The sequence below is a fragment of the Artemia franciscana genome, chromosome 7 (assembly GCF_032884065.1).
Source record: "Artemia franciscana chromosome 7, ASM3288406v1, whole genome shotgun sequence".
NCBI classification, from domain to species: Eukaryota; Metazoa; Arthropoda; class Branchiopoda; order Anostraca; family Artemiidae; genus Artemia; species Artemia franciscana.
Window position 1 is genome coordinate 41,827,387 of NC_088869.1, and position 118,271 is coordinate 41,945,657.

Genomic DNA, 118,271 nt, shown 5'->3' on the forward strand with positions numbered 1-118,271 from the left:
CATGAAGGTTCCATTTTTATTTAAATCCTTTCTTATGTCTTCCCCCTCACCATTCGGGACTAACCTGCCCTTCTTTGGCCCCAAAAGGTTGGTCAAAAAGCATAAGAATAAGATTAAACATTACACCATTAAGATTACACCATTCAGGACTGACCTGCTCTTATTTGTTCCCAGAAGGAAGGTCAAAAAGCATAATCTTTGATAATCTGTCATCTTTCGTAAGTAAAACGTGACCTAGCCATATCTACCTTTCATTCATTATAGCCCTTCAAGTTGGGAGTAAACCACATTTTTTGTACAGTGTAGCCTACTGATTGATATACTGTCAGTCAAAAAAGTATGTAAAACTGTTGTTAGACAAGTCCTCTCGAAAATGTTTAACAAATTTTCCTCAGCCTTTCGAGGGATGGGACAATTTTAAATAGATAGACTTAATGGTAATAAACTAACCCCTTTAAACACGGTAATGGATAATTATATATTCATTAAAATGAAAATGACTTCGTTCTAAACAGTTTCAAGAAAAACTGACTCACTTAAACAGTTTCACCTTAACATTTGCTTAGTTATTAAAGTGAAGTGTCTTATCGTTTATTTTCCTTAGAGGTGTAATCAACCTCTGCTTAAAGTTCTCAACATCTTGAGTACTTGTGGTCAAATCGGGGGTGGGGGAGTGACTGATCCAACCTATCTTTTGGATCTGCAATTATAGTGATTTCCCTTTGAACTTCGAAAACATTTACGGAGAAAAAAAACTGCCTCACAGCATTGGTATGTCGACACCATCCTGACAGCAGAACAGCTGCCTGTGTCACCAAACTGCTGACAGCAGAACCTGAAGAAATAGGATATCTTTTTTAAAGATCTTATTTTGCTTCTTTTTTTCGTGGCGGAATATGACACATGCTTTGTCTAGGACGACGCAAAAACAGGGGTAAGTTTCGTCTCAACGTAAATCTTTTTCAATAAGACGTTGGGAAAAGAAAGTACAACCTATATTAATAATGGCGCAAAATGTTTTTTAATTAAAAAAAAATTTAATGACACCGTCAGTAGTAGGTAGAAAGGAATCGTCTTGGTTGACTGGTAAGATTCACACTATTCTTTAAAAGGGAGCAACAAAAATAAAACTCTTAGTAAATATTGTGGCTAGAGTTCTATTTTTCAATTTTTTTTTGCCGTAGAACTGCATTTTTCCTAAGAACTACGAAATTAATACCCATACCAATAGAATAATTTGCAATTCAAAAGCTCTTGAAAATTGTGGTTTGGCAATCCAAGAAGAAACAAATACAAATGTGCAAGGCGCTTAAATTATTGAAACTTGATTTTTAAAATTCAAATTTTGCAGTTTTAATAACTTACAAACAAAAATAAATACAATCAGAAACGCAAGCAGGATTTTTTTGGGGGGAAGGGGGTCCCAATGTGGAAAACGACTGAAGGAACAGCTGAGCTATGTAAAAAGCTTAGGATGTTTTGAAGAAAATGCCAATCGTCGTTATTATCCTCAGGGGGAGAGGAAGTGGCCACTAAAGTTTAACTTTAGTCTGGTTATTCATTCTAATTCAAGTTTTTTTTTAGGATTTGTTTATTCGTGTATAGCAACTTCTTTTATCTTTATTTACGAGGGGATTATTAATTTTTAATTTTGTTCTTTTCGCGTTTCATATATTCATTGACTGTAATTTAGGAAAGGTAACTATCTTCCAAGAAGTAATGACTTTGGTTGACTCCAGGATAAGAATTTGAGACTAACTTTTCAGACAGTTGAATATGAAAGTGGAAGGTCTAAAATTTGACAATGTCGAATATGGATGGAAAAAATTTAGGAAGACAGTTTTTGAAGAGGCAACTGCTGTCTTAGGGACGAAAATTAGAAACTAAGTTATGAATATTAGCAAAAACACTAAGCTTGAAAGGAAAGAGGAAGGGGGTTGTGGAGGAATTATTTGGGTGGTATCGGTGATTCTAAAATGGGAAATAAATTACTATTACGATTATCAATTTTGAAAAAGGGAAAGTACCTAGCGATCTTAGGAAAATTTTAATTAAACCTCTTTATATGAAAAGTGATAAGAGTGACTGTGGCAATTACAGAGGTATTATTTGATTTCTTTAGAAAGCAGATTACTTAGTATGATGTTACTTTTTAGACCCAGATACGGTGTGAATAAAGTTTTAAGAGAAGAAAAGTGTGGTTTTAGTTTTAGGAAGGAGAGAAGATTGACCAAATTTTCACTGTTAAATCCATAATGGAAAAGTGAGAACCCCTTTACTCCTCAGTTTGATAGAATAAGGCCATGCGTTTGATTTAAGCGATATAATAGCTTAAACGAATATCCTTTCCTTGTATGGTTTACCTTATGAATACATTAAAGTGACTACTGCTGTGTGCATTAAAAATATTGATGCGCTTGAGGCAGGAAATGAGGTTAGCAGTTAGTTTTGCGTCAAAAGTCAAGCAAGGTTGAGTTCTATCTCCATTTGTACGGATCCCTTTGATGGACTGTGTACTAAAATCCTAAAAGTTTTTAAAAGTCCTAAAACCTAAGAACCTAAGAAATTTTCCCTTCCTTAAACACTCCCAGACTTAGATTCTGCAGATGATTTGAGCGCCCAAGACATAGATGAAAATTGAAGAATTAGAAGACTAAATTGCTTATTCTAGGAACAAATGAAGGTAAAGAAGTAATGTTAAGCAACGAGAAGATAGATCGAGTGAACAGTTTCACTTACCTGGGTAGCATAACTAGCAAAAATGATGGATGTATTGAAGATGTAAAAAGAAGATGTGATAAAGATCGCCAGAATATTTTTTCAAAGTTGAAATTTATGATCATTTGACCTCGTAACGCATTCTTAAATTTAAACTCGATTTCCCAAATGGGTATAAAATAACTGTGAATACCTTATTTTGTTAACTTGGATAACTAGATTTTCTTTCGATAACTATTTCGTCATAACAGATTCTTGTCCAACTGGGCTTGAAGTGTCTAAACTCTTACGTTGATTCGAGATAAAACATGCTTATTCCTTCTTTGTCCCTCCCCAAGCTAGTATTCCAATTCTAATTGACAACTCTCCAAAGAAAAAATCCTAAAAGCTTTAAATTTGATCTCATAAACTGTTCTCAAGATAGCGTAGATGCGCTATTGTGATACCTTAGTAAAAAAAAAGCCTAATTCCATTTATTTTGATACTTAACTGTGAATAGATTTTAAGTCCTATAGCAGCTTATAGTGCGAAGACGTTTGGATTTACCGGAGAAAAAAGTATTTAGCCCTTCCCCAAATTCCAAAATTTTAATTTTTGCCTGGCCTACTCCTAGCTTCTCCTATAGTTCCTGGAAGTTTTAACTCGATCCCCTAAGCCATTCCTGAGATAACGTAAATATTGAATTTTGAAAGCCTGAATGCACATAGTGTATTTTTATTTAACTCTGCTCTTTCAACCGAGTTAAAACTTAACGTCAACTTGCCCCGTCCTCCTCACAACAATCTCCGAAAGTTTCAACTTGATACCCTATGCCTTTTCAGAGATAATGCAGATACGTCATTCTGAAAGTCTGGTAACACACAGTTTCTTCTGATTTACCTTGCAAAAACGAACATGGGAAGGAGCTGCTTTTCCTTCAGTCACTTTTAGATCTTAAGAAGAGCACCGGAACTCGATATATCCAATCGAACGCGCCACCTCCGAGGTTTCTACGAAAGTCTGGTAACACACAGTGTCTTCTGATTTACCTTGCAAAAATGAACACGGAAAGGAGCTGCTTTTCCTCCAGTCACTTTTAGATCTTAAGAAGAGCACCGGAACTCGATATATCCAATCGAACGCGCCACCTCCGAGGTTTCTACGAAAGTCTGGTAACACACAGTGTCTTCTGATTTACCTTGCAAAAACGAACACGGGAAGGAGCTGCTTTTCCTCCAGTCACTTTTAGATCTTAAGAAGAGCACCGGAACTCGATATGTCCAATCGAATGCGCCACCTCCGAGGTTTCTACGACCACCCCTGCCATAGGAAGTGGTTGGGTAAAAAAAAATAATAATAACATATTGGAGGCATATGGCTCTTTACTACAAACAATACTAGAGCGTTGTCTCTGAGTTGTAAGTGTCTACAATATGGAAGAAAACCATTAGAAACTATAAAAGGATGAAATAGTTAATCAACGAGTTAATCCAAAGAATTATTTCCTAAGGAAGATTTTTTTTTAACTGCATCTTTAATTTTAGCACATAAGTAACTTTTTGTCTTAATTTTGGTTTGGTTTGTTTTACACAACTTGCTTTTTTGTGACCATCAGTTGCTGTAAATTCCAAGAGACTATCTAAGTGACCCTACTTATGCTATAGGTATCCTATAATTGAGGCAAATCTTTCTAACAAAGCAGAATCTGGCTCCAATGAATCTTTCTTAGACGTAGCAGTGTCTCCCATCCAGAGATTTTATAGCTTTCCATCTTGGAAAGACCTTTTTATGGGTCAAAAATAGTCTCTTTTGAATAATAAAAAGGTTTTGATTTTACTGCCTTCACTAAAACGCTGATATTGCTGCCTTTGCAAATAATCCATCAAATTAAGTAAACCTTTTGGCTACAAAGATTGTTATTATTCTATAGTTTTGATAGCTTTCTAGATGTAAGCTGGTTATCAAAGTTCGTCTTTCCAAGAACGTATAGCAACAAATTCTTTTTTCCTGAGCCCCTCATCCTAAAAACATACCTAAATATACATATGTTTGGCTATACCCTATGTAAATAGTGTAAGGGGCGGAGGGATCCTCCCTAAATGCAACGTGTGTGTGTGGTTTTGAACATCTCCCTGACACGCGTAATTTTTACAAAATAAATCACAAGCTTATTGACTTAATGTCATTTTTGATGCTGGTTTCGTGGGAAACTTGAAAATGCATATATAAAAAAAAAAAAGTCGTCTTCGAAATGAAATAAGAAGGCTAAAAGATTTCTCAAAAATCTATGAACGTAAGTAAAAACGAGTGGTGCAAAAACTGATCGGCTGTAAATAGCATAGATATCAAATCGATCTAAGTTACAAATGAATATATAAAAAGCTCAACGAGTTGAAGAAAACAAAACCCAATCCGCTTCGCATCCCTGGTTTTCTCTTATATTCAAAGATGCTTGAGAAAAAAAAAATCTACTTTTAGTCCATTTTTAAAAGAATTCTATTTTTATAGATTTCTTATTTTAATGTTTTTTTCATTCTTTTCTAAGACTAAAAGTCTTTTGTCTTCTCTAAGACAAAATTTGTCATATCTACCTCCAATATGATTCGAACCTCCGTTACCACTGGCAGTTTTGGACGCCATGAGTTCAGAAGCTTAGGCCACGAACAAATGTTCTTGTCGCTACGCTATCAGGTCTTGTATATTAGTGTTTGTTTTATTTTTGGCTCCGAATCCCTCTTTTATGTTGTTTTATTTGCACTAGGGGATGTATGCAGGGGGGATTTTGATGTTGTGTTATGTCATTGTCCTCAGAAGTGCGTATACTGATAAAATTCAGAAGAAATTGAACATTCGGAAGTGGTTGAAGAATGGCCCACAAATTTAACAAATTTATGTGAAAAAGATACAAGTCGATGAATTGAGGAAAATGAGGGTACTTCCGGGTACACACTCGAGAAGTGCAGTTTGGTGAATGCTAATGAAATAAAACCAAAATGATGAAAAAACAATATTTTAGAAACAAAATAATTAAAACTACTACAAAGAATTATGGAAGAGGGGCCGCACAGGATGCATTATATCAAATACCTAACCTAACGAAAATACCAACTGAATATTTAATTAAAATATAGCTACAATATATTTTTCCACCGAGCCGAAGCTAATTGTCTGGTATAAAGACCGTCAAAACCGGTTATTGTCTCATCTTCGCGATCCAAATTCCCGACTGTGTACCATATAATACTGAAGTACTGAAACGAGTTAATAAGATATGAAATCGCATGAAATATGTGGTGCGCGTTTATTTTACTCACTAGAATGGGGACATCGCCCGGATCGAAATTTGAGCTAGCCATTTTTTTCAAAATAGGCCAAGTGTCAAATAGCTATGTTCCGGGTTAGACCCCCCCCTTCCAGCCCTTGGGTAATGGGCTATAAATTACGCTAGTTACCAATCGTTAATGTATAAAAATTTTATGGAAGGCGCGGTCGGATAAACTTTGGAGAATATTCATTTAATTGGAATCGGAATTTTTTTGCCCTATTTAAGATTCGAAAGGGTTCAGAGGGTAACCAGCCCATCCTCGCGCGTTTTTCCCTAAGTGCAACTGATTAAAATTTTCAAATAGCCATTTTGTTCTAAATAGTGTCAATGGTTGAACCATCCCTTCCATAAAGTAATACCAATGGTTCAACCATCCCTTCCATAGTTACCCTCCGATCACTTCGACCCTTAAAAAGGGTGTTAGAACTTCTGATTTCCAGTTCAATGAGCATTTTCCGAACTTTATACGACCACCCTTCCATGAAAACCTAATATGCCCCGGGGCGTAACTTACAACCTTTGCCCTGAGGGCTGTAGGGGTTTTTCATGTGGGGGGGGGGGGCTGTTCACCCTCCAATTATCACTATTTGTCTTTGAATTATGCACTTCTAAATCTGATGATAATGTAGTCTACATGTCTATTCTAAAAAAGAACTATATAACACATAACTTTGATAGACAGCAGTACGCATTCGATTCTGACATTTTGATACCATTTTTGGCATCTATAAACACATGAAGCTAAGAGTCAATTAAATACTTTGACAGTACAACCTCACTAATACATAAAGTAATTTGACTTATTAGGTTTTTAATAGCCGTTGAGCTCTAACACCTTTTTTCTAAATCTCTTGATTTCCTATTTATCTAATTGGAGAATAATCATTTTGCATTACTTTAGCGTTATGTGTAAGAAGCACCTCGCGTTCGCCGACGACTCTCATCTCCTACTTGTCTCCACCCCTTTTATTTAACCAAACTGTTGGATTCCATTTTTCAGTCAGTTTCCATAAACTGTACAATAAGGACCGAGGAAGGAGAATTGATCTGTGGATAAAAATAGAGTATAAAGGAGGTGATTATGACGAACGACGGATTAAGTATTTGTAAAGACTGTAGAAAAGTTAGAAGAGATAGACTAAATCAATCACTGACTATTAGTGTCCTTTGTATAGTAATTTTTCTTGATTTTGGAATGTGTGCTAGTTTGAGCCCTACAAAAGAAGATTTGTCATTATTGGATTGTTATGGTAGATGCACCCAAAAGGTAATTTAAGCTGCTATTAAAGCTTTCCACGAATTCTCACAGGTATTTAAAAGAAGACCACTGTTCACATATTTAGACATACGGTGTAATTTTGGGGTTTCACTGCTTTCTTAAACAAATTGTATTAAAAAGCTATGGTTAATTATAAAATAGAAATCAGATACGAAAAATGAATTTTCGATTCAATTCCCCATTTAACATAATTCACCTTTTTCAGGTATGGGCCTACCCATTAAAAAGGTAAAATTATAGCAAACAGTATTACTGGCTTTCGTATAAAGTGAATATACCACTCAATGCCTTTTTTTATGCTCTTTACAAATATAATAATCGCTTCTACCGGAAATTCAGATTTAAGCACTTTTTTACCTCTAAAAAATGACCTGCTCTAATTTTACCTATAACTCAGTTAAATGCTGTTTCATTGGCCCCAATAGTTTATTCAAAGTTTCATTGATTTTGCTAAATTAGGCTGTATAAGATTTTCAGGTTCTTGTAAGTGGCATCGATTCACGAAAGTTTGGATAGGGGGAGGGAAAAATGTATTTTCTGAAAGCGGCAAATCCTTCGTTTTATTTTTTCAATTAAACATGAAAAGGTATTGATACCCAAAAGGTTTTTTTGAAACCTGGGAGAAAACATGCCCTCCCCCAATGATTGACACTTAACGCAAATGGAATTGTTTATCGGAGATAAATTATACTTTAATTATGTTGACTGAAAACTGGTGCTGTGATTGCGGTTGAATGCCTTGTGAAACACCTTGACAAAATAATAACCAATCTGGCCTACTGACTAGCCGTATTATCCTGATTCCTTTATTACAACTTCAAAAAATAGAGGTATGTCTATTTTCTTCCTCTTCGCTAAGAGTAGGCCTACTATTGATTTACTTCAAAATCAAAAGTTCGGAATAAGTAAAAGAATTAGACTGAACCGGTGATGGTTTTAGAATCCCCTAGTGTTTTCAGGAACTGTGCGACATACGTGGCGCTCTGGGATGTAAACCATGTGGCGAGTGCGCCCTCATTTTTAATCAAGAATACCAAACTCTAACATAAGTATATAGGCATATATCCTTGATGGGGTTTTACAGGGCTCCGATACAAGGATAACATTCATAAAGGATTGATGACACTTTTGGGAATGGATCTACGACTCAACTTAGGTGTCACTACGACTGACTATGTACTTGTAAGGCTTAGAATCCAACCATGGTCCTGGGAACCTTCTTTCCAAGGTATACCGTCTTCGAGAAGTACACTCTAAACTGAATTTAAGCTCTACTATGAAATATGGAGGGTAGATAGTATTCAACAAAATATACGTTTTTAATTAACTAACAGGGACCAAATATTTTCGAGAAATGAACGATTAAAAAATGATGGGAAATGTTCAAGGTGCAAGCTGTGTCTGAAATTTACCAACTGAACTATTTGCTGGAACCAATAAAGAATGAAGGAAATCCTGTTAAAAAATGTTTTTTGACCCCATCCTGCGGGGAAATTTTCAGAAAAACGAAGTCTAAATGTTAATAAGTTAGGAAATTTTTCAAAACGAAAAATATTTTTTGCTTAAATTTGTTCTGGCCAAAAAGACCCTCTTAAAAAGGTAAAGTGGAAGAGGTTATTTTCAACAGAAAGTTGTTAGGCAAATACAACTTTCAAGAATTGACCTATAGTTAAAATTCGTATTTGGATGATGATTTCAAGTACTCTCCTTCATCTTCCTTCTCCAGGTGACATCATTTCAAAATTATATGACTAAAATAGGCAAAAAAAAAAATTAAAAGAACAATCATGTATTGAGAAATAAATTGTAACATGCTCGGCCTTTTTCTCAAACGATGGACACCCTTATTGTATTAACTTATTACTTTACTCTAATAAGTAAACATTGCCTGTGTATATTCTGTTTCGTTTTTTTTTGTAATGTTTGCTTAGACTGTCCTTTATTTACAGTAATTTTTGTATTCAGTGTTGATTTTTCTTATTCTTCCACTACCAGTACAAATTTTCCTATTCATACAGAAAATGTGGTGAGTTTACGGAACCTCTATTGACTTTGGTATAATTGTGTTGCGGAGCAACGCTGTTGCTATTGTAATTTTTTTATGGTGATCAGTGGTTTTGTTAACGATAAGAGTTAGGCTATAAATATGGAAAACTCGCCAGGATTGGATAAGTAAAACGGAGAAGAAAATTCCTTAAGTTAGCAGAATTACCCCCCCTAAAAAAGTTCCTTTTTACGGCCTACTAAATAGTATAATAAAACGCCAAAAATGTAAACAGAAAAATCTGGATCCAACGTTGTGGGAATTAGAAGCTAATGTCTTAGCCATGGACGTATCCAGTATTTTGGTTTAGGGGAGTGGAGGGGTACAAAAAAATTAAAAAGGGTATCAAATGTTTAAATGCATTGTTGTTACGTGTCTACGGGTTGGGAAATTTTTTTATAGGGCATACCCTGAAACCCCGCTGGATAGGGCCTTGATCCTAGCAATCCTTTTGGGGGGGGGTCAGAACCTGAACTACCGTCTGGAAGATAGAAAGAGAGGGAGTGCTCCTAAATGGTGTCATCAGAAAACCTAACTGAAGAAAGCGGTCTTCTAGCAACTTTCTAGACAACATGAGGTAGTGTCCTAGTTACGCCCTTTTGAAATATGGACCTGTTTCAATCTTTGTGCTGAGGGAAGTCCGTGGTGGATAAGGACGGGGTCCTTTAATTCCTGCCGTAAGCACTTATTCCAGAAGGATACGTCACGTTCAACCCAAATTTAGGGGGGAAATACAGGCAAGAGTTACAGTTGTTTCTTTTTGTGGTCTTCAAACGATCTGATCTTTGCGGGAAGAGAGAGGGTAAAGGCTTCGAAATCTCTATTAAGCTTATTTTTAGTAGAACTGGCCTAATCCATTAGCAAACCCTGATCAGTAGACACGGCTAGGGCTTTGGTTCTATGGGATCGGTGGGACATCTGTGAGCAAAGAGATCCTTAGTGTCATCTGCACCCATAAAGGCCCACTGATAACGAGGTTTTACTAAAAACGAGATTGAGTTAGCGCTAATTTAAGCCAACCAGACCTTTGGTAGAATTTTCTGATCGGCTCAAATTAGCGCTAGCTAAATCTTAGTATTGATAAAATCCTACTGTGAATCGGCCTTAAGATTGACCTTTTGGATCTCAATTCAATTCGACAGGATTAGCAACTAGTACTTTCGTTTCACCTTTAGGATTCTAAAGCAAGAAGATTGTCGCTTGTGTTTTCCGCCACCGTTGCCCATGGGTCATTTGTTACCACACTTGACGGACGTTGTGATGGACAAAATATCATCTACTTTATTATCCCTATCCGTCAATAATCTTAGGAATTAGCAAAAGGGTACCTGCAGATATTTTTAGGGCCCTGGGCTAGGATGTAAAATATAGATTTTGAGAAAAATGTTATTTTCTAAGCTTTTCTAATTTAGTATATCTTATAGTACTCCGTTGAAATGAGTGAATCTGACCTTGTGCCTATTATTACAGACAACTTACTAAATATGTTATGCTCTATATTCTATTTAATAACCTTATAAAAAAATCTGTTTTCTAAATTTAGTTTCCTGGTGTTTTTTTTTTTTTATTGTTTTAATGGAAACCTCATTGTAAGGTTTTTACTTTTAAGGTCAAAGCCATGACTACCGGAACTCTTCAATTTACTATTATTATGCGTACCTTATAATTAGTAAATCATACCCGTTGATTTACTACCCTAAATTGCAGTATTATCTTTCCTTTCTTTTTTTTTTATGGCGGATCGAGTAAATTTTGGTCTTTATTGGCCGCAGGAACGATTCGTTACATCGTGGTGCTTTTTTTTGTTAAATGCGTAAAAAAAAACGAAGTTCACTCAGTTATTTTTTAATATTCATATCTAGAATGTGTATGCATACGGATTATATATATTCTTAGTAACATAAGTCTGTCCAGGGACTTATGGCTATCACGCCTTCTAAGAGGGGTAGGGGAAATCCCCCTTTGTTTTCCTATACAATGCCCCCCATCCCTTGCTCTACAGCTCAAAATGACACCATTGTAGGGTTTAGATATGTTTGATAAATTGTAGTGAATTTAGTATGTTGAAAGTGGTATTTGGCTCCCTTCCTGGGATATCATACAAGTCCTGTCCTAATGTGATCTAAATGTTGTAATTTATGTAATTTTCGTGGTTCTTATTATAAAATTTCATGAAGTATAGGAAGCCGTTTTGGGGTTCCGGTTTTCAAGATGAACAAAAGAGAGGTTCAGTAATCGGTTATGGGGAAGCCGGCTATGTGACATATAAATAGATCAGGATTAATTCAGGTATAGGTTAGGGTGCATTTATTACAATGCCATTTCACAGGTGTTGAGGTTTCCTTTGTCATATTTTTTTGGGGGCTGAAAGAAATTTTCTGACGTGATTAGTGACAATAAGCTCCTGCACAACCAAGAAGACATGAATTTTAATTGACATATACTTTTTGTGTGATTAGTACTTTTATGGGTGGGACTCAACCAAACTGAGCCGAAGATCAGGCCATAATGGCCCACTGTCTCCGAATTTACTGGGTCATTAGCTATAATGTTGACAAAATTTCCCCCTTCTTGAAAATTAAAGAATTTGATATTTTGTAAATGAAATTCTTAAATTATATGAAAAGTATAGAATAATATGAAACTTATAGAAAATGGTGGAAGGAAATACCCAAATGCTGTTATTTCGGGAGGCAATCAAGAATTTGTATCTTTGAGCGTGTAGAGCAGACGTCATTGCTTTCACTCCTGCAAGTGCCCCTCCGATGTATCCGAAGCTATCTAGCTCACCCGCCACGCTTGGCGTAGGCAAGATTCTAATTTTGTCTTCATGTTAGTCATTTTTTTACAAGGGTCGGGAGGGGGATTCACAGAACGTATTTATATTGCAAATATTCATAGATTTTTTTGTTTCAGATTGAAGTTTCATTAACTTACTTTTCAGCTGTGTTGTGTAGGCTATCGGAGCTCTCTGGCTACACTCATGCTTTTAAATAGCGAACTTGACGACGCAATAGAGTTAACTGAATAACGAACGTACTGCTCCCATTCATTATCGTGTTTTCTTTTGTTTTACTCGTTCTTGACCTCATCACATAGAACGATTGGTCGGGAGAAGCCTCATTCAATCGTAGGCCTAAACTAAAGGTTTGATCAGTTTTTAGAGTCAACACCAATTTGAAACACATCAGCACCAATTAGTATTGGAGAACACATATAATTGTTAAAGGTATACCTTGATGAAATTATTATATTGCCACAGATTTGGGCTATATATTTGCTGGCCTATTGGGTGTGAATCCCTTCCCCCCTTACAACATCACAAACATGCATTTTGCCCTTTTTCGAATTTGATTAATGATTATCAAAATTGATTTCGTTTTCAGTAAAGTTAAAACAACAATAGACTCAAGGTTTGAGGGGCAGATCTATTCTCCTTAAACTATTCTCCTAAATAAAGCAATCCCACTCTTAACCATGCTGATTTAGGTTCGTGTTAGATTTAATTTTAATTCATAATAATTTATGTTCGTTGAAAGATTGACTTCTTCTATAGGTTGATTTCTAGTTATGTAAAGTTTAACATTACTAAAATTTCCCTTGATTTTTTTTTATTCAGTTTAAATAAGAGGGGTCTTTTCAGTTAAATGAGTTCATTGTCATCGTAAACGTTTGATATTTGTTTTTCCCAGCTATTCAGCGAGAATGGTAAAAGAGGAAAATGAGATATTAATGGATCCAGGCACATAAGCAGGAATTTTTTTCGGGGGGGGGGGCAAAACCTTCGAAACAGCAGATGTAAAGTAGCACCTTTTTTTTATTTTGTAACTAAATAAATGCAAAAAGCGCGTATGTGGGAAAATAAAGATTAACTTTATTTTGTAGTATTGTAGCAGATGGGGGGAAGAAGAATGAAGCCTCAAAAGTACGTTTTAGGCTCAGATTTTGTTCATAGCGATTTAGAACTGGTGATTAATCTTTTATATTCCACTAAAAGGGAGATTTTAGGGTTAACAGTGCAATATGGGTGCTGTGGGGGGTAGTTCTACTATTGCGAAAACGTCGATTTTAATGAAAAATTATAGTTTCCAAAATTGATCTATTAAAAGCTGTACTTTATCCTGAAAAGGGGGGATAAAAGCCCTAATATCAAGGATAATTCTATTTAATTACTTCAAAGAGGGTAAAAATTTAGACAGAAAATGGGTTATTAATTAGGCAGGACTTGACCGGATAATTGCATAGTGTAAAATCCCCCCCCCCCCAAAAAAAAGGCCTTCACACATGTATCTAGATTCTTAATAAATGTCCTACTTTTGCCAGAAATCCCAAGAAACCATGGGGAAATTAAACATTTCACAAAATTGGGGGGGCAAGCACCCCTCCCCCCTGCTTACGTGCCACAATTGATCATATGTAACAGTCGAAAGTTCAAATTTTTGGAGGGGTAACCCACTCTTAGAAATCATGTACACTAAGTGGCGCGTGTCAAGCGTATTCAAGCATTTGGGGACTATGTCAACCATAGTAGAACTGTGCAGTTGACATGGCGTTCGGAGATTTACACCAAGTGGCGGGAAATGGACAACCCTCGGAATTTTAAAAACGGCTTTGGACTTCCATGATGAAATTTAGTTCACTTATTTCTTCTTTTTAAGATAGCGCATAGCTAAGAATTTATCCAGGGCACATTTCATTTGTAGTTAAGAGATAATATGATAACTGATCTTAAGCAGCACACGCATTGAGTATTGGAATATAAGGATATGTGTACAGAATATGGATGAACCTAACAGACAGGTAACACAGCCAGGGGCGAATCTCAAGCATTTTTACTGGGGGGGGGGGCTAGTGGGGTCCATATCCAGATAGTCAAGGGGCATGGAATTTTAACGTTTGCTACTTACCGGCTACATATTAAACACTCTAAAATTTCGACACAAGGAACTGGTCAAGTAACTTCTTTATACCACACAATTAGCTTTGGCCTGGTTGGAAAGTAAATTGTAGCTATATTTTATTTAAGTATTTAGTTGGTATTTTGGTTTGGTTGGTTTACGTATTTAATATATGCTATGCTTTACCCCCCCCCCTAATTTGCAAATATATAGACCAAGTTTGTTTCTAAACTATTATATTTTCATCATATTTTGTTTAAACTTCGCTTTCCGAGTGTTTAAAATATAACCGATAAGTACCAAATATTTTTTTCTCAACATTATTAGGGGGCAACTTCCCCCTTGATCCTCCCAAACAACGCCCCTGCACACAACATTCTATTAGCATCAACTTTCTATGTTCACCAGATGCGGCTTAGTAGACCTAATCTAACGAAACCAATGTAGTATACTATTAGGTATGTAGTATGTAGTATACTGTAGTATGTTAGCGGGTAAACACTCTTTTCGAGTTAAATACCTTAAAAGACATTTGAGCATTCTAGTAGTACATTCGAGCATCCCTTATCAGACTTAGGCTCATCCGCATAACACTAGCTTCCTTGGGTGCAATCTGTAAACGATAAGAACAAATATTTATTGTACAACTTGTTAACTGAAACGCTATGGACAACTAGGCGAATAACAGCGCTAATCACGTGTACTCTTCTGTCAGTAAAATAAAAAAAAAACAAGTTTTTTCAACTGAAAGTAAGGCGCAACATTAAAACTTGAAACAAATATAAATTATTACGAAGATGAGGGGATTCGCCCCCTCGTCAATACCTCGCTCTTTACGCTGAAGTTAAAATTTTGTTCCAATTCTTTAAGAATGACCCCTGAATCACAAAGACCCATTAATTAGAATAAATAGCTCGTTTCAAAATAGTAGAAATACCTTAGTGTAAAGAGCTGTATCCACTCTGAGGTAAAAAAAAGCGCATTTTACACGAAAAGGGTGCAAGCTAGCAACCCTGGTTAATACTGAAAAGTTTTCTGGGAACAAGTGGATTTAACACCAGATGACCTTCTCCACCGCTTTCTGTTTATAACGTAGAACTCCCGCTTTAAATGACAAAAATATCACGTGGCAGAAGCGTCCTAGCCTCTCAAAGATTTTAATGTTCAAAGCAAAACACCCTATTTCAACATTAGTCACTTTACTCAATGAATTATTCTTCTCTGTTTGCTGTAGAGAATTTGGAGGGCGAGGAAAAAATTAAGTTCAGGGTATATTCCCCTTTTTCGGGGTAAGGCCGAACATTCATTTATAAAGTGATTTTTCTCGAAATTATGATTTTCGATACTACATACGATTGTTTAGTCAATCACGAGCAGAAAATGATATAACTCCCTGAAGGTGATTTCTCATGATACAAAATACATATGGAAAACAATTTTTCACTCTCTTTGCGGTCAAAACAATTTTCAGGACCAAGATAGTTTCAGTTTTTTTCGCCTTTTCTTGATGAAGCATGAATGTATGGACTTCAGTATTTTGGAATACCCTTTCACTCGCAGTGTTGTAGTCTCCTTAGTTATCAAGCATCAAAATATTTGATCCCCCCCCCCAGAAAAAAAGAGATCTGACTGCAGTCCAGTCTTGAAATCCTGCTTTGCTTCAAAAACTCTGGATTTGATTTAATCCTACAAATGTGGTATGTTTTCGTCAAATGAACTTTAATCCCCATTTTTATTCGTTGCATGTCTTTTGGCACTTAATTAATTGGCTTTGTTAGCTTTGCTCTGTAGTTGACAGTTTAATGTGGTGTGCTTTGTCAGCGAATTCAGGTTTGTTTGATCGTGTGTGATTTCTCATGGCGGCACTCTTTTTGTATTTTATTATTGATGTATGTAAATTGATTTTGATTTTCGACTTTGTAGCACAATTTCCTTGTTTTATTTCTCAGAATTTGATGATAAATTATTTGCTATTAAAACGATGAAATTCAGCGGCAGTCTGCCTTATGAAGCTTGTGAATTCGATAATACTGTTCAACAAATTATTTCCTGCAACTTTGCTGTTGCTTTTTCCCAGATTTGTGTCAATTCTTTAGGAATTTCAATGTAATGTGATTGAAATTTACTCATAACAGTTGGACCCATTCAGCGCAAAAGTTGAAATCCGTCCATGGTTGCCCGGAAATCATTGGTTGCCTGAAAAGTTTTAAAGGGCAAACCTACGAATATGTTTCCATGGGAGGAATAAGTGTGTCAAAAAAACATTTTTTGGCAGAAATGGGCCATATTTTCCTGTATATTGTATTTTTCTAGACCAGGGCAAGGACGACCGATTGGGGCTTTGAGGCAGGAGCGTTTTTTTTTTTTTTGGGGGGGGGTATTTTCCCCTCAATAATTTGGAAAGAATATTCGCCCCTGCCCCGGGCCCCTGAAATCCTAAATTTTTCAGAAATTCTGGGAACTCCTTGTTCAAATTATCCAATAAAATTTGTTTTTTTATTATTTTCCTCCCCTTCCCTCTAAAAAATCCTGCGTATGTAAATAGACCAGGATTATTTCTTTGACGGGTACTCCTGCCATGACTACTCTCAGCACACTACTGCTTCCGTGTTTCCTTTATAAATTATATTATTAATACTGACTTCTATTATTACTACAAACTTATTAGTTTAATCATTATTTAGAAAAAAAATCTTAATAAAAAAAATGAGCAACATTTTTCATAAAAGAGCGACGATTGAAGAAACTTAAAACGAGAAGAAATTAGCTTGTTCGAAATATCAGACGGAAAAACGAAACAAAAATTCTTATGAATAGAGAAATGAAACTTAGAACATATATAAATATTAATAGCCAATGAATCCAAAATTACAGAAATTACCACACATAAGCGTGGCTGCCTCTCAAACTCATCAATAGACCAGACTATCGTTATCCCTTTACTGAAAAGAAAAAAAACTTCTACAGCATTTCTTTATTTATACATTAAATTGATTAGAAAGATTAAATGCTGTCCAGGATTCTAGGAATTGTATTTTTCTGAAAGCAGTATATTTGTTTTTAACAATATGTTTAGTTTTCAGTAAATTGTAAATGATACTATAGCACAAGGCGATTGAAGGGTGGTAAAACCAAACTTGTTTCTGGTTGAAATATATAAAAAACGAACTGACTGAATAAATTTTCAATTTAATCAATTTGTTTAGCTTTCAGTAAAGCATAAACGGCAGTCAAGTCTTTTGGGGTATTTAAGGGGTAGTGCACTGCAGTTATTTGCAGTAGTGTCTGTTGGTTTTAAATCTTGCTTAATTGCTCGTAGTAATTTTCACTCGTTTTAAGATTGACTCTTATATTAGCTATTGTATACTCGTTTTAATTTTCAAATTCGCTTTTTCTCTTTATAATTGGATTTATTGATAACGTTACTCTCGTCCCATGATTCAATTTATGCTATGTGAAGGGTAAGAAAGATCTTATCCTTCAAACATTTTTGTTCGAATAACTGAACTTCCTACAGATGAGAAACACCCTCCTATAACAAATAATGCAGCTTGTTCCAATAGAGTGAAAAGAGGGTATCTTGGTTGAATATTTATATTTTTGTGTTAATATGAAGAACAGATATAAACGGAAGGCTTGATAATAAAATGAAAATAATTCTGTTTTGTTTAGACATGAACAACCTCTGAATAAATGACCTATGATGACGTATCTTTGCACAGGTTCAAGTTAGATCCACCTAACATGAGACCTTCTTTCACAAATGGATTTGACTCGATTTAATTTAAAAATTGATAATCTGGATCTTCAACAAGTGACAACCAGGGATAACTTCAAGTGCTTCCTTCCAGAATGTTGTATGTTGTAATAATTTCAGAAGTCGGAGTGGCACCAAATACTAACAAGGGAGTCTAAGTTTCGCTGGTTCTCCCCAAACATTAATTCTTTAGCCACCCCTGTTGACAGATTCTTTTGTTTTTAAACTATTTGTTATTGATTATAAGTTAGTTACGACTTGGTTAATATTTAAACCAAAGGCAAGATAGAGGAACAATGCCCGCAAACATTTTGCTATTTGTGTTCTTTCGGAAAAGCTAGTTTTCTTCCTTTTTTAGCAAAAAAAAACACTCCAAGTATTCTTTTCTTTTTAATTAAATCTATGCAAGGATGTACACAAGAAGGGTACTTCAGACAGACTCCTCCATTAAATACCAATCTCGCTGGAATTTCTAGGTACTTTTGAGGAAGATATGGGCTATAGGGTCCCTGGTTTGGTTTATTTAGGTCTGTCAATCTGCGAACTTTATGGTTTTATTAATCGAAATTCAATAATTAGGAACAGTCCTCTAATCATCTCTGGATGATGCTAAGCCCAGAAGATTATGCTTCTCGTGATGTTTTAAAAACTGAACCCCTCCTCCCCCCTGCTGGCGTTCATGAGGAATCCTAATGAAATGTATTTGCAAAAAAATCCCCCTGATAGTCGTGGGATTGGTTGTTTGTGACCAGCTTTTGTATCTTTGCCCTGTATTTTTTTTAACATGATAAGGATTGTAATGACCTTATTTAAGTGGCAGCCATTGGTTAGATTTTGAGGCGTGAATTCTCTAAAACCAAGTAAAAATGCAGTATAAGCTTCTTATCAATACAAGAAAATAGATAAGGATAACAGAAACCTAAGCACTGACTTTCAGCATTGATTAATTAATTTCAGATTTGGGTAATAAATTGTAACTTACAGAAGATGCACAACTTTAAAGGCATAAGATTGGTTCAAGTTGACAGAAAAACACCTTCTGACGCCTGCTAGCCATACAAAATCTGGGTATGAGAATGTAGAGGGATTTCTAAATAAGGAAAATAATCACTGCTATAGCTACCCAATCCGTTCTTAATTATTAGCTTCTAGGAAATAGCAGTAAGTCTTTATCATTATGACATCGAGTTCCCCTATTATATTTTACACAAGAACACTGTGTAACACAAGAACACATGTCTGTTTGAGTTATTATATTAAAAAAAGGAAGATGAAAGAAGTGATAATGAGAAGGAAGGAATATGGCGACATGCTGGTAAATTTTTATCCATTGAATTACAGATACTTGTAGAAAGGAAATACAAATTGATGTATTCATATTATCAGGAAATTTGGCTTGTGTTTCAATGAGTGTCCAATTTATCATTGTGTTATTGGTGGATATAGGGATTTAGGAAAAGGAAATGACAACTGTTTAGAAATTTTGGCCATCATTTTTCAATCGAAATATTTTCCCTCTAAGGTTTTGATGACTTCCTCGAAAGATTTGTAGTATACAAAAGTAAACTACAGCCAAGTCACGGGGGAGGGGGGTTCTTGTACCTATGAAATACCGCTGAGCGCTGGTAGGCTAAAGTCATCTTGAAAGACCAATTTCTACCTTCAAAGACAAAACTAACTGCCACCAAGCTAACATGATAAACTCTTTGGCCTAAATTTGTTCAGTTTGCCTGAAAGAGAACGCCAAGGAAAGGGTAATCGTACAACAAACACGTTTTGTGCTGCACATCCGTCTGGAGACGTCTCTGACAGGGTTGTCACCATGGTCAGTTCTTAAAGCGCTATAATTGCCCAAATTTGTGTGCTACACAGCGATTTTCGACGATATTGTCAAAAAATTGACTTTAATATTGCTAAAATAGTGCTACAGTGCTACACATAATAAAAGTGTTAAAATAGCACTTTCGTGCTACTGGTGGCAACCTTGGTTTGACCGCCATGCTACTCTTTTGTTATATTTTAAAAAACTTCTAAAATTGTAGATATTTACCTGTGGTACGCAACTGCAACTAATTAGGCACATACTTGATCCAAGTCTCAAATGCATTGTATACCGTGCCAACTTAAATTAATCGGTAGACGTATTCTCTTTCGCTTTAAAGATGATGCTGAAGATACGAAACGCACTGTTTGGCTTCTACCCCCCTTAAATTGGTTTAGTTTCATCCCCAATATAGACAAATGAAAGTTAATCCACTTTGTGCTCTTCCCTGGGCTCCATCCTGAAAATCGTCTGTTATTTATAATGGAATTGATATTCGTTTAGGTCATCGTATCGTGTTTCATATTCCAGCATTTCCCATCTGGCAGTCAACGTCAACTGTTCTAAGTTGTCAAAAAAAGTATTCGCTATCGTCTTTTCAGAATGATATTGTCGATAGCATTGATATTAAATCGGGGGGGGGGGGGGCTAAAAGCCATATCTGAAACAGTACTTGGAAAGTTGACTTCACAAAAAAAGCTATTCACAGTACATAAATACTTGCTTTAGGTAGAATTCCGATAACTGTATTTAAATCAGTACCAACTTAGCGCCTATGGAATCGATGGGGAACTCAGCTTACTCTGTTAATCTTCAGTTTTAAGACCAAATATCATGCTATCTAGCTTTTTATACAAAACCATCCTCAGCATTTTTCCATGGATGGAGTCCTCCAAAACTTTAAGAAAAGCCTTCTTACAGTCGTGAATATGGGAATCCTTTTCTGTAATGTTTCTCTTTGAGAAACGCCGAAATTTCCAAAAATCCGGGTGTTCGCGCATATAAATTAACGTTGAAACGTTCTTTTACTGACCCGACAAGATAGAGGTGGGAGGGGAAAAATTCCTCGAGGGTTAAACTTCTCAGGGATTACCGACGAGGTCCGATAGTTTTTTTTTATGAATTGACACGTATTAAGTGTCGTTTTCGAAGAAAGGCACTACGGATCAAATTTCTTGGGATATTGGTGCACAATAAGGTGCGTAGACAAGGACGTGTAACTGGTTGGGGGGTTCAGATGCATAAGACTGTGTGCACTCACGACGGAAAGCTCATGGTTGAGTACATCGTCTCAAATCTTGGGTTGATATTCGACTCCTTGTCTAAGTGTATGATGCCATTATGTTTGACACGATTTCGAAGGGCCTAACCTGCCATTTTGAATAACATCTTTATTATCCCCAGTTCTCAACAACTTAATTGGTAATATTGGATTTCAAGCAATATAGCTCTCAAGTCTATAGCAATAAAATTTGAAGCATGATGTCCTGTTTTATAATAGAAGTCCCAGATTTATGTCTTTATTGCTGAATTTTAAGTCCTCTGGGGGTCTTCAGAGATTGCTGGATTTTCGTAAACTCAAGTAAAGATTTGGTTAAATTGTCTTTTATCTATTTGCGTATTTAACTTTAAGAAAAGATGGATGTTGCTTATAAAAGTACGTAATGTAATCAAAGTGATAATATTTTGCTGTTAAAGTTCTTAGATAATTATACATGGTTTCTATGAAATAAACCATAATACTTGTATGATATAGCGCCGACCACTCAAGAAGTGAAGTTAAGTTAATCCTAATGCAATATTTCTAAGTGTGATAAAGATATAATATTTTAGAAACAAATTTAGCCTATATATTTGCATGTTAGGGGATGGGAGTAAAGTATAGCGGGTCTGCATCCAAAATGTGTTAGGTAGGATTATTCTGCATATTATCAAGTAAGAATTGTTTTATGACTTCTCACTGTTCAAATATTTTACCCCCCCTCCCAGTGTTCAAATATATAACCCAAATCATATATTTCCCATCCATTCTGTCACTTCTCTTTACTCTTATCTTCCGCTAAGCTGAAAGAAACAAACGAAAGAAACCGGTTCTGCAATGCGTAAATGGATGAACAACTTGAGTGGTCGTCGCTATATCAGACGAGCAGCTAAACCGTATATATAATGAAATAAAGCCAGATACAATGTCGCATTTGCTAGCTTCTTCTCACTGCAAGTATCCGTGACCATTGTGGTCAGGCCACTTTATCTGAGCTATTTACCAAAACGATATTACAATATGTTCTATATTTTGAGTTTTTTTTTCGGATTTTATTTACATGCTATTATTTTTCCCAAAATGAGAAAACTTGAGACAACGAAAAGAAAAGGAGGCAATCACAGTCTCGGGTTTTATCGTTATAATAGGTTTTCTTGCTTTGTTGTTCTTAGCAAGTGTGGTCTCAAAACTTGCTTACAGTTTCTCCAGGGACGGCGTATGGGTTCGAGTTTCAACCTTATCCGTGTTCAAATTTAGTCGTGACTAGAGTCCAAATGCGGTAGCCACCTACCTTTGCTCTGCTCGAATACGATCACCCGCTTTTTTATGCAAGGTCATGGTTTCATAACGGCCTCAGTTCTTCTTTGTTTTTATATATATATTCTTATCACATCTTCCATTCAAGGTTAGGAATCGTTCGGTTATACGGGACTCTCAGGCTGAGTCAATTTTAAGTCCAGCTAAGAGTTGTCTAAAAAAGAACGCTGGATTTGAACCTACTATTAATCAAATTTAAAATTTTTCATGACTATACTTCGCAAACATTAACTATATTCGAAAAATGTAAAAATAATGTTGCCAACAACAACAAATAAAAATAACAGACTTTTTGAATCCGATGTTCTTCTTGAGATACTCTTTAGTTTGTACTTAATTTTTAATTAAACTTCATGAAAAAGATACTTAAACTTCATGAAAAGGTTCATGACTATACTTCGCAAACATTAACCTGGAAAATACAAGTACAGTATCAAAACATAACCTCAGTGACCAGTGATAAAAAAAAAATGCAAAAATAATGTTGCCAACATCAACAAATGAAAATAACAGACTTTTTGAATCCGGCATTCTTCTTGAGATACCCTTTAGTTTGTGCTTAATTTTTAATTAAACTTCATGAAAAAGATACTGATTTATCTTTTGATTTAAAGTTTTTTGGTTCTTGATTTCTTACAATATCAAAACAAAAGGATTCAGTAATATCATCCAAAAGTCATTATATTAAACACGGCTTTTCTACTTGAACAATTTGATCCCGAGTTCCTAAGGATAATTTTATTGTTATTTAGTTTTTAAGATGTTGAACTACTTTTTCCGCCGTTCGAAACTAATTTCACACATGGATTGTTTTGCGCTCATGAAACGACATTGAGCTTTTTTCTATCATTGGCTATGGCGAATGAGCTATACAATTTACCAATCATGACAAAATCACCGTGTATCCGCCGCGTGTATTTTTTTTCTTTTTCTTTTCTTTAATCGAAAACCGAATCGCTGGATATGATTGATGGTGGACCCTTTATGGATAGATGATGATGGATCTATTTTCTATATTTCTTTGTTTTGCTTTTTTTTCGCTCGCTTTTATGGTCGATACATGCTTTGGAATATTGAAGCTGATGATGTCTCAGTTTATTTTTCGCCAAAAAAGCAGGCCTTTAGAATGTTGAGCTAGTGTTTAGCCTTAGGTCTATGGCTAAGCGAGTAAAGTTTCCGCAAGAAACATGTTACATGTGACATTTTGTGAAGGATGTGTAGAAAATCGAGATTTGCTGCCTGAAAATTTACTTTTTATGCCTATCCTCCCCTCTGCCTTGCTTGGAAAATACTTTGATATCCCCCCTCAAGGTTGAATTTGTGTAGTATAGGTATGGAGAAAATCATGATATTTTGGTTTGGAGTGACATGACTGAATGCCCTCCTTGTTTAGGTGCTTTTTTCTTAGGCGTTGCAGGTTAAAAAAAATTATCAGATACGGAGCGTAATATACAGAAATTTTAGAAATTTGTAGAAACAACCATGAATATAAAGGGGATTGAGGCTCCACTGGATTGCACCTTACATCCATGTTGTGTATTCACGTATTGTTTAATTTTTCCTGTTTCTAAAATCTGAGAGAGGGCTTTGCCCTTCCGAGAGAAGAAAACATGTAATAGGCCTAAAATCGGGTTTGACGGTATTAGCTCAAGATTTGCTAGCTTTTTGAGACTTAATCCTTGTAGACGGTAGCAAGGGTGTGTGGAGAGGGGAGGCTCAGTGCCACCCTGAAATCCAAAATTTTCTGTACATCCGAGCACTTCTTAGTAGTGCTGTAACTGATAGATTTGGATATTTTATGTATTTTTGGATATCTTGCGTATTTTACTGACATATTTTACGACACCTTGCACTTTTCAGAGCATAAAAGCGCAAGAGACTGGCAGAAAAGGGATTGAACTGGCAGAAATTTTGTTTTGTGTATAGCTGTTACCTGGTTTAAAAGGCCGTCTGTTCGACACAGGTCACTTGTCGAATATAGACAATCGAAATCACTTTGTCGAAATAGGCCAGCTAATTACAAGTTTAAAATGGTGAATTTTAGCTGAAATGAAATTACATTAGCTCTGTGAACTGTTAAAGACAAAAAGGGCTATACAAAGGATCGACATATCACAAAAAAATTAAACAGCCAAGAAAATGAGGGTAGTATCAGCCAGCGGAAAAAAAAGAATCGAAAATGACAGAGAAAGATACTTTGTCAACAACTTCCGCCCAGCCATTTTCAGTGCTCAAAGAAACCTATCTTTTTGATAAAAAAAAAAAGAAACCTAACTTTTTGGTTAAAAAAAGAAAGAAACCTAACTTTTTGGTTAGTTCTAGAGCAGAAGAAAGACTGAATCACACAAGCCGAAAAACCAAGCCAGAATAATTAAAAAACTGTTCCCAATTACATTGGGCAAGAATCCTCTGCTTAGTGATTGACATAGCTTGTATAGGCTACTGGCTTTATTTTTATTAAAACTGTGGTGAGATGATCTTGATTTAAACTGAAGAAAAAAGTTATTTGAATCCTTTAATTTTAAGTTATTATATATTGGGTTTATAGGAATATCTCCTAAAGCAAGGTCTCTATTTATGTTTTTTTTTTTTTTATTTCAATTGCCTTTCTAAAAGAAGGTGGGAAGCCATTTACTTTAAATATTAAAGTTGCTTCATCAACTACATGATCTGGATTCTCAACAATGTGGAGGGCCAAAGCAGAATCAATATTCTCATTTTATTTTAAATTTCACATCTCAGAGAAATCTTATTTTCATGTCGTCTTTTCCCCCGGAGCCAGTGTTACTTTATTTTTTACGGTAGTTTTTATTTTACGGTAGTTTTACAAAACTTCTTTAGTCATATCATCACCAGAATTTTGATTTTTTCTTTCTTTATCATTATTATTACCCCTTTCAAAAAATTACTGCCTACGGCCTTGGATAGAGGATAAAATTTTCTTCCTGTTCTGTAAAATCACCCGATTCAAAAATGCAACATTGTTGTTTCCAAGTTCATCTTAATGCAATAGTTTGAAAGCTATCTCTTCAGTATAGCCTTTTAGGCTTTTTTTGAAATTATGTCTCAAAAGTTTCGAAAGAGGTTTTCAAGTTTGATGAACATTGTATCTCTCAATGGACTATCTTAAAATACAACAGGCACACGGGATGAAGGTGGATGAAAGTCTATTGTCTTCATTTATTTGATTCCTGTGGAACATTGTCTTATGTTCTAGACTGAGATGAGCAAGAAACTGGAGAAGCTACAAATTGTTAAAAAAGACGGTCGCATTCAAGAGATTATTCAGAAATTCAAGGGTGATGTAGGGTAGGTGTCTGACAGGGTCTCCGAAACGATTTTTCGTTTGTATTCAAGGCTGCTATGTGAAAATTTGAGTACCTTTTCCAGCTTTTTGGGCTTCTTTAAAGCAAGTGATCAATGGCCTGAATAAAACTACAAAGTTATTTTTCTCTGTGTTCATTTTTAGGCCAAAGCTAACACTGACTGTAAATAATGACTAATCTTTCGCTAAAACACACAAAAAAGAGAACAACTCACGCGTAACAACTATGTTATATGCGAAAATAAGATAACTAGTGTGTAAATTTGAATATGAACGATCCATTAGACGTTTGACTGTTTTCAGAATCTTACAATAGTAAATTTTCCTGCTTTTGTTGTAAGTCATCTTCGTTTAAATGCTGAAAAGTCCCGAATCTGACCTGTTAACTGGGGAAAAGGTTCGATAATTTTTTTTTCAAATTTAACCGTAAAGTGCTGGGAAGTCATTTAGAAGAAAATGGACATGTGCTGGCTGTTAACTGATGCTGTCTGTTAAAGCAGAGACGACAAAAGGACACCTAATCATACCTGAATAACCATAAATAAAATTTTAGTTCAAAAATTTGGTTTGCTCGAAGAAAAATGCACAACCTTTCTAGAATTAAACCTACTTTTACAACCTTTGAACGCTTGCCCTTCTGGAATTATTTTTGGGGGTGCCCCTGTGTCGGGTTAGGACGAATGATTTTATACAGTGTCTAATCTGCAAAGCAGTAGAAAAATATCAGAAGTTTGGACATGGATGATAAATTGATATTGATACTTAAAAACGTCAGAAGCGTAAAACCGATATGATCCCGCCACGGGCAGATACAATTGTTGGGCAAAATTTGGTCAGTGACTCGTATTACGCGACCCAACCATGAATCTGGACTGCGGTGAACCATAACTTCACTATTAATCACTAAATCTCTTCAGGCAGCCTTTCGTAACAAAACAAATTATTTTCTATTGTGAGGTAAACGCTTGGCGAAAAAACCTAAGTTTCTTTTATTTTTATTAGCGGTACCGGTACTGTAGCTATGATTTCTAAAATTTTAAAGCTTATTTTATGTTAATGAGATGTTGTATTTGCTGATTTGGTATATTATTTAGTAATTTTGCATTTCGTTTTACCAAATAAATAATTTGGAATGGTGAAAGAAAGGCTGTGCAGCTTAAATTAGGATTAATCATTTAAAAAATTTGATTTTTAAGCAGAATTTAGGTCAGATTCGAGACATGACATTAAACTTGGAGAATTATGTTCCGTTGATTGGTGCTAAGTTTGAAAGGGGTTATTTTTTGCGATTAAAGTGTTATATTTACCCCTATAATATTCAATTTTGCACCTTGTCTGTTTTCTATCTTAAAGGGGCAGGAGGGGTGACGCGTCCTTCTTTTTCTCTGTAGACAACTTGGCTCTTGGAGCTGTTACAATCCTTTAGCCGTCCAAAATTGAAAAAGGATGTGCTTTTTTCACGAATTTAGCAAAATACGTGAAAAAAAACGGATGAATAATTTCAAGATCGTAGGGTAATGAAAACAAAATCCATAAAAATCATGAGATACCGGAGGAAACTACAATTAAGGAGATACCATCCTGACTTTAAGGAGAATTACATAAAAATCACTGATAAAGATGCACCAATCGTAATGTACTATTATTTTCCATTCAGCTCATAAGACTGAACTCCTGAATTTTCTGGTTCACCTATTGTGTTTTGATATGAATGGCTTGTTTCCAGCGGGTCCAAGAGACTTGTGCAGGAGTAATGTATTGTTTTATCCTGAGAAGCTGTTGTATTTTCGCAATTTCCTTAATGGAAATTAAAACTTTTATAGGCAATAAAATTGTACACCTCTCAGACGAAACTGGTGACTTTCTTTTCTTAACTTTAAGGAGAACTACGTGAAAATCTTTGATAAACATTGAAACAAACTCTAAAAGTCCTATTTTTTTGCCCCAAACATAATACACTGTTATATTCCTTTCTGCTTCTTATCTTTAATTTCAGACTGAACTCCTGAATTTTCCATTTCACTTATTGTGTCTTGATATATACATATATGCATTTACATATATTTTTCGAAATGAATGGCTCTACATTTCTTCGTTTCGAGTCAAAGTTGAACTAAATATTGGCTATAGGTAATTCAACATGTCTTAATTATCACTGATAAACATACCCCAATCGTAATATACTGTTATTTTCCATTCCGCTTATAATCTTTAACTTCAGACTGAACTCTTGAATTTTCTGTTTCACTTATTGTGTGTTGATACTAAATGGCTTGTTTCCAGCGGGTTTCAGGAGATTTGCAAAGAGTCAAGTATTGTTTTATCTTTAGAAGCTTGTGTCTTTTCCTAATTTCCTTAATCGGAATTAAGCTTTTATTGGCAATAAAAATGTGCACCTCTGAGACAGAACTGGTGACTTTCTTGTCAATGTGATTTATGATTGGTAAAATTTGTCTGGTAAATTTAAGTTTCTTGTTTATCTACATTGTGGTGGCAGGTCTAATTTTATGTCTTGTAAAGTTTACTGTTAGCTTTGAATGTTTGAATTGTTGCTAGTCTTCTTTTTGAATTGACGGTATAAATTGCCGAATGTAAAAATCCACTAAGCCGAGTGACTTCTAATTCTGGTATTATCTATAGTCGACTCATCATGCCATATGCGCAGTATCTTTCTTAAACTCTCCCTTAAAGATATCTTTAATTTTGTCACAGAATTCGTGGGGTATATTACCCTTGGTGTCTCATTGGAATTGTTGATTAAAACTTCAACTGTTTATTAAATATTATCCTGTATGAAATATATACAGATTAGAAACCCCGAGGACATAACATAATTTAAGATGTGTGGTTAATATAAATCACAGAAGTTAGTATTTCTATTATTACAAATTTTCTGCCACAATGTTGCAAAGCTATTTTGGACTTCGTATAAGAAAATATGCTTTCATTATTTTGCTTGTAAGACTTAAAAGTCCCTATGCAGGACAATTCCAGTCCCTCAGCATAAAAAGACGAAACAAGAAAACCACTTTTTTGCATGGAAACACTGAAGTTCCTCCTTGTTTTTCTTCTTTTTTTGCTTCGTCGGTAGTGGGGAGCTAGAGAGTGGATGTATGTCTAAAAAATATTTTGTCTCAGGCGAGACTTGAACATAGCTTACCATGGCCAGAATTAAGAAGTCTCAAAAAAAAAAACTCCTGTAAAGAACTGCTTTGTTTTTTATATAGTTTTTCCTGTTTCCAATCGCTCGCTTGTCACGAGCTATAAATTTATTTATAAATTTAATGTACCATTTTTATAATGTGCCATTTTTATGCTAAATCTTTATGGTCTAAGTTTTGCACGGTTTAAATTAATGCTAGTGCATTTTTAAAATTAGTGTATATTGATAATCGGATTCCAATAATCTAACATGCACGAAAATATGCATTTCTGTATTAGATCATGAGGATCATTCAGACTAATATATTGCGAGTACTCATAACAAATGAAAAGCAACTAAGAAAAACATTATGACGTATTTAACTTAACTTTGACTTTTTTTTACCTAATAAACAAAAATATAAACTATTACATATATAAATCTCTACGCTAGGGAAAAATTTAAATTTCCTCCACCTCAATCCCTTCAACCCGCTCCTCCCTCCAGCCCTATAACCCACTCCCACCAAAAAAAAACTAATTCCCCAACATATACTCTTTTAATCTTTTTTTTTAACTGTGGGAAGTGCTCAGCCTCCCTAACACTCACAGGATATGAATTCCATACAGAGGAACCAAGATACTTCAAAGTAAAACCAGATCTTACACTGTTTTGAATATCCAACGATTGGCATAGTTTCAGCATCCTTGGCTATCCCCACCTTGTGTGCGGGATTTCTGAAAGTTGATGCCCCTTCAGTAAAGCCAAATTTTTTGGAAAAATGAATTCACTTATATTTGCTTGTTTATTTTGTATTTTTTGACACTAAAGTGTGAATTCGGCCCACTTGGTTTGTGATAGATATTGTTTAGAAATAAGAATCCTAACTTAAATCACATGTTAGAAATTGTTGGCAAACTGTGTGGCTAAATTCAATAAAATAGTTATACTTTTGGCTAAATGACTTAATGCATAAAAACATGGTTGATGCGAGGAAGGGGGATAGTGTTTTGAAGGATCTTTTTTTTATAAGTTGTCTAATCGTGAACATATTTTCCCTGTTATTACTTCAGACTTTGTTGGCATTACATAATACGTTCTATTATGTTCTACATGTATTAGTGGTGTTTAGATTTTAACCTTACGAGCTAGCGGAAAGGATTTGAAGTTGAACGAACTTGTCCCTCTCCTGCCGAAATTAATCAAACAGTTCGTGGTAACGAACTGTAGTAAGGAGCGACCCGGCTCAATAGTAACCAAAACTCTAAAAAATTGAATTTTGATATCAATAGCTACATAAAAAGAATCACATTTTAATGCTGATTTTAAATATATAAGTTTCATCAAGTTTAGTCTTACCCATCAAAAGTTACGATCCTGAGAAAATTTGCCTTATTTAGGAAAATAGGGGGAACACCCCTAAAAGTCGTAGGATCTTAACGAAAATGACACGATCAGATTCAGCGTATCAGAGAACCCTAATGTAGAAGTTTCAAGCTCCTATCTACAAAAATGTGGAATTTTGTATATTTTGCCAGAAGACAAATCACGGGTGCGTGTTTATTTGTTTGTTTGTTTTTTTTCCCAGGGGTCATCGTATCGACCAGGTGGTCCTAGAATGTCTCAAGAGGGCTCATTCTAGCGGAAATTAAAAGTTCTAGTGCCCTTTTTAAGTGACCAAAAAAATTGGAGGGCATCTAGGCCCCCTCCCACGCTAATTTTTTTCCCAAAGTCAACGGATCAAAATTTTGAGATAGCCATTTTGTTCAGCATAGCTGAAAACCATAATAACTATGTCTATAGGGATGACTTACTCCCCCACAATCCCTGGGGGAGGGGCTGCAAGTTACAAACTTTGACCAGTGTTTACATATAGTATTGGTTATTGGGAAGTGTACAGACGTTTTCAGGGGGATTTTATTTTGTTTGGGGGTGGGGCTGAGGAGAGGGGGCTATGTTGGGGGATCTTTCCTTGGAGGAATCTGTCATGGGGGAAGAAAAATTCAATGACAAGGGCGCAGGATTCTCTAGCATTACTATAAGAAAACAATGAAAAATAAACATGAAAACGTTTTTTCAAATGAAAGGAAGAAGTAGCAATGAAACTTAAAACGAACAGAGATTATTACGCATATGAGGGGTTCTAAAAATACTTTAGCACAAAGAGCGAGGTATTTAGGAGGAGATAAATACCTTGCTCTTTATGCTAAAGTATTTTTAGTAATTTCAACTATTTATTCTACGGCCTTTCTGATTCAGGGGTCATTCTTAAAGAATTGGGACAAAACTTACGATTTAGTGTAAAGAGCGAGGTATTAACGAGGGTACAAACCCCCTCGTATACATAATAAAAATATAAGGTTATGAAAGTTTGTTACGTAAGTTAATTCTTAAGTTACGTATATTTTTTACTAATAAAAACGTTCGTTAAAAATTAAAAGTTCTAGTTGCCTTTTTAAATAACCGAAAAATTGGAGGGCAACTAGGCCTCCTTCTCCACCCCTTATTTCTCAAAATCGTCTGATCAAAACTAAGAGAAATCCATTTAGCCAAAAAAAAGAATTAATATACAAATTTCATTTTAATAATTTATGTGCGGAGAGCCAAAACCAAACATGCATTAATTCAAAAACGTTCAGAAATTAAATAAAAAAAATATCTTTTTAGCTGAAAGTAAGGAGCAACATTAAAACTTAAAACGAACAGAAATTACTCAGTATATGAAATGAGTTGTCCCCTCCGCAATCCCTCGCTCTTTACGCTAAAGTTTGACTCTTTGCTACAATTCTACTTTTTAAAACAATTAAAAGCTTTAGCGTAAAGAGCGAGGGATTGCGGAGGGGACAACTCATTTCATATACGGAGTAATTTCTGTTCGTTTTAAGTTTTAATGTCGCTCCTTACTTTCAGCTAAAAAAAAATTGTTTTTTTTTATTTAATTCTAATAAAAGACGAGACGCTTGTAATATCTATGGCGATTTGTCCAAGAGATCAAATATTTTCAAATTGAAATTCAGTTCGCTTCTTTTTAGTTATAAAGGTTGAATTTGTCAGATTTGAAACATTATTCGTCAGGTATTTTGCTTTTTATTATTGCTGTATTTCGGCGTCGATTTATTTAAGGTAGTGTATTTTTAATACTGTTATTGACTATTGACTTACACTGTTCAAGGACGTCGAAGTGGTGCAATATAATTTTACGGGAACGAAAGCACGAGTCCCAATAAAAGATTGTTCAATTTTTGGCACAATCACATATTAATAATATTTTACCAGTTAATGAATTATTCTTGATTTTTAAATGTTACTTGCGTTATAAAAAGGAAAAGTGGGTTTCTCACTTTCGCTAATTTTCTGTTTTTGATATCCGCTCTTCGGGGGGTTAGAGAACTGATAGTAATCAAGAAAAATGGAAAGTTCTTCAAATCAGAGGGGTGAGAAGGGAAAAAACCGAAAACGTAAGAATAGATGTGACAAAAGAGATAAAACGAAGCTTATTTAGAGTAAAATGGACAGGAATTGTACTAATAATGTTTGAATCGGCGAAATTGAAGAAGAGTTATTTAGCAGCTTTTCCACGGCTCTATTCAGCAATGATGATAACCTCATATAGTTCATCCATGCACAATGGAAATGTACATGTATTCTTAAGATTTTAGATGGCCGAATAATAGATGAATTTTTGTTATAAAATCTACTGTATTTTCTTTTTGCTTTTTAGCATTTGAAGTAATTTACACAATTTAACCCCGTGAAACGGCAGCTACCTATTGAAAATGAAACCAGTATCACTCGGCTTATTCGTTTGTGTTCAGCATCATGCAGTATCGTTCAAATATGACAGGGGTGTAATAAAAGGGTTTTATTGCAGCCTACCCACTGTCCAATTTAGGTGTAAGGCCCATAAATCTATCTTTATTTTGAATGGCATAGCTTTTCGCATCCTTTGACAAATGGCTAATTTTCTTCCAAAACCCGGGTCTTGCTAGAATGGTCAGAGTGTGTATGTCTGTCTATCTGATCTTATGTGGATCCCTTGTATGGAAGAGCTGCCACGATGCTAAAATTTTAGGCATATTTTTTTTAACTTTATCTTTTCTATCACTATGTCAAATTGTATATTTTTATAATGTCAAATTGTAATTTTATTGTGTGTAAAAATAATGTTATGCCAGTTTCAATATTTACAACACACCAAAAAAAGTACAGGCTAGGTATTGATTTTATTTTAAAACTGACTTGTGGTGTTTTCCAATTTTGATAAGAGCACTAAAAACTAGTACTTATTGAAAACTAAGCTCGCTTGAATCTTGTTGGGAATTGTAATCACATACTGAAATTTATCGATATTATTTCTAAAGTGGAGGAAAGACTCTAAAGCAGCAATAGATCCTGACTTGATTACATCCCCTTCCCTTTACTTTACTGCACCCTTTCACCCTCTGCAGTCCTAGAAATAACGACCCAAAACTTCCTCTTCCTTCCAGTTATTAAAATGAAGTTATGAATCCAGTTCTACAAGTCGAGTATTTTTCGTTTCTGAATTTTGACGTTCTTGATTGTTTTGTTGTTTTATTGTTTAAAAATAGGTATTAAAATGTCAGAACAAAAAAGGTGTTGCTAGTGAAATCTTAAGAGAAGAGGTCTTGAGCTTTGAAATGTCTTACTTTTGAGTGGTTCTGGCTTGAAACTGCTTCCTTATAGTCAGCTAGAACATCGTGGAATAAATGAAGCCGTAGATGAGTTTTGTTAATTGCAGGCAATTCAGCGCCGCATTGGGGAGGATGAGAAAGGGTATTATAATTGATTGGAGATATTGTTAAGAGACGATGAATGCACCTGCGCTGCAGTACAAAAAGAATGTTTTTGCGCTATTTTAGTTTTTGTCTTTTTGTATTCAGTGACAACCTGACTAGTTTGTCTTTGAAGCAACATGGTGGCAAAAAATGTGCTAGATGCTCCCTTTTAGAAAAAAAATGTTCATAGAAAGGCCCAGGATAAGTGAATGTTATATCAATCTTAGTTAAATATCATCTGCAAGTCAAAAATGAATAATAACCATAATGAATCATCAGTGGGAATAATACCAACTATACCTACGCTGAAAGGAGAAGAGTGATGGTTTTCTATTACATTTTATTTAATATGTAAATATATAATATGTGATTAATTTTTTATTTAAAATATCTGAAACCTTTTATTGTATTGAAAACATATATATTAAACTGCATGACAATCTATTGCTATGTGAGTTAGTGACTTATTTATTTTTTCGTTCAGATACTTAAATTCCATTGATAAAAGAGCATTATATCATTGGAATGTTATTTCGTGGAATATTACTGGAAGGAGTATTTCATTTACTGGGTGACTCCTACTTGGGGAGCGCTACCATCCCCGTAGTCTGCTGATTTTGAGAATGGTTATCATAATTTTCATATAACTTGCCTTTTATTTATAAAAGGCAAACCTGGTGCCCCTCCCCCTAGATACAGCCGCGCTAAGCAGCTTATAGTGGACAAATATATTTAGAGTAAAGATTTTGATTCATAGCGGCAATATAAATGTACTCATTTGCAGTTAAAAAGGGATTTTGTTGAAGTGGACAATAAACTTTAGAGACAAGACATAAAACATTTTAGACTTTTAAGTCAGTTTAAGAAGTGTAGTCACTTTTTTTTGATTCGATCACGATAGCTTTTAGTGGTGAACTATGTTGCCACCCACAGACAAAAACTCGTATCACTTTGCAGAGAACTCGTATCTATCCTTTAAACGCCCAATATACAACACTGATATCAGTATGAGAAAAGAAACTGTGACTAAAGATTTTTTTGTTTTTGTTTAAGATTAGTCAGGCGGAAAGATCACGAGTGAGTTTTGGTTGACTTAATTTAAAAACGGGCTTTTCTGTGCTAAACTGGTACACGCAATTAATTCCAGGATCGAGTGAATTTATCATCCCTGACCAATTTCTGTCATTAAATTTCGAAAGCTAAATTTTCATGGCAAACGAAATTATCATGCCACCCATGACAGCTTGAAACACTGGATTTCTGGAGGTGCAATTCTCATTAGTCAAATTAAGCAGAAAGGTAGCGGTTAGGCCATGTAGGTAATTCGCAATTAAGATCGAATCATTTTAAACTCGGTTGTGGGGTGGTGGATTGTCAATTCTCATAACATATGGATGTAACTCGACGTTCCATATTATATTTTATTTTCCATAGTTAATCAACAAGGGAGGAATATGGGAAACATTAATATTTTTGGAAGAAATAGTGCCCCCTCGACCCGGGGTTTTATTAGAGTACGTCGTTCAGGAAGGGCAACATTTTCTTCAGTTTGCCCCATCCTTATGATTTTTTGGCTCTCGAATCCTTAGACTAATAAGAAGCCGTTAAAGATATTGAAAAAATACAAGTAGGCCTACAGTTCCTAAGTTTCGCTGAAAACTTGTGATACTGTTACTGCAAAATTGCCACCTCATCGTTTATGCCTTGATTGTTTGAACAAGTCTTGCCAAAAAACAAATCCTCTACTTTCTTAAAACTGTCTCGGCTAGGATTTTAGAAAAAAAAAGAAATTGACGATGAAAAAAAAACAACGAAATCATCTTATTAGTCTGTGTAAGAGGTGCTGCCGATGCCATCAATCCTATTCATAGCAATGGAGCCTTGTGTGACTTAAAGTCAAACCTTTTTACCGAAATCCTCTATTGTGTGAACTTTCGCTCTCAAAGTGTTGAGATACAAAAAAAGTTCAGCATTAGCGTAAGAGAAGGGAACTGAGAAAGCCTTTTAATGTAAGTTATCTCTGTTCATTCGAACTTTTAATGCAAATTTTGAATTTTAATTGGAAACAAGTTTTGTCTTATTTCCATCAATTTTTGATATTGTATATATTTTGTTGCGGACATGTCCTCTTCCCCCCCCTCCCGCTTGTTATATTAAAGTTCAACTGTTTGAATCATTGCTGCTTGAATGAAAGTGTCCATTTGGGTGTTTTTGCTTTACCAAAGGATTATGCGAAATATAAAAAGGGCGTGAAATCCAGCCTTAAATCCTGTAAGTCACGCTAAATCTATTTAGAAATGAGCTTCTGGCACCCTGCCCCTAAACCAAAATATCCATTCTTCCCCCCCCCTCCCCTCTTAATAGATGGTACTCAACCATACAATGAACATTAACTCAGTCATGTGATACTTAGTAATAATAATAATTATTTATAATTCAAGTATAAGTTTTTTGACGAATGTACCACTGCTCGACTGAAGGGCCTTTAGAACCGAGAGGTTGTATAGATAGCTTTATACTGGTTCTAAACCGATTGGCTATCTCATAATTTTAGTGGATGTTGGCATAATGACACGCTTATTACTTGGTCCATTATTTGTCAAAATCAAGAGTTTGACCATGTCGTGTCGTTTGGTTATATTATGATTTTTGATGACCAAGCTTTGCCTACGGTATTAATTGTTTCCTGATGTTTCAATTAGACAGACGACGCTCGGAAAATGTGTCTCAAACTAGGAAAATATACAATTAAAGTTACAATCCCAGGTGCTTGCCAGTATAATTAAAGACATTTGAGCTTGCCTTCTTCAACGTTTTTAATTACGCTTGCCAACTAATTTAAGTTTCCGATGTAACCGGTCAACATTGAAGGGCACGATACTCACCTGTTCCCTTCCTCATCCTCGAGGGTTTCAAGCGATTTGAGACGTAATGGGGCGTACGCCATATTTCACGGGTGTTAAAAGGGTTCTAGATAAATGATGGGGGACCAGATGGTGAACCGCCTCACACATTATCTCTTGAATTCTCAGCTGGATTTCACTTAAAGTCAAATTAGGTACAATTTTTTTTCCTCTTCCATCTTTAATGCTTCGCAATTTATTTCAGGTGTCCACTTGGAAATTCATATTTATCCTTAATTCTTTATAGCAATTTTAGCAAAATTGATTTGGTACATAAAATCGAATTTGTAAATTGAAGTTTAAGTAGGATGGTCCTAGGTACTTGTATGATATAGCGCCGACCACTTAAATTGTTCATCCATTGACGTAATGTAAACAGGTTTCTTTCGCTAGTTTCTTTCAGCTTAGCGTGAGACAAGACAAACACAAGTGACAGAATAGATGAGAAATATATAATTTGAGCTATGTGTTTGCACATTAGGGGGAGTATTAGGGGGGGGATTTAGGCAGTTTGGAATCAAAAAACAATTCTTACTTCATAATATGCAGTATAATTGTAGCTAACACATTTTGCATGGAGAATCACTATACCTTATCCCCTCCCACCACTAATGTACAAATATATAGCCCAAAATTGTTCGAAAGTATTATATTTTTATTATGCTTAGGTATATTTCATTATGAATAAACTAACTCCGCTTCTTGAGTGGTCGGTTCTATATCATACAAGTACCTGGTCCAGTTTGTTAATTGTGGCGGCAAGAGCAGATTTTAATTCTAGACTTATAAAAGATACTATATACTATTTTGGATAGTTTGAGAATGTTCAAACGGCCCGTTAATTCAACTGCTCTCAATGAAAAACGCCTAACTGTATGCCCAACTTTATTATATGATTATTTCTGACGCATATGTATAATTAAAAACAAACTATTTGCTGTGCAATCTGCCTGATTTCTGTAGACCCCCCCCCTCTTTCCCATCTACGTGAATATTTTCAGTAACTTCCATACAGTTTCTTAAATCCACTCAAGTTAGAAAAAAATAATAGCCTTTCCAGCTGGTGGTGTAAAGGGGAAAGATGGAGGTTGTAGGTGATGTGTATAGGGATGAGGAAAATTGGTGTTGATTCCTTGCTAAATATTGTACCGTGTTTCCCTGCATTTTGGTGGAGTTTACTTCTTTTGTTTAAAAAGTCTTCAAATTTTATTGTCTCCAAATAAATGTCCGTGGCCTTTTACTTCTTAGAGTTGCCAGTTTTACTAGTAGCTTAAGTTATTACTAGATGCACGAAAAATGGATACAGTAAATTGCATCCACTGGAATACGGAAATCCCATCCAGAAAAAGGCGTGTTACGGCTCTTAGTTTTCATACCATGGATGGTGATTTAGTGTGAGGAACTTGACTATGGAAAATATCCCGATTTCCTCGTCAAAAATGTTTACATGAGGTTTATTTGGAGTGGGGAGGGCAGAACTCATTTGGGGAAACCATCCTAGGTACAGTTTTGGCCCAAATTTGTATCTAGGGAAACCTTTTGGTGCATGGAATTGTTCTTTATTGGATACATATGGTTTATAAGCTTTAATTAAAAAAAATATATTTATCTAATGGTCTACAAAGAATCCCAAAGGAAAATACAAGTTTCATTGATATGTTAAAGACGGTAATAAATTGGTTTCATAATACCAGATATCCAACAGGAATCCTAAATGGACTGACAAAATTAAGCCTATTAAAATGAAACAAGAGGAAAAGTTAAGGCACCTTGATATGTGGATAATTACAGGAGCCAGAAACCCGGAATGAATTCTAATGAGTTGAATTTGGGGTGTTTTCCTGTCGGGTTTGCTTTTCAACAAGTTACTCTAATTGCCAGGTCTGGCTTTATTTTGTCATTTGTATGGTATTATGGCTGATCTTCCTTTTCATGTCATGGGTTTCTGGCAATCTTACAAACCTTCTAATTAAATGTCAACCGCCTATAAGGGGCTGCAGTTGTATATTTTAATACACTTAAGTATAATCTATCGTATTTCTTTTAGTTGTATGTCAGAAACTCCACTTTTCGGTTCAAAATCAAAATCTACCCTACAAAAACATGATTTGTGTTAGATGCATTATATAAGGCTATCTAACACTATTGGTTAATGATGCCAGGGAAATCGCCAAATTTCACTCCTTCGATTTATTGTTATTCAAAACATATTATATTAAAAATGCAAAATGTTAAAAAACTGCTGTCGAAGAAAGGCGTGTCTAGGATTTTTGTTCGGGGAGTGGGGGATACTTTTCGTTTTAAAAAAACCTCCCCCAAGGGGTTTAAACCTGGTACCCCCCCTCCTCCTGCGTATGGTCTTGGAATCGAGAGTCTTGTTTTATTTTGGGGGGGATCAGGTTCTGGGGGAAATTTTGGATCATTGTACATTCTATAGGGGATAAGTACACACAGATCCAACCATCGGAAGGGGGAGATCTTAGCGTTTCTGGTGGGCCGAAGCACGTAAAAAGTGTGTTTTTAAGGTGCACATTTTTTCAAATAAACAATAACTTGGAAATAATACGGAAATTTTCTCAAGACAGTGGAATTCAATTCAGTGAATATTTCGGCCATATGTCCAAGGGCTTTCTTTTTCAAAACACTATATACATATATATATATATATATATATATATATATATATATATATATATATATATATATATATATATATATATATATATATATATATATATATATATATATATATATATATATATATATATATATATATATATATATAAAATTTGAGTTTTAAAACTAAAAATGTTTAAAAAAAACTTTTAAAACAGCCCTAGCATTCTTACTTCAACGAATTTCAACCAGGACTGATAATTAAAATGATGTAACATGATAACGGCCATTGACATAGGGCCGGAATATTCACTGAATTGAATTCCACCATCTTGAGAAAATTTCCCTATTGTTTCTAACCTCTTGTTTGTTTGTTATGGAAAGGCAGTGTGGTCTTCGTCGCTATTTAAATTTTTTCAAGGTCATCTTTAGTCTATGTTACTGGGATTCTCCTATCTCTCCTCCTGTGTGCAGGTATGCCAAACGATCATCCTTAATCAACACAAAGTGTATGTTTTTCAACGTTTTTAACTTTGTTGCACCCTGAATATGTGGTTAATGGAAATATCAAAACCTTTTGATGTCTCTTGTTCGATTTATCCAGATTAAGAACTCAGTGTGCCCTCCTATAACGTACACAATTTAGAGGGGATAATGGGGAGTATCTGTTAACCTTTTTTTTAAAGAACATTTTTGGAAACCTAGAGGGGGGGGGTAATTTTCTTTTTTCTTTTTTTGCTCAAGAAAAATGTTCGAAGAAGGTATTTTTTGACACTTGGGGGTGGAAGTAAAATCTACTGTCCCCTATTGGTGCCCTGAGTTCAAACTGCAAGTGCTGAAGAGTTTACTTTGATAATTGAACACGTTTTGATTACGAGGGATATCTGGTATGGTATTACCACTTCCAGATAAGGTATCTCTTATTCGTAGACTTGTGAAAAAAGGTATTTAAAAACTGATATTAGGTATTTAAAAGCTGCATGCAGGAAATTTGAAAGTATTCAGAACAGAAATCTAGTTGAGTTCAGAATAGGCCTACTGTCTAGGAGAATAAAATACAAGTAATGTGACACAATGCTTCGCTACTAATAAATACAAACTGTTCATCAATAAAAACAAACGGAAGAATTTTTGTGTTAGAAGAAGGATCAATTGTACTGTAAGCACTAATAGTCAATTGAATGATGCGAGTGAAGGGGATTAAGGGAGACGATATTCCTCCTGAGAATTTTCTTCGTAAGTTATAATGTCCCTTTCCACGTGTAGGCTATATTTTAAAAAAGACTTGCAATTTTGACTAGCTTTCGAAGAAAAGATAAGCGATATTAAAACCCCAATCGAGCAAAATAGTGTCACATAATAAAGTTAAAATTAAAACGAAGAGAAATTACAATGAACAAAAATTAAATAAAAAATGACTTTCGAAGTGATGAACATCTACCATCTGATGGTTTTAACCTTAAAATGCACATTAAAACTTTCAGTTTATGATCGAATGATTTCCCCTTCTAAGTGGCTAAATCGGGCTATGATCCAAAGCTTCTATCACCGTTCGTTCTATATGAAGTGACAAAAAAAACTAATACATAATTATAAAACTATAATTATAATTAATATATAAATAATAAACTATGTAATATAATATAATAATTATTATATATAATATAATATATAATATTAAATATTAAACTATAATTTATGTATATATATATATATATATATATATATATATATATATATATATATATATATATATATATATATATATATATATATTTATATATATATATATATATATATATATATATATGTATCTATATATATAAAAATAAGTTGTCTGTCTGTGGATGTGTGGATGGATGTGTGGATGGATGTGTCAGGTGACGTCATGTTTCGGCTGACGTCATGAAATTAGTTGCCGTCATTTTTGCTTTGAAGGTGACGTCATTCAAGTTATATAAGACATATGTTCGCCGTCATGTTTCGGCTGACGTCATGAAATTAGCTGCCATCATTTTTGCTTTGAAGGCATCATTTTTGCTTTGAAGGCGTGACGTCATTCAAGTTATATAAGACGGATGTTCGTGTAGAATTCTATTAATGCTTAAGTTTATAATGACTGATGAAGATGCTCAAAGAGTCTATGCCAGAAAACTTGCTGGTGATAGAGAAAGTCAGAAAAGAAAGCGTGCCGAGGAACTACCAGAGCAACGCGAAAGCAGACTTGCTGCTAAAAGAGAAAGTGAAAAAAGAAAGCATGCCGAGGAACTACCAGAGCAACGCAGAAGCAGACTTGCTGCTAAAAGAGAATGTGAAAAAAGAAAGCATGCCGAGGAACTACCAGAGCAACGCAGAAGCAGACTTGCTGCTAAAAGAGAATGTGAAAAAAGAAAGCATGCCGAGGAACTACCAGAGCAACGCGAAAGCAGACTTGCTGCTAAAAGAGAAAGTGAAAAAAGAAAGCATGCCGAGGAACTACCAGAGCAACGCAGAAGCAGACTTGCTGCTAAAAGAGAATGTGAAAAAAGAAAGCATGCCGAGGAACTACCAGAGCAACGCAGAAGCAGACTTGCTGCTAAAAGAGAATGTGAAAAAAGAAAGCATGCCGAGGAACTACCAGAGCAACGCGAAAGCAGACTTGCTGCTAAAAGAGAAAGTGAAAAAAGAAAGCATGCCGAGGAACTACCAGAGCAACGCAGAAGCAGACTTGCTGCTAAAACAGAATGTGAAAAAAGAAGGCGGGCCGAGGAATTACAAGAACAGCAAGAAATCAGGCTTGCTGCTGATAGAGAAAGTAAGAAAAGAAAGCGTGCCGAGGAATCAAAAGACCAGCAGGAAATCAGGCTTGCTGCTGATAGAGAAAGTAAGAAAAGAAAGCGTGCCGAGGAATCAGAGCAATCTGAAAGTTATCGCCTGGCATTCAGGTACAACCCAGTCGATGATTATAGCTTGAGTAGCTGTGTTCAAATCGGGACAATGTCCAAAATTTGTCCCTATTGCAAGGCCTTGAAATTCAATGGTGAAACAATGGGAATGTGTTGCGCCTCAGGAAAAGTTAAACTTCCTCTATTGGCTGCACCACCAGAGCCATTGAAGACTTTCCTTACTGGAACTACGTCAGAATCTAAGCGTTTTTTGTCAAAAATCAGACAATACAACTCATGTTTCCAAATGACGTCGTTTGGAGCCCAAATCGAAAATCCAGATCAATTTATGTCTACTTTTAAAGTAAAAGGGCAAATTTATCATAAAGCAGGGTCCCTTCTACCATTATTAGGCGAGAATCATAAATTTTTACAATTGTACTTCATCAGTGATAGAAATTCTGAATTGAATGCACGTTGCGAAATTTCTCCCAACGTTGAAAGGACAATCGTTTCCCAATTGCAACATCTTTTCCACGAAAATAATAATTTAGTGCGTCTGTTCAAAACAGCCATCGATTTGATGCCTACTGATACTCATAAAATTGTTATTTCCGCTGACAAAACGCCTCCTGGCCAACATGTGCGTAGATACAATGCTCCGACTATCGACGAAGTGGCAATCGTTATGGTCGGTGATCAGTTTTTACCTCGAGATATTATTCTACATAAGCGAAACGCCCAGTTGTTAAGAATTGCTGAAACTCATCGATGCTACGATGCCCTACAATATCCTATCATTTTTTGGGATGGAGCCGACGGCTATCACTTTAATATTAAATTGATGAATCCAGCCACTAACAAAGAAATGAATAAGAAATGCAGTGCAATGCATTATTATTCCTATAGACTAATGATTCGGCAGGATGAAGAAAATTATATTTTAAAATGCCGTGAATTGTTTCACCAATTTGTCGTGGATATGTATGCAAAAATTGAATCAGAACGTTTGCTATATATCCGCCTGAATCAGACCAAGCTCCGCTCTGAACAATACATTCATTTGCGAGATGCAGTTATAAATGACGGTAATACCACAAACGTTGGAAGATTAACAATTTTACCTTCGTCATATGCTGGCAGTCCACGTCATATGCATGAATATGCTCAAGATGCTATTGCGTATGTTCGTCTCTATGGTCGTCCAGATTTATTTATTACATTTACATGTAATCAATCTTGGGACGAGATACTGCAGCTTTTACTTCAAGGACAATCGGCGGTTCATAGGCATGACATTACGGCACGTGTCTTCCGGCAAAAGTTGAAATCACTGATAAACTACCTTGTAAAACATGAAGTGTTTGGGTCAGTGCGATGCTGGATGTACTCAGTGGAATGGCAAAAACGAGGTTTGCCACACGCACATATACTAATCTGGCTACATAAAAAAATTACTTCAAACGAAATTGATGATGTGATTTCCGCTGAAATACCTGATAAAAATGTCGATAAGGGGTTACATGATATTATTGTAAAAAATATGATACATGGACCTTGCGGTGCACTGAACGAAAATTCACCATGCATGGCCAAAGGAAGGTGCACAAAGCAATATCCTCGACTTTTAGTACCCACAACAATTACTGGCAATGATGGTTACCCACAATATAGAAGAAGATCTACTGAAGATGGCGGTAAAACAGCAATAATAAAGAAGCGTAACGGTACCACCATCGAAGTAGATAACCAGTGGGTTGTTCCATATTCCCCTTTATTATCCAAAACATTTAATGCACATATAAACGTTGAATACTGTAACTCCGTAAAGGCAATAAAATATATATGTAAATACGTCAACAAAGGCAGTGACATGGCAGTTTTTGGCTTGCAGTCCGAAATCAAAGATTTCGATGAAATCGTAGAATATCAGGCTGGAAGATACATAAGCAGTAATGAAGCTGTTTGGCGAATTCTTTCATTTCCGATACATGAACGTAGTCCAGCTGTTGTTCACTTAGCGGTACATTTACAGAATGGTCAACGTGTTTATTTCACGGAAACCAACGTGCAACAAAGAGTCCTGAATCCACCGGATACAACATTAACAGCTTTTTTTTCGCTTTGCAAAAATGATTCTTTTGCGAAAAAACTGCTGTATACTGAAGTGCCTTCGTATTACACGTGGAATACTAAAAATAAAGTATTTGAACGTCGAAAACAGGGTAAGTCAGTCGACGGCCAACCTACCATCTTCAAAGATACCACGATAGGAAGACTCTACACCGTTCACCCCAATCAACATGAATGCTTCTTTCTACGCCTGCTTTTGGTGAATGTACCCGGTCCGACATCCTTTGAGTATTTGAGGACTGTAAATGGTACTATACATGACACTTACCGTAGTGCATGCCAAGCTCTGAATTTATTGGAGAATGACCAACACTGGGATAACTGCATCAATGACGCGTGCGAAACGTCAACCCCAAGTCAAATTCGTGCATTGTTTGGCATCATTTTAACAACTTGCTCTCCATCAGCTCCTACAGAGTTATGGGAAAAATATAAGTCAAAAATGTCCGAAGATATACTTCATCGAAAACAGTTAGAGACGTCAGACATGACTTTTGATTTTACACCAGAAATTTATAACTACACTTTAGTTGTTATAGAAGATATTTGCATAAGTATGGCAAACAAACCTCTTCAGGGTTTGGGAATGCCTTCACCTAACCGTATCGCTGCTGTTTCGACATGTGTAGAATTGGATCGTGAACAAAGTTACAGTACGAGTGATCTATTGTCGTATGTACAAAATAACATTTCCAAGTTAACGTCGGAACAAAAAGACATTTGAAAAATTCTAATTTATGGGCACACGTAAAAACATTCAAATTAACTACAAATATGCGTGTCCGATTGCAAAACGATGACTCTGGTCAAACATTTTCAGATCAATTGCTAGCAATGGGAAACGGAAAGCTCCCAGTAGACTCAATTTCAGGACGTATACAACTACCTGCTGATTTCTGTAATTTAGTGACGTCCAAAAATGAATTGATTGAAAATATATTTCCGAATATTCTAAAAAATTATAAAAATAATAAATGGCTAAGTGAAAGAGCGATTCTCGCACCCAAGAATATAGACGTCCACGAAATCAACAATATTGTTTTGACCAAGATTCAAGACCAGGCAGTCCTTTACAAGTCAGTCGACACAGTTTTGGAACCAAATGAAGCGGTTAATTATCCATCTGAATTTTTAAATTCCATAGATCTTTCAGGGTTTCCACCACACGTGCTACAACTAAAAATAGGCGTACCAATAATATTGTTACGTAACATAAACCCACCAAAGCTTTGCAATGGCACTCGACTTGCCGTAAAAAAAACAATGGAAAACCTAATAGAGGCCACAATCCTGACAGGGCCTTTTGAGGGTGAGGCTGTTCTTATTCCTCGCATTCCCATGATTCCAACAGATCTGCCTTTTCAATTTAAAAGATTGCAATTCCCAATTCGATTAGCATTTGCAATCACCATTAACAAAGCTCAAGGTCAATCATTAGAAAAATGTGGTATTGATCTTAATACTGATTGTTTTTCCCATGGACAATTGTACGTTGCATGTTCGAGGGTCGGTAAACCTGACAATCTATTTATATGCAGCGAGAATTGGACAGCGAAGAATGTTGTATATTCTCAAGTTTTACGAAGTTAGTTGTATTTCGGAACAGACTGTTGTATATTCACAAGTTTTACGTAGTTAATTTGTATTGTATCTATCTATCTATCTATCTATATAAAAACGAGTTGTGTGTATGCATGTTTGTTTGTTTGTAAAAAGAACGTTTGCATATGACGTCATTATTAGTACATACGGCTTTGTATATGGACAGACAATGGGAAAGCCAAGAATGTTGTATATTCGCAATTTTTACGTAGTTTGAAACACATATATAAATCTATCTATATTCACAGGTGGGACACAGGGACACAACTACAATGGCGCGTAACTAATATGGCGCGTAACTAATATGGCGCGTAACGACTTACGCGCGCGGGGGGGCTTGGGGGGGGCGCGAAGCGCCCCCACCAACTAGGTGTTGGGGTGGCGCGAAGCGCCACCCCAACAGCTAGTATATATATATATATATATATATATATATATATACACATATATATATATATATATATATATATATATATATATATATATATATATATATATACATATATATATATATATATATATATATATATATATATATATATATATATATATATATATATATATATATATATAAATATATATATATATATATATATATATATATATATATATATATATATATATATATATATATATATATATATATATATATATATATATATATATTCAAGCAATCCAATAACACTTTCACAGTAAAAATAACCAGTTTAATTTGTTTATTCATTTGATTTACCTACTTTTGTAATAAAGGTCTTCGTTGTTGAACAAATCTGCTTAATTGTATGAAGCTATTCACTTTTATGGTTTTGAACTTTTTGTCTTAATTTTAGAAAAATAAAATCCTCTGTTATTGTCGGCTCTCTTAATTAAGGCACCATTATTGCAAAGTTTTTGCTAATTTTTCACCTTTTTGGTATTATTAGAGGAACAGACCTCACCGACTTTAATTTATGATAATTTTTATAGGCACCTTGGCAGACAGATTGCAAAAACAGGCTCGCATGCAAACAGGTCAGTAAGCCTTTATTTTTTTCCTCCTTCGGGCTGGGGGAAATCTACCAAGCAAATTGGAAATTTAGTTTCAGAGGGGGGGGGGTAGTGGCATTGACCAGCCATCTATGGAAAGATTATTGCCTTTTCTCAAGGTTACCAATGAGAAAAATGTCAAATGTTTATTATTTGGCTATCAATATGTATTGTACGTTCATAGGTAGACTGAGTAAAAAATTGGGAGGGCTCATGGGGTTTCTCGCAGGATTCTGATATGTGAAAGACTTTTCTTTTAAAGCTGAACCTCATTTAGAGGCCAATTTCCTTTATTGAATTTCAGACATTATCGTTTTTCAAATTCTGCTTACATTTAATATACATTATTTTAATGTCTGCGTACAAAAGGGACTCCCTTCCCCAAGGGAGAGCAGCTTGGTAGTTCCTCTCCCCTGAAAAAAAAAATGTAAAAAGCGATTTGAAAATATGTTGTTTCTTTTTCCTAATACTGACCCATCACTCACGAAAAAATCCTCTAATCCCCCCTCCTAAGGTGAAAACCATTTGGAGTTTTGTTGGCTATATTTTGTTGTTGTTTTTTCTCCTCTGTTACTTATTGTGTCATATTTGTTATGAAAGGTAAGTCCCGAGGATTGTTTAATATATGTGGCAATAAGACAGTAAGACTAGGAGAAATAAAGTTCTCGTCCAGTGCGATTGAAATTTGTGCCCAAATGGTGTGAAACTTCAAACTTTTGATTTTCTCGTTCGGAAAAAATATAGCAGAGTGGCTTTTTACCAGCTTGGGAGGTTGTCCTGCTAGAAATGAACTACCAAGAATGAATATCTTGTCCAAATTTGGTAATCTATAGAGGTTGCACATACCTTCCTAATGATTACTTGAAAGAGGAAACGTTTAGGAATGAGTAGGGGAAAACAACTGATCGATTCTGCATATATTTGGAACTGTCTCCTTCGAAGGATTTTTCTATTAAAGCCATCTATGAATTTATTTTAATGAAGGCTAAACAGATGCGTAAAACCTAGTGATTAAGCTGGGTAAAGATCTTGTGACGCATTGGGTACTTCATTAGACAAAAATGTGTTTTAATTCAGTGTTTCATGGAATTGTTTGAATTGTTCACAAAATCGTTTGCAAAAGTAAATTATATTATAAACATTGTGAAAAAAATTTCCTTTGTGGGCCCGGTAAAAGTGTCATTCGTTCCATTGTTGGAAATGTTTTCCGTAAATTAAATTTGATTCTAGCTTGAATTTGGGCTCCTGGCCACAAATGTATTTCTTAGCCAGAACAGCCTTTATGTCCACTGATATATTAAAAGAAATTGGGCCCGACAGTTTCGACTTTTACCGACTTTTAATAGCCAGAAACAGTATCTTCTGTTGACGGCAGTTTTAAAGATTGTTTGAGGTTGCCTCGAAAACAGTTTATCTGAAAAATGAAAGATTTCGACCACCAGGCCTCATCTTAGACAGAAAGAAACATTTTGAGTGTTTTTGATGTTTGTTTGTGTGTGTGTCTTTTTTTGGTAAATGTAATAAAGTAATTAACCCCTTAATGACGTCTTGTCGGGCATCAGAGTTAAAGGCAAAAATACGAAATGAGGCTTTTTTATGCCAATCCTGCGAAATATGGACCCTTAATAATTTTATAGTAATGACCTTTTGCTTAGTTTGATTTGACAAAATTTGGATTAGTAATAAATCCTACCAGTTGGGTAATTCTTCATAAGTTGCAAATATTATCAACTATCTATACACCTTGCAATACTGCCCCGATAGCAATGGAGTCAGTGGGTGTGGCACATGCTCGACTCTATATTGTTCACCCCTCCCCTCCCAGTTAAAAAATCGCCTTGCTTGAGGGTATTTACATTAGTTTTTTTTTATTGAAAAAAAGACAAATTCTCTCCCCTCCACTCTTTTGGAAAATACATTTTGTTCCCTTTTCCTTCTCCCCTAAATTATCGTGAATTGACGCCACAGCCTCGTAACGTAGAAACCCCTCTCCGAAGAACACATTTTTATTAGAAATAACGGGAAGATTTTTCTAATCAGCATCAAAGTGTTAATGCTGTGAAACGCTTCTATTAACATTGCTGAGTTTCGACATGATTTATTTGTTGTTCTTTTTAGAAATGATTTCTCGCATCGAAACGACCTCAAAATGGCACCAAATCCAATATACATTTCACTATAACTCGTCAGTGTATAACCCGTCACAATAACTCGTCAGTATCTCCTACTCATTCTGCTTTAAAGAAATTAAAGTTAAAATTTTAAATAGTGATAAAAAGTGAGGGTAAATGAATATCCAAAATTCTTTCGTTTTTCTTAGTATGAATATAGGATGTTATTAAATGATTCTAGGGGTTTGTTATCAGTAAGAGACGGATTTGTTTACTAAAAATTATCACAAGGTTATTCTGCTTTGAAGCCACGTTTTCGAAAGGAGACTTGCAACATTAGACTATGATCAGCAAGATTAATCTAAATTTAGAAATGTCCTTTGTACTTTGCAAATGTTGACTTGACAATGGAACCTGCGGTTAGAAGACAGGTGACATCGAGGATCACATCGAATCGTAAACGAAAATGACACAACGAAACATGTGGTTAAAAGAGAATCAACAGCGAGAATCACAACGCATCACAAACAAAAATGATTTAGAACAAAATCTGCAGTTAGAAGACAAGCGACAGCGAGGATCACAACGAATCATATACGAATATGTTGCATAATAAAATTTACGGTTTAGAAGACAAATCAGAGCAAGATACTGTTCTCTAAAAGTAAAAAATAGAATAGTTTTTTATGTGTTTAATAAAAATATATCGGTTTGAAATACCTTCTTTTTTATAATTTACATAGAACCTAATTCGTTTTTAAATTGCAAACAATCTACTTCCGTGTGTTTTAGATACTGATTTATTTCCTTTTCTCATTATCTTATTTGATTTTTTTGTGGTTTCGCTGACTCGGCGTAAAAAAAAACAATTTTTGTTTCGCTAGAAAGCCGTAAATACATTGACGAGTTATATCAATATGTATATTCGATTTAGTTCATTTTTGAGATCGTTTCGACACGAAAAAAAATATTTCTAAAAAAATGTATCACATTAAGACTAAGTCGGGTAAGTTAAAATAGCAACTTTTGTTCATCAAAATCGTTTCACGACATCAAAACTTTGATTAAAAAAAAAATAATAATGCGTTGGATGGAAAAACCTTATTTTATAGTGCAGGTCCAGATGGATCTTAATGTATTGTGCATTGCAGCCTACCTGCTTCTATTTCTGTTATATGATGATTTATTTCCTTTTCTCATTGATTTTTGTTTGTTCAATTTTAATTTTTTTTTTTTTTTTTTAGTGTGCAAGCTATTGCCATCTACTGAAAAAGAAGTCCCAAGCAAAACGAAAATTACTTTGCGATAACGATTCATATCGCTGTGTGAGTGTTTTTTCTTCTTGGTTTTAATGAGTTTATGCTGACTATAATTACTGATTTGAACTCCGTGCTTTCATCGTATTTTATTTTCAGTCATTTTCTACTTCTTAATTTTACTCTTTAGCAGCGGCGTCGTTGAGAGAGGGGGGGGGTTTCTCCAATAATTTGGGAAATAAATATAATTGATTAAGTAGATTTAAAACTGTTGCTCGTTTATGAGCAGATAATTTTTCTTTTATTAATCTGCTCGTTATTAACATAAGGAAAACGAGAAAAATAAGGGTCCATTGCACTTCATAATAGGTTTCACATTAATACTTTTCCAAACATACTGCATTTTACATCAAGTAAAAATGTGAGCCTAGTCGATAGAAAAATCGAAAAATATTCTGTGATTCCTGTTGCGCCAGATTTGCTCAGGTCACTTTTTTCTCCTGATATTTAAGGTGCTTTTACTTCCTAAATTCTATCAGTTCAAGGGTAGATTCTTTTGTTTTAAACTTTCAAAAGTGGGCTTCAATACACCTTCTACATCTGCAAATAGGACAGAAATGGAATCATTGAATAATAAGAGGGTAGATATGCAGCGAATATAATTTCCTGAATGAAAAAAAAATCATTGAAAAAGAAATTAAGTGATTTTTATAAGTTAAATAAAAAAAGTTTTTTCGACTGAAAGTAAGGAGCAACATTAAAACTTAAAACGAACAGAAATTATTACGTATATGAGGGGAATCGCCCCCTCGTCAATCCCTCGCTCTTTACGCTAAAGTTCGAATTTTTATTCCAATTCTTTAAAAATGACCCCTGAATCACGAAGCCCGTTTAATTAGAATAATTTTGAAATTGCTAAAAAAAAAATAACGTAAAGAGCGAGGTATTGACGAGGGGGCGAACCCCCTCATATACGTAATAATTTTTGTTTGTTTGACGTTTTAATGTTGATCCTTACTTTCAGTTGAAAAAAATGTTGTTTTTTTATTCAATTTCTGATCGTTTTTAAATAATACTGGGAAATCCGGTGCCCCCTCCATAGAAAAATTATCTTCCGCAATGAAAAATTCCGAAATGGAGAGATCCTCCCACGTAACCCCTCCACCGACCCCCTCCCCCACGAAAAATCCCTCTGAAAACATATGTATACTTCCCAAAAACCCAAATGAATGAATGACTGTATTTAAAGCCATTTTTCAGGCCGTATACATACATATATAACAACAAACAAACTAAATTATGTAACAATCGACTTTCGAATAACAAGACCCTTCCGGACAAAATTTGCCACTGCTACTATATTTATTTTCGACGTCGACTTCAAAGTTCCAAGAAGGGGCTCACGACTATCCACCCTAAGAAAGCTCCCTCTTAGCTCATTTAGCCCCTGACACCTGAAAAAAAAATGGTCTAGCCCATCAAGATCACCGCAAATTGGACAAGTATACCACATTTCCGGGTGACACCTATTTTTCCAAATACTGTGAAGAGGGAGACAGTTTGCTCGCACCTGCATCCAAGACCTCAGGGATTCTTTGGGAATCCCTAATTTAAAATATAACTCTTCACCATAATTTTCTTTCACCTTATAGTAAGAACTTAAGCTTTCCGACTGGCTAAGGTCATTCCACCATTTCTGAATTTCTTGGTCTTCCAGCCTTATTTGGATCTCTGACAGAAAGGCTTTTTGATCTGAGATTGGGCCCTCTCCTCTATTCCATGCGTACGATAGACCTGTGCTGTCCAGTAGTTTTTTGACATGGAAGGGCCATGGCGATTTTTGTCCCAGAGTAAGTAATTCATCATACGCTGCTCTGATGAGTCTTGAGGAGGGACATTGCAGTATTTTCAGCCAAAACTTAATTAATTGGATCTGTCTATGTTTTCTCATTGAGAAAAGTCCCAAATCTCCCTTGATGAAAAGTGTGTGAGTTGTGGCGTGCAGACCTAGCATTCGTTTATAATATTGTAGCTGTAGAGTTTCTAATGAATTTGCCACTTCTAGGCCCCATACTTCCCCTCCATATTGGAGGATTGGCCTTATTTTTGAGTCGAACACGTTTTTGTGCATCTTTAAGTCACCTATTCCCGTCAAATTACTGTTTCTGAACAGCGTTGCCATTGCTGCTTTTCCTCGATTTGCCATCTTCGAATTATATGCAAACAATGGGCAAGGTTCATAACTTGCAGCCCTTCCTCCGGGGACTGTGGGGGATCAAGTCATCCTCAACGACATAGTTATTAGATTTTTGAACAAAACGGCTATCTCAAAATTTTTATGGTGACTTTGGGGGGGGGGAATGAGCGTGGGAGGGGGCCTATCTGCCCTCCAATTTTCAGTCACTTAAAAGACACTAGACCTTTTAATTCCAGGTGACTTATCCTGTATCTTCACTTACACAGCGCTATTGTCCTGCCTATGATTTTTGTTTCTGTTTTTTCGTGGCCCGCTGATGTCAATACTATTTATTAATATAAATCAGCCAACCCACAACAAATCAATTTAAATAAAAAATCAAAAATAATTTTTCAATAAATCACGTGTAATAAAAGTTTAGTACAACAAATTAAACCTTACAGAGTCAAAATCCATTCAAAATTACAAGCAAATGAATAGCATAATACCTGGTGCTATTACAATAGAGTATGGTTCAGTTATGAGATTGAACACCCTGTGCTCGGCGTGGGGTTTGGGGAAAGTGAAGGTGGGATACGTACTGCGGCATTAATGTGAATCTGGCTGAAAACAGCTGAGTGTATACGACATTCACCTTCGCCCACCCGAAAGCTTGTTTACGCTATACTGCTGCCCTCTGCAGCAGCTCAACTTTAGTAAAAACCAAGGACTTGTATTTGTTATTGTTTAATTAGTGTTTATTGCTTGTTATGTATTGCGCAGTGTTTTTAAATCCACCGAGTTGGGTGTTTGTTAAATTGTAACTTTGCTTCACTACCGCTTGAATAGCACCTACTCCGAAACCAGACCCTCTTGCCCCCCCCCCATTAAAATACTCTTTTTCACCCCTGTTCTTTAGAGAATGACTTACTAAGAACGAATTGAGGACTTTCAGAACGAATCAGTCATTTTAAATCATACATTGTGATTGAATTTCAATTATTTTCCGCTTTTTTACTTTTATGCCTTTTAGATTACAAACTAGTGATAAAAAAAAGAAAAAAACTATGTCCTGTAATATTTTCTATTTCCTGTTCAAAACCTTTTTAGCGCCTTTTTGTCGGTACAAATCAGTTTCCAAATTGAATTGATTATATGCGAAAGCGTTTTAAAAGAATAGTTTATTTCCTATATGAAACAGTTTTATGACTGAAAATTCTTTATTATCCGTACAGTAAGGTTTATTTACTTAAATATGAAAGGCTTTCATTTGATTTTTGTCAGTTCGGTGTAGGACGTAAAATTTACTGAAATTCAGTAGACATTTTATCGCTTTTAACGTGAAAATGGTCGGATAATTTTTCTTCATTTTTCCCGCAAAAAAAAAGAGAAATAATCCGCAAAAAAAGAGAAATAATATTTAAGGATTGATATCATTTCGAATTTGAATTGACGCTTCCCGATGTTTGTCAAAAAGAAATATATTGACGCTTGGATGACTTTGAATGTGTGATTAAATAAAAAAACAAGTTTTTTTTAACTGAAAGTAAAGAGTGACATTAAAACTTAAAACGAACAGAAATTACTCCGTATATGAAAGGGGCTTTTCCTCCTCAACGCCCCGCTCTTTACGTTACAAGTTTGACTCTTTCTCTTAACTCTACTTTTTAAAACAGTAAAAAACTTATATATTTAAAATTCAGCATTAAGTGTGATTTTTTTTATGTAACTATTGGTACCAAAATTCCATTTTTTAGAGTTTTGGTTACTATTGAGCCGGGTCGCTCCTTACTACAGTTCGTTTCCACGAACTGTTTGAAAGCCGGGAAAACGGTCCTACATGAGTCTGCCAAATATAATGAGATAAAAATGGTTCCCTCTATATGTTTTGATTTTAGAAACCTGCCATGCACCTTGAACTTTTATTTGACGGTGGCGGCCTGTTTTTTTTTTTTTTTTTTTTTTTTTTTTTTTTTTTTTTTTTTTTTTTTTTTTTTTCATCTCGGCGAAATATTAAAACCAGGAACCACTTTGTATACAAGAAAAAACAGAAATCGTTCCTTTTACAGGGAGAAAATCAAATTGGCCAGATTTTTGCCTGCTTTCCCCAAAGGGCAATTTCGAAAAAGCAACATTTCCCTCTCAGGAAATTTCCAAATAATATGTCCGGAGAAAACATACTAACTGGGAGATAAACAGGCAAGACGAAGGAAATGACTAGTAATTGCTGAAATGTTTTGAAATATGAAAAGGTTTGCCCTCTAGTGCAGCAAAATAAACTGATGGTAGAGTCTAGAGATGACCTTTATGGTGTCCTCGTGCGTACTTCTCTAAGTAATTGTGTCGTTTAGATGAGAAAAACGATTTTTTATCGAATTATTTCTGTTGATTGGAATGACGAACGCTGAAAAAATCTAGAACATTTGTATTCTTCTCAAGCTTCTTACTATGAATTGAAAGCAATATATTTTTTTAAAGCTAGAAATAAATAGAGAGTGACTATATTGGATTAATTGTATCTACAAATTTTGAAAAATCTTTGTCGGCATTTTTGTGTCAAATCGGTCGTAAATTTTGTGCAGATGATAAGCTCACTTTTCTGATTTTTCACCAATAACTATTTGTGATGGGGGACGGTACCACCTTTTTTCACTCCTCTTTACGTCTCCTGCAACGAGAATTAATAGCGATTAATAACACCAGTCCAAAAAAGTAGGGTTTTGATGATAAAATCTTAAGTAATTTTTCGAGCCTATTTGAGTAATTCCGCATTGAATCTTTAAGCACTCTCGTCATATATAACCAAAGAAGTCATCTTTTCTTATATATATATATATATATATATATATATATATATATATATATATATATATATATATATATATATATATATATATATATATATATATATATATATATATATATCAATTATTTACTGTTTGATTAATAAATTGATTTTTATTTGCCTTTTTTGTTCATTTTTATGAATTTGAGCAATTTGACTGCTGATGGATTTGACTCATGTTAATATTGTCGTCCAGGTCCTTCGAAACTTTATTGGGTTTTATGTTTTCCTTTTCTCCTAATTTGGGATATAATAAAATTACCTAGTTTTAAACCTTCTACAAGTGTAGAACCAATTTTGAATACGTTATCTTAAAGGACATCATGCTCAATAAAAAATAGATAACCATATTTGATTATAATTTAATTCCTTTGTACATTAGGAATGTCAATCGGATTTCGAAGATCGTGTCTTTAATGTAAATGCTGTTACCCATCTGTACTTACAGTGGCGTCGTTTGGGGGGGAAGGTGGCAATCGCCCCCTCAATAATCTGGAGAAAAAAATGTTATCCTGTTGCCCCCCCCCCCCCAATAAAAATGTTGGAGCTACGCCCCTGTGTACTTACTGGTAGGTTTAAATGCAGAAATATAGTTTTCACATTAAATAACTTCAACGACATTTTTATTAATTATTAGATTTAGCAACGGAGGGGGAGCGCTGATTCCACTTTTAGCAAATAATTCTGAATTATGTTCAAACATTAAATTCAAAGCATATGCTAAAGAAAACCCAAAATATACAAAAGTTAAAATAAAAATTGAATCAAACATTCTTGTAACAGATTCTGCTATAGATGAATAAATGAATACATAAGGGGACAGAAGATAAAAGGATTTATAAATCCAAATTTAAGAAGAACAAAAATAACAACACACAGGAAAATTGTCTGTGGCGTTAATTAACGAAAATTCAAAGGGGATGTTTCAAAATCTGGGGGGACAAATTCGTTATTTCATTTTAGTTTCTACAATGAGAATACCAAAATAAAGGCATTTTTCGATGAAAATACTCAAAAAAAGATATTTTTCAAAATATGGGGCACTAAAATCTTGGTGGGTACTTACCCTCCGCTGGCCCTTCCTGTCAACAGCAGTGACTAAGGGTACCTCTCATGGAAAAGCTGAAAAAAATAGCTAAGTCATCCCTCCCCAGTGAAAAGATTCATGTTATTCTTTCAGAAATTAACCTGTTCTTCAATGTCAGTCTTCCAATCTGCTCTCGGAATTTATGCTATATATCGGATAAAGAGGCCGCCAGTCCTCTTAGTCACCCGCTCTTTACATTAAAGTCGTCTTTCCCCCTTTTTCTATCTTTGAATTCAATGGTGTAAATTAGAACTTGAGCTTTAAAAAGTAATACATTCAAAGTCCAGAGGGAATATTTAATCAATGTTTGAATAAAAATGCTATGTTTCAAATAAGATATATTTTGGGACTAGATTGAATTGAAAACTTGAATTGAAAGAACACTGTTGATTAAAAACCAAGAATTTTTCTGTAACATGATATGCTTATAATTTGGCTAAATTGAAAAAAGATAGAACTGGAAATGTTGTTCCACAGGGGTCCAATAGTGATTTGTAGCTTGGAATGCCAGAAATACATATGAAAAAAGTGCAAAATTAAAAAATACATGCTATGTTTTTTTCTCATAAAATAGGTTGAGTTATTATAAGATTGATTTTGTACTATTATGCTACATGCATTTACTTAAAGTTTTGAAATAAGAAATGTGTCCATTTTATTCTTCGTTATTTTGTAAAGTTTTAATATATTTGACCTTCTTTCCCTATCAGGATGAAGGGTGTAAACAGGCATGTTCATTTTTTGGCTTCATTCAAAATGAAACTTTTGAAAAAGGAACGAAGAAATTTGATTTTGGAAAGGTAGAGAACAAGATTTCTGGGAAGAAAGAAAAGAAACAAAGGAAGATTGTAAACCAAGAAAAGCAAGTCACAACTGCCTTTCCTCCTCATGCACCCGAAGTTCCATCAATAAAGGTAAGCCAAAAAAGCCTTACCACAAGACGCAAAATACTCTACAACTTCTAATTGAAAAAAATGAAATGAGAAGCTCTCCAAACAAAAACTAACTGGAAAATTATTCAAGAATTTCGTTTTTAGCTTCCCTTTCATCTATTCTTCTAAAAAATAACCATCTTCAATGCATCTCATCTCATTTTTTGGTTTCATTCATTTAATTTTATTTTAAATTCATTATTTTGAACTATCTTCGCCGTTCTTTGGTTATTTTTAAATATATAATTTTGTTGAATGCATAGTAATGGGACCATAGCTACACAGGGGGAATAGGGAAAATTCTACAATACAGTAAAATCTGTAAAAGATGTCAACTGACTTGTTGATGTTTCATAGTTTTCTACATTCTATTATTATCAGAGTTTTCTTTTAACTGAACGTGGTAAAAGACTGGATTAAAGAGTGGACTTGCTGAAAACAGCGACTTATTTATTGGTCGCTAAGGGTGCTGGAAATTTTGGTGAATTTGGAGGTGAATCCATTATTTACGTATAGACTAGGTGGACTAGGTGAGTGCACTCCTCGTTTCTTTTTTTATGTTCTTTCCAGATATAGTAATAGTTTCAGTGGTAATTTTAATTTTAATTCCTGAATTGGACCTTAAAGCGATACCTTATTCTTGTCAATGTTCGACGACAGTAGTGGCAGTAAAGATAGCACCATTACATTCCTTATTTTATAGTCTTTCCAGATATAGTAATAGTTTCACTTGCAATTCTAATTTAAAATCCTGAAATTGAACCTAGAGTGACACCTTAATTCTGTCATTACTCGACGATAGTATAAAGGTAGCACCATTACATCCCTTATTTTATGTTCTTTCCAGTTATAGTAATAGTTTCACTCGTAATTCTAGTTTAAATTCCTGAATTCGACCCTAAAGCGACACCTCATTCCTGTCAATACTCGACGATAGTAGTGTCAATAAAGGCAGCACCATTACCTTATTGTATTTTCTTTTTCAGTAGGATAGTCGTTATTCTGATAATTAGTATTATTATTATTTATGTTTATCCCACTCTATGCGAAGATATAATACGTGGAGTAACACAAAGAAAGACATATGAAAATACAGTGGAAATCAAAATAAGAATCACACGGAAACTAGATACGGAGTAACACGTAAAAAATAAGACACTATAACAAAATAGAAAAAACGCAAGCTGTCTTTATTATTATTGTTACTTAATAATAATATGCGTCCCCTCTCCTAATGGTTCCATGTATAGTCCAAAATGATGTTTCTCCATAGTTTTATCATTTCGTTATGCGTTTTCATCTTTTTTGAAATGGGTTTGCTGAATCCTGAACTCGCGAAGACCACTCTGTCTAAATGATTCCAATGGAATTCTTGGAATTAGATATCATTTCAGGATCCATTTATGGGCTTTAAATCAGATTTCCGAGTAAAAAGATTATTATATTTGAAAAGACATAAAAAAAGGAGTATCGCCTAGTGAGCCCACCTTGTTTCTATGTAATGGAACAGTCTCCAAATTGGCCGAAAGTTTGACTAATTAGACATCAGGCTAATTTCTAGCTTTTATCACAGTTTATATGCACGTTCATATTTACTATTCCTTTTATTCTGTCTACCTCTCTTTCTAGTTTGATTGTGTAAACACCAATCTAGGAAACATGAGCTAATTTAGATGCAAACTCGAAAGGCGCGAGGTCTATTCAAACAAATCCCTTTTGAATGACCCTTGTTTGCCATTGACAAAGGTGTGCTCTTAGCAGTAGCATAAGTGAGGGTGATATGTTATCACGTCTACGATTCAGTGATTCACAACAAAGATGTTGTTAGCTCAGAACAAGTCAATAAAAGGTTCAATATATATGCCATTCCTGGTGTAAATCTTGAGAAATATTTAAGTGCATACCAGAATATAGTTCCACATCTGCTTACTTTTATGAGGGATTTATCCTTTGATAATTTAATGGGCTCAATTTTTCTCAGTATTACTCTCAACTGGTTTGGAACTTGTAAACTAGACTACATAGATAAAATTACACATATGAAGCGCTTCTAGACTTATTCTTATCATCATATTAGATATGAGCTGAATGGTATGTACTAGAAGGTCGTAACCACAGTAGAGAAATATTGAGAAATTTATTTTTCTCTGCAGCGGTCGTAACCATAGAAGACGCACATTGCTCGGGCTCTAAGTCACAGTTTTCTTATGTTTCCAGGAAGGGTTCAGTAGGTTATTTGACCAGCAGTGGCGACCCTAGGCATATACGACCTGCGGAGTCATGTAGGAGCCTGTATATCAGTGCTGGCATAACTTAAAACTGCAAAGTGGTTTCAATACTCTGCCATCTCCGCACATCATAGAAATATTTGATAGAACGGTTCCTCTGTGCTGCATGGTAAAAATTTACCCCGAAATCACATTTGAGACCATAAAAACACTTACACAATAAATTTAATTAGATGAATTACATAAATGCAAATCCCATTTTGTAATAGTAGCAATTTGGGCCCCTAAAATTGATATTGCACATGGCCTAAAATGATCCGCCCTTTTTGTTTTAGGTTTTCCCCCGACTCTTAGCATTGATGATTTGTATAGAATTTGGGCAGAATGTTTGAATTTTTAAATTTTCTCATCTGTATTCAACCATGGACAAAATGCCAGTTTCTGATGAAAATTTTTTGTGGGTTTGGATATTGTTTCTATGTTGGATATACTACATAGGAAACTCACGAACATGGCTTATGTTCATTTGTCCCCTCGTTGATTTCGTTGCTTGTATGGTTTTTCTCTTGTTTTATTGTTGTTTCTTTTTTTTGTGTTTACAATACTTTTTCTATATGGGAATTATCAAACAGTTCGTGGTAACGAACTGTAGTAAGGAGCGACCCGGCTCAATAGTAAACGAAGCTCTAACAGGTATTTTGATGCTAAAAGATACATCAAAAGAATCGTATTTTCATGCTGATTTTAAATATATAAGTTTCATCAAATTCAGTCGTTGTCATCAAAAGTTACCGAGCCTGAGAAAATTTGCCTTATTTTGGAAAATAGGGGGAACATCCCTTAAAAGTCATAGAAATCACACCATCGCATTCGGCGTATCAGAGAACCCTATAGCGGAAGTTTCAAGCTCCTATCTACAAAAATGTGGAATTTCGTATTTTTTGTCGGAAGAAAAATCACCGGTGCGTGTTTATTTGTTGTTTTTTTTCTTTTCCCCAGGGGTCATCGTGTCGACCAAGTGGTCCTAGAATGTCACAAGAGGGCTCATTCTAACGGAAATGAAAAGTTCTAGTACCCTTTTTAAGTGACCAAAAAAATTGGATGGCACCTAGGCCCCCTCCCACGCTCATTGTTTCTCCAAAGTCAACGGATCAAAATTTTGAGATAGCCATTTTGATCCGCATAGTCAAAAACCATGTCTTTGGGAATGACTTACTCCCCCACAGTCCCTGGGGGAGGGGCTGCAAGTTACACACTTTGACCAGTGCTTACATATAGTAATGGTTATTTGGAAGTGTACAGACGTTTTCAGGGGGATTTTTTTGGTTTTGGGGGTGGGGTTGAGGGGAGGGGGCTATATGGGAGGATCTTTCCTTGGAGAAATACGTCATGGGGGAACAGAAATTCAATGAAAAGGGCGCAGGATTGTCTAAAATTACTATAAAAAAAAACAATGAAAAAATAAACATGGAAAAGTTTTTTCAATTGAAAGTAAGGAGTAGCATTGAAACTTAAAATGAACAGAGATTATTACGCATATTAGGGGTTCTAAAAATACTTTAGCATAAAGAGCGAGGTATTTAGGAGGAGATAAATACCTCGTTCTTTATGCTATAGTATTTTTAGTAATTTCAACTATTTATTCTACGGCCTTTCTGATTCAGGGCTCATTCTTAAAGAATTGGGACAAAACTTACGATTTAGTGTAAAGAGCGAGGTATTAACGAGGGTACTAACCCCCTCATATACATAATAAAAATTTAAGAATGTAAAAGTTTGTTACGTACGTTAATTCTTAAGTTACGTATATTTTTTACTAATAAAATCATTCGTTAAAAATTAAAATTTATAGTTGCCTTTTTATGTAACCGAAAAATTGCAGGGCAACTAGGCCTCCTTCCCCACCTCTTTATTTCTCAAAATCATCTGATCAAAACTGAGAGAAAGCCATTTAGCCAAAAAAGGAATTAATATGCAAATTTCATTTTAATAATTTATGTGTGGAGAGCCAAAATCAAACATGCATTAATTCAAAAACGTTCAGAAATTACATAAATTTTTTTTTTCTAACTGAAAGTAAGGAGCGACATTAAAACTTAAAACGAACAGAAATTACTCCGTATATGAAATGGGTTGTCCCCTCCGCAATCCCTCGCTCTTTACGCTAAAGTTTGACTCTTTGCCACAATTCTGCTTTTTAAAACAATTAAAAGCTTTAGCATAAAGAGCGAGGGATTGCGGAGGGGACAGCCATTTCATGTACGGAGCAATTTCTGTTCGTTTTAAGTTTTAATGTGGCTCCTTACTTTCAGTTAAAAAAACTTGTTTTTTTATGTAATAAATAAATAAAAATAGATATCACCTATATATTTCCAATTTAAGTTTGTGGTAGTACAGTTCCATTAACAGTTTAAATTTCCACCACCTTCCATCCTCCTCTTCAATGTCAGAAGGTGTATAAACAATACTTTTTAGGTGGGCTAAGTCTCTTCGGTCGTTTTCTTCCAAAACAACCATGTCTTTGACATCAAAAGAGTGTCAAACTTTTTTTTATCGTTTTTTAATCGATTTTTTTTTTAATCTTGATAACAAGCAATAAGGGAGCGAAAGAATCAGATTAGTTGCTACCAACTTAGATTTCTATGTTAAACATTGTCACGACTCACGTCAATCATGTGGAATTCGAAGCCTAGATTACGTACCTGTCACTTGATACAATGATTGCGTTTTGATAGTGGGATGATCTGCCGTATAGCATTGAGATGTCAAACTATGTAAATACTGATAATAACACTGGTTTTATTGCTTTTTGTCCCATTTTGACACTTCTGATCTTATTGATATGTTCATTATCTTTCTCAAATGTTAGTCGAACTGGGAGCTAGATATTAGTTGTAAACTAGAAGTCTAATATTCGCTCTTTAATGTTTACACATATTGCTTACTCATATTGTTTACTCTTGGGAAAGCGTGTTAAATCTAGTATTCGTCGTGTTCTGTCGTGGCTAGACAAATAAATTTTACTATCATTCGACCGTACAAAGCCAAAACATGTTATCTACGCAGATTATTTTGAGCTAGACTTACCGCAAGAAAGGCTATCCCCGGGGAGAGGCTTGATAGTGTGTCACCGTGTCGGAAACCAAGCCTTCCAGTAATCAGCAGAGATTCAGACATGTCAATTGACTGTACAAAGTCAAAACGAGTTATCTACACTTCATTGTTTTTAGCTAGATGTACTGCAAGATAGGCTATCCCCAGCGGAGGAGGGTTTGAAAGTACATCGTCGTGTCTGCTTAGGGGGCAAAGAGTAGGGGCAGATTATGAGAGGAAATTGGCGTAAGTTTGACAAAAAATAACCAGCACTCTAACATTTTTTATTTCAAGTTTCACATTTTTTTTCGGACACAGATCAGACAACACATTACTAATATGTCAATTACGCTAATCTTGGCTTATAATTACACTGACAAATTCTGAATGTCAGATGGTGCTGGTGTTTCTTGCCAATACTAGAGTCAGTTTTCACTCTGGGAAGTTACTGATGCTAATCGTTAGGGTGTGTTACACCTCTAACGATTAGCACCGATTTTGGTAGTTTTTTTTACAATTAGGTTCTTCCTGAAAAAGGGGCGTCATTCGCTATTAGACAGGGGGCAACTACCCCCTCCAGGCCCAGGTTTGCCCCCCAGACCTCAGTTCCCCCCAGCTGAAATTTAGCTTCTGCAAAAATCTTGTCAAAATTAAGATGAGCCTGCATAATTCAAGTATCCAGAGAAATAGGTCAGATTTGTTTAGTATATCTTTGCCTTTATGATAATATATGACTAGTTTTTCAGTTTTCACTGTCTTTTCTCTTCAACTGGGAAAATTCGCTTGAACTTTGCCCCCCTCCGAAATTTTGATGAAATTACGCCATTTAAAGTAAGAAGTATGCATTTTCACCCAAAGCTTGTCTAAATTGACAAGTTACTCTCTAATGAGCTCTTGTAGACCTGTCGTAAAAATCAGTCAAAATAGACTATTTATGCATCTTGAGACTTGTTTTTCTCTTGTAAGAGGTTATAATTAGGCAGAATCCGCGATGTTTTGATGGGAGCAATTTTCTTCTAATTTTTAGCTTCAATTTTGTAGCTGTCAAGAATAAATCCACAAAAGGAAGCCATATTTTTCTTAGTATCATAACTTCTTGCATTTGACATAGTACTTCCTTCGCTATCACCTAAATTACAACTCATTAAGCGCAAAATAGATCCCACACACACTGCCTATTATTTGGAGAAAAACATATGTGCTTCTGTCTTGTATCTTTCAATTGTGAGCTTTTAATCTTAGCGTCATTTGAAACTTTTTTTTCTCTTCTTAGTTTGGTACCCAACAGATGACTATTCATTTGAATATAGTTTAATCCTTTCATGAAATGGTTTTAATCTTTCGTGAGAAAGTCACTGACTTCGGAATTAAAAAATTGAGACCAATGTAATCTTTGAAAAAAGATCACAGTTAACATGCAAAAGTTACAGAATCAATATGTAAAAAAATTCATAATAAAAACAATTCGATGCTTAAGCTGTTTTTATAAATTGAATATTGTTAAAAATTACCTTTGTATAAGCCACGTTTATCTATTGGCTATTAAAGCGGTGTCCTGTCACATTCCAGATTCCTATTTCTCCCGATCCAAATAATAAAAATCAGCGCAAAAGCAAAACTTATAGAAGGCTCAACACCCGGGAGGGGGGAGGGGATAAAACAGGAAAAAAAGTCGAAGTCCATGAAAAGTTTTTAAAATTTGGAAGATTTCGCAAGAGCTTTCACATTTTCTTTTTCAGGAGGAGGGACGTGGGTCAAGAGGTTCCCACGTTCGTTCGTATTGAGCGCACTGAAAAAAGATATACCCGGTGAAAAAAATTCAAGTGGGAATGGCCTTTTTTTTTGAACTGTTTCAGTTCAGATATTCATGTCACTAAAATTGGCGTACCAGATCCTTGTTGATACTTGATAATATTAAATAAAAAAAAACCAATTTTTTTAGCTGAAAGTAAGGAGCGACATTAAAACTTAAAACGAACAGAAATTACTCCGTATATGAAATGGGTTGTCTCCTCCGCAATCCCTCGCTCTTTACGCTAAAGCTTTTAATTGTTTTAAAAAGTAGAATTGTGACAAAGCGTCAAACTTTAGAGTAAAGTGCGAGGGATTGCGGAGGAGACAACCCATTTCATATACGGAGTAATTTCTGTTCGTTTTAAGTTTTAATGTCGCTCCTTACTTTCAGCTAAAAAAATTAGTTTTTTTATTTAATTTCTGAACGTTTTTGAATTAATGCATGTTTGGTTTTGGCTCTCCGCACATAAATTATTAAAATGAAATTTGTATATTAATTCTTTTTTTTTGGCTAAATGGCTTTCTCTTAGTTTTGATCAGACGGTTTTGAGAAATAAGGGGTGGAGAAGGAGGTCTAGTTGCCCTCCAATTTTTCGGTTACTTAAAAATGCAACTTGAACTTTTAATTTTTAACGAATGTTTTTATTAGTAAAAAATATACGTAACTTAAGAATTAACTTACGTAACAAACTTTCATAATCTTATATTTTTATTGTGTATACGAGGGGGTTTGTACCCTCGTTAATACCTCGCCCTTTACACTAAATCGTAAGTTTTGTCCCAATTCTTTTAGAATGACCCCTGAATCAGAAAGGCCGTAGAATAAATAGTTGAAATTACTAAAAATACTTTAGCATAAAGAGCGAGGTATTTATCTCCTCCTAAATACCTCGCTCTTTATGCTAAAGTATTTTTAGAACCCCTCATATTCTAAGACCACTTGGTCGATACGATGACCCCTGGAAAAAAAAAAAAACAAACAAACAAACAAACCCGTGATTTGTCTTCTGGCAAAAAATACAAAATTCCACATTTTTGTAGATAGGAGCTTGAAACTTCTACAGTAGGGTTCTCTGATACGCTGAATCTGATGATGTAATTTTCGTTAAGATTCTACGACTGTTATGGGGTGTTTCCCCCTATTTTCTTAAATAATGCAAATCTTCTCAGGCTCTTAACTTTTGATGGGTAAGACTAAACTTGATGAAACTTATATATTTAAAATCAGCATTAAAATGCGATTCTTTTGATGTAGCTATTGATATCAAAATTCAATTTTTTAGAGTTTTGGTTACTATTGAGCCGGGTCGCTCCTTACTACAGTTCGTTACCACGAACTGTTTGATAATTTACTCTTAGTGTTTACGGTCTTTCTACTTAACAAAATAAAATTGAAATTTAATAAATTGGACACTAGTAATTAAGAAAAAGTCATATTTGCATATTCAGAATAAAGGGAATGATAATTTCCGCTTGTAAACGATCAGAAAGAGAGCTTTCTAAAAACTTTCTACACGCTTTCTATCCTTATTCTCGGTGCGTCCGCCATCGTAATAAGATATAAATCGTTCTTTATCGTTAAAATCAAACATGTTAACCTTGGCAACACTAAATAACAGGTTAACCTAGGTGATCATAATTAACCTGTATTCACCAAAGTCTTTTTATCTAGAAATAGGACATGTTTTCGTGGTGAGCCTAGTCCCTTCAAGAGGGTCAATCAAGAAAGTTAGTTCGAACTGACAAAATCATATTCCTATACAAGATCAACTTTAATGAGGAGAAATAGATTCTTTGGTTTCGAAGTTGCATCCAGAAACTTAACTTTTGCGGCATATAGAGCTACTTAACCTTAATAAGAATATTTTTATCGTGACATTTTGAAAGTTCGTTGTTTCTTCTCGTAAAGTGATTTGTTGAAAATGTTTGGCTATGAACAGGAAGAGATGTGTAAGCATCCAAGTCCAAAGGATGGGGGAAATTATTGCTTTAGAAGCTCATCAGCACTGTCTTTCTGTTTGTTTTTTTTTTTTTTTTGTTTTTTTTTTTTTTGCACCTATCATTTGGCAATGCAATGTTTCAGGATTTTTTTTTTATGCTTGCTTATCTGTATAAGAAATAAAGAATGGGTTTTCAAATGAGCCTAGTATATTTGGATATAGAGTTTGTAAAAGTCAGGTGGTAAAAATGATTCAGTATTCAATGTTTAATATATGTTTTTTTACCTTTTTGTATTAATCCTTGCTTATAGAGAATATCTTTTCTAGTACATATAGTTAAAAGATAAATCAAGTACTTTTCAATCAACCTAAATAACATAAAAAGGGACATGGTTTATTCGCCTCTGAAAGGCTCAAATGCTACTTCAGTAAGATATATGGATAAGAATGGCCGTATTTTCACCCCAGAAAGTATTGCTTCTTCTAACTATGCGTACTTAAGTCCGTTTTATGTCTTTGAATTAAGTAAAAGTTACATTAAAACAAATTAGCTCTCAAATAGCCTGAGATGGATATATTTATTGGGTACTTACGTGTTATAGTGACCACACCCAAGATGTGAAGTTAGGTTAATCCTAATGAAATATAGCGAAGTATGGCGGAAATATAATACTTTAGTAACAATATTATGGAAACTACAGCAGAGAATTATGGAAAGCAGGCCGACCAGAACGCATTATATTAAGTAACTACCTAGCCACCTCTATATGTTAAATATTTAATTAAATTATAACTGCATAGTAGTTTATCTTACCGAGAATATGCTAATTATCACTGAATGCAGACAGAAAACCGGTTTTTCTCAGATCAAGAACAACAGTGTGGAACGCAAGAATTCATTTTCTGAAGGTGGCAAGTTGAAAAACAAGAGCCAAGAGCTCATATGGCACTTGTGACGAGGTCAGGAGAGCCAAGAGCTCATATGGCACTTGTGACGAGGTCAGGAGAGCCAAGAGCTCATATGGCACTTGTGACGAGGTCGGAACCTAAAATTAGACTCGGTACTAGAGTTATCGATTTTGCTGTTTTTTTTTTTTATTGGGAATTATTACAAAGATAGAGTTGCAAATACGGTGAATGCAGACAGAAAAACTGGTTTTACTCAGATCAAGAACAACAGTGTGGAACGCAAGAATTCATTTTCTGAAGGTGGCAAGTTGAAAAACAAGAGCCAAGAGCTCATATGACACTTGTGACGAGATCAGGAGAGCCAAGAGCTCATATGACACTTGTGGCGAGGTCGGGAGAGCCAAGAGCCGAGAGATCATATGGCACTTGTGACGAGGTCGGAACCTAAAATTAGACTCGGTACTAGAGTTATCGATCTTGCTGTTCTTTGTTTATTGGGAATTATTACAAAGATAGACTTGCAAATACTCCTAGACCAGCAAGCCATACTTAAGATGAACAGTCATTTGCTTTATGGGTAAATAAAATCTTCTCAACTATCTTGTTTCCTATCTCCCCCCCCCCAGATAGTCGAATCGGGGAAGCGACTATTTCTAATATAATCTGGTCTGGTCCCTGATACGCCTGCCAAATTTCATCGTCCTAACTTATCTGGAAGTGCCCGAACTAGCAAAACCGGGACCGACAGACGGACAGAAATTGCGATCGCTATTTGTCACTTGGTAAATATCAACTGCCATAAAAAGTACTAAAGAGAGGAAATCATGTTGAAAAAGGTATTGAAAAGATTTCAGAAATCGAGGGGTGTATGGGCCTAGCTCGAACACTCGTCGGAAAGATTTAGGAATCCTAATCCAATACTTGCGTATTATAGCAACCACACTTTGTTCTTGATCTGTAATGAAACCGGTTTTCTGTGTAGCTTAGCCTAAACAAGATAAACGGTTTCTATGCACAGCATATTTGAATCAAATATTTAATATATAGAGGTGGTATATTTCATTATGATTAACATAACTTTACTACTTTGGTTTGGTCGCTATGACATGTAATACCCTAATCCTTCCATTCCTAACTGGCAAAGGGCTCTTTTCGATGGCTTGTCCAGCGAAGCCTAAAAATTCCAAAAGCTAACATAGCTTCATAACTTTTAATAAATGAAAGACTAATACGCTGTTAAAATTTTACTGTTTGAATGTAATATACAGGTCTTCGTAAAATATCCATCTGTATTAAATCAGAAAAACTGAGAATTTATTTCATAAAAGAAATTAATGGTGGCTAATACCTTGTTCTTTCGAATGTTCATATGAAACTTGCAAAAAAAAAAAAAAAATCTATATCATGTGACTTGAGTACAATAACTTCCAAGATCCTCTATATATAGTATAATAAGTACCCACAGTGGTAAGAATTTGTTTTTCTCTCACAAGTTAATAACCATAAAAGTCATTGTGAACATGTACATTCAAATAGCTTTTTTATTATGTAAACCCATGTAAGGCACATAAATTACATGAAATTGGCCTTTTGAGGTTAGACTATCATGGGCGTCCCAAGATGTCACTGCATTCATAGTGTCAAAGCCTTAAAAATTGGCAACACGCTTTGATGAAATGTTAAAAAAAGTCATCCTCAAATTTCATTGTTGTACGAAACCGAGTCGAAATTTAGATCGCTTCAAATTATATGTCTTGTAATTGCATATTAGGATCAAGTTTAGTTTCCTCCCAGAAAATTAGAGAAAGCTGCAATCTGGTGTCTTTGTTCTTCTGTTTCCCATTGCAGTTAGCCGCAAGGTGAGAACAATAAATGGCCAAATCCTTTTATCCTAATATTGTATCGGTAGGTTGTACGAACATCCCAAAAAGTGGCTTCAGTAGAACTTCCAGTAAATTTGCTGTTGTCGTATAAATCTAGTATGCTGTTATGGAGAAAGGCGATTATTTGTTGCTGTTTCAGACTTACTATGCAAGAAAGCGAAGATCGTAAAATTGAATATTATTTGTATAAAATAGAGTTTTCACGGCAGCCCTGACCTTGTTACGTCGTTTGTGGTGAGGGAGGGGGGTCTACCTCAGATTTAGAAAAAAAATTATATTTTCATCGAATTTTCTTTATTATAAAATAAATTAAACAAGCAGCTTTATAATCCAAGATTATACAAAAAATAAATTTGCCCACTCCTCCCTTAATTTTCGTGAGTTAATGCCACTGCTCCGCCCCCATCCTGAATAATATCCTTGTACTACCAAAATTTGTTTCACATTTGGTTTCTCCCCCCCCCCCCTCTGTCTCTTTTTTTCCAATTTAAGACTTATCCAGCTATAAATTGTAGTTATGACCGGAATTTTCTGTAATTTGAAGCAATAACGTTCTTACATGCTAGTAAAAACACATCAAGGTAATAGCCAGAATGGCTGAATTGTCAATGTAGTGTAGTTTGTGTGTACGTTTAAAAAAAAGCATTGAAACCATGAGTGCACACTATCCGTCCTTCTTAAGAGTTCATTATTACTTTTTGAGGGGCCTTGGTCATAAAAAAAAACTGTGCTTTTGTTCTTTTTGAATCTATACTTAGTATACTCATTTCCGTTTGAGTCTATTCAGGGTTGTCATGGTGAATAAGCTACCCAGTTTTATAAGTAGTTCACAATCCAAGAAGAAAGTCATGGTCGCTAAATTCTCTTTTATAATATACAAGACATAAAGTGCCCTATTGTCTTCATGAAAGCGCGTCAATTTTTGCAATTTTTTGCTGTTTTTTTTATATAGTAATACCACAAGGCTTCAATCAAAATTAAAGATGACGAATTTTAAAGTTTAATTTGACCCTTCCTTGGATTAATTAGTTTAAAAAATGAGGTCTGACTGTACCCGGAGGAGAAAAAAAAACTGCCTAATTAAAACCCACATGTATATTATAGATATATTTTATGTCTTGGTATTGGAAACTTTGCTCATGTAATGGACACGAGGAATTTATCTCAAGGCGTTCAGGTTCGTTAAAGCCCAAGGAAACTAGAAGGTTCTTAGAAAAATCTAGAAAAATGGGCAACTTTGGGGGATGAACTATGAGTAACCACCGCCTCCTCCTCTTTCTGAGAGCCTGCTTGACTCATCTTGCCGTGTTTTCTCGTTTATAGAATGTCGTCCTCTGTCCTATCTCGTTGTATGTCCAGCTACTGTTTCTTTTGCATCTTTCCAGCCTCTCCATCTTTCAATCAATCCTAATTTTACTTCAGATAATAGCCTTAAAAGGAAACTCCTTTGCTCTGTTAATAACCTTATCTTCAGTATTTTATAAGTTAAAAGAAAAGGTGATTAGTGATTTGCCATGGAATACATTTTATCGCCACTCTTTGTCAAAGCATAGGGTACTTGTGTATTATTCAGAACACACTCCATAAGTGAAGTTAGGTTCTTTTGTGAAACAAACTAGGATGCAGCTACATTTTAATTATATATATATATATATATATATATATATATATATATATATATATATATATATATATATATATATATATATATATATATATATATATATATATATATATATATATATATATATATATATATATATATATATATATATATATATATATATATATATATATATATATATATATATATATATATATATATATATATATATATATATATATATATATATATAGGTGGTTAGGTTAAGTTAAGGTGTTTGATATAATGCACCCCCCTTATGTGCAATTATGTAGCCCAAACTTTTGATAAAGCTAATGAAATAAAACAAATATGATGAAAACATAATACTTTACTAGGAAAATTGTAAAATTACAACTTAGAATTCTAACCTAACCTTTTGTCTTTGAGTTTTGTCTTAGTGGCTATGAAACCGGATTTTCTCATAAAATGTACCTGCATCGTAGCTTTTTTTCACAAAAGAACCTAACTTCACTAATCGAGTGTGTTTTGAATAATACACAAGTACCAAACATAGATAAAGTTAGGACTTCAGTTACTTCCCGGAAAAACGGTTTTCGATCGCAATATTTATTAATTAAATCGAGAGGGAAAAACAGCAGAAGAACTTGTTTAAATAGTTGCAGAAGAACTTGTTTAAATAGTTGACTCGTGTTTTTGTCTTCTGATTACGAAAGTAATTTCATCCTTAACTCAGTTTCGGGTCGCCTGTTTTCTTCTGGAAATTACATTAATAAACAAAAAAGAAAGTGCGGCTTATTTTCATGTCAAACCATCATGTTTTGACAATGACAACACTAATTCTTTTTTCTTAGTTTAGTTGAGGTTATACTCATTTAATTGCGTGACGCTATAGGTTCCATGATTTCAGATGTTTTAGATTTGTATCTCATCGTGTTCACTGTTAAAAGCGTCGGATGTCGTTTTCCGTTTTTGGGTGGGTTTTGAAGTTTGATAACCTGATAAGCCTTTCATGCTCTATCAGATGTTTTAAAATACACTGAAGCAGTGACAGATTGATGATGGCTTTCAAATGACTGTTTTTCTCCTGCCGACGGCCAAAGAGATAACAGTTTTTCTTCCTAATCGGATTTGCTGGTTTATTATCTCGGGTGTCTTCTCCCACTTAATATCTAGTCAGGAGGAAAATATTACCACCAGCCAGGATATAATTCACCTAGCCCTGGACTCTAGACTAGGAATCCTCCCTTGCTAAAAAGAAATCTTAGTAATGTTGTTCTATTATCAATTGAAGTCAAGTGATGAAAAAGTTAAGAGCCATGTCTAATTGGAGAAAAAGCCGAGACAGATAGTCTGAGTGAGAGGCAAAGTTGGCATTAGTCTTTTTCAGAATTGTATAAAAATGATGTCATTTCACTTGTTGATCATCCATCCATTCATCCTAGGGCAGAACTAACGTGAGTTATGCAATAAGGGTGATTCATATAGTCTATGAGTTTCTATGGGCCATTTGGAGTCAATTGGAAGCCCCAAAATAAAAGGTTTAGCATGTCCTGTGTCCGACATCTAAAAATGAGACAGAAACCAGTTTATAATTTTGTTTCAAATGTTATTGTTACACTCGTTTCTTACCTTTCTATTCTTCTTCGTTCTGAACTCCTGCTTTCGTTAAAGCATAACAGAATCATCATCCCTCTCCAAAGCTAATGCTGGCTTTCTGTTCCCTATTTTATGAAATATAGCAGCTAAGATTATGTCAATTATATAACCGATAATGCAAATACGACATACATAAGTGCTTATTTTTTTATATTACTGTCATAATCTATTATTTTTCTCTTCTTTACTTGCGAAGTTCTGTTTTTGTTCTTCATTTCCCGTAGTCTAATCCTTTTTTTTAGGTAGCTTTCGACTGGAGAATTTCGCTGGTTGCGGTGAAACGACTTGGGTCAATTGTTCAGGGCTCTTTTAAATGGGAGGAACGGCAACCATCACGACTAGACGTATATACAGCTGACCCTGTTTTGTCCTATCTTGGAATTACAACTGGGAAATATAAACTTCATTGGTCTTGCGAAGCAAATAATTTGGAAGGACAGTTAGTGACCGACGCCACAAGCGCCACTGTTTCTATGTGGCCCGATTGTAGAGTTTTAGTCAAGGTAATTATAAGTTGCAAGGAAAATTCTTTAACTAAGTCAACAAGTCGTGCTTTTTTAATTTGATTCTCAATTTTTGAAAGTCAATATAGTATAATTAGTAGCATAGTACTAAAATGAAATAATATAATTCGAAGAAAAAATAGTTTGATTAAATCTTTTTAAATCAGTTTCTCCTTCATTTAAAAGTCAAAGTATTGAAAGCCATAATCTAGCGTGTCTCGGCAGAAAAGAAATCAGTAACTCAAAGAAAACGTAGTTTAGAAAATAATCCTCCGTGGATTATGCTAGAGGTTTGCTAAACCTTTTTGTTTGTTGTAAGGCCATTTAATATTATCCAACGAGCTTGGTACTACTTTGCGGTACTATTATTTGCCTTCTACTTATTTGGCGACGTATGCATACTAACTTGAGGAGGTTTGACTTGAAACATGCTTTCAAAGCTAGATCAGAGAAGCAATTCATCAATTAGACTAAGAGGAACATGGGTACTTACGTATCATCCAGAACACACTCAAGAAGTGAAGTTAGGTTAATCTTAAGGAACCAAAATATGATATTTGATACTTTAGTGACAAAATTATAAAAACTACAACAAAGAATTATGGAAAGCAGGCCGCTCATAACGCATTATATTAAATATGAACCTCTAGGGGAGAGTCGGGCAAGACGGACCCCATTTTGGTTTTTCGTCTGCGGAAGAGGTTGGAAACAAGCAACGACTGACGAAAGGTGTCTAACTTGTCCCCAAAACATTGAGTTACGTAAAGAAACCTTCTTCACACATAAATCAGCCGTATTTCCGGGCCCAGATAAAAACACTGAAGTTGGTCAAAAGGTCCATCTTGCCCACCCAATAGGATAAGACGGACCAGCCCTTTGGGCAAGACGGACCCAATTGCTCAAAAAGATTGATTGTCTCTAAACAATTTTATTTCGAATACTTAAAATACTAGTAGTAAGTAAAAAAGTAAAAAGTTAGCAAATAACTATATTTAAACACTGTACAAGGCCAAATCTACGTTAAAAACGAACTGAGCCGACTGTCTCGTCGTTACGCCCGAAGGGGTCGGTTTTGGCAGCTTCATGATGACCTCTTCTTTTCGCACGAAGCTCATCTCTTCAGTTGCCGTGAATTTGCTCGATGGAGCTAATCGCTTCCAAAACTGAACTTTGAAACCATCAGATTCACAATCACACACAACTCCAACATAATTCCTGAAGCTCTTCTTGGTCGGCACTTTCACAACCAAGAAATCCCCACTTTTTGGTTCGGTTCCATCAAGAAAATCCTCCTCCTCTGACCCATCCAAATGCAAGCTCTCATCACTTTCATCATCCAGCGCGATATGTTCATCGAAGCTGTCTTCCCCGTTCCCAGGCTGTTTGGAGAGGTTTCTCTTTTCAGGCCGTTTACTTTGAGCTTTCTTTTCTGATTTTTTTCTTTTCAACTCAAATTCTTCTTCCAGTCTGTTTTTTTCAGGTGTGTTCGTCAGAATTTTGTACTTTGTTCTTTTCTTAGACGTTTTTCCGTCTCTTGCATAGAAACTCGCCTTAGGGTGAGGACGAACCGACTCTGGAGTCACTGGCATAGTCGCAGAAATCACTGAGCTACTGGTAGTTGGCAGCACGTCGTTATTCAAGCTCTCGTCGCCAGGGCTGGTTGATGGAACTGCAGACTGGCCTGTCATGGGAGACGTCTCTGGTGCTGGTCGGTCTGTCACAAAGGCGCTGAGAAAGTCGTGATCTTGGAAAACGTTCCTATTGGAAGGGTATATTCCTGTTTTTTGGAACCCGCTTAGTACGTTTTCCATGACGAAAGCTCTTGGAAAAGCGATTCCAACGAATATTCCGATTTCATAAATGGTAATCCTCCTGTTTGGGTTCGAAATCATCCACGAGTTAGCTGCTTCATTGTAGTATCGCTTGAATGGCCCATAAACAGCAACATCAAGAGGCTGCAGCTTGTGACTACAATGTGGCGGAAGCGTTAAGACGTCAATGCCGTTTTCTCTGCAAAGATTAACCACGCTCAATGAGACGTGCGAATCATGGTTATCCATAATCAGCAGAAGTTGATTTGTGGGCGAGCAACTGGTTTGGGAGATCAGATGGCGTATCATATCCGGGAGGATTTCGGCTGTCATCCATCCAGACGGCTGGCATTTTCCTGTGCTTCCAGAGGGCGTGCCATTGAGAAAACTTTGAAGCCAGTTCACTCGTGGAAAGACAAAGAAAGGGGCTATCGACTGGCCAGCTGCGTTGATACACCCTACGACTGTTACCAGCGTCCCTCGCTCAGCTGAAGTAATGCGTCCAACTTGCTTTGATCCCTTTTCCGCAACCACCTTTGGTGTCTTCTGAACGGTGGTTACTCCAGTCTCGTCAAGATTATATATTCTATTCGGCGGATACTTGTGCTTTATAAGCAGCTCTTCTAAATTATTGAAGAATTCGCTGACATTCGTCCTGTTGAAGCTGGTGGCTCTGGCAAGGCTTGTCGTTTCGGAGGACCTTAGGGAAAGCCCAACACGACTCATAAAGCTATTCCTCCAGTCTTTTCCTGCACACTTATTTTCGGTCCAGTTCTTCGGCATATTCTTCCCTTTGGCCTTGGCATATTCATATGCAAGCTGACCTGCTTCCTTTTTCGTAAGTCCATGATGCATGTGCTGTGCCGTGATCATATAGCCCTTCAGAAGTATCTCTTCGTTTGCTGAGAACACACTTTTAAAGTTGAAGGTAGTTGCAAACTCCACTGATTGGGGATCTTCTGCTGCGTCGAGTTTTGCAACTGCTCTTCGCACTGTGCTTCGTGGCAAACCAACCTCTTTCGAAACTTTGCGAAGCGGTGAACCAGATTTAACTTGCATAGCAGCTGCTCTCAGTAAGTCCTGGTCGTGGAGACCGTGGGTGGTTTTCCTAGTATACTTTCCCATCCTGCAAAAGAGAGACAGCTTAATATATTTCTAATTGACATGCGGGAACAATAAATGCAACACAATATTCAACAAAAACGTAAAAAATAATAACTTCGAAAAAGATCCCAGATGATAGGGGGCAAGACGGACCGGTCCGTCTTACCCGCTGTCTCTGTGGTCCATCTTACCCTAAACCTGCTTTTTCGGAATAGTTAAAAATTATAACATAAGATGGCGCTGCAATGAAAAAAATTAATGTCTCACACACTCTCCTAGACCTCCATATTTGTAAGAAAAATTACCACAGTATAAAACAGAACATTAGAAACACCAGAAAAGAAAAACATTTACCTCAAAAGCCGGTTTCGAGAATGTGAAAACGAATAAAAATATTTTTCTTGAAGACAAGATTGGCTTCAACTCTCAGACTTCGCTCCAAAACTTGCCACTAGATGACCATTGTTTCTAGCTCTACAAGTGATAAAAAGGTGACGCTCAAGTCGAGCAATGACAAAAGGTCCGTCTTGCCCCCCGGTCCGTCTTACCCGACTCTCCCCTATATATTAAATATTTAATTTAAAATATATCTGCATCGTAGTTTATTTTACGAAAGAATAAGCTAATTGTAACCGCATGCGAGAAGAAAAACCCGGCTTAATCAGATCAAAGCAAACTTCTTGAGTGCGTTCTGGAGAATTTGTAAGTATCGGGACATGCACGTAGAGGGTGGACTTTGGGACCTTTCCAAATTCCCCTTAAATATCAGATTTCTTGCGATTATTCTATGCTTTGCAGTGTTTATATTTTTCTATTCTCGTTTGTAATTTGCTCCCCCTTCCTGGAAATGAATAGACACCTTTACCGTGTTAATCACTTGTGTATATTTTCTCATTTTTATATTCTAAACAATAAAGCTAGACAACAAAAACCCTTATTGTAATTTCTTTGTTTGTTACAACAACAAAAATTACAACCGACAATTTAAGACTTTTTGCTTTGTTGAAATTAAAACCCGTTTTTTCTTTGCTTAATTTTTCATTTACGTAATAATTTCTGTTCATTTTAAGTTTTAATGCTGTTCTTTACTTTCAGTCGAAAAAGCTTGTTTTTTTAAATTTAACTTCTATCATAAGAGCTAAATATTCTAATACATTTAATCACACATGCGAACGAGGAGATAAAAGAGGGTCCTTTTTTCTTCCGAAGCTCAGAGTAAATAATCCTTTCCCACTCTCGCAGTAAAAGCTGAAAGAATGGAAATTAAATACAAAGTTTATCTTTCCTTTGGAAAAATACACTAATACCCCTTCCCCCTTCCTAAAAGGTAAAACCGAGTGTGCTGTTTTTACTTAAGTTTTTATTTAAATAAGTGTTGTAATCGTTATTTTACTATTTTTCGCTCAGTATTTTAGCAAATTAAACAAGTTGAAAATTATACATAAACTTACCGTGTCTAAAATTTATTCATTTTATTTGAAAGCATTTTTTTATTATTGATACTTTTGTCGATTCTCTGAAACACGTAATCATTTCGCCTACGATTTGGTGATGTTAATGTCTAATGGTTTCGGGCGTCTTTCCAAAATCGCAACTTAATAATTAAATATAATAGCGATGTTTCAAAATACAACTAGTGTCAATTTACCATGTTTGCCCTTGAATTATTCTACCATAAGAAGTCCAATAATTCTGGCAAATTGCTGCAAATTTAATAGTGAACCGAAAGCCAAGCTTTACAAGGTTCTGAAGGGGAAAAAACTAAAACCATTTGTGTCGTATTCTCTTGTTACATTTAATGTATTTTTCACCTTGATTTTTTCCAGTTTTTGAAGCATCCTTTGTATATTCTAGTAAGGAGCGACCCGGCTCAATAGTAACCAAAACTCTAAAAAATTGAACTTTGATATCAATAGCTACATCAAAAGAATCGCATTTTAATGCTGATTTTAAATATATAAGTTTCATCAAGTTTAGTCTTACCCATCAAAAGTTACGAGCCTGAGAAAATTTGCCTTATTTAGGAAAATAGGGGGAAACACCCCCTAAAAGTCGTAGGATCTTAACGAAAATGACACCATCAGATTCAGCGTATCAGAGAACCCTACTGTAGAAGTTTCAAGCTCCTATCTACAAAAATGTGGAATTTTGTATTTTTTGCCAGAAGACAAATCACGGGTGCGTGTTTATTTGTTTGTTTGTTTGTTTGTTTTTTTTTTTTTTTTTTTTTTTTTTTTTTTTTTTTTTTTTTTTTTTTTTTTTTTTTTTTCCAGGGGTCATCGTATCGACCAAGTGGTCCTAGAATGTCGCAAGAGGGCTCATTCTAACGGAAATGAAAAGTTCTAGTGCCATTTTTAAAACCATAATAACTATGTCTTTGGGGATGACTTACTCCCCCACAATCCCTGGGGGAGGGGCTGCAAGATACAAACTTTGACCAGTCTTTACATATAGTAATGGTTATTGGGAAGTGTACAGACGTTTTCAGGGGGATTTTATTTTGTTTGGGGGGGGGCTATGTTGGAGGATCTTTCCTTGGAGGAATCTGTCATGGGGGGAAGACAAATTCAATGACAAGGGCGCAGGATTCTCTAGCATTACTATAAGAAAACAAGGAATAATAAACATGAAAACGTTTTTTCAAATGAAAGGAAGAAGTAGCATTGAAACTTAAAACAAACAGAGATTATTACGCATATGAGGGGTTCTAAAAATACTTTAGCATAAAGAGCGAGGTATTTAGGAGGAGATAAATACCTTGCTCTTTATGCTAAAGTATTTTTAGTAATTTCAACTATTTATTCTACGGCCTTTCTGATTCAGGGGTCATTCTTAAAGAATTGGGACAAAACTTACGATTTAGTGTAAAGAGCGAGGTATTAACGAGGGTACAAACCCCCTCGTATACATAATAAAAATATAAGGTTATGACAGTTTGTTACGTAAGTTAATTCTTAAGTTACGTATATTTTTTACTAATAAAAACGTTCATTAAAAATTAAAAGTTCTAGTTGCCTTTTCAAGTAACCGAAAAATTGGAGGGCAACTAGGCCTCCTTCTCCACCCCTTATTTCTCAAAATCGTCTGATCAAGCCACAATTCTACTTTTTAAAACAATTAAAAGCTTTAGCGTAAAGAGCGAGGGATTGTGGAGGGGACAACTCATTTCATATACGGAGTAATTTCTGTTCGTTTTAAGTTTTAATGTCGCTCCTTACTTTCAGCTAAAAAAAATTAGTTTTTTTTATTTAATATATATATAGTTGCATATGCATTTTAATTTTGTTGGTAGTAAAGTCAACTATTTGTATTTCAACTATCTTAGGAAGGCCCTATTCAGCTTAAAACGAAAGGAACACCAATTACTTACGTTATAGAAAGACACTCAAGTTCGTGATTTGAGTAAAACCGGTTTCTCACTCTGCATTCGGAAATAATTAGCTTCGCATGAGCGAGATGAACTACTATGAAGGCTTCATAAGCCCAATATAAGGCTTCATAAGCCCAAATTTCAAAAGAGGATCGCACGTATATGAGTGGTTGATTCGCTCAAACGTCAACTAAACAACAACAACAACAACTACTATAAAGATATAATTTAATTAAATATTCAATATATAGAGTTGGTTTGGTATTTAATATTGTGTTGTGGGTGGCATGCTTTCCATTATTCTTTGTTATAGTTTCCATAATTTTGTTACTAAAGTATTATATTTTCATCAGATTTTGGTATATTTCATTAAGATTAGCTATGATTGACTTCACTTCTTGAGTGGGGCCAGGATAATGCACTAGTACCTTATTTTCTTGCTAGTTCTGTAATTTATATCAGCGGCTACATCCTAAGGACGTACGGGGACTGGGAGGGGGGATCCTTGCAAATCACTAGTGGGAAGGAAAAACTAGTTCAAAAGCTGTCATATAGCTTTTGAGTATATACAATTTTGTATATGCTCATATAGATATATGTTACTCATATAGAAACATAGATCTTTCCCGCGAATCATATTCCTAATGGCTTTGCAGCTTTAATGCAAAATTTAAAATGACCAGAATAAAAAGAAATCGTTGTACATCTGGTCAGACTGAATCAGTTTGACTCTTTACAGAAATTTTAAATCAATCAAGCCATCAAACTTTATTTGATTTAAGTCTTTTCCCTCGAGTAATCCATATGTCTTTGACTCTAATGTGTTCATTGTTATTCGTATACTCAGTAATTTTCTTCCCTATAGGTTCGTCCGTCTCTTGGCGATTTTTTTTTTTTTTTGCTTTGTATTTATTAGTAGTTAACCTTTTGATAAGGATAAAAAAGAACTTATTAAAACAGTTAGAATTTTGTACGTTTGTGTTTTTGGAGACAAGAATTTCTTCACACAGAGAAAAACAAAAACTTGCAACTTTGTACAATCCCATACAAAGTTTGATTTACACCCTTAGTAAGAACAAACTTTTTGGTTGTTATTTTCAATCAGCAAAAACACATGAGTGTTTTCCAGGAATATCTGGATCCCCGTACTTTTTATGTTGTTTTTATTTTTCTCCGATGTCTCCAGCTGAAAAAGCAAGGGAACGGAAATGACAACTATCAAGTGATATAGGTGTTTTCATTAATATGGAATTCCCATAACGAAAATAGCGTACGAAGAACTCTCTTACTATCTATAACAGTTGAAACCAATATAGAAAACAAATATTTTTAAGAGAAGGGAATAATTACATCGGGGTGGGGACTTCTAAAGGCAGTATGGATAATTTGTTGTCGAACTAAACTGAAATTTAAAAACACTTTAGTTTTTCAACTAAACAACATTTGTTTTAATGTTCATTAAAACAAATGAACATTTTTACTTACTGGAATTTTTTATAAGTGGAAGCCTTTTAAACTAAAATTGTTTGACTTATCTTGAACTTGTAAATAAAACTTTCCTCTATAAACAACTTGTTTTTACGAAAAGTCAAAACAAATTTGAGCTTTTCCACTCTCCTCTATTTGCATATCATTACGTCCGGGGAAGTGCCGCGGTCGAAATTTTAATATTTTTATGGCAAACAAATACAGTGCCGTTTATTAACGAAAATCTTGGAGAGCTAAAAAGAAACAGTCAACCAATTAAAGTAGCTTGGCTTTCCAAAAAAAAGCAAAAATTTGTTTTGTAATACGAGTTCACCTCGTAAATATCGCAAAGGCATTCATTCGATAATTGAGATTTAAAAACATTGTCCAAACAAGTGGTTTGCTTAACTTTTTTATGAGGCTGTTTTGCAAATAAGCATTCAGAAAAGGGGATTGGATTGAAGTGGCTAGGATTTTGTCATTAGAAAATCTGAATTTTTGCCCTGTTTCAAAGCAAAATAGCGCCTGTTTCAGGAACAGACTTAGGAAGGGGCAGAAAAAAGGCGTGGGGGCAGCGCATGAGATCCCCTTTGAAATCAAGATCTTTTATAATCTAAAATATAATCTTGTATATTCTTCATTTAATTGTTTTTTTTTTATACTTTGTTTAAAAGCGTTTCTCCTCTCACCGACAAAACTACTATGAATTTACCTTTACTCATATATTATGAAACACTCAGCTCCAATCAATCAATTTATTCAACCAATAAATTTATAGCCAAAACACTTCAAGATAGACTCCCCCATAAGGCTCTATGGCCAAGAAAAAACAGGGAACAAACCAGTAACCTGTTTAAATCTTATGCTTATAATAGATGTACGTTTCAATGACTCCTTTGAAATATTTTAACGCATCCATTGTACCGGTCCTGACGCGTGAAATTGAGACAGAACGTATCGCCGGGGTGCAAAAATATCCATTTTGGACAAAACGCACATGTAAGGGGTTGCACTAATGTTTGTTTTAGATATGTGGATAGATAAATATATCGAAATCGGAAGAGAATAACCAAAATATAAAAACCCGAGACCTTCGACAAAATATAGCATTACCGTATGTATTATGTTTTTCTTCAGACTTAACTACTATATCCTTTTTAACACCTGTGTTTGAAGATTCAGTATTCCCTCACACTTCTTTCAAGTGAAATTCCAGAGATTTCTAAGCTCCCTTGCTACTGTTTCTTACAGCTTAAAACAAGAAATTTTTTATAGGAGGGCTGCGCTAAGAAGTTGTCAGTTTTGGAATTAACAAGAAGTAAAGCTCTGCTTTTAATGCCGTTGGAAATTAAATTTCTAGTTGGTTGACTTCATATTCCCCATAAAATGATTTGCTTATCACTCCCTTCCCTAGGCATAATACCTCATATATCTGAGGAGGCTAATCTCAAAATGAGAAAGCCTTCGGCATGAAATTATTTTCCGGTCTTTCAGATGTTTGTTAAATATGGATCAAGTAAACATGGAAATTAATTTTCTTGTCGTATGAAAGTATCACATGCATTTTTATGCTGATACAAGTATGAAAAAAGTCATAATTAGCAGCAATCCAGTTTTGTTAGGGTTACAATTTAGCGATGATTCTAAACACTCAATTTGGCCTTATTTTTGAGGCAACTATTCTTCCGCAGAAATAGAAAACTACCGTAGAAATACTGAATTGGAATAGATCTAATTTTATCTTGTGGTTGGATAAGTACATGGAAGTGTTATCCTACGTTTTCTCATTTTTTTGGAGGTAGAACGTAATTTATCCTCGCGGTATAATCTAGGTCCGTGGTTCTTTACGCGGCAGGTCCCTGAAGCACATAAGTTGGCGTTTAAAACTACTTATTGTCATCATGGCTTGCATTTACCTTTCTAATACAGTACCTTGATTTCTTTTTGTGACGTCAAATATTGGATTCAAGGGTTGATGCTGCAAACGGCCTGAATTTTGAAGTTATATTATACTTCTGTTTATGTTATAATTTAAACCGAGAAAGTAGTTTCGTAGATATATGTTATGGAAAAGGAAATAGTACTGACGATACTGCATAACTCACGTCTTAGTATGCGTAACGCGTATTGCCAGGAATCTTCCACGTTGCTCTCCACTCTTGCTTTCATGGTTAGGTTCACCACAATTTCAAGTAATTTCTTTTTCAAATTGCCAGGAATTTTTCTGCCAGGATTGTTTTTGCAAATAGAATCCAAAATCCAGTTTCTCTGGACATCATCCTTTTCAATTTCAAGAAAATAATCGAATAGTCTCCCTGGTTTTTCAAATGACCGATGATCTATGCTTTAATATTCGAAAATATTGAAAGTTCCATGTACCAGTACAACTCTTTAAAAGAACATGGAATTGTTGGGGAGATTGATTGCTGTCCTGCAGTTTTTTTTAGTCGATAACTTTGTTACGAAAAGCTCTTATCTTGTTGTAAATATATTTCTAAAGACAAAATAAAAATAAACCAAACCACAAATACCATTTTTGGGGTTCGTGTTCTTTTTATTTTATCCTTAGGACTTCTATTCTTATGTTTTTACTCTTTATTCACTTGGTGCATAGAGGACAGTCGAGCTGCGGTCTCGATTGAAATCTGTATATGTAGCCTTCCTTTTTTCACTGACTGGAACTATCCTCCTTTTTTCTTTGTGAGTTTGTTTCAGTTTCGTCGCATCTTGCTAATGGAAAAAAAAAATTATGTGCCTCTATGTCATTGAAGTTAGAAACTGAACTCATTGTTTTTGAAAACATGCCAGCAAAATTCGGGAGTCTGCATGGCCACTGCTGGTCCCAAAAGCGTTTCACAAAGACCGATGTCTGATATTAAAAAAAAAACGGAAGTTCGTACCGGAGCTGGAACAATCTGTTTAAATCTTTTCCTCGAGAAGAGCCGCCTTATTTCGGCATCCTTGTATTTCCCAGAACAATTATTTTTTAATTAAAAAAGGTTGTATCTTAGAGTCGTGGTGGTGCTTGTGAAATGTGTATGATATGTTAAACTTAGATATGAAGATAGTTCATAAAATAGTACCAAGAGCCAAAATGAAAGCATAAAAAATAGTACTAAGACAAACAAGAACAGAAAAAAAATAACTCGTATGATCAGTCAATAAATGTTACCAAAACTATCAGTGTGGCAGTTTTAAAATGATCCAACCTAAAACTGTGAAAATCTATGGACATGGATACGGGTATGGGGGGGGGGAACTTGTTCAAATCTTCAGGATGTTTGTGGGCTTTATCGCACGTGACTTTGGGTTGTGCATTAACGATTTTTGGAACCCCTGAAACAAATTTTTGCGCATGCTCTTTGAACATATTTTTTGACGTTTGGACTTCTGATATGTTAATATGTATATTAATTATTTGTTTCCCTTGTATTTTCAATTTCAATATATATAGGCTTAAAAGGCTTACGAAATTTGTCCGTTTTTACTTTTACATATCATGTTATATCACAGGTAATCCTTGTGGGCTATGGACTAGAAAGCCCCTCTATAGTTGCGGATACTTGGGTAGAAAATTCAATTTTGGAAACAACCACCATCCAAAATTCTGTGAGGAATGAAGATGTGGTCGTTGACTCAGTCAAAAGCCCTATAGTTAAAGACATGCTGCCAAATTTATTAATGGTTCTTGCTGGATTGCAATTGGCTATCATCTGTGTGATTCTTGCTTTAAGATTGATTTGTAGCAATGAAAAATCGAAAGAAATCCCAGAAATTATTTCAGGTTAGTTGTTTTTTTCTTGTGTTTATGCTTATTGGTTTTAAGCTATTGATCGTAAGTTACATCCTAGACTTACGATGTGTTATGCCATGATATAATGCCATGATCTTTTTAAATTGCGGGAATCAATAAGCTTATCAAAGTCATTTTTATTAATGTTGATGAGAAATGTTGTAAGGCACAAACAGTCTTGTGGCATTTTCTAAAAAAATATTGTCAATTTTAATTTCAACATGGGAGATTTGATAAAATACAGCTGCCATTCCTGGCTTGTTCAATCTAAGTGTAATAAAATGTGGAATTAAAAATTAGACTTAATCTTGTTTTCCTTCAAAACCCTACCTTCTAACTTGAAACAGTTTCATGCTCCAGCAATGAAAAAACAAAAACAGCTTTAGAAAGCTAATTATTATTACTTTAACGTAATTTTTATCGTTGTTCATTGTAATAACATAGCTTATATTTTCATGACCACTATGGATACATTAAACTACAAATATTTTCGATTTCTATTTCTTTTTCCTGAAACAAAAAGGCCTATCGTAAATGCTATTTGCGTGGTGATATTGGAAGTTTTTTTTTTTTTTTTTTTTTTTTTTTTTATAAAGACTTCCGGCCGTGAAGTTGAAATATTCGGATTCCTATGTCATTGAAAGTTTTTTGTTTCTTTGTCGACTGCTTTGTTTTAAAATATTATACCTGTTTTGTTTATATTTTCATTTTTTAAATTCTGTAAAAGGCGTAAGTAGTCTTTTCACAATTTTTTTAGCTTGGCTAAAAGAAGGTTTTAACCCTTTTGTGGCAATTTTTGATTTTGTTTTAAGGTAAAGCAAATCTATTACATGAAAAAATGCAATATAATATAGAAAAAGCCTTACAATGCCTGAACTGGCAAACAGCACACTGTGTTTAATAATCAATGATGGTAATATTTTTCAGCGCATTGGTGTACCCCCTCAGTAATTTTAAAATTCGTATAGAATTGGAAATTTTAAACTGCTAAGTAATATAATAAGACCTTGGAACTAGGAAAAGTGGAATTCAGAAAAAAAATATATTTGATATTATGAGATAAATTGCTTTTTCTAGAATTATTTGTTTCTGTTTTTCAAAATGTCTTCTATCTGTTTTTCTCATTCGTGGGATTAGTTTAAAATTAAGTCTTTGGATACATCGATTTTTTAAAGCATGTAATGCCTAAACAAGTTCGATCCTGGCTATTGACGTATTTATTTGTCTAGTGTAAACTTAAACATAAATCCTTATTAAATTAAATAAACAAAGCTGTTGATTTTGAGGTCTAAATGAAAGCTTTCGTTGTACAAACCATCCGACAATCAATGCCACTTAGAAAACAATGTTTTCTCTATTTTTTTCTACTCAACCAAAAATACATATGGCGTAGCATAGTGCCTTTTTAACCCACTCCCTAATTATGTGAGGGTTTTTTATTTCAGTACACTTTATTACGATTTTCGGGGAAAACAATTTCTTTTCAAATAAGTTCAGATCAACAGTCTATTCCCTTTTTAATTAACACCTTGAACGTGCACCTACTAATTGTTTTTGTGAAGCTTGAAATCTAATTTCTCACAGTTAAGAAACAATGTTCTCTCTACTGCTTCGCTTTCATAATTTGATCTCTTATTTTTGCAATTTGGGAGCTTTTTCAGGTTCATTGTGTATGTTTGTTCTCATCCTTTTGTTATTGTAGCCTTTGAAACGTGCAAGGATAGACGTGACGTCTGTTGAACTTCCCGCTGGAGTAGCGCATTGTTTTTCCTCTTGTTGGAACTGTTAGATTTATTATTTCTTTTGCTGAGTTGGAAATTTTACTAATTCCTAGTTTTTTAATTTTTGCACAATTGGGAGGAGATAACAGTTTGTGATTCGCTTTGGTGCGAATTACGGTGTTGAGCTAAAACATATGTCATAAATTTTAGCGTAAGCATATTCAGACTTTAAAATGCATGTATAATACCAACATATACCAATTAAAATTTCAATGTACACTACTTGTAAGATTGTTTCGAATTTAAGTTTTCTTTACTCATTCAAAACAAAAATATGGATGACGTTTAAACGTTAAACGTAATGAGAAATTAGCGTCTATGAGAAGGGTCATCGTTCTGTGCAGAATAGTCTGGCCAGTGCTTTCCTGAATGGGTATATTCGGCGATTCGGCTCCGATCTCCATCTGAGGAAGGCACTGACTTTTGGAGTCCCTCCTCTGTTTGGATCAACTTCAGGATCAGATGATTACACAGTTTATAAAATGAGGAAATTACCTGGACTGGTGGACTGGATATATATATATATATACTAGCTGTTGGGGTGGCGCTTCGCGCCACCCCAACACCTAGTTGGTGGGGGCGCTTCGCGCCCCCCCCCCCAAGCCCCCCCGCGCGCGTAAGTCGTTACGCGCCATATTAGTTACGCGCCATTGTAGTTGTGTCCCTATGTCCCACCTGTGAATATAGATATATATATATATATATATATATATATATATATATATATATATATATATATTATATATATATATATATATATATATATATATATATATATATATGTTTTTAACTACGTAAAACTTGCGAATATACAACATTCTTTGCTGTCCCATTGTCTGTGCATATAAATAGATTGTCAGGTTTACCGACTCTTGAACATGCAACATATAATGGTCCATGGGAAAACAATCCGTATTCAGATCTATACCTCATGATTCTAATGATTGCCCTTGAGCTTTGTTGATGGTGATTACTAATCGACCATTCCCTGAGTCGCCATCGTCATTTATATATCCCCCTGTGCACCCCGGCGTCCCCTTTGTAGTTATGTCCCTGTGTCCCGGTCGTCATTTATATTCCCTGTGTCCCGGTCGTCATTTGTGTCCCGGTGTTCCAGTCTGTGATTTCTCTTTGAGTGTCCCGGGCGTCATTTATATTCCTTGTGTCCCGGTGTCCCGGTCGTCATTTATATCCCCCTGTGCCCCCCGGCGTCCCCATTGTAGTTGTGTCCCTGTGTCCCGGTCGTCATTTATATTCCCTGTGTCCCGGTCGTCATTTGTATCCCGGTGTCCCGGTCTGTATATACATTCGTTTTTTAGTTTTGTTTTTCTCCTTTATTTTTTTCCTTTTTTCTTTTTTTTCTTTTTTAGTTTATTTAGATTTTTAGATTTTTTAGTTTTTTTATGTTTTCAGTTTTTTTGTAGTTTTTACCATTTTTTTAGTTTTTTTAGTTTTTTTTTTTTTTACTTATGTCCTGGTCGTCATTTATACTCCCTGTGTCCCGGTCGTCATTTGTGTCTCGGTGCTTTGTTGATTGCTAATTTATATTATATTTATATTTATATTTTTTATATTTATTAATATTTTTTTAGTTTTCTTTTTCTCTTATTTTTCAGTTTTTTCCTTTTTTTTAGTTTTTTCTTTTTTAGTTTTTAGTTTTTTTTGTTTTTTACCTTTTTTTAGTTTTTTTAGTTTTTTTAGTTTTTTAGCTTTTTTAGTTTTTTTATTAGTTTTTAGTTTTTTTTAGTTTTTGCCTTTTTTTAGTTTTTTCAGTTTTTTTTAGTTTTTAGTTTTTTACCTTTTTTTAGTTTTTTTTAGTTTTTTAGCTTTTTTAGTTTTTTTTCTTTTTAGTTTTTTTTGTAGTTTTTACCTTTTTTAGTTTTTTTTCTTCTTTTGTATTAGTGTGAAATAATTCAGACGTCATATGCGGACAAACACGACGTCACTCGACAGACAGACAGACAGACATAACCCACAAACAACTTATTTTTATATATATTTATTCATATTTTTTTAGTTTTCTTTTTCTCTTTTATTTTTCAGTTTTTTCCTTTTTTTTAGTTTTTTTCTTTTTTAGTTTTTAGTTTTTTTTAGTTTTTTACCTTTTTTTAGTTTTTTTTTAGTTTTTTTAGTTTTTTAGCTTTTTTAGTTTTTTTATTAGTTTTTATTTTTTTGTAGTTTTTGCCTTTTTTTATTTTTTTCAGTTTTTTTTTAGTTATTAGATTTTTACCTTTTTTTAGTTTTTTTGTTTTTTAGCTTTTTTAGTTTTTTTTTTCTTTTTAGTTTTTTTTGTAGTTTTTACCTTTTTTAGTTTTTTTCTTCTTTTGTATTAGTGTGAAATAATTCAGACGTCATATGCGGACAAACATGACGTCACCTGATCCACACACAGATCCACACACAGACAACTTATTTTTATATATATATAGATATATATATATATATATATATATATATATATATATATATATATATATATATATATATATATATTATATATATATATATATATATATATATATATATAATGATTTTTAGGAGTGATCTTATCGATCCATGGTTTTTTTGAATATTTGGAGAGAGTTTATTCAAACGGAAACAATTATGTTTTATTTGAGAACATAGATTGTTCATCGATATCTACGATAGACAATACTCATTATATAGGTTGCATATAGCGGATATATTTTATTTTGTCTGTGTTTATTGTTTGGAAAGAGGAGGTTGGGTTTATGCTAACATTTTTGTTTTTACCAAGATGCTTTTCTAGATGGTTTAAACATCAGTCTGCCCGTTTTAGTTCAGATTGAACAGAAATATGTAATATATTTTAAAATTGCAATCATATTAAGGGGAATTATACTATAATTTCATATTTTTTCTTCTAGATAATCAAGCAGTTATCAGTTGCATTGTTGTCAAATAAATGGGGAGAAGTCATCGTGGAAGATTTTTAAGGCAAGCAACTTTATCAATAATCGAACTCGAATGCTGTTCCAAGCTTCTCATCGTTCAGAAAAAGCAGAATTCAGCGTCCAGAACTGCATTTCTGTTGATTCTTCTATCCTAGTTGCAGCGACTTTCATTTCAAAAAGATGTCTTTTGAGAAATAGTGATTTTATTAAGGGTTTACTCTCCTTTTTTTTGGTGCTCAGTATAAGTACATAATATGTTGTATTGCTACCTAACATAACGTGCGTTGATAATTTGTGACACGTAATCGTTTGCTGCTAACTACTCCGCGCACGCCTTGGGCATATAGCGAAGGAGAGAAATATGAGCTCAGCAAAGAAGAGAACTAAGCTTTTTTATCAGAAAAGTTTTATCAGGTGATTTGTCATAAAATTGCAAAAATTAAAAATAAAGGCAAATAAAACTTTTGTTTTGACCTCTCCCCTTCCTTTAAGGGCGAGATCTTTTTTATGTAAATTTGGAAAGCTTATGATAAGCTTTTTGACTTTGTCCATGCGACTCATAAGGCTAATAGCCAGGGTCGTATCCACGATTCTTTTTGGAGGAGGGGGGGGGGGTTACAATGGGATTTTTTCGGGAATGGGTACAAAAAACTTTAAGAGACGCATCAAAAATTTATTTATATTCGTTTTTGTTACGTTTTTACGAGTCGGACAAACATTACGGGGATTCACACCCCCTACCCCTCCGCCTGGATACGGCTTTGCTAGTAGCTGTTTCATTTTTAGACGAACTCGTAATTTGGTATTGGTGTGTGTGCTGTGATTTCATGCAAATTATTTTTTTATCTGCTGATCGATCACCATTTCAGTTGAAAAAAAAAATATCGCTAATTGATGAGTTCATTACCAGCTGCTTCACAATTTGACTGTTTTATATGAAAATAGTTCCATCACTGAGCTAGGCACTTTTTTGCGAAATCAATGAAAAAATAATTTGATGGAGACTTGTCCAGATTTAAATTTGCATTTACATTTTATGAGTATTTTTACAAAAATGTATATTTTAATTTGATTTCTATATTTAGATAAAACCAAAGTTTTCTGTCACCTATATTTCTGGTGAAACTTTTACTGAAAACAAAAATCGGAAAATGTTCCTCAATGAAAGTAGGCGATAGGTTATGTTGTTTGGCTAAGTTGAGACTTAGCAACATCTGTGATATTTCATTTTTGTTATATTTAGCTTTTAGTGCAATAATTGTATATGAGTGTTTGCATATATTTTCAACAATTCTTGGTTGCATATCTACGAGTAATAAACGGATTATATTTGTAGAAAACTGAGTTTGTCTTTTTTTAGAAATTCGTTTTGTTTTCTAGTCTTGGATGCCTGTCTTAATTATTGGTACATCAAAACAAAGAAGATGCAGGCATTTACAGTGATATCAAATGGGGGTGGGGCATGTTCTCCTAGTTTTTTGTATCCCCCCCCCCTGAATACCATTTTGGAGGGGTTACTTTCATTGAAAAATGTCTTTCGATACTTTCATTAAAAAGAATCAAAAAAATGACAAGTTTGCACTTCAATATATTTTGAAATGACATGCCAATATATTTTGAAATGAAATGATTACATGCCAGTAATCAAAGGAATGCAGAATTTAAAATCGGATTGTAAGTGCTCCATATTCTGAGCCCCGTTTGGGATTTAGAGATAAAGGGTGTCAATCTCAAATTATAAATTTTAGATTCATTTTGTGCTTCAATTTGGGGTTATTGCGTGGTTACTTTTATGTTTCGATAAATATTTGACAAAGAGCTCTAAATTTTCATTATGCTTGTGGCCATACAGTGTTAAGTCAGACCTGATCACGGTGTTAACGCTTTTATGTCATTGATAACTTTTATATAAATATATGAACATGTATTTATATATGCTTAAAGTTTTATATAAACATATATAAATAACTTCTTATCCTGTACTGCCTTTTCATTTAAAAATAAAATACAGAATATATTAAAAAGGTAACTCATTTAGTTAAAATAATGAATCCGTTTCAAGTTTGAATACTTCGATTTCACATTCCCAAGTCTGTCAACGGGAAACTGAGAAGTTTCTTTATTATTATTTTAGATTATTTAGAAATATTTCCTTTTTTCCGTTCGTTTGTTTAAGTCGATATTTAAAATTCAATTTTAACGACAAGAAAAGGAAAAAAAAAAACTAAGACTGAAGCTGACACTAAGTGAAAAAGATTGTTTTAACTGCAAACTTTTCTGAGGTGGGCTTTAACTGCAAGCCTGAGGTGGGCATTCTGATTATTACTCCTCTGTCCATCCCTTTTCAAAGCTCCTCCTTTGGCTCACGGTTGCCAACTGTTGATGTCCAAAAACAGTGCAAATCAAGGCCAAACAAAGTTATTTCTACTCAAAAGTCGAGAAATTTGCATGCGCAGAATTGCCGCTGCTTTCGCATCACCTCTGAGTTATAAAATAGTGCATCTCAAACGAAAAGTATGCAAGTTGGTAACCCTGTTCCTTGGGTTGATTACTCTTCTGCCGAAGTTGCCAACTACTGACGTTCAAAGTGAATGAAAATTAATACCCACAAAGAGTAATTTTCATTCTTCCTCATCCCCTCTGTGGTAAAAAAGAGTGCATTTAACACGAAAACTGTGCACGTCGCAACCCTGCTTTTACTACCACCCATGGAATTGTAATAGGTTTTAATCCTTGTCTAGATTACAATCTCAGCCTGCTTCGGGGCCCGGTCTTTCTCTAGTCCTTTTTGGGCCGTTTTTTTCAAAATATCCTGGCAATATAGTATTTGAAAGTACAAGGATTTTTTGCCCAAGGTAGAAATACACATAAGTTGAATGAAAATGTATAAATATTGAAATAGCAGGTAAAATGTAAAATTATGACAATGAAAAACAAACTTAAAATGTCCAAATGTTTGGACTGTATTTCAGGAAGTATTTATAAACAGAAAATAAACAAATGGAAGAGGAACTAGACTAAACAGCCAAAATATGCGAAATTAACATAAATAATACACTGTGTTCAAAGAAATAAGTGAAAGATTTGCATCTGAAAAACTATAATATTGATACTTACTGTTTGAAGCAACGTATGGTGATAAAGGTCTCTAAGTAATCCCATCGAACAATGTTTTAAAGCCCAAACGTCGGGAAGGTTCAATGTTGCCTTCCGATGTGACAAAAGTTATTTAACCAGGCAAATAAATGATTTACCTAGGAACATATGGAAGAGTAAAAAAAAAGAAGAAAAAAACCGTCATATATTAATTTCTCTATAAGAATCTTATTTTATATAATTGGTAAGTTCTATAACACTCAACTAATCTCTAACCCAAGAACAATCACAAGATGTTATACAATGGGCAACTGAAACGATTATTTCTCCAAAGTACTTTTGCAAACTTTCAGTGTATCATAGGATGCTCAAAAGAGAGTATAGGTTTCTTCGGTTTTTTCTTTTTCTTTTTACCTAAAGCCAATATTTGCTATTGCAGAGATTGCATAGTTAATAAACTTCGTTAAAAGCTAATGATTTGTATGTATATTTTGGTAAGTATGCGTATTTGAGGGGATGTGGGCAAAGAGGGCTTACACGGTAAAAATGTTAACATGAAGGGAACGCAGGGAAATTCGTCTCCGATCCTTAAAAAGAATGTACACTACCGTTTTTTTTGTCCGTGTCATCCGAAAGGCACTTGGGATAGTTACGAAAAAGAAAAAAAAAGTTACAGGACATTAGTTCATACCTAAGAAAATCAAATCCGGATGTTGAAGCCCGATTAACGGGGCCTTGCATAAAATCAGTGATAAGCTCAAATATTTGCCATGACTTCAAAAAAGTTAATCTAGCCTCTGGCGTGGATACATTTTCCCTAAAAAAAACCGCTAAAAAAGAATAAAGCAGGGGTCAACACATTTGAAACAGAAAAAAGAATAACGAAAGTTGCAATTTACCTGACAATCGTGGTGGCCTCGAAAATAATCCTGAGAATAAGCTTTAAAACCAAAGTATTTACAGTACAGTTGCTACTGTTTGTACTCATACTACTGCTACTGTTACTATCATTACTACCTCTGTTACTGCTACTGCCACTAAAGCTTAGACTACTATTATCAATTCTACAGCTACTACTTCTACATCCTTTTGATAACCTATATGTTTATATACTTCTTGAAATTTTCATCTCAATGTTGTTAGTCCTACAAGTAGTTGCAATAGAAGTAGTAGAACCAGCAGTAAACGTAGCAGTAACAGTAGTGTGCACATATTGACTTTTGGTGGCATTATCTTCCCCATTCAGTATTCTCTGAAAGTTTCAACTTAATACCCAAATCAGTTGTTGAGATACGCTATTTTGACAATGTACATTCACATTGCGGGTTTTTATTTAGTTAAATTTTCCCTTAATGCTGTGGTAGTAGTAGTGGTGGTAGCTGTAGTAGTATTGATAGCCTGCAAATATTGCTTTTTTGATCATCTCCCTTATCATATCCTGAATTTTCCAAATTAATATGCTCAGTTATTCCTGTTTTGTACCCTTTTTAATAATCCGTATACCCATAACGTGTTTTGATTTAGTTCAACACTCCCCTCAACATTCTCTGAAATGTCCACCTTAATACCCTTCATCTTCATGGAAAGTAAAGTTTAAATATGCATACCTTACTAAATAACTTATACTGTAATCAATAAACGAATTGCCTAACTTACAACCCTTGTCCTGAGGACTGTGGGGAGGTTGACATCCCCATTACTTGACCTTTTAACAATGCTGCACAAAAAGCTCTCTTAAACTTTCGACCGGGTATGTTTTGGGTAATGATGGGATTGGGAGGGAGGGGGGTTGACCACCCTCCATTCACTTTTGACTCTTAAAAATGGCGTTAAAACTTCCGACTTCCAATCAAATGAGCTCCATCCGATCCAAAGTTTATACAACTACCCGTTGCATAAAAACCGTATATGCCCTGGGCATAACTTACAACCCTTGCCCAAGGGCTCTGAGGGATTGTGTCCACCAAAAAGACATAGCTATATAATTTTTGGACTATTAGTAACAAAATGGCCATATCATAATTTCAGTTATAATATGTCAGATAATATGTTTTGGGAAAGAGGACGTCAGGGAGGGGGCTAGTTGCTTTCCATCATGTTTGACTTTTAAAGGGAACTAGAGCAATACATTTCAAATCAAATGATCCTTTTCTAAAGTTCATGCGATCATCTCTTCCATAAAAACCTTATATACCCTGGGGAAAAACTTACAACAATCTTACAATCTTTGGTCTATTTTTGAATACATGGCTATCTCAAAATTTTTATCGGATGTGTTTGTGAAAAATAAAACGTGGAAGGAGGAATGGGACGGAGGGGCGGCTGCCCCCGTTCACTTTGACTCTTAAAAAGGGAACTAGAACATCTGATTTCCAAACGAATTTTCCCGCTCCGGAGTTTATACGACCAGCCTTTCCGGAAAAACCTTATATGCCCTCAGAATATAACGTAACAGTAGTATAGTGAATGGGGTTTCGGCCTCATCTAGATCACCGCATCAATTTACATCATTTTCATTCCATTTTACATCATTTTGACATCAAATATTGCACACTTTGAACATTTTCCATCCCTACATATAACTTATAACCCTTAACCTGAGGATTGTGTGTGTGGGGGAGGGGAGTGTCATTAAGGGCGGCGGCAGAAAATTTTCCAGAGGGATCAGGCGCCAATATAGCAGTGGTGGTTGGGTGCAGGGAATATATTTCAGGATATATCCCGTAGGACTAAGTTCACTTTTTAAATACTTTTAGGAAAAACCTCTCAAATAAAAGGAGCAATTAAATTGCATGCAAAATAAAACAAAATACAGTACATTTTAATCGACAAAGACTCCTGGCAAAAGGGTCAATTTATTTAATCAATAATATATTTCATTAATATGTATTTAATCCCAAAATAAAATCAATTTCAAAGCAAAATTACACAAAGATTTATTATTTTGGCAGATCATAAAAAATGAAGACTTGTCTTTATGCAATGTCCTATGCTTCAGAATAGCTTACAGAAGGAATAAGGATACTCAAAAATCATTGTCAGTCTTATCAAAAAGTCTGTGATAAAAAACTGGAATTTTTTTTAAAAATCAAACGTGTTCTCTATATACTGAAACAATTTTTAAGAAATAAAATCAGTTACTAGTTGCTAGTACGATGTTTAATAGAAAAGTTTTTGGGCAAGGTATTATTTTTTTCTTAAATTATTGTAATTTCTTGCAAAAGATTCGTTTTTCTATTATCATGGCTTTGAAAAATTCCGGCTTTGTCAGGTCTGTTCCAAACTTTTGGTTTTCTTTTTAAAGGTTTTTGAATTGTAGTAATCATATTTTTAAAATATGGAAAATCTCGCGACATACTCATAAATTTTAAATCAATGATTACATTATCTATGTCACACTGTTTGCCTGTTATATGAATTAAACACATCAATAATTAGTTGGGGAGAACAAAAATCCTTAATGTAGTGACGATGTCAAATTTTTGCATTTTTTCGCGAATTACTTTGTGACACAATTTGGCTAAGGAAAAAAGGGATTTTTAATTATTCTTACAATGGTGAAAACCAACTGAATGTGAGAATCATCGCTACATTCTTGCTCGTACACTAAAATATCCGTCCCGGGGATTAATTTCGATCAAATATTCTCATTTTCTTGGAATGAATTAAGGGTGATTTTCTTTATATCCTAATAGCTGCTTTCGAATATCTGATAGCTAAGTTTTTTTGTTACCGGGTCTAAGAGGGTTAGCCGTTGGTAATTTTCAAACAGAGTTTTAAGAAAGTTTTTTCTTGTGGTTAATCAGTATTCTTCGTCTATTAGTATGGAAAGGAATGATAATGGCCAGATTATAGCAAGGCCATCCTCATCGTTTATATTCTAAAGGTTTCCTGCAATTTTGTTTGCTATCAAGGGATAAATGGTTTGTGTGATGTTCTCGATGAAAGTTTTGAACGTCAAGTTGGCGGATTTTCTTATATATTCAAAAGACTTCGATATTACACGTTAACTAAAGTTACCTAGAGATAGGTACATCATTATCTTTATAATTACTCTATCCTTTAAGGATTCATTGTTGATTTTTAGAAAAAATGTAACGTTTAGTAGTTAATTTTATGGACTCGGAATTTTTTGGTTAATTCAGTGTTTTACTAGCTGGTTGAGTACCAAAAATGTAGTGAAAGCACTAGTAGTGTTAGTGACATAGATACGAGAGATACACCCTTATTTGGGCTCTAAATATTGTCAGTACTACAGAAGATACACCTTTACTTGTACACTATATGTTGCCTGTACTACACACTCTATACCTGAGGCTTATCCTACTTAAATGGCATATGAAACTACTGAGGATATCTCTTTTGTATACTTTCATGAGAATCTGATTTGCATATAACCATGACGCTCTATTAATACATAAGACAGAATTTTCAATATAATTCGTATTAGTAAGAGAGTAATATTCAGAGAGAGAGAGAGAGCAGTTTGAATATACTCTTTATCATCAAGTTTTTATTTGACAATACGTATTAGCAAAAAATGAGCGGGTTGTTTACATTATTAAAAGTTGAAAGCGGAGCTGGCAGAGAGGGGCCAAGTATTTCCAGAATGGTTGGAACTGATAAGGTTGCTTGGAATAATAACGATAAAAAAAATGACTAATTGGGCATGATGGAAAACTTGGTAAGGAGGAGTTAGAGATTGTGCAAAGGGCCGGATAAAAATTGATTGGATCGATTGAACCCCCCATTTCAAAGGACCCGCATTACTATCAAAATGAACAAAAACAAAGATTTTTAAATGTAAAGCAAATTATTTTGACGGTAAGGCATTAACTATGAATTACTCCAATGATTAAAAATATATTTATTTAAGTTTGCATTTCTGAATAAGATTCATTAATGTATTTATTATTATATAATATACAGTTTATAATATCAAAAATTGATACCCATGAAAGTTCATGTCAAATTTAATGCATTTAATCGTGATAGTCCTTTATTAGAGAGATTTTGCAGTACGTACGTGAACTACTTTACTTGAGTAAACTAGTACGCAAGCATATGTTATTTAAATGTTTAGTATATAGAGAGGACCCCATAAAAAATCCAATCGGGCCCCTCACCAATTGGTTCTGGGTCTGATTGCGCTAAAGAATTTTAGAAATAGGGCTTTCGGAGCTGAGATTAAGGTAAATGATTTTATTTTAATATGTTGGCTACGAACCTAGGTGTACAATACTGAAGATCATTAGTAAATTTCAGTATTATAGTCTCTTTGGTGATTTTAAGATACTTTAATTACGCCCCTTTTTAAAGAAGGTGATAAGAATGAGTGCAGCATTTAAAGAGGGATTATCTCGATTTCTGAAGGATGCTAATTACTTAGCAAGACAATACTTTGTAGAGTAAGAGGTGATATAATAGCTTTTATGAAAAACAGTTTGGTTCTAAGAACGGAGAGGATATATGAACCGAATTTTAACATCTAGATTAATCATTGAAAAATGTCTCAATTATCAAACCTCTTTAGTAGCGATTTTAAGAACTAGGGGTAGGCATTTAGTTCAGCTGATAGGCATTGGAAACTTATAGTAACTGTCTTATTGTTTATATGGTATGCCAGATAACTTTAAAGTAAACAATGCTATATGAGATTAGCGCTGCAAACAGAGTTAGTAATTGGTTCGACTAGGAAATCAGTAGTTAAACAGGGTTGTGTCTTATCTCCTTATAGAGCGATTATTTTGGTGGACATCGTCTCAAAAAGCACGGCATTGGATAAATCAGAACACTCCATCAAATAGGAAGGAAAAACTCATTTAGACTTGGATTACATAGGTCTCCTAGGTAAAATTTTTAGCATTGCTAAGAAATTTGTGGAGGCCCCCAGGGTGCAAAACAAGCATTTAAACTTAATTTCATCAAGCTCAAGTCACCTAAGCTAGCAATTCATGAAGATGAAGAGATGGTGTGAGGTAACAAAAAGATCGACCAGTGAATTGTTTCACTTATCTAGGGTAGTATTATTAGTAAGGGTGGTGGATACTGTGAAGCTGTAAAAAAGGGGAGTAACCGAAGTACAGGGCACTTTTCCGAAGATGGAAGAACTATCGAAGGATAAGAAGATAAGACTTCTTACTAAGTGACAATAGATGCCACGATAATGACTGTTGGCCAAAATAGCTTTGGAAGGCTGACGAAGATGAGCTAGACGTTTTCGAGATGAATAACCGAAGGAGAGTTCAGCGTACTCGCTTGAATGACGGTTAAATAAACATTAAGCTGAATGAAAAATGTGGCTTGATCCCAGATCAGAGGCATAATGAATGAAAGGCAAAGATGGATTGGTGGTGTTTTACGGAGGAAGGTACGGAGAATAGATTGACAAAAATTGTGTTTATTGTCAGTTTATGCGGGACAAAACAGAGAGTTTGACATCATCGATTGTGGTTGGAATAGGATATAAGAAACAATTTAAAGTAAAGGGAGATATCACCGGGGAAAATAAAGAGTGAATTTTTGAGCAGATCGAGGTAAAGAAGGATAAGTATTAACTTCAGGCAGCTTGATGCTGCAATTAGCTGTCAGTAATAAGCAGCGGTAGTTTTGGCACAAACGAATAGTTTTGGTAGTTTTGGCGAAAAAGACAGAACAATCAATTAGGGTGTTTAAGATGTAATAATCCTTCTTTGCAAGTGGACCGATTTTCAAACGCTGGCTTCCCTACAATATCTTTTTATTCTTAAAATGACACTAGAAATTTCAATTTTCGGTCGAATGAGCCCTCTGAAGTTTCTACAGCCACACCTTCTAAACGAAATGGCTGGATGAAAAAAAACACACTGTAGGCATATGGTTCTTTCCTTACATTTGGTCTCCGATCTTATTCATAATTAAACAAAACAAAAAATAAGTTGTTTCAACTGAAAACAAGCAGCAATTAAAAATTAGAACGAGCAAAAAGTTATTCTGTATATGAGGAGGGCTGCACACTCTTCATCCCATACTCTTTATGCTAATGTGCAAAAAAAAAAAATTAAGTATATTTCTCATTCAAATCAACAACCCATATGTTTGAGTAGTTTTTCTTAAAGAATTACGACAAAAAGTCAAACTTTATCGTAAAAAGCAAGGGTTGAGGAAGGGGTAGCATCCTCATGTATAGAACAACTTCTCTTCGGTAAAAGAGTTATTGTTTCCCCTTACTTTCAGTTTAAAAAACTTGCTTAATGTATATCTAATTTCTGCCTGTTTTTCAAATCATGTCAAGATATCTCCTTCCCCCCCCCTTGTGTGAATTTATCCCAATAAAATATCCCCAGTCACCTTCCTCCTTATGGAAAATTCTCACTGAGGAGTATTCCCACCATAGAAAATTCCCCCCCCCCTAAAAAATTCTTATGTTTCCCAATAGCACTACTATAATATATGTGAACAATATGGGCAAATTGCATAACTTACAGCTCTTTCTCCAGGAACTATGGAGGGTCATGTTATCACCAAAGGCATAGTTATTGGATCGTTCAACTTTGTTGAATCAAATGGCTACCTTAAAATTTTTATCATATATCTTTGGGGGAGTAGTCCATATAGTTCTTTACTTAGTCAGCACTTTTGCACTGCCTCCAATCACATTCATAATTTTCAGCAATTCATTTCTGATTTTACAACCACTGTATCTCAAAAACTCATTAGCCGCACTATTCAGCGGCAAAGGCTTGATTATTTTTTAATCCTTTTAGTATAGTCTGTAGGTCCTCTGTAGAAAATTAAATAAAAAAAAACAAGTTTTTTGAAATGAAAGTAAGGAGCGACATTAGAACTTAAAACGAACAGAAATTACTCCTTATATGAAAGGGGTTTTTCCTCCTCGACGCCCCGCTCTTTACGCTAAAGTTTTTTTATTGTTTTAAAAAGTAGAGTTGCGAGAAAGAATCAAAGTTTTTTATTGTTTTAAAAAGTAGAGTTGCGAGAAAGAATCAAAGTTTTTTATTGTTTTAAAAAGTAGAGTTGCGAGAAAGAATCAAAGTTTTTTATTGTTTTAAAAAGTAGAGTTGCGAGAAAGAATCAAACTTTAGCGCAAGGAGCGGGGCGTCGAGGAGGAAAAACCCCTTTCATATAAGGAGCAATTTCTGTTCGTTTTAAGTTTGAATGTTGCTCCTTACTTTCATTTCAAAAAACTTGTTTTTTTTATTTAATTTCTGAAAGTTTTTGAATTAATACATGTCTGATTTTGGCTCTCCGTACATAAATTATTAAAATGAAATTTGCATATTAATTCTTTTTTTGGCTAAATGGCTTTCTCTTAGTTTTGATCAGACGATTTTGAGAAATAAGGGGTGGGGAAGGAGGCCTAGTTGTCCTCCAATTTTTCGGTTACTTAAAAGGCAACTAGATCTTTTAATTTTTAACGAACGTTTTTATTAGTAAAAAAAATTCGCAACTTAAGAATTAACTTACGTAACAAACTTTTATATTCTTATATTTTTGATTATATGAGGGGGTAGGTCCCCTCGTTAATACCTCGCTCTTCACACTAAATCTTGTTTTGTCCCAATTCTTTAAGAATGACCCCTGAATCAGAAAGGCCGTAGAATAAATAGTTGAAATTACTTGAAAAATTTTTAGCATAAAGAGTGAAGTATTTATCTCCTCCTAAATACCTCGCTCTTTATGCTAAAGTATTTTTAGAGCCCCTCATATGCGTAATAATCTCTGTTCGTTTTAAGTTTTGATGCTTCTCGTTACTTTCAATTGAAAAAACTTTTTCATGTTTATATTTTCATTGTTTGTTTTTTTATAGTAATGCTAGAAAGTCCTGCGCCCTTTTGATTGAATTTCTCTTCCCCCATGAAATATTCCTCCAAGAAAAGATCCTCCCATATAGCCCCCTCCCCTGAACCCCCCACCCAAACCAAAAAAATCCCCCTGATAACGTCGGTACACTTCCCAGTAACCATTACTGTATGTAAACATTGGCCAAAGTTTGTAACTTGCAGCCCCTTTCCCAGGGACTGTGGGGGGTACGTCATCTCCAAAGACATAGTTATTATGGTTTTAGACTATGCGGAACAAAATGGCTATCTCAAAATTTTGATCCGTTAACTTTCGTAAAAAAATGAGCGTGGGAGGGGGCCTAGGTGCCCTCCAACTTTTTTGGTCACTTAAAAAGGGCAGTAGAACTTTTCATTTCCGTTAGAATGAGCCCTCTTGCGACATTCTAGGACCACTTGGTCGATAAGATGACCCCTGGGGAAAAACAAAACAAAAAAAAACAAATAAACACGCACCCGTGATTTGTCTTCTGGCAAAAAATACGAAATTCCACATTTTTGTAGATTGGACCTTGAAATTTTTTCTACAGGGTTCTCTGATACGCTGAATCCGATGGTGCGATTTTCGTTAAAATCCTATGACTTTTAGGGGGTGTTACCCCCTATTTTCTAAAATATGGCAAATTTTCTCAGGCTCGTAACTTCTGATGACAAAGACTAAATTTGATAAAACTTATATATTTAAAATCAGCATAAAAATCTGATTCTTTTGATATATCTTTTAGCATTTAAATTCCGTTTTTTAGAGTTTCGTTTACTATTGAGCCGGGTCGCTCCTTACTACAGTTCGTTACCACGAACTGTTTGATAATTTTCTTTAACTTTCAAATTATTGCAATTTTTTAAACATTTATTATTAAATGCAACTATATCATGGTTCAGCACATTCTCCAAACGTTCTACTCGTCTCTAACACATTCTTTATCACTAATTGAGAACCCATTCATATCTAACTCAAATCTTTTCAGACTGACTATACTTCCTCTCACTTTCTTAACATGCCAATACAATATCTCACCATTTTACTGTCTTGCAGCATTTCCTAGCTCTTTGGTAATTTGACCCACGGCCTCCATTTCTTTATTTCCTGGATTCACTGGTTAATGCCTTCTCTACTGCTCTTACTTTCTTCTTAGCCTTGTACCTATCACCCATAAACTTTTTCTACAAACCCCTTCCCTCTTCTATCCTCTTCTATCAAGCTTAACGGACAGTCTTTTATGTTCCTAGCTGCGTTTTAAACTTTCCTTATAAGACATTTCCTTCTACTTCTCGAATTATTTTTCAAAACTATTCTGTCCGTGTTCTGCACTGTAAAATTCTAAACTTTCCAGTTTCTTAACAGTTCTTGGTAAGTTCATCTCAAATTCTCATCCTGGATAACAATGTCATTATTACATGGAAGGCAGTTACACTTCTTCTTAAATTTGAGTTTTCAATTAACTCTAACTGTTCGTTACTTGTTTACACGTTTTTTCTCGGAATTCAACATATTTTGTTTTTGGGTTTTCTTTTAAATTCTCGTATTTCTCTTTCTTTAATTACAAGTTACTATTAAGTTGAACATTAGTAATCATTACCATTTTCAAATAAATATCAACTGAAAATATAACACCTTAAGTAGCTTCTTTGAGATTACTTCCATATTCGTTGTTTACTACAGGATGAGGTTCTATTCTTACTAGATTGTAGCTAGGTTTCTGTTGCAACCACGAAACTGTGGCAGATATTAGATGTCGTTTGTCAAACAAGCAAAACTGCATGAAGTTTTTTTTTTCTGTTTTTGGAATATTACATTTGAATTTTACCCCCATTAACCTCTAAAACAAAAAACATGGACATTGATAAAAAAAAGTCTCTTTTCATTTTGACTGGTTGAGAGTTGTGGGGGTAAGGAGTTGTTGGGTCGGTATTTTTGCGAGTTGAGAAGTTATATGGTGAATGTTTACGGGAGAGAAGTAATACAGCTACCCAGGGAGATTTCGCCTTTCCTTAATAAGGAATTTTTTTAGAGAATTGTAATCAGGTATATACCAAGGAATTTTCTTAGGTGGGGCCCACATTAATGGAATGATTCCCCAGAAGAGCAGAGATTGTGCTGACATTAAACGGATTCGTCGGGGGCAGGCTAACTGGTTACAGAAAGTAGAGGGGTCTGTCTTCCTGACAGTATCTCCACACCTTTAACCTTGCTTCCTTTTTTTCTCATACCTCTTGATATGACGGAAAACATCCCACGTGTCTCCTTGCAAATTTATGAAATTTGTTATTGTGTGAAAAATACTATTTTGTTATTATTTTTCACAGCAGACTGCGCTATAAAACGTAATGCTGCTATGGAACTCTATACTGTAGTGATTTCCTTGAAATCGGGGAGTGAGTTGGACATGGACGATATTTTTGTTGGCCTTGTTCCTAAGCGTAGGAAAAAAACACAGTTGACATATTGGGAACTTGATATGTTACTGTTGGGGGTGGGGTTTGCAGTTTCACCAAAATTTTGACTTCAGGGTAAAACAGTCGATGAAGATGATTCAGCCATTGGGCAAAATTGATTGTCCTCCTTCCACTTAAAATTTACTATTGGTATCTGTTAAAAATTGCTACCAGAAGCTTCTGGTAGTTACTCTTATGGATTGGATTTTTATTTTGCATCTTACGTAAAATTCTTATATAGAATGGTATTTTTTAAAATAGTATTTACACTTTTGTAATTACTTAATTACAGAGAAATTTGTAAAATTTCTAATTACCAACAAATAAAGGCAGATGTTAGTTTGAAAAAGTAGCTAAGAATGGTGTATTTTTACTTTATCTTGCATATATTAATGCATTAAAATTTCTTCAGATAAAACAGTTTTCATAATTTATATGCTGTCACAATGTATAAATGATTCTTCTTTAATTAACGTAAGATGTTATAAAGGCTGCCAAGAAAATAACGAAATATTCTAATTTAGAAATAACATATAATTGTCTTATGCCAAATGATCTTTAATTCTGGTACCAACAAGTCTGCATAGATTTGTAAATTGTAAGGAAAACTTACCAAATCTAGTACCTTCAATTTTTCATCCTTTGGTATAGGGTATTGGCACACACATGATTATTGACACAAATGGAACAGAAAGAGACATAATAAAAGTGATATATATATATATATATATATATATATATATATATATATATATATATATATATATATATATATATATATATATATATATATATATATATATATATATATATATATATATATATATATATATATATATATATATATATATATATATATATATATATATATATATATATATATGTATATATTACCACTTTGTATAGAGGGTGTGCAATAGAAAATTGGGAGGAGGCTGATTCAATCAAAAATCGGAAGCCCTAGTGTTCTTTCTACGGACTGAAAGTGATTGGAGGGTAATTAGCCTCTCGCCTATGCCTTTTTATCCAGGGGCTACGGGCACCCCTTAGCTCAATGTTTTTGTCTTTAATATAACTTAGAAGTTTTGCAGTATAAACTCTTGAGAACACATTCACACTGAAGAACGAAGGTAAATATGGAGAAGCCCACGTTATCAAAATAGTGTATCTGCAATGTTTTGCGAAGGGCCTTTGGGATCAAGCTGAAAGTTTCTGAATATTTTGGTATTTGGGAGGGACAGGTTAATTTAGTCAAAATTTCCTTTAGGGAAGGAGTGAGGTTAAAAATGAGAGGGCAAAAAATTCAAAGCCACTAAAATGTTTTTGCACTGTAAGCTCCAATGAGACTTAAAATTTATTCACCGTTATATTGAGACATATCGACCGACAATACGCGTGTCTGGGTTTTCACAATATCCTGCCATTAATATTTGTTGAACAGAATGGGAGATAACTATGTAACATTCAGGGACTTAAGTTAAATTTTGACTTTGGGACACAGTGGAGGTGAATGAAAAGACACTACGTGCATCCCGTTGATCAAAATAGAAGGCGTGCAATATTTAAGGAATGAAAAGCAGGAAGGGGGAAATTGAACATTGAATTGGTATTAGTTTGGGAGATCAAGCTCATATTTTCGGGGAGTGTTAGAGCGGTCAAGCAGACCTTAAGTTTCGACTGGGATGGGGGAAGTAGAGGATGGGGTTACTAACATTGTTTTCTCTCTGAACCTTCTAAACATGTTGTGCTATGAGCACCCTGTGGAACTTAGAATGTATTCTTGAACACACACATATATATATATATATATATATATATATATATATATATATATATATATATATATATATATATATATATATATATATATATAGGGTGGAATCACTAAGTAAATCGAAAAACGCTATGTGAACTCAATTTATCGAGGTTATGAATATGCAATATCTAAGGACTACTTTCGGGGATCGAGCTAACATTGCCAGGGAGTGTTGGAATAAAGGGGCTTAATTTTCTGTTTTGGAGGAGGTACTGGAATGTTCAAAACATTTTTGTGTCTGAAATTCTGTCTCACCAGAAAATGGGGCCCGAAAATGGTCAAAATGTTTCCTGTAATGCTTCAGCTAAGTCTCTAGGCCACAGGGACCTCTTTGATTCAGAATGGGGCAAGTGTTTCCTGATCAGCCAGGATTAATAGTTTGGTTTAGCCCATCAAATAGACTTATGAACTTTGCATCTCAGAGCTAAAGCCTAAAATAATCTTGACGCCGAAGAATTCGTCGGTCATAAGTTTCGTGATTCAAACGACTTGAAAATTCTATTCATAAGCTCCCAGCAAGAGAGGAAACAGAGAGGAGACAAATTGATTTGTAGAGAGGAAACAAATTGAGGCCCATTGATGTTGTATTGACTCGTGACGTACGTAGATGAGCCAAAAATTTGTTCTGACTCTGGTAGGCTTCAAACTAAAAGGGCAACGTAGACCTCAATGAAGTCACGACATTCCAAAGTTTGATTGTATCGATACACGAAATCTGAACTAGGCCACAAAGTGTTGTTTTCTCCAATTGGATCGAGGTTACAAGAGCATTTAGCATGGACGAAGGGAGGTCCCCTTGGTCCAGCGAATGAAGAGAGAAACAATTTTGAAACATTGAATGCACCGATTCGTTACACAAGGAATTAATTTTCTGTGGATTCACTGGAGACTTTAGAATATGTAGACAGAGACAAGGAAACGCCGATGAATACAAAAAATATTCAAAACATTTGGGCTGAATTGATTCATAACGACGACCAAAGTAGGTTTAAGTTTGTTTTGTTAATAATCGGGTTTCAACCAGTGTTTTCATCACGGTCATTTCCTAAAGTGCTACATTTGCCCATATTTGTGTGCTACACGGCAATTTTTGGTGCTAAAGAAAAAAAATTGACTGTAATATATAGTGCTAAAATAGCACTTTCGTGCTACGGGTGGCAACCCTGAGCACATGCTACAGTGCTACACATGTAAAATAGTCCTAAAAAAGCACTTTTATGCTACAGGTAACAACCCTACTTGCAATTAAATAAAAAAAATAGTTTTTTTTAAACTGAAAGTAAGGAGCGACATTAAACCTTAAAACGAACAGAAATTACTCCGAATATGAAAGGGGCTGTTCCTTTCACAACACCCCGCTCTTTACGCTAAAGTTTGAATCTTTATCTCAATTCTACTTTATTTAAACAGTAAAAAAGTTCGTTACCACGAACTGTTTGACTTACTGGACGTAGAGGCTGGGTAAATGAGCATAAGAGGAGAAAAATCTTTTAGAAAGACTTGATTGCAACAAATTGGGACACCCCAAGCAGATCAAGTACAAATTGGGACACCCCAAGCAGATCAAGTACAAATTGGGACACCCCAAGCAGATCAAGTACAAATTGGGACACCCCAAGCAGATCAAGTACAAATTGGGACACCCAAGCAGATCAAACACTTTTATAAATTTTGAAAGAAAAGCTTAGTTATATCGATTCAGGGCGTGAAAAATTTAATTTTGTCTTCGCTTATCTGCTCGATAAATGCTGAGTATATAGACCGAACTAAGTGAACCTCAATGAAGACAAACAAAAAGTTAGACAACGGTTCTGGTCGTATTGAGTCACAGCGTCCATTTTTTTTTTCTTAAGACAATCAAACATCATTCTTTTTTATTAATAAAATTGTAATAACTTTATACCAACGAAATAATACTTATAACAAAGCAGAATATGATAAGGTTCTTTTAATAAAGTGGTAAATTAAGATACGTGTATTCCATACGTGTATACACGTATGGACACACATTTGTGTACACTTGTACACACATGGTGGATGGCTTAAACTGTATAGAAGACAAAAAAATATTTAGTCTTTCAATCCGTTTGACTGAAAACTTTATCCACCCCAATAGGATTATATTAGAAAACTATTTCACAAAGTAGGATTCATTGACAAAGTTTCACAAATATTCCCACAATTCATCCATAATAAAGATGTGTCAAATAAGAACAAAATAAAACTAATTTAAGAAAAACAACTCTTTTCAGGGAAAAGTAAAGAGCAATATTTAAACATAAAACGCCAATTAAATAACTATGACTTAACATGAAGATAACACATAGGCTACTGCAACGGAAGAATGGACAAAACCGAGAACGAACAGATAATAAAATAAAAATTGATTCGAACTTAAAAGTAGCAAAAATTACAACAAATAAGAACAGGATTGTCACCCCTCTACGCTCTCTAACACCAGAAAAAGTACTAATGCTTTGTTGAAAGTAAATGTATTTTAGACTTGTCATTGTAACTTCTGTTTTATCTTTGTCACATTGAAAATTATAATCACTGAGACTTTTAGGAATTAGAATATGTGTATATTAACCTCAATATAATCTGCATGGGCGGTGGAAGGCGAGAGATGCCCCCACCTAGAAATTTAGGATTATAAAGTAATTATAAGGAAACCATAGGAAAGAGAGCAGAATAGAGAAAAGCCACAGAAATAATGTGTGTTGCCCCATTGTTGGCTGCTTGCAAATAGATTTTGACCCTTAATAAGGAGAATATAAGCTTTAATTTATGACTATCCAGTTTTCCACAAAATTTTTTTATATACGATTTGGATGGAGTAACAAAACAAAATCAAATTCTTTATAGGAATGAATGGCAAGTAAATAACGATCCTCGTCAATAACGAAAGTATAAGATTCTAACTATTGATTAAATAAGAAAAACAAGTTTTTTTAAACGGAAAGTAAGGAGCGACATTAAAACTTAAAACGAACAGAAATTACTTCGTATGTGAAAGGGGCTGCTTCCTCATCAACACCCAGCTCTTTACACTAAAGTTTGACTCTTTCTCTTAACCCTACTTTTTAAAACAGCAAAAAAAACTTAAAAACTTAAAAAGGCAACAAGAACTTCTAATTTTTTACGAATTTTTTTATTAGTAAAAGATATACGTAACTTATAAATTAGCTTACGTAACGAACTTCTACGTATATGAGGTGGTTCACCCCTCGTCATACCTCGCTCTTTACACAAAGCTAAAATTTTGTCCCAATTTCTTAAGAATGACCCCTGAATCAGAAAAGCCGTAGAATAAATAGTTGAAATTACTAAAAATGCTTTAGCGTGAAGAGCGAGGTATTAGGAGGAGGTGAGCCCATCATTAGCGTAATAATTTCTGTTCGTTTTAAGATTTAATTCTACTCCTTACTTTCAGTTGAAGAAACTTTTTCATATTTATTGTTTCATCTTTTTTAATAATGCTAGAAAATCCTGCGCTCCCTTCATGGAAAATTTCTTCCCCAATGATAAATTCCTCGAAGGAAAGTTTCCCCAACATATCCCCCTCTTCTCACCCCCCCCCCCGCCAACCAGAAAATCTCCCTGAAAACGTCTCTAAACTTCCAAATAACCATTACTATATGTAAGCACTGGTCAAAGTTTGTAACTTGTAGCCTTTCCCACGGGGACTGTGGGGGAGTAAGCCGTCTCCAAAGACATAGTTATAAGGTTTTTAGACTACGCTGAATAAATGGCTATCTCAGAATTTTGACGCGGTGACTCTGGGAAAATAATTAGCGCGGGAGGGGCCTAGGTGTTCTCCAAGTTTTCGGTCATTTAAACAAGCACTCGAACTTTTCATTTCCGTTAGAATGAGCCTACTCATTCTAAGGGCTGCTGCCTCATCAACGCCCCGCTCTTTACGCTAAAGTCTGACTCTTTCTCTCAACTCTTCTGTTTAAAACAGTAAAAAACTTTAGCGTAAAGAGCGGGGCGTTGATGAGGAAGCAGCCCCTTTCATATACGAAGTAATTTCTGTTCGTTTTAAGTTTTAATGTCGCTCCTTACTTTCAGTTAAAAAAAAACTTGTTTTTTTTATTTAATTTCTGAACGTTTTTGAATCAATGCATGTTTTGATTTTGGCTCTCCACAGAGGAATAATTAAAACGAAATTTGCATACTTATTTTTTTTGCTAAATGGCTTTCTCATAATTTTGATCGAATGATTTTGAGATAAAAAGAGCGGGGGAGGAAGGCTAGTTACCCTCCGATTCTTTGGTTAATTAAAAATGCAACTAGAACTTTTAATTTTTTACGAATCTTTTTATTATTAAAAGATATACGTAATTTATAAATTAGCTTGCGTAAAGAACTTTTGTATTCTCATGTTTTATTACATATATGTGGGGTTCGCCCCCTCGTCATTACCTCGCTCTTTACACTAAAGCTTAAATTTTGTCCCAATTCATTAGGAATGACCCCTGAATCACAAAAGCCGTAGAATAAATAGTTGAAATTACTAAAATACTTTAGCGTAAAGAGCGAGGTATTAGGAGGAGGTGAGCCCCTCATATGGGTAATAATTTTTGTTCGTTTTAAGTTCTAATGCTGCTCCTTACTTCCAGCTGAAAAAAAACTTTTTCATATTTATTTTTTCATTGTTTTTTTTTTAATAATGCTAGTAAATCCTGCACTCCCTTCATGGAATTTTTCTTCCCCCATGACAAATTCCTCGATGGAAAGTTCCCCCAGCATATCCCCCTCTTCTCAACCCCTCACCCCAACCAAAAAGTCCTCCTGAAAACGCCTGCACACTTCCCAATAACCATTACTATATGTAAGCACTGGTCAAAGTTTGTAACTTGTAGCCCCTCTCACGGGGACTGTGGGGGATTAAGTCGTCCCCAAAGACATACTTATAAGGTTTTTCGACTATGCTGAATAAAATGGCTATCTCAGAATTTTGATCCGTTGACTTTGGGAAAACAATTGGCGTGGGAGGGGGCCTAGGTGCCCTCCAATTTTTAGTCACTTGAACAGGGTACTAGAACTTTTCATTTCCGTTAGAATAAGCCCTCTCACAACATTCTAGGACAACTGGGTCGATGCGATCACCCCTGGGAAAAAACAAACAAACAAACAAATAAACACAAGGCATTTTTTGCCTTCTGGCAAAAAATACAAAATTCCACATTTTTGTAGATAGGAGCTTGTACTTGTACAGTAGGGTTCTCTGATACGCTGAATCTGATGGTGTGATTTTCGTTAAGATTCTATGACTTTTAGGGGGTGTTTGCCCCTATTTTCTAAAATAACACAAATTTTCTCAGGCTCATAACTTTTGATGGGGAAGACTAAACTTGATGAAACTTATATATTTAAAATCAGCATTAAAATTCAATTCTTTTGATGTAGCTATTGGTACCAAATTCCAGTTTTTAGAGTTTTGGTCACTATTGAGCCGGGTCGCTCCTTACTACAATTCGTTACCACGAACTGTTTGATCATACCCAGGCCTAACCAAGATATAATTTGAGATACCGGTCCCTTAAATCCCTGTTTTATTGCTTTTAAAATGTTTAAATGAATAATTGAACCTATTGATTAGCACCGTCCTAGGTTTGAATTTGCAATTTCAGTTTTGGATTTTATTTGGATATACTTAAGAAACTGGCGACGAGTTGTTTATATACCGAGCAGTATATACTAAAGAATTTCGGTTGAATAAAAAGGAGTATTATTGCTTGTTTGGACGGAAACTCTGAGAGGCTTTTGATCTTCTACATAACTGAAGGTTGTGATGACAACCTCTGCAATAGGATTTTCTTATCGATAAATATATCACATACATTTGTTTAAACACATTGAAATGCTTCGTATAAATATAAAAAGACAAATGTTACCATTTAAAATTCTTAAATACTAAGTTTCTAGCAGTACTTGCCACTCAAAGAAATTTCCTGATAAGGCTGTTGATGGCCTGCCTTGCTTTTTCAACTTCTGAGTTAGTAGATATGAGGATGTAGCATTTTAGCTGTATAGAGAAATAATTTATTAATTCCTACTCCCCTACCTATTTTAACATTTATCTGAAGCCTTATGAAGAGTAAGTAGTTTGCCTATTAAAATCTAATTTTTAGGAATCTACCCTACCCCCACCTAAACAATGAATCCCACCGCCCTTATTATAGCTGATACGCAATTACAGATTACCAAACGCAGCCTAATTTCATTACAAATAAAGCGAATCAACTTGGTTGAATCAAGTGCTGCCACCGTGTGGCACTACTTCTTTTGCAACTAGGAAGTCTAAAACATAGTTATTGATACTTTTTAATCAATTTGAATTGATAACGATAAGTCGTAATTTGGTGCCCAAAAATGGCAGAAAACAAGACTTCCTCTGCATCAATCTGAATGGTCACTTAAAAAAGAGCTTTAAATTTACGTTTAAATGAACTCCCTCCCAATTATATCGCACTTTCGGTTTGATACAATCACCCCACCTCTAGGAAAAAAACAAACAAATAAACATACATCGACGATGTTTCTTCTGGAAAAAAAGCGGAAATTCCACATTTTGAAGATTGGAATTTGAAACCTCTACGGTAATGTTCTCTCATATAATGTATCTAATAAAGTGATTTTCAATAAGATCATTTTATTTTTATTTTTTTTTGGGGGGGGGGTGTTTCTCTTTTTTTCAATAATCAGAAACATTTTCTCAGACTTTCAGCTTTGGGTGGGTAACAATAAACTGAAAGAATTTTATATTTAGAATAAGCATAAAAGCCAATACTGCCGGCTTGCAATTTTCATGAGAATTCCATTTTTAGTTTTGATAAATATTGGCCCGAGTCACTTTTTACTTTCAGTTTTTTATCGCATACTATTTGATATAATTCTCTTGTGACGAAACTTTTTTTGAACTTGCTCATTTTATTTAGTTGAATAGGACAACGAAAAGAAAGAGGTTCAATTTGACAGCTAGATAATAAGTTTAAATTTTATTTTTCTTTCGCTATTCTATTTTTTTAATTTTTTTTAATTGTTTTCTTTTCTTTTTTGTTTTTCGTTTTCTTTTTTTGGTAGTTTATTCATCTTATTTATTTAAAGAAATTGATGTATTTGATGTCAGCTATGCGTACAGGCCATTGCGGTCCATTTTTTTTAGCTGATGAATGAAAGTTTATAGTATTTTTTTAAATAAAATTACCTACCTACCTACCTAATGTCTGAATATATAAGGGATTTAAGTTCGAGGGAGAGAACTGTCCTCTTATGAAAGAGGTATATTTTACATGACCAGTTTGAAATCAAAATGTGATATCTATACAGGCAGGTGATTTTTGATTATCTCTCTCTTTCCATAAACTATTCTAAGGCGTAGGAAATTGCATAGACATGTCTACATCTGTTTGCCAGGAATCCTTGTCGTTTAAAATTTAGTGTATTTTGTTTCATTTTGCTTGCAATTTAATTTTCCTTTTTATTTGAGAGTTTTTTCCTAAAAGTATTTAAAAATAAACTTATTCCTACAAAAAAATATCCTGAAATATATTTCCTGTCACCCAACCACCACTGCTATTTTGGCGTTTGGCTCCCCAGCCTGGGAAATTTTCGGCCGGTGCCCACGATAATCTGATATATAGTAAATTTGTATTTTAACTTTTAGACTTGTAAACACATTCCTTTTAAACATGTAGAAAATATATTATTAGGTCATTTCTATACTCGTCAATTCAAAACATTGTGGCAACAAACTAAAGAGATTGCTTCAAAATTACCAATGTTCATTTTAAAAGCTTTATCTAGGCATCCGTGTTTTGAACGTTTAAATAAAAGACTAAAAAAAATTTATAACGAACAAACTCTTAAAAATGAACTTAAAAGTAACTATATCAATTTAGTTTGATTTCCTTTAAAAGCTCTATAATACCCAAATTTTGCAAAAAACGATCTTCAAAAACATACAAATTCTGCGTAATGCCTAAAAATTACGTTTTCACATTCAACGTAAAAAAGATGCGTAAATGGCTTTTGATAAAAAAAACCGTACTTCCCAGAGGTATGTATTGGTTTATCCCTATTGGATGTGGGAACAAGCATTAGCTTTGTGTTGCTATTCATAATCTCATACTGCTCTGCTAGATATGGACAGTGTAAACAGATTCCGACTGAATGTAGGTTCATGAATAAAAAGAAGTCTGATTCGCTTGATAATTTGGATATCCAACAATATTGTTTTTCACTAAGCAACTGATGAACCATATTCGTGATGCAAACTAGACTTTTTCTGCATGCCATGCGAATTGTATCGAATCTTTTATCGATCGGGTGACTTAAGACAAGACGCAGTCAGTGATCGCGTAGAACAATCTGATAAAAAAACAAAATTGGACGATTAATCTTGATTCAGGGTTTTTCAAAGAAAAGCGCTGACGTATTTCTTCAGTTCAGTGATAAACTTGAGAGACCAAAGTTGTTCATTAAATTCCACAACATGTTAAATTCACGATAAAAGTATCAAGTGCAAGAAAAATCACTTTACTGAGTTTTACTTCTTGGGTGGTATGATTATATATGTATATTTACACTATTAATATGTATTATTTATATATTGATACGTCTATGGGAATGAATAACTCATAAAACTTTTTTTATTTAACTTCTGATCGTTTTTCAAATCATGCCACGAAATCTGCCTCTCTCATACAACCTTTTCCTCAGGGGCTATAGGAGGGGGGGGGGTCATCACCAAACGCATAGCTATTTGATTTTTCAAGTATACCAAATCAAATGGCCAATTTGGATTGGATGTCTTTGGGGGGGGGAATGAGAGTGGTAGGTGGGTTTACTCTCCCCAATCTTTTTTGGTCACATAAAAAGGCACTAGAACTTTTGATCTACGCTAAAGTTGGCCGTCTCCCGATCTTCTAGGACCGTTGTCTCGATAAGATTACATCTGGAAAAAAATGTAAAATTGTTCAATTCTTAGATGTGAGCTAGAAACGTCTATAGTATGGTACCCCAATATGCTGAATCTGACTGTGTGATTTTCTATAAGGTCGCTTCACTTTTTGAGTGTTTCTCCTCTTTTTCGAAAAATTCAAAAATATGGCAAATTTTATTGGGTTCGTAGCTTTTAATGGGTAACATGAAACTTAATTAATTTTATATATTTTGAATCAGTATAAAAAGTTAATTCTTTTGATGTATCTGTTATTGACCAAATTTTATTTTTTAGAGTTTCAATTACTATCGGATTGACTCGTTCCTTTGTAACAGTTTGTTACCACGAACGAGTTGATAAGTGCATTTTGTAAATTCGTCTTGATAACGCCGTAGTAAAATGCCATGTGGCATCAAGAATGACATTTTTTTGGTCCCATTCCTAGAGTTGAAAGACTGGGAAGCAAAAACTTATACTCTTATAATTTCCATGTTTTACAACCCTTGAATGAAGGTTTACAACTCCCCCTCTTGTATACACATTATCCTAGCGCTCTTAACAAGTTAAAATTTAAAAAAAAAAAAAAACGTTTGGAGAAAATACTGTCTAATCAAAAACACAGTTAATCTCGATTTTTAAGGAAACAGCTGTTATCACAAAGAGTTGTTACTGTTATCGCTAAGAGTTGATACTGTTATCACTAAGAGTTGGTACTGTTATCACTAAGAGTTGGTACTGTTATCACTAAGAGTTGGTACTGTTATCACTAACAGTTGATACTGTTATGAATAACAGTCTGTACTGTTATCAGTAACAGTTGGTACTGTTATGACTTACAGTTGGTACTGTTATAACTAACAGTTGGTACTGTTATCACTAACAATTGGTACTGTTATCACTAACAGTTGATACTGTTATCACTAACAGTTGATACTGTTATCAGTTGATACTGTTATCACTAACAGTTGATACTGTTATGACTAACAGTTGGCACTGTTATCACTAACAGTTGATACTGTTATCACTAACAATTGGTACTGTGATCACTAACAGTTGGTACTGTTATCACTAACAATTGGTACTGTTATCACTAACAGTTGATACTGCTATCACTAACAATTGGTACTGTTATCACTAACAGTTGGTACTGTTATCACTAAAGTTGATACTGTTATCACTAACAATTGGTACTGTTATCACTAACAGTTGGTACTGTTATCACTAACAGTTGGTACTGTTATCACTAACAGTTGATACTGTTATCACTAACAGTTGGCACTGTTATCACTAACAGTTGATACTGTTATCACTAACAATTGGTACTGTTATCACTAACAGTTGGTACTGTTATCACTAACAATTGGTACTGTTATCACTAACAGTTGGTACTGTTATCACTAACAGTTGATACTATTATCACTAACAATCGGTACTGTTATCACTAACAGTTGGTACTGTTATCACTAACAGTTGATACTGTTATCACTAACAGTTGGCACTGTTATCACTAAAAATTGGTACTGTTATCACTAACAGTTGGTACTGTTATCACTAACAATTGGTACTGTTATCACTAACAGTTGGTACTGTTATGACTAACAGTTGGCACTGTTATCACTAACAATTGGTACTGTTATCACTAACAGTTGGTACTGTTATCACTAACAGTTGATACTGTTATGACTAACAGTTGGCACTGTTATCACTAAGAGTGGTACTATTATTACTAACAGTTGGTACTGTTATCACTAACGGTCGGTACTATTATCACTAACGGTCGGTACTGTTATCACTAACGGTCGGTACTGTTATCACTAACACTTGGTACTGATATATAAACTTTTACTTCAACAGTAAAAGTTTGTTACAAAAATAATATTTTGAAAATTTCGAAAAAAGAGCTTGAAACACTGATGTTTCTTTTTTTTTATTCTTTTTATTTATACAGCACTAGCGGACTACTAAAGCATTACCAAAAGCTAAACAGCAATTCATTTGAATGTTTATGCTCACGTCTGTATGCTTAGTATAAATATATCTTGATAATGCTTTTATGAGTAGGAATATATCACCATGGGGCTTTTTATATCCTTTCCGAAATGGATAGGAGTGGAAGCATCAACAGTGTAGCATTAAAATCTCCATAGACAAAAATCCCTAACCGAATACTTAAAATCCCCCTCTTGAATGCTCATTCTCTTAAAAAACAGAGATTTAAAAAACAAGTTTTAAAAGAAAAATATACCCAGTGAAAAAAAATCATCCAAATTCATAGCTTATTAAGGAATACTGATAAAATACTGTTTATATTTATCTGAACGGTAAAAGTAAGTTACGGAATGATAATTTTAGGAAATTTGAAAAAAGGCTTGAAACCCTAATTTACCCTTTATTTTCTTCAGCTAAAGCTTGGCACAGAGACATCATAAGAGCGTCTAAGTTTGTAACAAAGCGAAGTTTTAACAATTAGGGTGTTACTTCCCCACTCCTTTAAACCATGCAAGACTTTGTGTTGGTTTTGACTACAAGCTCAATATTCGGGAGAGCATTGTACTAGTCTCCCCTCGTGAATCGTTAGTATATTCTATTTTTAACCTAGTATTCTTCACACTAATGTGATTTTGATGATCAGTTTTCCTAAATATTTGAGTTCAAGAAGCGAAATTTGCGAAAGTGTACTTTCCTATGAGGAGTTCAAATTCATTGCAGCATACCGACAGTAAAACTGCAACAATGATAAAATGTATTTCTGTAAATTATATTAGCTATACATGAAAAATTCTCTTGATGTCGTTCAATTTTCTGAAATCTCAATAGATTTCAAAAAGGACAACACTTCATAAATAACAGAATTTTGTGTCAGCATGCAATGATAATATACCTCTTGGACTCTTTATGTGACAAAATAGTACATTTTTTGTGAGAAAATTTAAGATAGGTGCGATGTAAAACTTATATTTAATGCCCATTTTAACAAAAATCCACCATAAATTTTTATTGTCTTCGCCCAAGTTCGACGAAGCAGTCGGCAGAAAATAAAAGACTAATTCGTATGGCTCGCAATAAACTTTCACCGGTCATGAAATCAATGAATTTCATTGTAAAATTTTGATTGTCTAATAACTTAACCAAGCTCGCTTTTAAGTAAAGAGTTAGATTCTACGAACATAGGGAACAGCAAATCAGTTTATTTAAAGGGTTAAGCTAGTTTTGCAGATATATGCTGCACAAGCTGTAAAGCAAGAATTTTTTGTTTTTGTTTTAATTTTCAACTTCGCTCTTGTGCTTTAACTTGGTTTAAAACATACTAAAGGAGCTCTTTTCTCTAAATGTTTTCTGCCAAAGTTAAACGTTCATTAAAGTGTTGGGTTTGAGGAAGCGTTGCTCTCCTCACATTTAGACTAACCTTGAATATCGTACTGAAAACAAACAAACTTTAAATTAAAAAATGAAAGCAAAGAGCAATATTGAGATTCCAAAAATTGCAATTTTTTATGTTAGGTGGGCTGCCTCCTCTTGAACCTCCCACCATTTTCACTATGCTTTAAGAACGGACGTTTAAAAAGGTGAAGCTTTCCTTTGAAGGTGTAGGCTTTGGGAAACAACAGATTCTTAATATTTGAGTTTTCAGAGCTGAAAGTGTTGCCAAACTTAACTAATTAATTTCGCTTGTGTATTTTCACGGTCGAACGTGGAAACATTGACGAAAATGTTAAACTCAAAATGCTTCATAATTTCGAAACAACCAGAAAAAGAACCTTGGAAAGTCGTGGGTTTAATATGGGAATAGATCTAATATATTTCCAGATCTGGGGCATAGGATTCAGTCGAAGGCCTTAGGGCCAAAATCTGAAACTAAGCTAAAAGTCAAGTTAATTTGTTTGGTTTTTAAACATCTGAATTGGCTACTGTAATTCCGGGTTGTAAAGCTGCAAATTTTTTCTTTTCAAGCCAGAAATGCAACAATAAGTTTTGAAGACTAATTTTAACTAGATAATTCAGAATATAATCATAAAGCATTACACTTTTCCCCAGAATAAAGAAATTTGCTGATCCTGATTCTATCAAC

The 118,271-nt window shown here is 34.6% G+C and overlaps 1 protein-coding gene across 2 annotated transcripts; it reads left to right on the plus strand.

Moving 5' to 3' along the window:
* Window positions 1-7,024: 7,024 nt before the first annotated feature.
* LOC136029318 (uncharacterized) lies at window positions 7,025-90,407 on the plus strand. Of its 2 annotated transcripts, XM_065707585.1 has the most exons (7): window positions 7,025-7,289; window positions 46,748-46,792; window positions 50,163-50,243; window positions 56,993-57,196; window positions 72,566-72,826; window positions 84,092-84,362; window positions 89,041-90,407. In XM_065707585.1, the coding sequence occupies exons 1-7, from the start codon at window positions 7,104-7,106 to the stop codon at window positions 89,076-89,078; spliced, it is 1,086 nt and encodes a 361-aa protein (XP_065563657.1). In that variant the 5' UTR covers window positions 7,025-7,103; the 3' UTR covers window positions 89,079-90,407. The 2 variants fall into 2 exon arrangements, with proteins under 2 accessions (XP_065563657.1, XP_065563658.1); XM_065707586.1 differs by lacking the exon at window positions 46,748-46,792 and having other exon boundaries at window positions 7,037-7,289; window positions 89,041-89,272.
* The last annotated feature ends 27,864 nt before the right edge of the window (window positions 90,408-118,271 follow it).

Bases quoted from the DNA above. Each gene is read 5' to 3' on its own strand.
- LOC136029318 (XM_065707585.1), top strand. From the start codon at position 7,104: ATGACGAACGACGGATTAAGTATTTGTAAAGACTGTAGAAAAGTTAGA. The intron at 7,290-46,747 runs GTAATTTAAGCT...TAATTTTTATAG, and splicing joins ATGGTAGATGCACCCAAAAG to GCACCTTGGCAGACAGATTG. The intron at 57,197-72,565 runs GTAAGCCAAAAA...CCTTTTTTTTAG, and splicing joins CCGAAGTTCCATCAATAAAG to GTAGCTTTCGACTGGAGAAT.